The sequence below is a fragment of the Crocodylus siamensis genome, chromosome 2 (assembly GCF_052110815.1).
Source record: "Crocodylus siamensis isolate JL-2025a chromosome 2, ASM5211081v1, whole genome shotgun sequence".
NCBI lineage: Eukaryota > Metazoa > Chordata > Crocodylia > Crocodylidae > Crocodylus > Crocodylus siamensis.
In genome coordinates, this window is record NC_143396.1 from 109,655,387 (window position 1) to 109,761,999 (window position 106,613).

The following is a 106,613-nucleotide window of genomic DNA, read 5'->3' on the forward strand; positions in this document are numbered from 1 at the left end:
GCTGCACAAATAACTGCAAGTTTCCTGCATTTCCAAAAACACTTTCTCCTTAAAGGACAAGAGCTTGTTAAGTCATCTGCTCTTTAGAAGGACAGGATCTTGCACCCATTTATTAAAACTTGCTGAAATTTGCTGAGGGGCCCACTGTTAGTCTGGGGCAGAAAGAGAGAGAGGACTTTGGGTGCTGGTGTCTGAGCCCCAAGTCAAATGGGCTAAGTCAGGCCCACAGAGCAGCAAAGAAAGGACTAGAAAGAGCACTTAAGGCTTGCTAGCTTCTAAAGAGTAGCATCCCCTCTTTATTAACAACATCAAAATGGTAGATAAGACATCAGGGGAAGACCCTGAGAGGAAGGAGTGAAGCCTGGACAAAACTAAAGCAGTCATCAAGGGAGTGCTACAGCAACCCCAGGGTGAGCTCCCTGTGGAGTTTCAGCATGTCATGCCATGCCAAGCCCTAGATTATAGCCTATGCTTTGGTTGGAGCCCTGGCAATATCTCTGAGAACAGGCAAGTTGCTCTGGCCAAAATCCAATGTATTTTCTTCTTTTAATTTTGGGGCAGCCGAGACCATTCAGGACCTAGCAGAAAGGTAGTCAGCAGGCCTGCAGGTTTGCATAGCATCTCTGAGGCTGAGCATTAAGCTGGCAGGTAAAAGGCGGACTTTTTTGGCTGCTTGTGGCCCTTATTTTGCTGGACACAGGACCCTCTCACAGGTTCTAAATTCTTTTTTTTTGTGATGTCGTGTGTTAAGGTAGCTTGTCATATTTAGCTTTAGTCACACCTGCTTCAGTGGTGAATTATATTATTATTTGAACTTTTCTTTTGTATATGAATGATGCATGCCCCCAGTGGCTGGGGGGCATGGGGGAGGGGGCACGGTGGCACTGGCAGTGGCATTGGGAGCGTGGCGGCAGTAAGCAGGGAGCTCCCACCGATGCCACCAGCGCTGGCGACAGCAGCGGAGGGTTGGTGAGCGCTGACCAGCACAGCATGTGCACCCCCTATACATCACCAGTGCTTTTATATTCACCCTTATTTAACCATCGTTTAAGTTTCTGTATAGTCTCATTATTATTTGAACTTTTCTTCAGACTGAATGCAGACTTTTCTGCATTCTGTATTTGCATTGTTAGCTATAGCCTTGGGCTCACTTCCACCTTATGTTCTTAAACTATCATTGTGAGAAGGTAGCTTATATTTTAGCATTATCAACATAGGTATGTAGAATGTGGGGCTTACTAGCTCAGATTAACTGAATTCAGCACTAACTAACTGAATCAGAGGAATGAAATGTTTGAACATGTGAATGAAGGGTCATAAGAGGGGACCAATTAGATAGTGCCCAACTGCAGAGCTCTTGGGATTTCTGACATTGGTGAACAGATCAAATTAGGAGGCTGGAGACCTGCCCAAAATAAGACACTAGTAAAAGACCAAATTTAGATGTGTGCATGTGATGGGTTTATTGGAACAAAGGAACATGCTGATAGGATAAAACATGAACAGTATGATGACCACAGGGAAGCCAATCAGTGGTACCCAAAAATAAGTCAGCAGAGGAGTGTAGTTAAAGAAAAAGCATAAAAGGAGGCAACAAGTAAGTTAAATGTATGTCATCATCTATCCAACAACATCTGGACTGTGCCAGCCAAAAGACCACCAAAGGACGAATGCCCTTTACTTCCAGGAATCAATTGGTCATCCTTTTCTGTACTGGAGTAACATCTTGGATTGTGTGAAACCATTGATCTCTCTCTCGTGTTTGTATATACCTATACATATATACAAAAATACCAAGGTAGTACTTCATGTATTAATAAAAGTTAGATTTAGTTAAGTTACATTGCTGTGCTATGTATTTAGTGTTCACGCTGGGCTGATTGTGCTTTAGCAATCCTTTAGTGCCATCTGGTGGACAGATCAGTGTGGTGACTGTGGCGGGGGGGTGGGGGTGGCGGGGGGGTGTATGTCTGTATGGGGGTTGTCTGGCCTCTCAAGCTCTATGCAGAAGAGCTTGCTGTCCTGTCCGGTGGCTCCAGGCTATGAGGTCTGAGCTTCCAAACAAAATGTTGCAATTTCAAGGTTGGATGGGGTCTCTGAAGTTCAGTCTGAAACAACAGTGCTTGAGAGTTCCAGATGCTTTGCCCCCCTGCCGCCAACGCATGCCAAGATGGGATGGCCCCAGAGCCCATGATGTTGGTTTTCTCATTAAGAACCAGATTGTCAGCAAAATGACTGAATTCCCTGTTGGCATTAATGAGCACCTCATGACTCTCCGCCTCCAACTGACCAACAATTCATTTGCTACCATCATCAGTGTACACACCCCAACACTCTATGCCAAGGAAGAACAGAAAGAACAGTTGTATGCTAACCTCGATGAAATCCTGACTAGCATCCCAAAAGAGGACAAAATCCTTGGAGGCTTCAGTGCAAGAGTTGGCTGGGACTTTAACATGTGGAGGGGCGCTACTGGGAAGGAAATGTGCAGAGCATGACCTTGTCATTAGTAACACTATCTTTAGACAATATTACAGATACAAAACAACATGGCAGCATCCCTGCTCAAAACAATGGCACCTTCTTGACTACACCATCATAAAAGTGCATGATCTAAAAGATGTCGCTATTATGCATGTCATGAGAGGAGCTGATGACTGCTGGACCAATCATTGTTTAGTGAGATCAATCATGTCCATGAGGGCTGAATTGAAAAATCAAAAACAACCCAAATCAGTCCAAAGATGGTACAACATCAAATGCCTTCAGACCCCTAGATACTATGAAGTCCTCCAAACACATCTCAATAAGAAACTTTCCAATTTTAGGATAGAAAATGATAACACTCATCTCAAGGAAGTTTGGCAAGTTCTAAAACAGACCATCCATGAGGTTTGCAAGGAATCAATTGGCTTTACCACCTAATGCCGTCAGGACTGGTTTGAAAACAACACTGAGATCAAAGCCCTTCTCAGTGGGAAGAGAAAAGCTTTCTGTGGCTGGCAAAACCATCCTACATCCACTCAGAAGCAGAACTCAAGAAAAAATGGCAGAAAGGAAAGGTGAAAGAAACCCAACAATTTGTTGACAATCATGACAGGTGGAGCTTCTTCAGTGCAATCAAGACAGGGTGTAGGTCAAATACTTGCAGATTCACTCCCTGGGGATGCACAGGGGGTACACACAGGTGCATGTGCACCTCCGGAGATTGCCTGCCGCCACTGCTGCCGGTGGCGCCTGTGGGCAGTCACCAGTCATCACTCAGTGCTTGCCCGTCCCCCCACACGCTGCTGACACCACTGTGGATGCCCGTGGGCAGTCCCCACTCGGCCTGCCCTGCTGTTGACATCACTGCAGCCACCTGCAGGCAGTCCCCGCTTGCTGCCATTACACCCCCGTTGCCACCACCACCACTGCTGCCTGTGGTTGGTCACTGTGCCCCCCCAACCTTGGGAGGCACAAGGTGTTCATGGACTCATCCTGCTTTGATTTGAAAATGGCAGTACACTCCTCAAAGAAAACAAATGGAGGAAAAAGAAACAAGACCAAAAAATCCACAGTTCAACCCTCCCTTTAACCACCACCTGTGGCATCTGCCAGAGAGTCTGTGGCTCTAGGATTGGCCTTCTTAGCCATCAATAGACTCATCTACAACCCTTTACTTGACCCATGGGAAAGATCATCCTCAATTGCAAGGGATCGCTGCTGACGATGACAATTCAAGTGATATCCTGAACTAACTTTGTATGTTATCAGAGGGAAGAGATACTGGGGATGGACATCCCCTCCAAACGATGAACTCTTTCCTTGTCCTTTAATATTTTTCTCTCACGTTTAGTCCAGCTGCAGAATTGCCAAGATGGATGTATTTTTAAGGCCTGGGTACGAGCATTTCCAGCTGAAGAAGCTTAGTGTCACAACAGCTTGTAGTTACCATTCACATGGCATTTCTAGTTACAGCACAACCTCATTATACTGAATCTCCTGAAATAAAGAGAAATGTTCATTATAAGGTGTTCGCTATAACAGGCTTAGCCTATTTGCTGCATAATAACCATGAAAAAAATTGTGCCCGGAGTTGGTATTGTTAAAAGCTGTTATAATGGGGTTGTATTACACTTTCCTTGGGGTCAATTCACTTAATCTTGTACCTCAGTCTGAAGAAGTGGCTCAAAAAATATAAGGAGGAAAGGATTTGAACCGAAGACTAATGTCTTTCCTTCATTATTTCCTATTCATATTGTGTGGTTGCTAGGTTGTTTTTAATTAAAACCTTTTTCTTTCTTGATTGGAGTGTTTCTTGTTTTATTTTTCACCAGAAATAAACTATTATTCACTACTTTTTCTTGCACCCAATTAAACTTTTGTATACTATACTTTAGCATGAAGTTTTCTATTACCAATCATTTTTAAATGAACTTAGTGCTTTTGTTCTCACTCTCCTCATTAAAGCAGCTATTTCCAACCTTAATTTTAATTTGTTTTTCTGTATAGCTTTCCTATGTTTTTAGTTACTACTTTTTCCTTTCTGTCTCCTCTCCTTTCTTCCCCCCATCTCTCTTTCTCATTCTGGCTTTCATCTTTCTTTCTGTTTTTGCTCTTACTATTTTTCTGTACATTCTCCACTCTCATTTTTCTTTTCTTCTCAGATAATAACTGTGAGTAGATCCAGGCTTTCTTAAAGGGGGATGTAACACACCACCACTCAAACAACAGAGGGATGGGGGCAAGATGTGGCTGGAGCCCTGAGACCAGCAAGGGGTGCCGGGGAGCTAGGCAGAGAGCAGGCAAATAAAAGCAGGAGAGGCCCTTTCCCCAGCCATCCCTGTTGATGCTGTTCCCTGCTGACTTGGGGGTGTCACTTCTCTGACCCTGTGTTGCAGGGGGCAGATGTGTGGGGAGCCAGGTTTAACTGGGAACAGAGGCAGCAGTGACACACAGGTGCTGGTGTTATCGGGAAGGCTTTGGCTTCCATGACCAGAGCTCGCTCTTTGGCGAGACAGGCAGCGAGCTGCTGGGAAGAGATGGCCTCCACCTCTCTCCCCTGGGGAGGAGGCTCTTCTCAGCCAGGCTGGCTGACCTGCTCCACCGGGCTTTAAACTAAGCCCGCTGGGGGATGGGGGGACTACTGCCCCTGCTGGCCGGCTGAACGGCCCTTGCAAAGCCAGCGGACCAAGGCACTTAAGGGGGCACTTAAGGGAGCTCACCCCTGCCGCAGCCCTGGCACAATCTGTGGGCAAGGCAAGAGCCCCCAAGGGGACACTTGCCTGCCTGTACACTAATGCCAGGAGCCTGGGCAACAAGCAGGACGAGCTCGTCCTCCTGCTAAGTGCAAAGAAATATGATGTCATTGGGATAACGGAGACCTGGTGGGACTCCACCCATGACTGGACCATGGGTATAGAGGGCTATACCCTATACAGGAGGGATCGTGTTGACAAAAGGGGCGGGGGTGTAGCTCTCTATGTGAAGGAAAGCTACATGTCCCTGCAAGCTGATGTTGGCGACCGGCATGGACAGCTAGAGACCCTCTGGGTAAAAATTCGTGGGGAATTCGGGACACAACGGTGGGAGTCTACTACAGACCTCCCACTCAAAGTCCCGAGCTTGACCAGGAGTTTGCCCGGGAACTGACTGAGGCCGCTTGCTCCAGGACCTTGGTTGTCATGGGTGACTTCAATTACCCGGACATCTCGTGGGAAGATCACTCAGCTAAATCTGAGTGGGCGCAAAGCTTTCTCTCATGCGTGGATGACCTCTACCTGACTCAAGAAGTCTATGGGCCGACGAGAGGCAAAGCGCTGCTTGACCTGGTACTGGCTACAGGGGACGACCTAATCGGCAACCTAGTGATTGATGGGAAGTTGGGTGACAGCGACCACGAGCTGATCACCTTCACCATCTGCTGTAAAGCTGGCAAGTCAGTCAGCAACACAGAAGTCCTTGACTTCAGAAAAGCCGACTTTGACAAGCTCAAGAGGCTAGTCGGTCAGGCCCTCAGGGACCATGACCCCAGGGAGATGGGAGTTCAAGAAGAGTGGTTGCTTCTCAAGGAAGCAATCCTCAATGCACAAGCTAATTCTATTCCATCTCAGAGGAAAGGCAGCAAGAAGGCACAGCAGCCCCCCTGGCTCTCCAGAGACCTAGCGGACCTACTGTGGCTAAAAAGGAAAGCCTACAAAGGATGGAGGACGGGATTCACCTCCAAGGGGATTACTCCGCGCTGGTCCGGTCCAGGGAGCAAACCAGGAAAGCCAAGGCTGCAACTGAACTCCAACTAGCTTCAGGCATCAAGGACAACAAAAAATCCTTTTTCAGATATGTGGGGAGCCGGAGGAAAAGCAAGGGCAATGTTGGACCCCTGCTAAACCAGAAGGGGCAACTGACAGCTGACGCCCAGGAAAAAGCCAACCTATTAAATAGGTACTTTGCGTCAGTCTTTCATCAGTCACACGGGATGCCCATGCCTGCTATGGGACAGGGAAATCTGGGTGAGGGGAATCCCCTACCCTCCATCAATGCTGACCTCGTGAAGGAACACCTTGAGAAGCTGGATACCTTCAAGTCAGCTGGCCCTGACAACCTGCACCCCAGGGTACTCAAGGAGCTGGCGAGCGTCACAGCCCAGCCCCTGGCACGGATCTTTGAAAACTCCTGGCGCTCTGATGTAGTGCCAGAAGACTGGAAGAAGGCCAATGTGGTGCCGATCTTCAAGAAAGGGACGAGAGTGGATCTGGCTAACTACAGGCCCATTAGCCTGACTTCTATCCTGGGGAAGATCTTAGAAAAGTTTATTAAGGAGGCCATCCTTGAGGGACTGGCCCAGGCTAACATTCTAAGGGATAGCCAGCACGGGTTTGTTGCGGGTAGGTCTTGTTTGACCAATCTCATTTCCTTCTATGACCAGGTGACCTATCACCTGGACAAGGGAGAAGAGATTGATGTCATATATCTTGACTTCAAAAAAGCTTTTGATCTGGTATCCCATGATCACCTCTTGGCCAAACTGGCCGGTTATGGCCTTGGCTCCACCACTATCCGCTGGCTGGGAAACTGGCTTCGTGGTCGGACCCAGAGGGTTGTGATTGATGGCAGTCACTCATCGTGGTGCCCTGTGACCAGTGGGGTCCCTCAAGGCTCTGTCCTTGGACCCATACTGTTCAACATCTTCATTAACGATGTGGACATTGGAGTTAGGAGCGGACTGGCCAAGTTCGCCGATGACACCAAACTTTGGGGCAAAGCATCCACGCCAGAAGATAGGCGGGTGATCCAGGCTGACCTGGACAAGCTCAGCAAATGGGCAGACGAGAACCTGATGGTGTTTAACACCGAAAAATGCAAGGTTCTCCACCTTGGGAGGAAAAACCTGCAGCACCCTTATAGGCTCGTCAGTGCTCCGTTGGTTAGCACTACAGAAGAAAAAGACTTGGGGGTCATCATTGACCACAAGATGAACATGAGCCTCCAATGCGATGCTGCGGCTAGTAAAGCGACCAAAATGCTGGCGTGCATCCATAGATGCTTCTTGAGCAAATCCCGGGACGTCATTTTCCCCTTGTACTCGGCCTTGGTGAGGCCGCAGCTGGAGTACTGCATCCAGTTTTGGGCTCCACAATTCAAAAAGGATGTGGAGAAGCTTTAGAGAGTCCAGAGGAGAGCCACACGAATGATCAGAGGTCAGGAAAACAGATCTTACGATGACAGGCTGAGAGCCACGGGACTCTTTAGCCTGGAAAAGCGTAGGCTCAGGGGTGATCTGATGGCCACCTATAAGTTTATCAGGGGTGACCACCAGGATCTGGGGGAACGTTTGTTCACCAGAGCGCCCCAAGGGATGACGAGGTCGAACGGTCACAAACTCCTGCAAGACTGTTTCAGGCTGGACATAAGGAAGAATTTCTTTACTGTCCGAGCCCCCAAGGTCTGGAACAGTCTGCCAGCGGAGGTGGTTCAAGCACCTACATTGAACACCTTCAAGAGTAAATTGGATGCTTATCTTGCTGGGATCCTATGACCCCAGCTGACTTCCTGCCCTTTGGGCAGGGGACTGGACTCGATCTCCCGAGGTCCCTTCCAGCCCTAATGTCTATGAAATCTATGAAATCTATGAAATCCTCCCCCCAGGCATCCCCTGCTGGTCAGGAGGAGGTGCTGGAAAGAGAAACCTGCACATCTGGCTCCCTACACAGCTGTTCCTTGCATTGCAGGGCAGAAGCAGGGCAGGGACAGCTCTGGGGCTCCTGTAGCCCCCAGGCCAGCAGGGGATGGCAGAAGTGGTAGTGGGGGTGGCACACAGGTTCCCCCTTCCAGCCCCTGCTTCCAGGCAGTGGGGAACCCCTGAGGAGGAGGGCCAGGCAGGGAGCAGGTGCTGGAAGGAGTAACCTGTATGTCACTGCTGCTGTTCCCTGTGGAGCTAAGCACTCTGCACAGCTCTAGCCCACACCTGGAGAAGGGCAGGAGTGGCTCTGGGGTTCTCCCTGAGCCCGATCAACTGAGGACAGCAGCAGTAGCAGCAGAAGGCTAGGGGTACATCCATACTGCTGCATCCACCCTGATGATCTCCACTTTCCTTTATCACTTTCCCTCTCATAGCTCAGGAAAAGACAAAGGCCAGGGCTAGTGGGGCTTAGCCCCCTCAAACGTGGGGCAGAGGTGGCAGTAGGTAGGGCTGCAGGGCAGCCCAGGTGCAGGCTTTGGGTGGCTGCATCGGGGGGGACACAGACATGCAGCTGGAGCCTGCAGCAGCCCAATGGTGTGTGGCACATGGGCCAGCACAACTGGTAAGTCAGTCATGGGAAAGTGGCATAGAGGGGCAGTTTGAGGCCCCTCCGGTGAGGAAGAGAGTGGGGCAGAGGCAGGTGCTGGGATGAATGGGGCCCTGGGGTCAGGATGGGTTAAGGGATGCTTGGAGCCCAGGCAGCTCATCCAGGGCGTGCGTGCGTGCATGCGTGTGTGTGAAACATGTGCCATGATCTGTGTACAGGGCAGAGGTGGTTGCCACTGTAGGCTGGACTCTGTGCCTTGCTGCCAGTGCCCCAGTGCAATGCAACAGCATGTACACATGGGGCACAGAATCCAGCCCGCCGCGGCAGCCACTTCCAACTCATGTACAGATTCAGGAGGCACATGGCCTCTGGGCCAACCCTGGGGTGTGCACAGTGGCAGGAGCCCTGCCACACTTCTGGATGAGCCATGCGGGCTCCCAAGAGTCCCATGACCCATCCCAGCCCCTGGGGCCCATTTGCCCTAACCCCTGGGGGCCTTGATCAGCTCTCCCATGCCACTTCCCCATGACAGACTTACCCGCTGTGGGGGGGTTGGGGGGAGAGAGGTGTATATGTGCATGCGCAAGCATGCATGCACTTAGCCCCTCAAATAATATTTTCTCCCTCCACCTATGCACTAGGCAGAGGGTTTCTCATGTTATCTATATGCCAGAAAAAAGTGTTTTGTTTTGTTTTGTTTTGTTTTTTGGGGGGGGGGTTGGTTTTGGTTTTTTAAAGCAAGGCAACTAAGTGGATATTATTCAGGGACTGCACTAATGAGATTTCAGTAAAGCTAGTAAATAGGGATTCTCAATCCAAGCAACTGTCCAAAATAAACAGGAAGATTTTCACATATCATTATTATTAATAAAGCGCCTACTATTTGACCAGCCTTTTACAAATCAGTACCAATTTCCCTGCACCAAAGAGCTTGCAATCTAAAGTCCCGATTACACTGAGACTTATGTGCATGAGAAACTTTAAGATTCATGAGCAGTCCCTGTGACACCAGTGGAAGAACTCGTGTGGGTAGAGCTACCAATGTATGTAAAGCTTTGCAGGGACAGGCACTAGATAAAACAGAGGCTCAGAAGCTTACTGGATAGAAAGGAGTAAAAGACAACAGCAAACAATAAGGAGGAAAATGGTGTTTCTATGGGCAACAGGATGTATCCAGTTTTGTTTTCACAAAAATGCTGTATACTTTTTGAAAGCACGTTATTAACACAGGTTTAATTCTTTGTCTAGCTCACAGCTACAGTAAAGTCCCTTCAGTCATTACTGTTTCTATTTAAATTGTTTTTCATTTTCAGGAGTAATGAATGACCCCCTCCCTTCTCTCAACTGATATTTGGGTCTTGCTGTGCTGGATACTGTACAGAGTGGAAATCCCTATAATCAAAGTGGAGGGAAACAGAGCAATAAGGACTTGCCCTAGGTCCCACAGCTAATTAGTGGCACTGCTGACAAAAGAATCCAGGTGTCCTAACTTTTAGCCTAGTGGCGTGTGCAGTGGGCCACTCTGCTGGCCAGCTGTAGCTAACAGTCACACCAGGTAACCAATGCCCTGGTTTGACAGCACATGTGCCAGTTGAAGTTGCCCAATGGTTCTACGCTTGCTTTGCATATACTAGGTTTCCCAAACAGTTAGTAGTGGCCTGTATATTGGTGCAAGTATCCAACATACAGCTTCCTGGCACAGCTGCAATAAACAGGGTGTGTGTTACAAGGGGATCAGATAATAAAAGATACTGGATTTACCCACAGAACCTTGTCTGCCACAGACTTCAGAGTTCTTCAGGAACCAAGTGCTCTCCTGTAGATTTTGATGAAGGGGCTCAGTGCAGGTGTTGGCTTAGAAACAGTATTTAAAGGCCTGTTTTTTGGGAACTGGCTTATAGGCATAGCTATATGCATTAGAAGGGGTCAAGATGGGCAGCGGGTGTTAAATGGATTTCTAAAGAGCTTGGGAAACAGACACACGCAGCTTCTGATGGTCCTGAAAACAGACAGGTTGTCTAGCACAACAAGGCCAATGGATGGACACAGCCTGAGAACTGCGCAGGGCATGCCATAACATGAGATCACAGCCTTCAAGGCAGACAGGTTGTTTAGTCTAGAAAAAGGAAGACAAAGAAGGGGCATGATAATTGTCATCATACACGTAAAAGGTCATTATGAAGAGGATGCTGATCAATTGCTGTCCATGTCTGCTGAGGAAAGAACAAAGAATAGGATTGTTTTGCAGCTAGACAGAGTTAGGCTAGCTATCAAGAAAAACTTGCTAATTATAGGGACAGGCAGCCACAGGAGGCTTTAGAGTCTCATAGGAAGTTTTTAGAAACAGGTTAGGCAAACGTCTGTCAGGAATATTCACCCTTGCCTCTGATCTCCTGAAGTCTCTTCTAGTCCAACATTTCTGTTATTCCATGAGTGTAAACCAGAACCCGCCCCTTGGTCTGCCTTTTTATGAAGCTGGAAAAGGAGATATTTTAAGTAATTAACTGAATTCACTGAGTTACTGCACATTAATGGAAAGTGTTTATTTAATTTTTTTTTAAATCACTAATGCAAAAACTCTTTGAGATAAGTTATGATGTTCGGGTTAACTGGAAATGAGAAACCTGCATCTTTTGCTGTTTCATTATTACAACAAACAAGAAAAAAATGTAATATGTGACTTGTTTACATAAGGGTCATTCAAGCAAGTTAGCCCAAATTAACTTGAATTTTAAAGTCAATTTGTTAAACTGGCTTAAGCCCCTATGTGGACGCTCTTATTCAAAATTAAAGTGGCCTTAATACAGCTTAGTTTAATTGACCTTGGAAGTTGTATCTTACTTTAGAATAGCTTTCATTAGTGTCCCTGTGTAGACAAGCCTATCATGGTAATCACATACGATTTCCGGCTCACTAAATACCACACAGTATAGATCCTTCAGTGCAATACCTGAGGGCACTGTTGGCTAAGAGTCTCTGCTTATTGCAACTCAGCGACTGTACCAGGCTTCAAACTATTCAAATTAGTCTTCACTTAATTCATTATTCACAACTTAATTTAAGATGGGCAGTATACATAGCTCTCTTCAACTTTCAAAGGTTCCAAAAAGTAACATATCCATTCTCAAACTATTCCTTTTGATACATGTAAATAAAATACCATTATTCTCATTCTATTCCTGGAGAAAAGAGAAGCAAAGATAATAAAGTAAAACTAAAGTAAACCAGCAGCAGAACAAGGACTTAGACTTAACTGATTACTAGTCTCATTTTCAGGCTACTGATTAGTCTCACAATCTTCTTCACTGAGATGATTTGAGAGCACATACAGTAAGAGAACAGATTTTCTTCATATGTTTTTATTTTATATGTGGAAAAAGGCAGATGACCAAAATAAGTTACAGTAATAGTTATTGTCTGAAAGAGCTCTGTGGTTGAAACCTTCCTAAAGTATCTCAGGAAATATAAATCATTTTAAGGTGAATCTGAAATGCAATTAAATAAACAATATGAGCAAAAACCTCAAGGGATCTTTTTCTAAGTATAAGTATGCAGACAATTAAAACTCTGTAAATGAATATTTGTCACGTGTGTTTCAAGATTAATTATTTTAAGCAAAGTTATTGGTCCAACCATGTGTCTAACTAATTAAGAATTACCAAATTCCTCAAAATGAGATTTGTCAGTCAAAAATATGGTGATGCAGACACACAGATTATATTACATAATACATTAATTATATAATACATTAATATATATGGCGATTATTACTTTTATCAATCAAACTTGTTATCTCATCAAGTGGTTAATTCATCACTGCAAATCATTGATTTTCCATGAGTGACTAATTAGCAGCAATTAGATATTTTCATCTTTTCATGAGATACATTTTGCATGCCATAGTGAGACACAGGAAATTCCAGTAATGTTTTATTGACACTTATAATGAGGGGAAAATATATTACAAAAATGCTAAGCACAAATTATATGTAGCCTGGCTCAATATATGATTATATCATTAAATGCTTACTGTACAATGTGTTACTACAAAAAATCAGATTGCTTACTATATAAGAATTACATTATTATGATGGAGTTAAAAAGTGAAAAATACTTGCTTTTCATTCTTACATCCATCCTGTAAATGTTTTATTTCATTTTGTATAACCGCCGCGTGGCATTTTTCACATTTATGTAACTTTGTAGTCTTATCTTTTGAGTCAACCCAAACCAAAATGTTTGTTTAGTAATAGCTATAACCGAAATCATATCGCGCATGCAAAGCGCACGCAAGTTTTGTATTTGCCGTGCGCGCAAGTTTTGTATTTTCCCGCGCGTGCAAATTTTGTATTTGCCACGCACGCGAATTTTGTATCAAGCTGCACATGCATACTTTGTAAGTTTCTTTTCTATCCTGTAAGTTTCACTTTTTCAGAAACACAACCTATATAAAAATCTGCCTAGCAACACCCATGTAAAAGAAACTATCCTATCCCTGCACGCTTAGCTTATGTCATAGTTAGTGTCATAGAGGCGGTCCAACCAACATCAATAAAGAGGCGAAGAAGCAGGAAACGGTAGAGACGACAACTGGATAAACCTCAGGCTTGATCACCCTGTTGCCGGTCTTCAGCCTCCCATCTAGGTGTATCCCAGCGAAAACCCATCAAAGGCCTCGAAAACCCGACAATGAACATCAGCCTCTCAGCATAGCTTAGACCGCATACCCGCTTTGACTATACCTCCGCACTTATACTTTAGCTGCAACTTCACTCCAGCTGGTCTCCCCTCTTATTCGTAAGAGGGTGAGGCCAGGTGAGTTGAATAAACCCTTTTACTATAAACTTTGAAAGCGTATAGCATTTCGCCTACTTGCGCCAGTAAGGTGAACCTCGGGGGTGGTCGACGAACCACCTCTTATCCCGCCCCACAAACCGCGTACTCGCTCACTCCGTAAAGTCCGCGGCTCATCAAGCGGTGTTGGAGTCTCTAATCCGGCATTTCGCAACACATCCAAAAAGGAAGATAATTCTGCAAAACAGAGTGGCTGAATAGCCATGTCTTGAGGGGTCAAGAAAAGGTGAAGGGAATTCAGTACTTTGTGATTATCCCGGATCCTGTTTTTCTCTGATTAAAAAAACCCCCCAATTTTTCTGATTTAAAAAAGTAACCCAAAATCCACGTTTTTCCATGCTTAAGATGAAATGCCACTAATATCCACAAAAACATGGATTTTGGGTTACCTTTTTAAATAAAAAAATTGGGGATTTTTTTTATATCAGAGAAAATCAGGATCCCTGGTGATTATCAACTTGCCTGACATTTGCTACAAAGGGCATAAACTAGTACTTTTTAAGATGACTGTCATTGTGATTTAGTATACAAGTACAGGTGAGAAATATCATTGTGATTCAGTACACATGTACATTTAGAAATTATTAACTGTGTTTTAAAAGATGACAAACTGGCCAAAGTTTTGTGAGTGAAGCCAATAGGGCTCTGGTAAGGTTTCAATACACCAGAGGATAAGAGCGTAATGACAAGTTCTCTCAGATTAATCAGATTTCATTGTATTTTTATTAAAACCACACTAATGGCTATTGGTTGTACACCCTCTTTTTAGTTTTTTATAAATCAAGTTCTTTACCAGCCATTCTATTATTTTGTTCAGGACTGATGTCAGATCAACGGGCCTATAATTTTCTAAGATATTCCTTATGCCCTTTTAGCTTTACAGTTTTAGCTTTTTTCCAGTCCTTTGAAACTCCCCCACTCTTCTAAGGCTTACCAAAAATCAATATTAATCATGCAGAGGACTTGCTCTGCAGGCAGATCTCAAGTTCAAGTTATCCTGGTACTTTAAAGATGTCTAACCTTAGTAGCTACTGTTTAACATCCTCCTGAATTACTCGAGTCTGCTCCAACAGTTTGTTATTACAATGCATCAGAGCAGCCTCTGTGCACATGTATAGGCACCTTTAAGTTCCCAACTTGAGACACTTTAAAAGGACCTAATAATTATCAGGAAATACTAAGTAAGCACCCTTAAAAAGCAGACTCCTTTAGGTGTATCAGTCCGGGCACCCAGAGCTAAGGCACCCAAAAGTGCTGCTCGCGTTCTGAAATTCTGGCTGAGATTTAGATCTACAAAATCCTTTAGGTTATTTCATCAACCAAATCTTTTAAAAGATCAATGAGCATCAGTCCACAATCAGCATCAGTCTCACTTCATATTAAATCTCTTGACCAGTGAAGAGTGACAAGCATTATAATACTCTGATTTTTTGAAGGAAATGCCATTTTCTGATATTTTCGTGGTTAGTTTTATTTTAAGAATTTCTTGTATGTCAATGACCTCTTTTCAAGACATGTCTCAAGGCAAGGCCCTAACAGTATTGACTGTTTTCCTGTGTTTATTAATCACTTCCCTGGGGTAGTTTTTGACTGTCCATTGAGGAAACCCATAAAATAGAATTTGAATTGAATACTTTGCTTTTGACAAATACAGTACAATATATAGATCAAACCCTAGAAAGATTACACTATGGATATCACAGTAAAACAACTAAGAAGAAACATAAGCTAGAAGTGTGACTAAACAGGTAAGTCTTAATGCATAAAAAATACTCAGTCTGGGTCAGTAAAACCACTTATAAGAGTCTAATGGAGGAGAAGGAGAATCTTAGGAGGTGGGAGTCTTTTCCTGGAAGACAGCCACAGCAGATTAGTTTTGTGTTACCCATGCATGGAGCTGTCAGGGATCAGCTGTCTGTAGTCTGTCCCTACTATCTTGAGGAAGTAACAGACATTGAAAACAAAGCACATTCTTCAAAATGATGCTTATAATGTCAATGGAAGGACACAATTTGATAAACTAAGTCTAGACATCATAGAAGTAGGGTCGGAAGGGACCTTGTAGATCTTCAAGTCTGACCCCTTGCCTGGGCAGGAGAAAAAACTGGGCTCAAATGATCCCAGCTAGGTCAAGCCTCCTCTTAAAGACCCCCAGGGTAGGATCCAGCACCACTTCCCTTGGAAACTGGTTCCAGATCCTAGCCCCCCTGGCTGTGAAGTAGTTCTTACGGATGTGAAGTAGTTCTCAGAAATTGTCATTACAACAGATGTACAGGTGCTATCACTTAAACTTAATGGCTAGGGACAAAAATTACACATGAAACCAGATCAAATTTGAAACACAACCAAAGTTCAGTGCACATAAACTGGTTTCAGAATGGCCAAAACCAGTTTAAGATAAATCTGGAAGAATATAGCATCAGATTAACTTGAGTTGGGAGGGGATCTGGGAATATGATAGACTGGTTTAACTTAAATCAGTTTCATAGATTTCATAGACATTTGGGCTGGAAGGGACCCCGGAGGATCATCGAATCCAGCCCCCGGCCCCAGGACAGGAAGTCAGCAGGGATCATAGGATCCCAGCAAGACAAGCATCCAAATGTTTCCTGAAGGCATTCAAAGTGGGTGCTTGAACCGCCTTCGGCAGCAGTCTATTCCAAAACTTAGGGGCTCGGACAATGAAAAAGTTCTTTCTTATGCCCAGCCTGAATTGGTCGCGGTGGAGTTTGTGACCATTCGATCTTGTCATCCCTTGGGGCACTCTGGTGAACAGACATTCCCCCAGATCCTGATGAGCACCCCTGACAAATTTATAGGTGGCCACCAGATCAAACCCTGATCCTGCGCTTTTCCAGGCTGAAGAGCCCCATGGCTCTCAGCCTCTCATCATAAGGTCTGTTTTCCTGACCTCTGATCATGCACGTGGCTCTCCTCTGCACCCTCTCAAGCTTCTCCACATCCTTTTTGAATTGTGGAGCCCAAAATTAGACACAGTACTCCAGCTGCAGCCTTACCAAGGCCGAGTATAAGGGGAGAATGATGTCCCAGGATTTGCTAGAGAAACATCTATGGATGCAAGCCAGCGTTTTGCTCACTTTACTAGCTGCAGCATCACACTGAAGGCTCATGTTCATCTTGTGGTCAACCATGACTCCCAAGTCCCTTTCATCTGTAGTGCTAGCCAGCATAGCACTGCCGAGCCTATAGGGATGCTGCAGGTTTTTCCTCCCAAGGTGAAGAACCTTGCATTTTTTGGTGTTGAACACCATCAGGTTCTCGTCCGCCCATTTCATGAGACTGTCAAGATCCACCTGGATAACCCTCCTGTCCTCAGGTGTGGATGCTTTACCCCAGAGTTTGGTGTCATCAGCTAACTTGGCCAGTCCGCTTCTGGCTCCAATATCCACATCATAGTCCTCCAGCATCCCTGGGTGCTTTGCACCTCCCCAACTCCCCGCCCCCTGGGCCAGTGGGCTGACCTTGGCTGCTGTCTGCTGCAGCCCAGCAGGGCTGGTTCTGCTGCCGTGCTGTCAGAGTCAAGGCAGCAAAGCAAAGCCTCTGCTCCCTAGCTTGCATGTACTTTCAGCCTGGTGGGGATGCTGGGGCAATGGACGGGGAGGCAGGGGAACAGAGCCTGGAGCCCCAATGGTCCTGTGGCTGGGCCAGGGTCTGCCCACATGGGTGGAGCTGCACATCTCGGGGTGGGTGGGGGTTTCCCTACCCCAGCCCAGGTCTCCTTGTCCCATGCTCCTCCCCTTCCCCAATATGGGTCTTGAGCATTCTAGGCAACATTTCCCCACCATACTCCTACACTTGTTGGTTGCCACTCTCTATTTAAATAAGACATATCACTAATGTGGAAGGCATCAAGGCTAAGAAGCTATACTGCTGTCACATGTATAGCTTTTGCTGTGTATATGTCTAGTAATAACCAGGAAGGGCAGGACAGACAAATGGGTCATCAGCAAGGCACTCTGTAAAGTATTATACAGGAGGGGGCAATCCTCACAGACAATTGGGGCTCCAGACTCTGGGGTATATTCAGGTCACAAAAGCATTGGATGCAGGTGTTGCCGTGGATGTAGTCTTTCTGGACTTCAGCAAGGCCTTTGACACCATCTCCTACCTCATCCTCATTAAAAAATTGGGCAATTGTGGCATTGATGCCTATACAGTCAGGTGGATTGCAGATTGGCTAAATGGTCGCACTCAGAGGGTGGTGGTGGATGGGTCATATTTGACCTGGGGAGAAGTGGGCAGTGGAGTCCCCCAGGGCTTGGTCCTTGGGCCCATGCTGTTCAATTTCTTTATCAGCGATTTGGACGACGGGGTGAAAAGCAACCTGTTTAAATTCGCTGATGATACCAAAATTTGGGATGAGGTGAGCATGCTAGTAGGGAGGGAAAGACTGCAGCAAGACTTGGATAGGTTACAGGGGTGGCCTAGCAAAAACAGGATGCGCTTCAACACTGACAAGTGCAGGGTGCTGCACTTGGGCAGTAGTAACCAGCAGCACACTTATAAGGTGGGAAACTCCCTTCTTGAGAGCACAGAGGCAGAAAGGGATCTTGGAGTCATTACTGACTCCAAGATGAACATGGGCCAACAATGCGAGGTCACGGTTGGCAGGGCTAACTGGACCTTGTTGTGCATCCACAGGTGCATCTCTAGCAGAAACAAGGAGGTGATCCTCCCCCTCTATGCAACACTGGTCAGGCCACAGCTGGAGTACTGTGTCCAGTTCTGTGCATCCCACATCAGTAGGGACGTGGACAAAATGGAGAGAGTCCAGAGGAGGGCCACCCGCATGATCCAGGGGCTACAGGGCAGACCCCACAATGAGAGACTGTGGGACCTGAACCTGTTCAACCTTCACAAGAGAACCTGGTGACCATCTATAAACTCACTAGCGGGGACCAGAAGGGTTTGGGAGGGATCTTGTTTCCCCTAGCACCCCCTGGCATAACAAGGAATAACAGCCACAAGTTGTTGGAGAGTAGGTTTAAATTAGACATCTGTAAGAACTACTTCACTGTCAGGGCAGCTAGAATCTGGAACCAACTTCCAAGGGAAGTGGTGCTGGCTCCTACCCTGGGGGTCTTTAAGAGGAGGCTTGATGCCTGCCTAGCTGGGATCATTTGAGCCCAGTTTTCTCTCCTGCCCAGGCAGGGGGTCGGACTTGAAGATCTACAAGGTCCCTTCCGACCCTACTTCTATGATTCTATGATTCTTTTACATAATAGATAGCACTTTTCAGCACTTTATATAATAATGTAATAAACTGCAAGTGGGTCAGCAGCTGAATACACACTAGAACCTGGCTCATTTGTATTTAGGCAGTTTGCAACCTACTTTCATAGCAGATTCCTGAATTAAAGATAAGGTGCTCAGATATTTGCTATGGCTCTTACTTCAAACGTCCCTCCTTCCCTATTTAGTTATGGATCACCAGCAGTTCTACACAGCTAATCAGAGAAATGAGGTCCTATGACATGAAGGCTGAAGTGAACAGCTGGAGCACCTCAGCAGTTCCGTACTGTTGTTAGATACAGCTGTATACACTTCTCACCAGTTTGCAAAGCCTCATCTGCATAGAGATAGGAAGAGTCTAATCCTGCAAAGTATCCAGGTTTCACTGTGTAAGCTTGAAAGGCTATTAGCATAACATCTGGGCTTTAATTTAATTGCAATTCTGCATCCTGCAGTTTCCATCAGGCAAGTCCTCCACCAAGGAATTAGCTATTGCCTGAAACATACTACTTACTTAGCAACACCAAGTGTCACCCTCACACAATACAAAGGATTTTCATGATAAAAAGGAAAAACAACTGATTTGTCTCTAGGAGAACTTAAGCACATCATCCTGGCAGTTTACATGGCATCTCAGGAAGTTCTCCATTACAGAACACCAGTCCAACTGAGAGTTTTTACAGGACAAATTACCATATTGTCTCACATGTACCATGGTCCTGAATATTACACACACCCTAATTTTTTACAGACAGCTTCAAGGAATATAATTCTTATCATGCAGGACAGGAAACTGAGTCTGGGGCTGTATACTGGGCCCAATCCTGGATGCTGGCTCCAGAGCCACATGCCTGACTGGACTCAACATGTCAGCTCCAGGACACATACTGGATTCAGAGGCACGTGTCAGGTTGGACCCAGAGTGTCTAGTCTGGGACAACACGCCGGGTCTCGGGCTGCCTGCCAGTTCCAGAGCCACGATAAGTCAAACCCAGCATGCCGAATCTAGGACTAAGTGCTGGATTTGGAGCTGTGTGCCCGGTCTCTTCCCATGTGTTGGCTCCAGGATTACGTACCTGATCTGATTCCTCAAGCTGAATCTGGGACCACCCACTGGCTCTGAATCCTTGTGCCAGGTCTGACATCATACACTCGCTCCAGGGCACACGCCAAGTCCAGGACTGAGTGTCTGCTGGATTCTGTGCCAGGTCTGATCTGATATGTGGCTCCAAAGCCATGTGCAGGGTTGGACCTGGCCCACCAAATCCAAGGCCATTTGCAGGTCTGAGTGGGGACACTGGGGCCAGCCAGCCATGGACTGACCCCACATGCCATCCTGATCTGGTGTGTAGATGTAGAGAGGTGTTCCCCACAGGTCCAGAAATTTGGTGGCAGGAGGAATGGTAGCAGTATTAATTGCTGTGGCTTTCAGAGCTGCAACAATTAACATTGCCACCTCTGCCTTCCCCATGGGGATCCCATTTCTTCACATATAAAACACACACCAGGTTTCTCCAGCTGGTTTTGGTCAGGTGGGGTGGGCAGGGTGCAAGTATATGTGCTAAAATGTGGTATAGTAAAACCAGTGCCACCACTACATTAAAAATTGCCAGGGCATTTCCCTTCTAACACCATTCTGAGTTCTATATAACTTTCCCAAAATAGTCCATGCCTTACCTTACTATTTTTAGGTTAAGCAAAATTATTTAGTAGATGGAGAACAACCCAGTAAAACCCACCTTCTTTCCCCACTGCAAACTGTCCATGTGATGTTTTGTAAAAACAGACAGCACTCAAGTGGCTGAGCAGGAATTTGCAGTTTAAGAACAATCCTCATTAACAAATGCATTGAACAATGACGCTCAACCTCAGCCTGCAGAGCAGTCATCCAGCCCACAGGACTCCCCACAGGCCCAGGAATTTGGCAGCAGTAGCAACTCACACTGCCACTGCTCCATCACCACCAAATTCCCAAGTCCCATGGGCCAGATGACATGGCCCCATGTGGCAGATCAGGCCAGCATGCAGGGCCAGAGCAAGAGGCCCGATCTAGGGCAGAGTCAGGGCTGAGGCCAGGAGGGTAGGTCTGATCCAGCATATGGAGGGTTAGTGCAACAGGCCCAATCCAGAGTGTGGAACCAGTGCCAGGACCAACATGCAGAGTCGCTGTCAGGGCAGCGAGCCCAATCCAGCATGCACGAGGCTGGGGCCATGTGCCAGGCTGAGGCTGCACACTGACCCCACATTGTATTAGGCCCATAGACCAACCCCAGAATATTCATCCAGCCCACAGTCCGAAAAGTTTGGGCACCAGTGGCCTCAGCATTCTAATGTAAAATACCATATTTTCCCACATACATCTTGTCCCCACATATAATACATGCCTTGTTTTTGAAAGGTGACATGAAAAAAAAATTTCTGCCCCCCCCCGGATTTTGGCTGCATAGAGAAAGGACAGAGCCTGATCTTCAGCTGACTCACCTCAGCTTAACTAAAGATGAATCCCTAGTTGCTACTGAAAACTGGTCTCCATGGGTGGATCTATACCTCTGAGGCCCCTGCTACACATTACGTAATATTATTCAATTAACCAATTAATTGTGCAACAAATTTAGATTGGCCACACATGCAAAGTAAGACTGACCGTAATTGCATTATAAATACTTTGCACTTAGCTGGTTAATTGTGCAATAAATTTAAACCAGCAACATGGGTAATTATCACATGATAAAAGTGACCATCCTCCTATAAAGAGACCCAACCAGCTACAAAGTTAGCACTTGAAAATGTGTAACAACTCTATAGCTGGTTTCTATCTAGTGTCAATTTGTACGGGTAGCCAGAAGAGAGATCAAGAGGCTGTGAAATAGACTAAGAAAAGCTAGCAAACAGCACAGTTGCCCCAAGAAAATGTGTTGAGTGAAAACAATGAGCCACTAAGTCAACTGACTCCCTCAGCTGCTTGCTGAGGATCAAAACAGGGTGCTTCTTTCCTGTGCAGAAAATCAGCTTCCCTACTTAATAAATGCACCCCAATTTTGTGGGGCTGATTTTTACGGAAAAAGATGCATGTTGTATGCAAGAAGCTACAGAACGGACAACAGCCTTTTGTTAAAGGAAAAGAGCATTGAACTCAGTAAAGAAATTAATGGTTCTTTAAGATCTGTGAGGCACTCAGGTACCATATTGCAGCAGTCCAAACAAGTAGCTACCTAGGGAATATAAACAAAACTTCTTTCATGCAACATGCAATAAGTATCTGTTAATAAGTCAAGATTTTTCTTGAAAAATTTAAGTATTTTCTTAAATTTGGGTAAGGAGGCAAGCTAATAGTAAAGGGAGAAAGCTACTAAAGAGAGAAAAAACCTCAAAAAAGCTTTCTAGGAAGATTCAATTTAATATATTTATGGTAAATATAATGGTCACATTTTATATGGAAAACCAGGTACTTATCAGCAAAAATAGCATGCAATAGGTGAGGCTTTCTTAGGGTGATATTGTTTACTGGATCTAAGAATAACTAAGAAACCCTTGCCCTTCATAATTCTTGGACCATCATGGCTACAACAACACTCTAACACTACCAAAAAAGTATGGCATGGTAATCATTTCAACCCATCTTTGAAAAGTTATATTTTAATATTAAATGGATTTGCTGCAAGTCAATCTCAACAGTAATTCTAGAAAACCTGCACTTTCCACAGTTGGTGTTTGTAACTGATAAGCTCAGTTTTGAACAGCGGTGTTGGATACCTGAAACAAAACCTATTTATCTGCTCTAATTGTTTATTTTCTCTCTCTCTCCCCTACACACAAACGGAGATTTGATTTGCAATGTTGCTCAGGAATGTTAACTTATAGCATTGAATTTAAAGCAAATTATGAGAGGATTTTGAAAACTCCCACCTCTTGAAAATCAAAAACACCACCACAGAAAATAAAAGGAAAAGGAAAGACCTGGAACTCTATCATGTCAATACGTGGAACACATTTGGAAATATACATACAGTTCTCTGCACTTTATTTAGTGTACTCACTTCAGCCAATATTAACTCTGTAGTCCAGCCACAAAACCACACACACAATTTAGCAAAATCTAAGAGGTTGTCCAGAGCTCCTTGCTAATATTAGGTCCCTGACAGATGTTCAATTAAAGTCATGATGGGATCTGATCTGTGATCCCAATAGTTATGCCTCCTGACATGCTACATGTGCACAGCAGGAGGCAGAACTGTGGGATCAGGGATCAGATCCAAATTGCACCCTACTGCCCATGCAGGGGAAAACTGAGATCAATTAGCAAACTGGGTGCCCCCTGGCTTGGAGCACCAGCCAGCTCATGAGAGCTCCTAGGCTCAGGAGTGCCAGTCAGCTTATTGGTGATGGCCACAAATTCAATTTAAGGCATGATGCAAACCAGGCACAACGTTATTATAAGCACTTTGTGTAATAAACTTGTGGCTTATTCCTCATTTTATCATGCCATTAATTATATGTTATACGTCTTAAGTATAATATCTGCCAGGGGCCTTACTACTTAAAACCCTGTAGACACTGGGAAAATATTTAATGATATATCAAAAGGAACAATTTCACTCTGTTGGGGAAAAAAAGAACCCTTCAATGTTCATCAAAACACACATGTGTGTTGAGAAGGGCAAAAAGTTTATTGGTCCATTATGTCTCCAATGACAGCTCACAATGTTAGTTAGCAATGTTACTTTAATAGCACCAGATAGGATATATAAAGAATAATTTTCCTTCATTCACAATTTTAAAGCTTGCCTAATATTTTAATGGAAATGCAGTGAGTGGAGCAAGTGAAGTAAAAAAAATGAGGTTCAATTCTATTTCAATTCTTCTTGGAATGTGTTGGGGTTTTTTCCCCCGAAGTCAGAAAAACATCTTGAAAGAACCAGATTCTTGGTTTAGTGCCCACCTTCCATGAAGAGGAGAACACTCACATATTCATAAAAGGCACTTAAAAAATTCCCGGGGGTTGGGACACACAGACTTCTACTTGGATGGCAGTAGGAAGAGAGACTTTATAGCACTCGCATAACAAGATGCCCATTTTTGACAATCATGATAGTGGTGTACATATAAGCAGCCATAAAGCATTATCACATACAAAAACAGAGCAAGACAGGGTAACTGCAGGGCTGCAAGGTGAGAGCAGGATGAATTCTTCACGTCTCTGATGGCATCAGTCATCCTCTCCACCACAGAGAAGCAAGAGTGCTTTCCTGTAGTCCCCAGATGTATCTTTCTGCAAATGGGATGATTAGTCAGATGGTGAATCACAAATATACTTAAGGGGAAAAAATGAGTCCTATGAAGCACTCCAAGAAATAACTGTGTTTTTCCACCCACAGGAAATCCGTCCGTCTGACTATCAGTTCAGGAATGACAAGGAGTTTATCTGCCCAATACTGGGTTTTTAACATACTGGCTTCTCATTCAAAAGTTTCTGAAAGATTTATAGTTGCAGTACTGGAACTGGGCCTCCTACTGCAAGTAACTATGTCAGCTCTTCCACTTGCAAACAAACCAACCAACCAAGTCCACTTTACCCCTAAACCTCTGAGATCTTTCCCGGATGTATTAAAGATAAGTCATCGAGGACCTGATCCCACTTCCACAGAAATTAACAAGAAGTTTGGCCACTGACTCAAGTGGAAAGAAGCCTGGTTTCTTGTAGCAAAGTCAAAAGCAACTAAACCCTACAGACAAGGACTGTGCAATGAATCTGAAAATCTGACTTAGGAAGGAAAATGGGGAGGATCATCTACGTGAAAAATATTCCTGCAAATGTTGCAGAACAGAAATGAGGTTATGACTTCTATTTCACAACTCTGACTTGAAAAATAAATACACGGTAATGTTGATATAACTCATCCTCTGGAAGTCTTACTATCTCCCTTTCTAATACATGAACTCCAGTTATGATTTTGCTTTCATAACTGCCATGGAACTTTTCCCTTGGCAAGAGCATAAAGAGAAACTATTCAACATTTTTCTTATATTGTAACTACTTAACTACTACTCTACTTAACTACTTAACTACTAACTACTTCTTTACCAGTGAAATTAAATTGAAGTTTTTTTACCTGAATCATCTGGTACAAGGATTTCGCAAAGTTCTTTCTTAGTTCACGTCTAATGTCCAGCATATCAATTTCACTTCTTGAAACCATGATTCTGATCAAGGTATCATCATCAGTACCAGCTCCCTATTTTAAAAAGGTTTAATATTATTTTAAAACATTCATTTATATTCAATGTGTCGTCTAAACATTCAGACTACCCCCAATGATCTTGAGAGGTCCCTTCCAGCCCCTAACATCTATGAAATAGAAATGCTACAATGCAGTGGTTATTTTATTAGTGCAGAATGTTTTTAGATTGTACCACCATGTGTTCAAATGGTAGTGTAAAGGAAGGGGCTGATCCTGTGTGCACTGAGCTTCTCCAAAGTAGGCAATATTTAACACCTCCTAATGCATGCTCCCCACTTTGTAGCTTCAGATCATGACTTCCCAGATTCATTTCAGGGGCTGAATGAAAGACGATGGACATTTTTACATGTGTAAGCACTGCAGCACTGCGTGCTTTGAAAATCACCGAGTGCTGCAACACTTGCAGTTGTTTAAGTGGCGAAATGCATGTCAGCACCGAGAAAATGGCAGTGGCACGCTTTTGAACTAAAACAGCTCGGAGGTGCTTTAGTTCAAAAAAGTACCACCGCCATTTTCAGCGTGCTGATGTGCATTTCACCACTTATACTACTGCATGTGGTGCAGCGCAATGCACGTCAGCTCACACGCGCAGCAGCCTCAATTAATTGAGTCTGCTCCAAAGCAGTGGATCTCCAGTGTGCCACAGGACAAAAAGGTATGTGTATAAGTGCCCTGTGGTATTTGCACACTAGGATCAGCTTCATCAATCACCCTTAAGAAATTATTGTTTAAATAGAAGTAGATGCACAATACAATGATGACTAAGGAATGCAATTGCTGCACAGACTTGAATCACTCGTTGAAAACTGCACATTTACAAATGATCCAACTGCTCATTAAGAAGGGAAAGTTCATAAGTTTATTTTCATTATGCAAGAAATCTCTTCTCCAAATTGGACTTTCTGCTCAAAAAAGGTCTCAGCAGGTACGCCTACACGAGATGTTTTACTGCAGAGCTAATTAGTCAGCTCAGCAGTAAACATCACCCAGCAGTAAACTAATGAACTCTGCCGTAGGATAGTACTGTCAGACGCATCCATGGTGGAGTTATTTACTCCACTGCAATGCATGTGTAGATGCTGATGGGGCTAGCTGGGGCACAAGGGTGTTACAGTGCAGGGGCTGCCTGCCGGCGAGCCCTGCACTGTAGCACCCTTGTACCCCAACCAGCCCCTCCACAACACATTAAGCCAGGTCGGAGCAGCCCTGGGCTGGCAAGCTGATCCCCAGGGCCCCCTGCCAGCTGGGGGTGCTCTACTCCTGCTCAATGTGCTGAGTTCCCAGGCACATGTGCAAAAGTGGAGCTCAGGAGCAATAAACTGCATTCATAGCATGTTTAGATGTGCCCAGTGAGTTTCAGTACTGATACATTATTCTAGACAGCATCCTGACATCTTACCCACTTTCTCCTCAATTAACCATGTTCAACATGAGCAGTGGCAACCAAAGGTACACCATGCTGTCCCACAGGTACAGCACAAAATTCTGGCTGCATACTCTCTCCTTAACTTTCACTCCCATTTTCTATGCCCCTTGAATTGTGACATTCTAAGTTGTGACCAGTAGGGATTCTCACAGTATTCATTTAAATGTTTTAGCTGAATGCCATACAGTTGTCCTCAAGTTATGTCCTGATCAGAAGCCAAGGATGGAAAGCCACTGATGGAAAGCCACCTTTGCCCCTCCTTCTCAGCTGTAAAAGCAGCAACAGTCCAGTAGAGAATTGCAGTCTTTGTATTATGCCAGATTTATGATCAGTATTAGGAAATTCTGTTGCTGAAGTTGGAAATTAGGAAGTGAACATCCTAATTAAAGATCCTATGGATTTTTTTCCAAATAGTGAAGTGTTTTTGAATCTGCTCATTGCTTTGAAGACTTACATTCCTGAAAGAGAAGATGGTTCCCAATGTAAAAGCCTTGCTATTAAATTCTACCAGTCTTCCTTCTTTAATATTTCTTCAGAATCTTATTAGTTTGGTATAGAATACTATGCACATGTCTACATGTGAAAATCCTGTGGGAAGGGTTTACTCTAGTGAAAGAGAGCAAGTGAGAAAGGGTCCCTTGGAAGTGGCACATGATTTGGAAAATAACTCCTTACCTTCATGGAATAAAAGAGGCATTCAGCAAAATAGGCAGGTACGTTTCGGACACATTTCACTGAGAAAACAAAACATCAATATTCAGTTTCCCTTAAACATAGATGGCAATCCTTTACAGATGGCAAGAGGATTTAGTGGGCTTTAAGTTTCTAGCTCATTGACTCCAAGTCAAGAACTATAACTTTAGATTCAATACCTAAAATTTAGACCTAATAAATATCTTTCTGCTAGTCTTGATTTCTAAAAGTTAGAATGCATTTTTTTCCATTAGCGATACAGATCATGCTAGCCACATTTTACTCTGTTACAAGGATAACAGCACATTCTGCTCAGCGAGCTAGCAAAGATGCACACAAAGGCAGAATATTATCCCACAATTAGATTTTGGTAAACTGCTCCTGAGGATGCATGACCGTGCAAACTCCAGTTCACTCCCACATAGTTGCCCAAAAACTTACTTTCTGAAAAAAAAAAAAAGAAGATGTAAATAACATAATTGGTAGCCAGCAAGTGGGTGAGCAGCCCCTCTCTCACCTCAACTACATCTTTTAAAATCAGCAATCACGCTAAGATTTTTTTGTTCTGGGGTGCACTGAAGGAGTCTGTATCTTCAGTGCCTATGTCTTAGACAATTGAAACAGCATTTTCAAGTTACTGTGAATACTTCTGGACTGCACGAGGATGGCAACAAGAATCAGTGAGTTAATACCTTCTAGTATCAGGAGATTCTAGAATTTACATCTCTGACTTGGAAAACAGAAGTACCAACTTCATCAAGGCTGCTAATTACATTTCCCAGCACTGCTTTTCCCTTTAAACAGGAGTGTCAAGTTCACCATGCCCCCTAAACCAGATCCAGACCATGGGGCCAACGTGAACAGCACCTGGAGAGAGTGGTGGCAGTCACAGAGGTTAATACAGCCGTTGCTAACCTCCCTGCCACCAACACAAATCTCCACACTTAATTCCCAGCCCCTCTGGGAGTCCCACAGGCCAGATGACAGCTCTGTGGGCCATATCTGGTCCATGGGCCAGATGTTTGACACCCCTGCTTTAAAGCAAGTGCCATGTCATGTTTTCAGAGCTCACCTTGCAACTCTTCTAAATAGTGTATCAGTAGTAGGATTGCTAATTACCAACAGCAAGAAGCAGCTTTTCCAAATCACCAGAGGTTTCCCGGTCAATGGTTTCTTCAATTTGAAAGCCAGAAATAGTCATGTATTTGTCAAACACTGAAAAACAGGAAGCATACAGATATACAAAATGTGTGTGAGAACATGATTTCTCTGCCTTTTATTCTTCAGAGCCTATGCCAATTTCATCATTATATATAAACTGTTCAAATTCTATTCTCCAGATGCTCTTACCCTGCCTTATTATAACTATCCACTTCCCAGCAATCTGCAATAGTACTATACAATTTCACCTGAAAAAGGGTAGGGCAAGTATTCTCCAAAGGTCTCTCTCTGATAGTATCAGTCAACATCTTGGCCAGGGTGGGAAATTCACTCAGGTATGATTAATATTGATATCATCTTAAAGAGACCAGGCACCTCGCTGCCATACAAAACATTCACCTCTCCATACAAATACTTGTTAGCCTCAGAGCAGGTGCAGTGATCTCAGAGATCTAAAAAGTCAGGTTGTCCACTCTTCTCTCTACTGACTGCTGTCTATTCAGTGTACTTCACAGCTTTTATTACTGGCCAAGGCTTCATGCTCCAATATTAGACCCAATCTCAAAAACTAATTAAAGATGCAGGAGATTCATGAAGTCAGGCTAACTTTCCAGAAGGATAAAAGGCATCTCAGAGACTAAATCGCTCATCTGAAATAGGGAAACACCCATTTTCATCTTCACTGCCTTTGAACTGAGTGCATTAATTATATACAGGATCACCAAATGCACATAAATCCCTTCACAAAGTCAACAAAAAGTCAGAGGACCCTGGTCTCCAATATTTTATAACTGTCTGGCAAATAACTGTGTAAATCAATGACAGATTTTCCTCCAACTTGTATCTCTAATTAAGTGAATTATTTGCTTTACTATTTAACTATATTTATTTTACTTAAAAAGCCTAATGCTACTGTCGGCCTTCTACGAGATAGAAAATGTAAGGGTTGTGTGGAGGTTTTGTTACATCTAATTTACCCCATGAGGAGGAGGTAAGAATAGGATAATAATGAAAAAATAAGAAATAGTACAGAATTAGAAGCAGTAAGCAAGCCAAGGTATAAGCAGGCAAGGCTTTCAATTACATGTTTTTCTATTCACTTCTGCAATCATCTTTTACCCATGTTTAACTTTAAACTTGAGTTGTTCTATTGGAGTCAATTAACAATAGATACATTTGTGAATTTCAGCATCCTCCTTGAAAATTTATATTTCTACAGTATTTAGCACTATCTGGGGTGTCACAAAAACAAAATCCAGTCTTAATTTACAGAGGATGAATTACAAAAATCAAATCAGATTTGCAAATCCAGTGAATGCAGAGGAAAGGTCAAGCAAAACCTTCCAGTCAGAATTTCCCAATCTTATTTAGCACATCTTTCTGCCAAACAGTTTGATAAAACAGATTCACACATTTGGGGGAATGTATGATGTGGAGAGAGCGCACACATGAAACAATCATTTTTTCCCCCTAAAAGGGTTGATCTTCTTCAGAGCTGGATCTCCACCAGAGCATTATGACTTAGTCATCAGGGAATTCAAGCATCACTTATTTTGCCTTGATTTCTCTCAACAGAAACAAAGAATATGTTCCTAAAGACTCAATCCAGTTGTCTCTCAGCTCTACCATATTTTCCCACAAACTATAGCATGCCCTTACCATTTTCCATGAGGTAGAGGTGAAATGGACATGAAACAGCCACAAGATCAAGTCACTCAAAATATCACTAGCACCCAGCACATAATCAAAGATGAGGTTCTAGGTTAAGTTCTCCCATTCTAGTTGAGCTGTTTTACTCACCCTTCCGTAAATGTGAGACGCTTCGAGTTCCCAAGATGGTGATGAACTTTTCTTCGTCTGTTCCCCATTTCAGCTCTCCAGCCCTAAACAAGACCTGTTATGAATTCAAGAAACCAGAACAAAATTATTTCTACACAGGCTTACTTGAAGATCTGGAGATTCCATGAAAAAAATAAAAAAGCTGTTGGGGTTAGGAAAACTTAAGTGACATGTCCAGAAAAGAAGGAGAAATTTGAGGAGGCATCATGAAACACATCTCAGGTCTCCACTGAAGCTACCCAGGTGATTCCTTCCACCATTCTCCAAAGATACCTCTTTTACTTTTGTCCCATTTTAAGGTTTGCTGTGTGAGCATTACTTCCACTTTCATGAATCCCTTCATGCCCTGAGATACATTGCACCTGTTTATGTGAAGCAGGACTACTATTGTAAAAAGGTGCACATTAAATTAACATGAAGTCAAAGCCTTTCATCAAATACATTTTAGAGACTTGAACATAAGAAAGTTGCATCTAGTCATTACAATTACTTTTAGTCAAGACCAACTTTCAAGCTGCCACCCTATGAAATCAGAGTCTTCTTTTGAACAGATTTGACTCCCATATGGCTGCAAATCCAGGTCATGTCACTGAAGTTTTCCCAGCTCCAAGAGCAACTTGTTGTTATGAAAACTTTACAAAAAAATTTATTGGTGATGTTGTAAAGAGCAAAGTAAGTATAGGGCCAGGCTGCAGAACTGGCTAAGAAGGTAATGATTACATAATACTCATATCAGAGAAATAGATATTTTCCACTAGGGCCTGAAAAGAGGTTGACATAAACACAAGCCAAAACACACACATTCCACAAGTACGGGTTCAGCTATAAGGTAAACCTCTCATATTCCCACGCCGTTGGTGTCATGTCTCTTATTTATGACACCCTGAGCAAACTCTACCAACCAACAATGACCTCGTTCTTGAAGTCTTCTCATTTGATGTGCCTTAATTTGATTAAAAGTGTTTTCTTCTAGAGAGTTTTGCAATATGTCTGTGATGCAGCCCCTTCTACTGGCCACTTTAGACCTGAGTATGGCAGAAGTATAGAGGCTGACATGAGCCTATTCAAAGGCTGAGATGCACAATCTACCACTAGAAGAGAAATTTCTAATATTATTTGTACCCCTCCCCAAAACAACTACACAATTTAGTATAAAGGGAGTTTCTATCTGGAATACTGATCCCACCAAAGGTGCACCAGCACAGCTGTGTGAGAAGCATCTGTCTATATAAGGGGCTCATGCCACTGTCTCCTTCTTGATGAGGATTAATTTCACTCAAAAAACAATGTTTAGAGAAGAAAAAACTTCCTAAGTATCAAAGTATTCTGAGTCCATACGACTGCCCTCGGAGTCAAAATCTCTAGTATGGCACCCAGAACTTTTGAAAGTACAGAACAGAGCTCCTCCCGGTGATCAATAAAGGTCCCATGCCATTTTATGCAAGAGTCAGGTCATTAACCCAATCACCCTGGTCAAATTCCATATGCTTAGTTACATTCTGCCCACTTTAAAACCCACCAGTATAAACATTAACCCTCTAAGTATGCAAACCTCATCCATAAACTCCATTCACCACACCAGAGGGGGAACATGTAATTATTATTATGGGTATAATAGATCCCACTTCGTTTCCCAGTCATGGGCATTATAAAAATCAATTTTCCAGGTACGACAAAATCAGTTTGGTTTGGGTTAGGATCCTTCATAAAATGTAACCACCTGCTCTTTCCTGAACTAAGATTTAATACCCGATAAATCTGTCCGAGTAAAGCAGCTTGCAAACAGTGACAGGTATTTATGGATTTATGACAGCTAGAATATATGTCAAGCCAAGTGCCATCAGATACCTTTACTTCAGTATGAATGAACATTAGTAAGTGTCGAAATGGCTTAAGTATCTCATTGCAATCCAATCTTAGTAAGGTGAAATGAATAATTCATCACTAATTACTCCAAAGGAACTCTGTTGTACTTGTAAACTTGACATTAAAATCTTGAAATGCTTGAAGATGGGGATGTGCCATTGATTTAACTATTATTTTATGGTTTAGCCTGCACTGCCATGCAAAACTTATTTTGTGTTATAATCACAGAATCTATTTCGGCACCAAGTGAACAGTTGTCTTCTTGCCACAGGCAGTGTCAATAGTCAGGTAGGACAGGAGTCACCATCCTACAGCCCACAGAGCCAGCCTGAGGGATTTCAGAGCATTGTACTGACAGCAGGTTGTTTTGTCTAGGAAGCAGGGAAAACTGGTAGCAGCAGCACTGCTAGGGCAACCAGTGAAACCAGCTGACAGGAAGGGGCAGAGCTTAGCCTTTCTTAAGCCCAGGCAGGAGGCCAGGAGGGCAGTTCCCCTCCGGCGATTGAGGGAGGAGGAGCTTGGCTAGTACAGATGAAGGGGAGAACTCTGACAGTGGGAGCATCCCCTGATTGCTGCTGGGGCTGGAGTGCCCTCTCTGGTAGGGATTGAATGTTGTTTGACCGGATGGTCTAGCTTTTTATGTTGTAGCCCAGGGGTTTTGTGTTCTTGTGTTTACTGTTTTGACCGGAGGTCTGAGTGAGGCTATTAGGGGTTGGAGGAGGCCTCATAGGAGCTTCACGGTAGCGTGGGACCCTGGCGCCACAGAGGGCGCAGCATTTGGGGTGCATTGACCCCAGCCCCAGGGCAAAGGGGGGGCAGTGAGAAGCCCCAGGGCAAAGGGGGGGCCCAAGGCATAACAGAGCCCAGGTCAAACCATGTCAGTACCATCTGCAAGGCTTGGGCTGCGGTGTAGGGGAGGAAAAGGAGCCACAGGTAGTGCCCCCTGGCACTGGGGCACTTAAAGTGGGCAGCCTCCCGCTAATTACATCAATCAATTAAGATCACAGCATGGTAGGCGATTAAGCAGGCAGTTGGCCCATAACAGGAGGGTGGAGTCACTCCTAGAAAGGCTCTGACAGCAATACTCCTGTCACATTGTCCAACTTGACATTGTAAAATGGAGACAATGTTCATACATGGCAAAGTCCATCAGTGCCAGTGAGGAAACACACATACTCAGTTTATGCTTGAAGAAGTCTCATCAATTTGATTAGTATGAAGGTTAAAGTAACTGCAGCGCTTGACAGAAGACTTGTGCCCCCTCCCTCTTCTTTCTCTACCCTTATTATCCATAATCCCGCAAAAGACAGCCTCCAACTGCCGTAGGGTCCCACTTTCCCTTCTGGCTTCAGCCCTTCACTCTATTCCCACTTACCCCACTCCCTTCACCAAAGCAATGAACTCCTTTAATCTTATTACATACCTCACATCTCTTCTCAATCTCTCTCCTCTCCCATGTGAAATTTCTTTTAAAAAGAATTTGTGTGATTTCTAAATTATCTACCATAATTGGACTTCATTCCCCCCAAATAAAACTCCCCTTGACAGCAAAAAGTGCCCAGAATTTATTCTCAGATTTCTTCTCAAGTTAGATTCTGAACTTGTAACACCTGGATCTGACAACACAGCTAAAGGCCACAGCCCATCCCTTCAGCCACTTGCATCATGGGAAATCTAAGAGGACAGGAAACCACCTTCACTAGTTATATTATATATATGCACACTACAATCTGTATCACACACAGGTATTTAACCTGGGCTTATCTAAAGAAACTAGCTTTATCATTAATTACACTTTCAATATTACTTCCCAAAGAAGCTATGGGTAACAAGTCAGTTTTAAGTAATACTGTAATTCAAAGTTAATGATAGCAGGGTTGGTGCTACGCTAAACTAAGGCAATTAACCTAATCAAAGAGCTGAAGGAGGTTACACTGATTTCACCCCATTGGACTGTAAAATGATAGTTATTTATAATGATGTAATGCCCAGTCATGAATTAGACTCCACTGTGCTAGGCTCTGTACGAACAGAGAATATTAATTTTAGGTTCCCATTTTAATTTAGATAAAATCATCATGTGTCTTCATGTAGATAAGGCCAAACAAAAGTTCACATGCCGGCATCACCTCAATTCGAGACCCAGATAAATCTGTGTACTTGGGCCTGGTGCTTTGCTCCTTGCTTTGACTATGTAAATCCATTTAGAGATAAAAACCTGGCAACAGCTTTGGCAGACAGGAAAACAAGTACTTGATTAACATTCAGTGTCTGGTTTCTATAGAGCTGATTTTGAAATATAATAGGAGGGTGAAGTCTTCTGGATTTGCAAAGTTCTCCTAGGAGGTGGCAACAGAAAATGGACAAACATTTTGTCAGTACCTTTGCTAATCTTGAATCTCTGGCAGAAGTATATTTTACTCATCTTGTACTTCACATTCCCTGTTTTCTTTTCTGACTAATCTAAATATACATTAATCTGCTTAAGAAGATGTTTAGCCCAGCACTGAAACAGCCAAAGTGCAACACACTTTTAAAGAGCTCTGTAATCCAACTGCTGAAATTCAAACATGTTCTATAATAACAAAGACAGTCTGATCTACCAGATGTTACTATTTAAATTGTTACTTTGCTTCTACTCCTCCTTTTCCTGTTTGAAGTACTAGCCCAGCCATGGAAAATACCATTCAGCTGCAGCAGTATCCAGCTCTGTGGAACACTTGGCACAGTCACGTCTGCAGCTGTAGTGCTGGGACTGCCATATGGTGAAAATAAAGCAGAATAATTTGGCCACTTTCTCTTTTTAGAACTCCACCTTTGAGACAGCTCTATGTGAATAATGCAAATATTGCATCATCCACTACTTCACAAGAGCCACATCAGTCTTCTATGTAGAAATGGGCTTGAATCAGGACTTTAGTGAATGAAATGAAATGCCTCCAAACTTTGCAAAGTAGTCACCTGAGCATCCACATGGTTAAACATCCATTCTTTGTAATACTCCCTTCACTGTTCTATTTTAGGCATCTCATTTTATAATTAGCAACATGGTAAATATACTTTAATTCTCTTATGCAGATTAATATATATTTAGATTAGTCAGAAAAAAAAACGAGTAAGAAATGTGAAAACTTGGATGCTTAAAATCTAAATATTTGGCTTTCACCACTTCTATTTGCACATCTTTTGCCATAGAAGAGCAGCTAAATGTATTTCCACAACAATCAGTTTTCACATCTGGGCCCCACTTGTGCAACCCTGTTTTTCTTTTATATTACGTAGTACGATTTCCCACCAAAATAGGGTAGGAAAATATGTTCACTTACCTGAGCATCTTGCTCAACTAGACCTTCATCAATTCTGCCATCAGGATCTCTATTGGCCTAAAAAGAATCCAAGGCAAAAAGAACAAAAAAGACACCTCAGGGTTTACATTGACACTTTAGCCCAAAACAAAACAATCCAACACATTTAACATAAGAGTCAGAGATGAGACAATCAACAATCAGCCTTATTTCTCTTTCCACAGCAAGAACACAGACCATCATATCACATGATGAATTAAGTATTCTGTCTTCCAAATACCGGCAAAGTATGCATCAAGAATGCTACTATTCAACAGCTTTTCAAGTACCCCATTATAAACGGAGAGTCTGACCTTTCATAGGGCATAACAAGGAAGAACTGAATGTTGAGACAGAGGAACCATAACTTCTAATATACCCAGAGGGTCAATCTTGAGCCTTGATACACCTCTGTGAGCAACTTTGATACCCAGGATGGATAAGAGGAAGTTACAAGTGCTTTATCAGTCTCTAAGGACCTTGAAAAATAACTGAGATGGGATCTTTGAAAAACAGATTTATATTCTGAATTACAGCTTTCCCTTACTTTATGTGGGTTCTGTACATGTGAATTCGCTCTTATGCGATGGCCTTTTTTATACCAAAAATTCATTATATGTGAGGTAAATTCACTCTTATGCAATGTGGTAGAAGCCCACAGTCAGCTGCTTTGTGCACTGTGGGTGTGACACGCACCAAAATATAGGCTCCTGTGTGGATCTATGCTCCTCGCTCATAGTTTCATAGTTTCTAGGGTCGGAAGGGACCTGAGCAGATCATCTAGTCCGACCCCCTGCAATGGCAGGATAGAATACTGGGGTCAAATGACCCCAGCAAGATGAGCATCTAACCTCCTCTTAAAAAACCCCAGGGTAGGAGCCTGCACCACCTCTCCTGGAAGTTGGTTCCAGATCCTAGCCGCCCTGACAGTGAAGTAGCGCCTCCTGATATCTAACCTAAACCTACCCTCTGCCAGCTTGTGACCATTATTCCTGGTCACTCCTGGCGGTGCTCGGGGGAACAGGGACTCCCCCAGTGCCTGCTGATCCCCCCTGACTAGTTTATCACAGGCCACAAGATCCCCTCTCAGCCTTCTCTTTTGGAGGCTGAACAGGTTCAGGTCCCGTAGCCTCTCCTCATAGGGCCTGCCCTGTTGTCCCCTGATCATACGAGTGGCCCTCCTCTGGACCCTCCCCATGCTGTCGACATCCCTCTTGAAGTGTGGTGCCCGGAACTGGACGCAATACTCCAGCTGTAGCCTGACCAGTGCCGCATAGAGGGGGAGGATCACCTCTTTGGACCTGCTCGAGATGCATCTGTGGATGCATATCAAGGTGCGGTTGGCCTTCCTGACTGCCTCTCCACACCGCCGGCCCATGTTCACCTTGGAGTCAATGATGACCCCCAGATCCTTTTCCGCCTCCATGCTGACAAGAGGGGAGTTCCCTAACCTGTAGGTATGGTGCCAGTTTTTCCTCCCGAGGTGCATCACCTTGCACTCGTCTGCATTGAAACCCATCCTATTCTTATCCGCCCACCCTTGTAACCTGTCGAGGTCTGATTGTAGCCTGTTGCATCCTTCCAGTGTGCCCATGTCCCCCCACATCTTAGTGTCATCAGCAAATTTGAACAGGGTGCTTTTTACCCCCTCGTCCAAGTCACTGATGAAGATGTTGAACAGTGCGGGCCCGAGGACCGAGCCCTGCGGAACCCCACTGCCCACGTCCTTCCAGGTTGAGAAGGACCCATCCACTACCACCCTCTGGGTGCGGCCCTCCAGCCAGCTGGTGACCCATTTGACTGTGTGGGTGTCTACACCACAGCCCCCCAGTTTCTTAATGAGAACAGGGTGAGAGACAGTGTCAAAAGCCTTCCGGAAGTCCAGGAAGACTATATCCACTGCTACCCCTGCATCTAATGATCTGGTGATCTGATCGTAAAAGGCCACCAGGTTGGTCTGACAGGACCTGCCGCTGATGAACCCATGTTGGTTGCCCCTAAGCATGCAGTCCCCTGCTGGCCCCTCCTGGATGTGTGCCAGCATAATTTTCTCAAACAGCTTGCCTAGGATCGAGGTAAGACTAACCGGCCTATAGTTTCCCGGGTCTTCCTTCCTGCCTGTTTTGAAGATGGGGACCATGTTGGCCCTCTTCCAGTCCTCCGGTACCTCACCAGAGCACCACGAGTGCTCGTAAAGTCGTGCCAGGGGACTTGCAATGACCTTGCCTGCAACACGTTTCTGTAGTTGCCATTCCCTTTATGGTAACATTCACCACTACCCTGTGCTTGTGTGTACTGTTTGCAGTTGGTCAGTACTAAAATTGTCTTGTGAAAGTGATAGAAATGTGTCTGGGGGTGAGTATAGTCAAGGTCTTGGAATGTATCCCTATCTGTTACATTGTAAAGTGGGTTCCCCTTATGTGACTTTGAGCTATGTGCCATTTTCCAAGAATGCATATATAGCATAAAGCAAGGGAAACCCCTACTTCAGTATTGATTAAGGCTAACCCCAACTTCTGCAGTCTAGTGTGACTGTCTATTATGCACATGATCCTGTAAACACATGCAAGTGACCACATGTGCACACACACAAACTTACCTGAAGGAGGACTACCAGCATCCTCTGATAAAAACCAGATGTTTCTCCTGTGATCTTATCTTCTAAGTCAGACTCATATTCTGTAAGAGATCAATATATGCCCATCACATTACACAGCTTTTCAGGCCTTTGTAAGGGAAAGAAACAGCTCCTTCACTGGTCCTTTCAAGGTGGTCCTGCATCCTATTCCCCATTACTTATAACTGCAGAACCCAATGGCATTTGCAAAGATGACAGAAGATAGAATCTCCAGCCTTGAGTCAACTTAAAAGTGCAACTAAAAGTCACAAGTCAGACCCAGGCTCAATCTCCATTTCCAGCATCAGGCTGAAATGATTTCAGGAATCTGACTACATATACCTTATTAATTCTGCTGGATGTTGTCAACTCCACAGCTATAACCCCTTACAGTGATCTCCACTGTGTTCTTGCATTTATATTTCCTGTGCTAAGGAGAAAGAGAAGTGGCACCTGCGTGCCTGCTACCAATTGTTAAAGACTAATCAACAAAGGCACTTTCATGGACCTGGAGGAACAGACTTCCACCTTCCGCTTCCTTTGTACAAAAAATGAAGTTTATAGTCTACCTATGGGGACTTTTTACCATCTTTAACTTTCCCTGACCCTGATGAAGGGAGTGTGTGCCCAAAAGCTTGCAGAAAAATATAATTCTTTGTGATTTCTTAGTTGGCCTCATAAAAGGTATCATCTCTGAACCAAGAGTTCTAGAGTTTTGCATCAACAAATAAAGGAATATTACCATAGAGAACAATAGCATAGCTTCAAGACAGAAAAAAATCCCTCCTGCAGAAAGGAGAGTGGAAAATACTAGAGAGACAGAGAAAGAAGCATGAATTAAAGCCTTTAAAAACAGAGAGGCTGCAAAGATCAAGGACAAAGGTAAACAGGCATGCTGTGCGAGCAACTGGGAAAAAAAGTTGACTGCCACACTAACCAAAGACAAAGAGAAGTCTAAGCTGCATAACATGGAAGGGACCTGAAAGGGCAAAAGGCAACCTGCAAAGAATCCTTCAGAAGAGCGAGGGAATTGAGTCTGAAGACGCATCATTCTTCTGCCAGCCACAGAATCCCAATGGGGTACAGTGCTGGGAAGTGTACATTAAGGGAAGCTCTGGTAGGTGGGGTTCAGCACCAGTCTTGTGGCTAATAGCAGCTGAACCATGAAACTCCTCTATCAAGAAAAGTTATGAGACGGAGATGCTCAATCTTTTTTTTTTAGACTCAAAGTACCCTTCTTCACAATTTTTCTGCATTCAGTGACACTGCTTGAAGACCACTGATCCTGACATTCCACAGAAGGTGTGTTCATAACACAACCTTTCACACAAACCCAGTCAGCATCTGCACCACTGAGGAATTATGTTTGGATCTAATTAACCCCATTAAGCTTCTGCTAATGGGGTCAGAGGCTGTAAGAATGCTTCCTCATGCTATAGTAAGCTGTTGTTTACCAAATTGCTAAAAAGCTATTAGGAATGTTTCCCATCACTTAGAGCCATCTAAAGAGTAGCACTTAGGAGATAAATCTATGAAATTATTTACTACCTTGAAATGCATGGGCCTAGTTTGGAAAAGCTTATGCACCTGGGTGCCCTTCTATTAGAAGGAAATTCACAGCAGTCGGGGGGGCTTGAAGTATTATTTTCTGAGTACTGCTAAGGAAACTTAACTGCCAGGATGCTACAAGAAACCTTCAAGGGGACCACTTCTGCTACAGCCATGAACCTGCCTGCACATCTTCATTTCCAAGAAATGTGCCCTGAGCCAGACTAAGAACTTAACAGTCAGGACCAGCCTGTCCTGTTGAAACTCCTTTCCAGCAAAGGAAAAAAATATCTAAAAATTGAACTGCTTATTATTAACTGTTACCGTACACTGTGTGGTACCAATTTCCTTATTCCTCATTGTTGAAATCCCTCCAGCCTTTTATTCTTCTGAATGAAACCAAGCAGGGGGAAAAAGCAACATATCCAAGTGGATTCCAAAAATAATGAAAAATACAAAACAAGGCTAACTACCAGACATGTCCTTTTTTGCACACCCATCCTTATTTCTTCCCTCAACTCTCACTTATACAGTAAATAGACATTAAACATATCTAAAGAGAGATTAAAGGAAGACACAGACTGTAACCTTTACTGAACTTTACCTTCTTGATAAACTTGTTTTATACTCCGTAGCTCTGCAGGTGTCCTGGAGGCAAGAATTTCAGTCAACACCTTTTCATTAGTTCCTGCTCCCTACAGTAAGAGCATAAATAGAGAGCAATTGATAAAGCAATCAAGAGAAGTGATTACTGAAGAAATAATTCTAACTGCAAGTATGTCTTGTAAACTCACAAGGGAAGGGGTAGCACAGCTTTCTTCTTACTGGCTTTGTACTTCTCTATTCAGAAATAAGGTTTAAATTTTCACTTACTGATCCCAATTCAAAGTACAATAAAGGTAACGGGAATATAGTTATGACTTCTACCGACTCTAAAGGAAGCCCCTCAGGGCTCAAGCAAACCACACCTATATTTCACTATATATGCAACAAAAATTGGTAAATGCATTTGGAAAAGTGGATCAATAGTTTCTGAACTGATTCCTTGGTGGGCTACTTGTCTTATAGAAGCTGACGAAGATACTACATGCATGTACACAGTCAGCCAGGAGCACAGTTACCCTATTTAAACTGTACTGCATTTATAACCAACCTTTTATTCACACCATGAACACATATTTTTAAAAATGAAATTGCTAACTCAGACACTGAAGTAATCTACTGTAATTATAATATGAACAATACTCATTTTCCACCCTGCAAAAGCAAAATTTATAAGTCAAGCCAACATATAATTTCTACATACCTGGTTTTGCCTTGCCTACAGGGGGTACAGAATGAATACTAATTACACAGCAAAAGAACTAGTCAGTAAAACCACTGGTTTCACCTTGCTCCGTAACATATTTGCATTTATTCAACTTTAATTCCACTAAAGAGAAAAAAAATCCTCTTGGTTTCACTATCAATCCCTCCCTCCTACAACCCTCAGTTCTGGCAATTTTCCTGGGCTTTCCATCTCAGCAAGAGGTAGCCTCTTATCAGTCAGGCTTGTACTTGTTTCTGTTAGATAAGTTAGAAAAAATACCAGACTCCAAAGTCAGTATTTGGCTAAGTCACTATGCTCGGTGGGGGGTAGACTCCTGATCATCAGTTTATATCACTAACTAGAGACTGTGTCACCAAAGGTCTTTGGAGTTTACACATAAATGTCACTTGGCCAGGCACTAGATGTTACCATGTCAAGTTCAACATTTTCTAGTTTAATCAGCAGGTTCTGCAAACAATTCAGGGACATCCACTTTCAACCATCCAACCTTCAGAGCTAATGATGTTAGGAAGCTCTGGAAATAGTGATTAGAAAAAGAAATCTGGTCAAACATGCCTGAATTTACCGACTGTAAGAGTAAATTAGGAAGCTAATGCCTCTCATCAGACTCGCTTTCCCTAAAAAAGGAGAAATTAATTCTTCCATACATACTGATATTAAATACACCAAGGCATAGACACCAAGTAAGACAGACCTCCTTTTAATTTTTATCTGTATCACCAGTTTACAAGTGCAGGCCACCCAGGAACCTACCAATTTCCGAACTGGTCCACTAGCCCTGGCTGGTCTGCAGAACTAATTCTGTCACAACAGTAAAACACTGCTGTCTTCAGGAGACAAGGCTGTTCACTAATGCCCCAGGTCAACATTCTTTTAAACATTTCAAGAGGCAACATAATCTCCAGCTTTGTGTAACTGTTTCATCTCTCTCCTGTAAATTCATCCACAATCAGATTTATGGGAGTATTAAAAATAGGGCTAGAGAAGTAGCTTATGGAGCCAAATCAGGCCAAACAGTAGACTGGCTTGAAGAGATCAGTTTAGATCTCTACCGAGAGAGAGGAAGTGGGCAACAAGTACCAAACAGGGGGATAAGACTAAATATCAATTTCTCCCTCAGCTCCTGGTTCCTTATTGGTGCACAACAGTCTGCATAGCCTCAGCTTCTATCAACAATTTAAGTTTGAGAACCACTGCACTAAGTGATAGCAACTGTCCACAACAATGTCAAGATCCACACACACATCTGGGGAGCTCATATTTCCTAGTATACGTGCATTACAAGGGGATGCATGTCAAGCATTGAACTGAGCACCAGAGCAAGCACTAGTTTAATAAATCACTGAAATTAAATACTACTGAACAGGACAATTCGGAGTACACACATCCAATTCCTTTGAAAATACTGACACGTTTCTGAGTCTTGATTTCTAGTCTAGCTGAATTATTTAAGCGAGCATTAAGCTATTAAGTAATAAAATTAAAGTTACAGACATGAGCAAATAAGTATGACGTTCATTATCAACATTAATATGAAATCTTCAGTATAAAAATAGAAAAGTAGGATCTTTCTTAACGTAATAAAATTGTAACAACAAATATTTCCATTTTCCCCCCAGATCAGTTTACCTTAATAGCATGTTTCAGTTCATAGGGATCAAAAAGCTGTGCCGGTTTCATCAAAGACACCATCAGCTTTTCAAACTTGCCAGTCAGCTCTGATTTCAGGTCATCTACAAGGTCCTAACCAGCAAAAGAAATTGTACTACAATGAACGAGGAAGGTAATTCCAGCAAAGGTTGTTTAAGCATGCATACTATCACAACGATAAGACACTGTTAAAAATGTTCCTGTTAAGTATTTTTAATGTAGCTTATATATACACATAATATAGCCTATAGATTAAAAATACACATTTTGGTGGACTTTGAGGAGTAAAATGATTATTTGAAAGGAAATCAGGATACTAACAGAATAAAAGTTTACGCATGCTATTACAATACTTTAAGTAGTACTAGTAGATTAGCACAATGGCTAGCAACTTTAGCATTTTTTAAATTGTTTAGCAACTCAAGTTGAAGGGAGGAAGACAGGAGAATTTTTTTATTTTTAAGGGGAATGAGAGAGAAAAAAAAAAGAGAACACCTTATCCTTTATTTACTGACTCTACTTGTTATTTGAAAGAGTTCAGTCAGGCAAACTTTTAAAAGGATCCAGCAGTCCAAGAATAAGGAGGAATTGTGTTGGTCTTAAACACACTTCTGATCCATATACCACAAGGGTGGGCAAAATACGGCCTGCAGGCCAAGTCAGGCCTGCAAGGCCATTCTATCCGGCCCGCGGGGCCCCTAAAAAAATGTAGAAAATTAATATTTCTCTGCCCTTGGCTCTTGTCAAAAATGACAAGAAAAAGGAACCAAGGGCAGTAGGACCCAGGGGAAGCTGGCAGGCACCCACAACAGCGGGGCCAGCCCCCCAGCCAGAAGCCCCAGCCGCAGTTTCTGAGCTGGGAGCATGTGGCTGCCATGACATGGGAAGCTTAGGTAAGTGGGGGTGGGGGGACCCCTGGCAAGGAAAGAGCCCAGGGGGGAAGCAGCCCCTCCCCGCCCATGCCCGGTGCCCCATGCCACAACTGCTTGCAGTCCACGTGGGGCTGCCTGTGCCCACTCTGGACAGGCCCCCATGCTCAGCTTTTCCCTGGGCTCCTACCCGGCACGGAGAAAAACAGCTCCTCACCTGCCCCATGGCCAGCACCCTGCACTGCAGGCACTTGCAGCCTGTGTGGGGCTGTCTGGAGTAGGCACAGGCAGCCCCGGGCTGGCTGCAAGCAGCTGCAGCGCGGGGTGCTGGGAATGGGGTGGGGAGGGACTGGTTTCTCCCCCCCCGCACTCAGCACCACCTTATAACCCAGCCCCGCTGCCAGGCTGGCAGTGGGGGGGGAGGGGTTTACAAGCTGGTGTTGAGCATGGGGAAAAGTGGCCCCTCGCCCTCCCCATGGCCAGCGCCCCATGCTGCAGTCACCTACAGCCTGCATGAGGCTGTCTGTACCTGCTCCAGACAGCCCCACCTGGGCTGCAAGCAGCTGCAGCCATGGGGCAGACAAGGGGCCACTTTTCCCCAGCTCAGCACCAGCTCCCCTGCTGGCAAGCACGGGGGTCGGAGCTGAGCACTGTGGGGCAGCAGGAGCATGGGGCCCACATCAGTGTCCTGGGGCCAGTGTCAGTGGGGCCCAGGGCAGGGTGGCAGGAATGGGGTCAGTCCTTGAAGCACACAAAGTGTGATAAGAACTTGAAGAAGTCATTGAACTCGATCAGGGGATTTTCCTGGAGCAGTATATAGGAAAGGAGAATGTAATATCTGTACGATGACCTAAATAGAATATTCTACACTTATTAATGATGAAAGGTTGTTCTAAAAAGAAAGAAGACAGCAGAATAGAAAAGTCCCATCAAATGAATATTTTATAAAAGAGTAATCACAGAATATGCAAATATGCTTTGTAATTTAAAGTTATCATCACAGGTAATGGTATAACATTGCATTCAGTTGACTTAAGGTATATTCTTCTTCCTCTTACCCTGCCAAATAAGGTTTTAAAAGCAGCTGCTATTTCTTGGCGTTGGGCATTGCTTCTGCTTGTAAGGATCTTCAGGATAGTCTCTTCATCAGTACCTGAAGTTATTTGAAGTAATTATACGACAGTTTTTATAACTGTTTTAACAAAACAATAACAGCATAAACTTTGAAAGGAGCAAACATTTAAAAAGAGCAATTAAGTCAAAGGTAAAAAGCAGAAAGGAGTTTAAATTGTACATTCCTGAAAATGTCATTATTGAGGTGGTAATGTTGGAGTGATGCTGTAGCTGTGATGGTTAAGGAAACTTGTGACAGAGGCAAGGATTTTTCAGGGTGATATCTTTTATTGGATAAACTGTACAGTTGGGAGAGATTTTAGGCAAGATTTCAGACACAAGGGGTGCATTAACACGTGCTATAAACACGAAGAAATAAACTTCAGTGCAGTTCACGCTGAAGTCAGCTGCTGGAGAGGGGAGTGGGCAGCATTTACATGTGCACCTGGAATCATAGCACTGAGCCAGAGCAGAGTACCCCTGGGCTGGCACAGGGCCCAGGGATTCAGCCCCAGGTGGCAGAAGGGCTGGCTAGGGCATGAGAGTGCTACAGTGTGGGGCTAGAAGGCAGACAGACCCCACATTTTAGCAGCCTCGTGCCCCAGGCAGGCCCTGTCACCATCTACACATGCATTTTGGCAGAGTAAATAACTCTGCCATAAGATAGTTCTGTCCCAAACAGTATTATCCTACGGTGGATTTAATTACCGCACCATAATACTGGCACACATGTAGACAGTGATGCTTTACTGAGCTAATTAGTCAGCTTCACAGTAAAGCACACATGTAGATGTACTCACTGTATCATTCTTCAGCTCTCTGACTAGCTGTCACAGAAGGGTGACAAAACACTCTGACCTGACAAATGGCCTGTTGTACCGGAAAGCTTGTTTAAAATCTCTCCCAACTACACAGCCTGTCCAAAAAAATATCCTTGCCTCCCATATTATGGCTTGAGCCATCCCACTGAAGCCAGCATCTCCACTGCAAGAATAAAAGGGATGGAGTTATATATAACATGCTGTCCTCAATCAGGACACCACAATATGACAAGCAGCAGGCTTACTCCTGCTGCCAGCTTCACAGAAATATAATAGCAGCTGCAGTGGATGCAAGCATCTGCCTATATGGGGAATATACTGAAAAAAGTAAGCAAGGGTGTGAATTTTCAGCGCAGGCTTTCAAAATGGAGTGAGCTACTTTATACTTACAGTGCACTAAGAGTGACCACATGAGGAGCTAGAGAGAAAAAGCGTGCATGCTGTAAAAAATTACACTAGTCTACCCTATTGCACATGAGAAAGTGAAAGCTTCTTTTGTTCTCTTTGTGCTGGGTCAAGAATAAACTGCCTTGGAAGTATCAGAGCCAGAACTGAACTAGAGCAAACATAGAATCTCAGGGTCACAGTATTGTAATTCCATAGCATGAGAAAACAAAAATCTTATCTTCATTTGCTCATGCAAATCATCAATCCACAGACATTGCACTATGTCAAGAAAGGGCACCTATGAGCCTAGCTATATAGAACAGATAGATAGCTCAGCCTCAGCCTTAATAAGTTACTCTTACCCATTCCTTTCATTGCCTTACGAAGAACTTCTGCATCAGCTCTGGCATCAAAACCAGAGAAGTCCTTCACTGTGCCTCTTGAGTACTAAAAGGGAAAAAGCCACAGAATAGCAGACATCAGTATATTTTATTAGTTAATTACATATGACCACATATCAGGGTCCAAGTTAGATCTTGATCTCAGATCATAAACTGACTCTCAACCAGGGTACAGGGATACCCTGAGGTGCCAAAAGAGCCTTTGAGGGTGATGTAAGAAATATGAGGAGGTGAGTATGGTGTGAAGAGATAAGCAGAAAAAGGCAGATTCCGGTATGACAGGATAAGCAGATAAGGACAGGTCAGGTTTTCCCTGCCTAGCTGCTCCCCCAACCCCGCTACCTGTCCCTTCTGTGAGGACATAAGTCCTGCAATAAATTAATTACTTTTTTCAATAGGTGCCACTCACTTCCTTTACATAAAAGATAGTTTGCCCCTTTGAGATTTCACATATATAACATGCCCTAGCAAAAAGTTACACAGAAAGTCCCAAGCCAGACTTGTGAAGCTTTGGAAGAATAAAGACATTCTGGTTGCTCCACGCTACAGTTTCCTTTCAGAAATGCAATACAGTAAACTCTACAATGGCTTCCAACTTTACTTCTTTTCTTCTTTGGCATTAACACCTTTTTACTAGTGACTCAAGTGAGTTTCCTCAGAGGTGATTCACAATCAACTATAAGTCACAACATAATAAGAAAGTCAGTGTGTGCCTTTTAAACATTGCAGACTAGAGCCCTATTGTACTAAGTACTGAAACACAAGCAAACAGACAAAATTGCTACCTCCAGGAGTTTACAAGGGATGGGAGAAGGATTTAGGATAGAGTATTTTTTACATAAAATTAAATTTTCTACCTTCCCATTACCCAAGTTTAGCTATCGTTTCTTGCCAATTTTTTTGTAGTCACCACAGCAGAGGGGCAACAATCAGCACAATAAATTGGTTTGTAAGGCACAACATTAAAGAAACTGTAAAGACATTTATTGAGAATGACATTGGATTACTCTGCAAACAATGTAGCCCTGGAGCTTCTGTGGCAAAGTTCTGTCTTTAGGTCTACAATTCTGAATTGCTCAGTGCTATTTGTTACAAGTCGAGGGTAGCAATTGCGCACACAGAGCAAGTCAGGCAGAAGCAAAAGGAGAAAACAGAACTGACATATGAGTAGTAGCCAGAGTCACTCTACTACATAACAGTGATCTCTCTCAAGTCACATATGGCTTTTGCCCCAAGGGAGCGCAGCCATGTCTCACTAATCGATATCACCTTACACCCTGGGCATGGACATAGACAAGTGGAATACCTGACAAAGGAGAAAGGGAGCTGCTGCTGTTACTCTGGACCAAGCAGCAACTGTTACTGTAACTGTTACTCTGCAGGAACCTGTAGCAATATCAATGTAACAGAACCACTTCAAACCGCTTCATCGGGGGTCAAAGTTAAAACTGTTCTGCACTAATATAGCTATAGCTGAGGGTGTCAAACTCGAGTCCCACATCAGGTGAACTTAGACTGTGGGGCTCCTTGCAGGCTGGTTACAGACCAGGGCATGGGATGCCTCCAGTGGCAGCAGTAGCTCCAGCTTTCTCTTGGTGCACACAGTGATGACACTGGGCACATGGCAGTAGTGGCAGCAGAGCCCCATGTCAGAGCTAAAGCTGTTGCTGCTAACACACACTGCATGCTGGGGCAGCAGTTCAGTTCAGCATGGAGTATACAGCAGCTCTGGCACCAGCTCTGGCTCCAGAACAGAGCTCAGGGCAGAGAAGCAGGACTAAGGAGTTGGTGCCACAGCAGTGGCAAAGTGCAAAGTGGCCATGTCAGCCCTCACTTGCCCTCCTGCCATTAACTGCCATGTTCCCAGGGGCTTGGGCACTAATTCTGCAGCAGGTCACTGTCCCCACCGCCTCCCACCATGCCCCCAGCTTTCAGTGGCCAGCCAGTAGGTAGCCTGGTAGGCCAGATACCGCAGCTCCACAGACTAAATCTGTTTGACATCCCTGCTATAAGATCACATACAGTAGCAGCTACAGTGTCTTAGAGGCAGCTTCCCTACCCCTTGGGAAGTTGTCCTATCCTTCAGTTTGTCCATACCCCTTTGAGAAGTGTGGAGGTACAAGAAACAAATGTTACCAGTAGTATATCAGCACATTCTGCATGATCAGGATCATCCCGCCTAAAAGCCGGAATAAGACAGGACATTTCTAGTAGATTTCTTCAAATCAGGGCATACTTGAAGAATGAGATAATCCTCTGGAAGCATTTTATTTTTCCATAACAAGAAATCTTTTAGGACAATGCTTAAGCATTACAACATGCATTCACGGTCTTTCTCCCAACAACTGTTAGGGGCTGTTGAAGCAGAGTCCTGCCTGATGATACTGCAAACAGAATTCGATCTGGGTAAAAGAAAACACTTCTATCAGGCCCGCCTCCTCTTTGCTATTTTATGGTCATTCAAGAGAATAGTCTAGTTTAGTTTCAGGTAACTTACATCAGGATTGTGCAACTTCAAGGCACCCAGAGGCTGCACACTGACCAAGCAAGTAGACACCCTCCTCCCTGTACTGCACTGCACTGCACTGCACTGCCTACCCAACACAGAAGAAGCAGCCTGACTCCCCGCTACCAAAGTCAATGGACTGGGCTAGGAGATGCTCCCCTGAGCTGCTTTGCAAGTGATTGAAACTATTAGCTGTTTGGGTTTCACTTAATAGGTTTTCTCTAATGTTGTGTGTTTATAGCCCTCCCCTCGCCCCCTTCTGCTGTAATAAAGCCTCCTTCAGTTGAATGTGACTGGTGAGTGGAGGAGTTTGTTCATGTTGGAACACCCAGTTAAAATGTATTTTCTCAGGTTTCTGGGTAGGAACTTGAGCCAGATTTAGAGGGTCAGTGTTAAAGCCCTAAATCTGAACCCAATTATCATTACTGCCAGCCAAGACCTGGCAGAAGTGTCACATTTACACATAAGCATCACTAGAAAATATTATTTAGAGGGGGAGGGGGGCTGGGTGGTGTGGAGAGTGCCTGCCTGACACCACCCTTCCCTCCCAAAAGGCCGTTCTGGGGCCAGCACGTGCTGGTGCTGTGGGTGCAGCAGCAGAGAGGAACGCGTGGCGGGAGTGCTGAGTACAGTGCTACGGCAGCAACGGAACTGGAGCTAGTGTCGCTGGCCCAGTTTGGGTGGGCTAAGCCCAGTTAGTCCCAGCTTTCCACCACCTATGCATTTATGTTATATAAAATTTATGTCAGTAAAAAACATTTTCTTGGGTTGGCAACGCTACACTCAAGTACTGGTCTAAGGGGATGTTTACATACTGCAAGCCAGACGTGTGATTACAATTCATGTGTTCATATTCAAGGTAGTTTTGGTACCAGTAGCATTACAAGTGTAGGCCTCAGCCACCCAGGAACCTAGGCTGGTTTATGCCACCTGGGCTGCTACTAGGGGCACATCAATAGAGATTTTCTGGACCGATACTGATAGCTGATTTTTAAGGAGGCATATCAGCCAATACTGATCTGATTTCCAATACGCAGCCCAGCAAGCAGTGTCCAGCTGGTAAGTCTGTTGTGGTGGAAGGGGAAGGGAAAAGGAAGCGGCATGGGGGGCACAGATCGAGGTCCCTGCAGTGAGGGAGTGGAGCAGGGGCAAGGCTTGGGGCAGGCGCTACCCAGCCAGGGTGGGGCATGGGACAGAGCCAGTTTGTCCAGGGGGCATGGCTCCTGCCACTGCACATACGCCAGGAGTGCATGGGGACGGTGCCCCCCGGATCTGCATGTGGGGTTGGGCAGGGCAGTCTGGGGCCAGGGGCTGCACCAGGCTCTTCCCAGTGGGGGCTAGGACGGGCTGTGCTCGGGGTGGGCAGCAGTGGTGCTGGGAAGGAGGGTAGGCATGACTACAGTGAATTTTAAGGTGGCTGCAGCCCACCACATAGCCCCCTCCGAGCTCTGAGCACAGCCTGGCCTAGCCCCCACTGGGAAGAGCCCCGGCTCCAGCCACAGTGGCAGCCACCCCGCCACATGCAGATCCGGGGGCACATAGCTCCCCATGCTCTCCTGGGGTATACACAGCAGTGGGAGCCACCACCCTTCCATGTGCCCCCCAAACAAGCCACAGCCCTGTCCCATGCCCTACCCCAGCCCTACTCCCTCCCTCACTGCAGGGGCCTTGAACTTCCCCACAACAGCTCTTTCCTTCTCCCTCTCCTTCTACCACAACAGACTTATCAGCTGGATGCAGCTCTCCAAGCTGCCAGCTGCGCTCCTGACCCTGTGCATGCTGTGGTTGTGAGCATGCACGGGGCATTTCTCGGCCACCTTATTGGCTGCATCAGGCAAAAAAAGACAAATTCCAATATAGTCAATTTTCTTTACAGTATATCGGTGCCGATCCAATATCAGACTGATGTATTGGTGCACCTCTAGCTGCTACAGACTGACTACTGCAGGCACCTAAGACAACTAGTTTAGAGCTACTTCAGCTACATCTACACCTGCTGAGTTCACAACTGGAGACTGCTGTGTAGGCATATAGGTATTTGCTGTACCTAACACATTTTCTAGCAATGGTGCAAGCTGAAGCAAAATAGGCCAAACATCCAGACTGAGAATAAGTGCCTTTTATTTCTCAGAGTGTAAGTCTAAACAAGATGTTTACTGAGCAGCTGCTTGTTACTAGCAGCCATGCTGGGATGCTAGGGCACAGTAACACCAGTTACTGTGTAGTCATTAATACTTGGTTATGCAAGTACTAAATGACTGTGCAGTAACAACTGCATGGTGGGTCTCTCATGTAAACACACCCAGAAGTGACTATTTTCACTACTGAGAGGCTCTAAATGGAAATACATTCAGTCCTCCTCAATTGGAGAGGTGATAGCCACTGACACAAAACTTCAAAGACTGACTGCACTGAGGTAACTTTACAGTCACTGAGGAACTGTTCTTAAGGAATTCCTGGTGTTGGGAGGGTTGTTGATTTTTTTTTCTGTAGCTCATAAATGACATGATCTGTCTTTAAGTGTATAGAGGGAGGTAAATTAGGAATTCTCAAAACTCTGAACATATATGGACTGGATTTTCTCAAAGTAAACACTACAGTTCTGTACAAGTGCCAAACAAATCAAGTTCTGACACTATCAGGAGATGATTAAATCAAAGTTTTCATATCAGCAGAGCTGGAAGTTTCTAACAAGCAAGCAAACAGCCTCTTTTTATGTACCTGGTTCATGAATCATACTTCCAGAAATTAGAATTGAAGTAATGAATTAAAGAAAAGGTAAATATTTAACATGAAAACCTTCATTTCTTTACTTATTCTGCTGGTAGAGAACCAGGTGGGAAGGGGACAGGGGGAATTCCTGGTGTTGGGGGGGGGGGCGGTTGGGTTTTTTTTCCTGTAGCTCATAAATGACATGATCTCAGAGGTCTTTGATTACCATGGCAACATGTCCTGTTACAAATGTAAACAAAATGTGATGTGCTGATATATCACACAAAGCTTTCATTTTGATCACTTGATCTCTCATTATGAGTAAAGCCCAAAGTCCACAGCTATCAATGAAATCACAAATGCCATCTGTCCTAGACAAGTATATTTATAAATCCAGAGTGGCTGCTTCCTGAATGACAATCACTCACTTCACAAAGTATGAAAACACTCCCACAGCTTGACTAGGAACAATATTACATGAGAGTAACACTAAATAAGACTATTCTCCTCCTCTTTCCTGCCATATACATCATCAATTCACTGACTCTTTTGTGAATCAGTGTGTAAACATATAATCACAAATAGTGCATATGCTCCAGGAATGGTTTGCTGTTAATAGACAGCAAATTCCATTTACTCTACAGAGACAGACAAAACCATCAAAAAGGAAAAGTGGAACAAAGTCATTTCAGCATATGTGGATTATTTATGTTTAAATTGTACAGACACAACCCAAAATAAAAACATATTTTCTGCAAACTCCTTTTGTTCCTTCTACATTGGCAAATTTGTAAGTCAAAACTGGAAAAGATTTCATTGTGAGAGGTACAGAAAAAAGAAACCATGTCTGTGAACAAGAATTTTGTAGCTTTAGACGTTTCTAGTATTAAACTTTCCCCAGCAGGCCCAACTGTCTAGTCATTTGCTATCATGTGACCACATATCCTGGCAACAAATACAGAAAGTTAACAATAGGGCCACTGAACTAGACTTTTAATTTATGTAAAGAAACAGACAAACAAAGAATCCGTGTCATCAAATTCCAAAGATTTCTATGGGCATGTACAGAAGTGCAGGCAGCTTTTTCAGGAGGCGCTCTATGACGCTTTATCCAAATCACCATGGATTAGAGCGCCACTGAACCCAACAGGTGTTTGTCTGTTGGGAGGTAGGGAAGGGAGGCTGGGAGCCTGCATGCATGGGTGCAGACCAGCGAGCAGTGGCACTCTAGACCACTCCTCTCCACAACCTCCCCCCATCACACCCACTGGGGTATTGTGGGGAATGATGCCTGCATGGCAGGAGGAAGCTCCTTTCCCCCCCATACCCTGTATGAGTGCCTTGACAGTGGCAGAGGCTCCTGCTCCCAGATTTCAGGCAGGAGGAGGGGGGACACAGCCCTCCCACTTCACTGGTCCAGCTGGGGTCTTGGAGGGAGGCTCCACTCCCCACCCCCTCCTCAGCTCCAGGTATAGCTGCCCCTGACACTGTCAAAACACTTGTATGGGGGGCCAGAGGAAAGGAGTCTCCTTGCCATGTGGGCCTGGCCCAGGTCCCCCCAGGACCCCAGGGGTAGCTGTAGGGGAGGGCACACATGGTTGGAAGAGCTCCCTCCCCTCCCTCAGCCATGCATCTTCCCTGTGACAGCCGCAGGAGTGGGGCTGGGTAGGTGCTTGCCCCACAGAGCCGCATGGGATGGGGGCAGAATTGCCCAAAATTAACCCTCTACTGTGGAGCACCCATCTGATACTACATCAGACAAGGGTTAAATTTTCATGCAATTGCCCATTTAAAAAAGGCTCTGCACCATGAAGGTTTGTTGTGTTACAACTACAGAGTAACTGTTGCCAACTCAAAAGTGTGTTAAATTTTTCATATTGGCCCTCTATACACAGAGACTGAAAGAAGAAAAAATAAGCTGTGATTTGGAGACTCCATTGGCATCTGCTCTATTAAACTCCTGACCACGGAAAGAATTGCACAAAATGTGTGGGAGTGAAGTGAGTCAATTCCTTTAAGTCAGCACACCAGATGTGCAGTGTGTTCCTCATAGTGGTAGCCTGAAGATAGATTTAAACAAACACACAAACCCCCCCGCCCCCCCCAACCTTGCAGTGATGAAGGGCTAAGCATGTGATATTTCATACTCCTACCAGGGTTTTTACTCACAAAGTGTCACTGAAGTTGATGAAAAACTACTTAATTCCCCAATTCTGAAAACACACACGTTTAAATTTAGGAACATAAATAATATTCTGCTTGAAGGGTACTAGAGTTATTGAGACTATTCATGAGCTTGAAATTATACATGTACAAGACTGAAGAACCGGGACCCAAATTAACTGGGGTCATAGGATCCACCTCTTATACTGTAAACAATTCTTCTTGTAGTTTAATTTTTTTTAATGAATACACATCAGAAGACAGGTATGCCAGTTTATCTAGTGAAACTGAAAACTAGAAAAAGAATTATGGTGCACACTTGCACTTCAGCAAGTGCTACTACAGAAATAGCTGTCTGAGGAAGTAATTCTTTAGATCAACAGTTTTCCTCTAATTACAAAGAAAGTGAGTAAATACCAACACAGAGAAGTTAGTCTGGGTATTATAGTGCAGTAATATCATTATAGCTATTCCAAGAAACTAGCGGAACTTTTTTGGTGTAACAGTAGTATAATAAAGAGCCTTAACTTTTATAAAAATGGTTCTCTACCATTCCTGAGTAGAACCAAATATTTAAATGATTGAGACCCTAAAAATTGTCATTAATAAGTTTTCTTCAATGATTTATTTATGATTAAGCATATCTATGCTCAGATAAGCAGTTGGCATGCTATGCCTCATGAAATAACTATTTCAAACTGAATCTTCAATTGAATACACTTACCATTAGATGGCAACTGAAGTATGTTCATTTCATATTTAGTTTAATTTGCATTTTTATTTCATAGCACTATTTCAAAAGTGCTATCAAGTTAACAAGACCAGATAGTTCAAGCTGTGTACATTTGTATGCATACAACTGAATAGAGGCAGAAAGAAGCACAGAAAGATCCTTTTTAAATGGTTCACTCATACTATTTCTAGAATTGGTTATAGATTAAAAAGGTGAAATAACAGGCACAACTAGAGGCTGGACTCAATGGACAGATGCCCTTTGACTTTAATGAGAGCTGGACCATACCTCATGGCAGTGATTCTCCACTGGTGCTGCAAGATTCCTTTAATGGTGCCATGGCTCCCAACCCTCGTGCAAGGAGGGGCACCCTATAACTACCCCAACATCTTGCAGACAAATGGCAACCCCTGGCTACTCCTAAGAGCTCTTACCCCTGCCTTCTGCCCCTTACTAGGCCCTTCGCTGTCTGTCCCTACACTCCTAGTGGTGTGCTCTGCTGTAGGCAGACAGGCAAACAGGGGGCCACAAAGCCACGTTTTTCAGCCTAGCTCTTTCTTGCCTTCCCTCCATGCTCCTACAGCTTGTGGGTGTGGCCTCTGGGTGATGAGTCCCGAGGAGCAGCCACAGCAGTGGGACCTGCTCTCATCCCACACAAACTGGGAGGCAGGGCAGGGGCAGACAGTGGAAAGAGGGGTGGGAGGAACAGAGTCCTGCTCCATCACCCTCACCTGGCACCAGCCTCTGCACTTTCAGGGGCTACTGTCACCACCATCCACCTCCTGAAGGGACAGCTGCCTCCTTCAGAGATCTAATGACCCAACCCCAGACTCCCTAATGTGCCCTGTCAAGCAGCCCCTGACAGCATGAAACATCACACACCACCCCCAGGGTTACCATGTGAATCCTTTTAAGGATGCCTCAAAGTGCAAGGAAGAAATCATTGTAACAAATATACCCATTTTTAAATGGGGTGCCACAGGTCATGGGGCTGCGGGGAGGGGAGGGGTCTAAAAAGGTTTGAGAACCACTTCCTTAGGGAACTAGGGGCCAATGCTCAACTGGCCAAAAGTAGCATAGCTCCTGTGAATTCAGAAGGGCTATGATGATTTACGCCAACTGTGAATCTATCCCTTTATGCACCCTTCTTTCTATACCTCTCCCCTCAAGTTTTATCTCAGTGTTTAGGAAGTAACATGCATCAGCCCCAGGGTGTCAATCATGAGAATAAATGGCCTACACGAGGGAAGAGTAGAAAAAATAATTTCATATGTTCACGGTTTATTAGAGCACGACAAATAAAACTTGACTTCTGTTAGAAGTAAACTGAAGTAACGGGTTTGCTCCTTGTGCCTTTTTAAAGCGGGTCCAAAGAGGTGATCCTCCCCCTCTATGTGGCACTGGTCAGGCCACAGTTGGAGTACTGCATCCAGTTCTGGGCGCCGCACTTCAAGAAGGATGTTGACAGCATGGAGAGGGTCCAGAGGAGGACCACTTGCATGATCAGGGGACAGCAGGGCAGGCCCTATGAGGAGAGGCTACGGGACCTGAACCTGTTCAGCCTCCACAAGAGAAGGCTGAGGAGGGATCTTGTGGCCTGTTATAAACTAGTCAGGGGGGATCAGCAGGCACTGGGGAGTCCCTGTTCCCCCGAGCACCACCAGGAATGACCAGGAATAACGGTCACAAGCAGGCAGAGGGTAGGTTTAGGTTAGATATCAGGAGGCGCTACTTCACTGTCAGGGCGGCTAGGGTCTGGAACCAACTTCCAAGAGAGGTGGTACAGGCTCCTACCCTGGGGGTTTTTAAGAGGAGGTTAGATGACCCCAGTACTCTTTCCTGCCATAGCAGGGGGTCGGACTAGATGATCTGCTCAGGTCCCTTCTGACCCTAGAAACTATGAAACTATGAACAGGGAAAAAATATGGCCTATTCCAACTGACAGCTCTATACCATTCAGCAGTAGCAGACATCTCTATAGGTCCAGAGGATCTGCTTAAGTGAGAAAGGTCTACGACCCTTTTTAGCAGTGAAATGAATCCCAAGAAATCTAGGTTTAAAAAAAACTGTGGAATGATTTTTGATCAATAAAGATTTTCACTGAATTCAAGGACAACTGGTGTAAATACTGAAGACCTGTTCAACACAGAGATTGTAGGCTGCGTTAGCCTGGAGGCAGACAGAGAGCGGAGCAGGGTGGCACCTTAGAGCAGGGATTCTCAGCCAGGGTGCCACAGCCCCCTGGGGTGCCTTGGGAGCCTTGTAAGGGTGCCACGCAATGTTAGCACTGTTAGGTCTGCAAACAGGATTCACAAGATAAACCCAGAGATTTTAAATAGAAATCCACAGCTGTGGTCTTTGAGTTCTCTGCAAAAGAAAAACTGCTCTATTATTTCTCTCTAGTCAAAAGAGTGCAAACAAAGAGCTGGCTTTTTCTAAGGTGTGGCTCAAGTTTATCCAGCAGTGCCTCTAGTTGAAAAAGATCGAGAACCACTGCATTAGACAGCAACTGCTTCAGAGGCGTAAGCTTTTGTAGGAAGGGCTAACTTCCATCTCGCGAACCATTTGTAGCATGTGATGACAAAGGCACCTACAAAGACTTATGCCTCTGAAACAGTCTCAAAAGGTGCTACCCTGCCCCGCCTATGCATAAACAGTTATGACCAAAATATTTAGCTTTTAAGGCAACAATAAAACAAAACTTGGGCAGTTAAACACGTACCTAACAAAAACAAGAAGCAGGAGGCAAAGGGCACTTGTAATAGGTTTGATAACTCTTACAAGACTGCAAAAACTTTGAAAGAGCAATTCGGAGGGCGAGAGCAGCACAGCATTTTGACGTCACGTGACTGCTTCCACAGGCAGGGGAGACGAGAGCGTTTGACTTGTTTTTCCAAGCTGCCATTTAGCCTCCGAGGTGAAACAAAATGAATAAAGCAGCTGGGGGGGGGGCGGGGACGGGGCAGAGGCAAGTCTTATGCTGAGTTTAGATGACAGTTTACATGGGACGGTGCGGACAGGGCCGGTCCTGCCTCAGGCGAGGGACTGGACGAGATGCCCTCGGGGGTCCCTGCCAGGCCTGCTCTTCCAGGAGACAGCGGGTGTGTATGAGACAGTCTGGAGAGGGCTGGTCCTGCCCCTGGTGGCAGGATTGGACTACATGCCCTCAGGGGGTCCCTGCCAGCTTTATTTTTCGAGGACTCTTCTGACCACACAGCATAAGGCAAGAAGCCAGCAGAAAAGGCTGGACCACCTACGGGGAGCGGCAGAGGGGAGGCGAGGACAGCCGGGGCCCGCGGGGAAAGGCAAGGTGCGCGGGCTGAGCGCAGGGCGGCCGCGGCGGGGTCTCACCTTGGCCATGGCTCCGGGCGGGACGGACGAGACGGCTGCGGCTGCGGAAGAGGGCGAGCGAGACAGACAGTGTACGGGCCGGGCTGGAGCTGCAAGGAGACCGGGGCCGCCCCGTGCAGGGGAGGAGCGAGCAGCGCCGCCGCTCCCGCCCGGCCTGAGGGAGCACAAGCCCCAGCCAAAGCCCTGCCCTCCAGGCCGCGGTTTCCTTCCTCGATGGAAACCAAGGCAGTCCCGGCCTGTCTCCAATGGAGGGACTCCCAGAAATTGGAAGCGCGTGACTGGGCTGTTGGTTGCAGCCGCGTGTCAGGCTAAACGCGGCGATTTGGCGTCTGCTCCACCCAGCCGAGCACACACAACGCCAGCAGGCTCTCCCTGCGCCCAAAAGCTTGCAAACCCCCCCCGCATTTTTCCAACAGTTGAGTTGGTCTAATCAAAGTTAGCATCTACCCGAACAGGCGGGGTGTGTGGGTGCAGTTTTAAGGTTAAGGTTTTCCTTGCCGGTCAGGTTCTCCAGGTTGTAGCCGTATTGGTCCAGAGCAGCGGTTCTGAATGGGGGTACATGTATCCCCAAGGGGCACGTGAAGCCTCATCGGGGGTATGTGAGATACATTTTATACATTGTCTAACACAGGTCAAAGGGCCTAAAAAAATAATTTCCCATTGAAATGGGGTACGTGAAGTCTCTGAGACCCAGGGGTACATCAATTGAAAAAGGTTCAGAACTGCTGGTCTAGAGAAAAGGCAATCAGGACTCATAGTAGAGTTGAAATCCTGTGAAATATGAACTTCCATTTCTACCCAGGAGAACTTTTACACTCCTTTCTCCAATGCCTGATGTGGCTGTTTGTGCCCGAAAGCTTGCGATTAAAGACTTTTTTTTGCAAAAATCTTGGTCTAATAAAAGAGATCATCACTAGTGGAGTCCTGATTGTTCTTTGTGGGATGATACTCAGAGCGCAGATACATCTATAACCATGTATATATAGAAAGAGATGTATATTTTTACCAAAAAAAAAATCTACCCAAACACTCCTGAAGGCTCAGACCAAGTGCGGTGGCTTCTTAACCTGGCAGGGGAAATACCATGCATCTGTGTGTAAGAAGGCAGTTTTCTTGAACCGCACCCTAGGAGAACTGCTCTTCTGGCATGGTTCAGTACCTGCCGAGGTGCAGCTGCTTTAAACCCAGTTTATGGAAATGGGAGTCTCCTCCCTTGCTTGCTCCTGTGGCCTTATGACTGAGGCCAGCAAAACTCGGAGGCATCTGAACCCCAAGCCTCTGGGCTTGGGCTTGCAAGTAGGATGCCCGCCAAAGTTTTTGGAAACATCTGAAGCCCCAGGTGCGGGTGGGCAACGTTTGCTGGTAGCGGGGCCATTTCTGGTTCTGGACTCTTGGATTTGGAATTAGTTTTGGCTAATTTGGCCTTGGATACAAATTAAAAACAAAAACAAAAACCATCTACCCAAACACATTTTTTTTTAAAAGGAAAACTTTTCATGTCCCAAATCAAATCAGCTAAATCAGTTTCAAATCCTCCCTACCTTGCTCCTGCAGGCACATAGCTGAGGGCAAACAAAACTCAAGGGCACCTAAACCTTAAGCATCCAGGCTTGGGCCTGCACGTTGGATGCCCACCAAAGATTTTGGAAGCATCTGAAGCCCCAGGCAGAGGGGGCGGTGTTTGCCAGTAGTAGGGACACATGGTTCTTGAATGACTCACATCCACCCAAACACATGACTAGGCTGCTCCATACAGCACAGAAGTGACCTTGCTCCAGCCGCCCCCAGCTGCCTGGCTCCTGACACCTCCTAAGAACATAAGCTTGAGCAGATCCTTGAGCAGCGGTAGCAGCACAGGAGGAGGAGGAGGAGGAGGGGCTGCCCCAAATCTGGTCTATGTGGCCATGGGCTGGAAGGTAACACAGTGGTTCAGAGACAGGCCTTGGGGACTGTGTCTGGGCTGTGCCAGTGCTCCTGCTGGGACTGAAACCTGGAGGTTCCTGGCTAGAGGGTCTTGCCCCTCTGCTCCAGGTCAGACTGATTGCCATATTTGGGTCAGGAAGGAATTTTACCTCATAGTCACATTGGTGTGGACAGGGGGGGTCCTTCCTCTGTAGCAGGAGGCTTGGCCCTCTTCCAAGGCCAAATTAGCCAAAACTAATTCCAAATCCAAGAGTCCAGAACGTTTACAGTTATAACGTTTACAGTTCCAGGAGTTCAAGTGAGTTGCTTTCAGACTCAAAACAACCTAGTTGAAGACTTCAAGTATCTCACTGCAAAAGGTGAAGATTTGTTTTCCTCTTACAAAGTACCTGTTGAGAAGCAGCCCCTTTTGATGGCCAGAGCCTGAGAAGCAAATGAGAATATAGTTGTTAGTACTGTGGCAAGGGCAGGACTAACAGTGCACTGGACCTGGCACTTTTGCATGGGAGGCACCAAATGAAATGGAAGTAATGCTATAAGACCTGCACCAGGAGCCAAAATGTTTGGCTATGGCTTGATATTATCAGAGGTGGGAGGGGAGAAGAAAAAACAGTCAGATTACTATCTCCTGTTTCTAAAATGAGAAGCTGAGGGCCCCAACACCAAGATATACTGGGCCCCCAAATTTCTCAGAGGTTCTGTCTGCATGGTTATCTCAGAATGAGCCTTGTAAACACATATGACTACATACAAAAGGCAGCAGCCAGCAGTTAATGCTTCAGCAGCTTTGGCCAAGTTGAACTTACTCAGTCTGCACAGCAAAATCTCTATAGAGGAGGAGGAGAAATAACTGAGCAGTGAACAAGTTGAAACAGATTTCAATAGTAGCATTAAACTGACAGCTAGCAAAATGTATAGAAAAACACTAGGTAAAGCCATAATCCTACACTGCCTTTTAATATGCATTTCTGCTATAATAGGCAAACAAAAATTAGTACAACCATCTCTACTGATATAAACTATTCCATAAAGCTGAGCAAAAAATGGACAAAATACTCCTTGAATAACTTATCTGAAAAAAAAAAATTGTCTAATACATTATTCAGTGACTGTTGTTTGACCACCTCCACAGCAATAACGCTTCTTTGGAAAGACAGAAACCCAGTGACCAACCAATCAGGAACAAATGCTCTCCCATACCCCATCTCACCCCAGGTGGCCTTGTTCTGCTCCTCAGAACCATGTTGCAGGCTTTGACCAAGATGGCTTTATGTTTACTACACATGTCATTTGAACTGAATAATTTAAGGTGCAGAATATGTGTGTGTGTGGAAGGGGTAGGGGACACAAAAGACCTCTTTATAGTTGTATCTTTGATACCAGTACATTAAGGAGAGTTCTTTCACATCACATTAGTCTCCTCTCTGGCTCTCTTCTATTTCTACAGCTTGTGAAATCATATTCATGGGTTTATGCCTTCTGATCATATTGGAATATCATGGATGATGGAGAGTTTTTGCTCCATAAACCTAATGTTTCCTGCATTATATTTAATATATAAGACTGTTTATATACATCTACTTCAGAAGTTGAGAAGCAGCACAGTAAGAAAAACTGATTTAACTTCAGACTTGAATATGGTAACTTACATAAACACAAGAAATTCCTGAAGTTACCAAAACTCTGGCAACAGTTGCTAAAGCTGCTATGAGAATAGAAAAGATACCAAGAAATGCTGAACTTAAAAAACTGCTTCATGCCATGAAAGAATTAAAAACATTCTCCATCAAAGGATTTATATCATGCTCTAGTCTGAATATAAAAGTATATTACATTCTAAATACTGTAAGATGATATAATTTAGCTTTTAACAACTATGATCTTCAGTTTCCTAGATTCATAGATGTTAGGGTCAGAAGGGACCTCAGTAGGTCATCGAGTCTGACCCCCTGCCCTGGGCAGGAAAGAGCACTGGAGTCAGGCACCCCCAGCCAGGTGCTTGTCCAGTCTTCTGTTGAAGACCCCCAAGGCAGGGGAGACCACCACCTCCCTTGGAAGCCCATTCCAGATTCTGGTAGCAGACTGTGAAGAAGTGCTTCCTAATGTCCAACATAAATCTGTTCTCTATCAGTTTGTAGCCATTGTTCCTAGCTACTCCAGGGGGTGCCCTAGTAAATAGAGCATTTCCTATTCCCTGCTGCCCTCCCCTGATGAATTTATAGACAGCCACAAGATGACCTCTCAGCCTTCTTTTGCAAAGGCTGAAGAGATCCAGATCCCTCAGTGTACCCTCGTAGGTCCATGCCAGCAGGAATCTCACCATACGAGTGGCCCTCCTCTGGACCTTCTCAAGATTCTCCGCATTCCTCTTGAAGTGCGGCACCCAAAACTGGACTCAGTACTTCAACTGCGGCCTGACCAGTGCCACATAGAGAGAAAGCATCAGCTCTCTGGACCTGTTCATTATGCATCTGCTAATGCATGATAAAGTGTGGTTAGCCTTGTTGATCACTTCATCACATGGATAACTCATGTTCATCTTGGAGTCAACTATGACTCCAAGATCCCTTTCTGCTACTGAGGTCATCCCCCAGCCTGTAGGTGTGTTGGTGGGGGGGTTTTCCCAGGTGCAGCACTTTACACTTGTCTTTGTTGAACTGCATACTATTTCGTTCTGCCCATTTTTCCAACCTGTCCAAATGCCCCTGGATCTGTTCCCTACACTCTGGTGCATTACCTTTGACCCATAATTTGGTATAATCTGCAAACTTGGACAGGATGCTCTCCACGCCCTTGTCCAAGTCACTGATGAAGACATCGAATAGCACCAGTCCAAGGACCGAGCCTTGTGGGACTCCACTGCCCACAATATCCATGGGTCAGTATTGATCCATGTACCACCACTCTCTGGGTGTGACCCCTAAGCCAATTTGCCACCCACCTGACTGTGTAATCATCTACATCACAGTCTGTCAGTTTATTGACGAGAACAGAATGAGATACCATATCAGAAGCCTTCTTAAAGTCTAGGTAGATGGCACCTACCTCGACTCCTGTGTCTAAGCATTTTGTGATCTGGTCATAAAAAGAAACAAGGTTAGGCAGGCAGGATCTACCTGCAGTGAATTCATGCTGATTTCCTTTCAGCAATATTTCCCCTGCTGGGCTCCCACAAATGTGATCCTTAATGATTTTTTCCAGCATTTTCTCAAGGCAATATGAAGTAATATCTTGCCAAACAAAGATGGAGCAGTGAGTGAAAGCTATCTTTTTATACTGGCTAAAATATCATTAATGTTTATTTAAGCAAACAAATATTTGCACAGCACTGTGGGGGATGGAGATCTGCCAAATAGCTCAGGATGTTTGGAATACATTTGTGTAACAGAGCAGCTCATTTATTTAGTAAGAGCAGAAGCATTAGCTGCTCTCTCATTTGAGCTCTCACACAGTTTCATTTCTTGTGCTGACCTAAGCATAAGAGAAGTTTAAGTCTAGCTGTCCTAACAAATTCAAGACGGCTTAGAACATGGGGAGCCCAGAATCATAGGAGGGAACACATATGGCAGCCTCTTGGGGTGCTTGTACATGTGACAGGGGTTATCCCATGCTGTGGGGGGCCCCAGTCCTTCCCTCCATGGTAGTGGCACCCCTTGTGGCCAACCAGGCAGGCTGTTAGTGGGTTGGGGCTGCGCTGCCCCAGCTTGGAGGCAGCACCTGCCAGATTCAACTGGTCCTCTCGCCTGAGCTGGTCCCCAGCCTGCTAGCAGCCCACCTGGGCAACCTCAGGGGGCGCTGCTTCTGCAGAAGGAAGAACCAGGGCCCCCCTCTGCTCGGGGGCAACTTGGCCCACCAGCAGCTTGCCCCCCAGCTGTGGGAGAGGTGGGTAACCTCTGCGGGGGAAAAAAGGATCAGGCCCGTCACCACTTCTGTCTTCCGCACACCTCTCCCATGGCTGGGAGGTAAACTGTCAGATTAAAGGCTACGATGTTACAGGTGTAGCAGGCTTTGAGATTTTGCTGTTTTGATTGGTGGAGCAGCATGGGGAGTTAAGTCACACCCCTGTCCTGAGGGGAGGGGGAGAGAAGCTCCCCACAACCCCCGGACCTGATTGTAGACTGCAAAACTGTCACGTCTGGAAGACTTCAGGGGCGGAGCCCTGGAGAGTATAAAAGGAGCTGTGTGCCCAGCACAGGAGAGATGCATCTGGGAAGGAGAAGAGAGAAGAGTGGGGCTTAGAAAAGCTGAGGAGAGCTGTGAAGCAGGGCAAAGCAGTAGCCCGGAAGTGCCCCTGAAGACTTTCATCGGTGGGGACGGCTCCAGCAGCTAGACTCTTGGTGCACAGCACAGTGCATGGCTTCCAGCCCCTGGGAGCTGTATGAGGTGGCTTGGGTCCGCAACCTCTGGTGTGCAGCCAGAGACACGGTACACAGACTGGTGCACGGAGCAGGATCTTTGGAGTGCTTGGGTGGCTCAGGTCCCCAATCCCTGGCACGACACTGGGAGCTCAGCGGAGGAAGCGCTGCATGGAGGGTCTGGGAGTGGGTCGAGCCCCAATGCTGCACAAGGCAGTCTGGGCCTCCAACCCATAGCAAAAAGTTGAGTCCAGGGAGCCAGACAGTGCTCGGGCTACTGAGCCAGCAGACAGGGCCAAGCCAGAAGCCCTGCATAGCGGAGCCCTGTTCCAGGGGACAGCAACCCTCCGAAGCCCACCGCAGGCGAGAGAGCAGCTTGGCACAACGGACAAGGGCCACCCTCCAGGCCTGAGAGCTGTGAATTGCAAAGAAAAAGGATTCCCAAAGGGGAGGGGGAGTCCCCCTGCTTAGTTAAGGGCTCCTGAAAGTGGAGATCCCACTGGGAAGACCCCCTGAAGTTACCAGCTTCCTTGAAGGGCTTGGGAAAAAGCCCAAGGGCATTGGGGTTTCCCCTTGGGATTAAATTTATCTTTGAGGTTCTTGCGCCATAGGTAGTGTGATGTCATGCCTTATATTTTGTGAACTCTCGTGTTTGTAAATGAGTAGGGTCCTAGGGCTCTGCTGGGACCCCCTTTTGCTATTATTTCACCTGTTGTTTATTTGTATTTATTTGTGGCTTGTTTATTGTTCACCCATACTTATCTGTTGGATATCTATGTTTATTTTGGGGCTTCTCTGTTTCAGATCAGATACTTACCTGTGATTTACCTGTATCTAGAGCACTGGTATAAGGTTTTATAGCATTTACCCAGAGGGCATTGTATATGTTATTTGTTTAGATATCACATATATATATAGTACATACATTTATATCCATGTTTCTTTTCCGTGTGATAAGTTAATGTAAATACATTTGTATACAGTTAAGTCCCCTGACTGTCTTGGCCTGGTTCTATAGGGATAGAGGGAAACGGAACAATTTGCAGTTCCTCCACAGCACACTGCTAACAATTCCCTTCAACTGGGAATGGAATTGTATATACCCGAGTACACCTGGGCTACACAAGTATTTGCAAACAAAACTACATGGGGACGTGGTTTACTTTAAAAATGTAACAAACTCATTTAAATCGCAAAAATACCCAGAAGTGTAAAGTGTGACAATTAAACTACAAAAATGGGCAATTTTCATCATGGGTACAAGGACCTTTGGAGACCATCTTTCCTAAAAGAATTAAGTAATGTTAGAACACAGCATCCAATATAACTCAGCAGGTATCATAGACTGGCTCTGTCACATTTAGCATCATGGCAGCCTGCTGTAGTTAACCCTATTATTTCAGTGCTGTTTGCTTGTCCATGACAGGTGACATCATGGAATCATGAAAAAAGTGGGGATGGAGGGGATCTCAAAAGGTTATCTAATCCAACCCCCTGCCAGAGGTAGAATCATTCCTAGCCACCATCCCAAATAAAACCTTGTCCAACCTATTCTTAAAACTACACAGTCAACCCTGTCACAAAATTTTGAGGCATAATGCCCCATAACATCAAGAGCACCCTAACCTGCCACAGGGAAACTAGGGGGAAGAGGGCTGTCAGTGTCCCACTGCTTCAGGCATTCTTAAAATGCAATCCAAGGAAGAGGGCCATGCTCCTCATTACAGAGAAAAGCAAAAACCCGTCCATACTAGTCTGACCATGGGGTAAAAATCCTCCCTAGTCCCAAATAATCAGTGTGACCTTGAATGGATAGGCAAGACCCTCTAACTACCAGGTTTTAGTCTCAGCAGGAGAACTGTCACACCCCAGTCAAAATCCTCAGCCCTGACTGCAGCCAACACCCAGTACTTCTAAGTAAGGAAAAAAAACCCAACCATACACATGTAGCAACAGGGAGGGAAAAACATCCCTCCGGGCCTTGTAGGAATTTCCTTTCTGGCTTTGTCAGGTGCTGTGTGGCAACTGACAAAGCCCAGGCACATGGGAAATATCAAACACCCTCCATTCTGCTCTGCAACCTGGGGACATAACTTCACATATTCCACTTTCTAACTGGAGAGCCAAAACTCCCCTTTCCTGCATCCCCCCATACATGTATCCCAGCTGCTTTAATTTTCTTTCATAACTAAAGTGGAGCAGTGCTTCATTCCCCTGCTTTGGAGGATGATCTTCTCAAGAATCCACTGCCCTGGGCTGCACAGCTCTTATGATTAGGGACTTATCTAAATTGTGGCAAGATGAAGGGATTTTTGCAGGTCACTCATGGCATGTGGAGCCATGAGTGAGAGGCACAAAAAAGAGATCTTAGAGTCATTTTTGATGTCAAAATGAACATGGGCCGACAGTGTGGGGATGCGGTCAGGAAGGCCAACTGTACCTCTTCATGCATCCAGAGATGCATCTCAAGCAGGTCCAAGGAGATGATACTCCCCCTCTATGTGACACTGGTCAGGCCGCAGTTGGAGTACTGCGTCCAGTTCTGGGTGACGCACTTCAGGAGGGATGTGGACAACATGGAGAGGGTCCAGAGGAGGACCACTCGCATGATCAGGAGGCAGCAGGGCAGGCCCTACAAGGAAAGGCTATGGGACCTGAACCTATTCAGCCTCCATAAGAGAAGGCTGAGGGGGGATCTAGTGGCCATTTACAAACTAGTCAGGGGGGACCAGCAGGCATTGTGAGAATCCCTGTTCACCCGAGCACTGCCAGGAGTGACAAGAAATAATAGTCACAAGCTGGCAGGGGGTAGATTCAGACTAGACATCAGGAGGCGCTACTTCACGGTCAGGGTGGCTAGGATCTGGAACCAACTTCCAAGCAAAGTGGTGCTGGCTCCTACCCTGGGAGGAGGCTAGACCTTGCTGGGGTTGTTTGATCCCAGTACTCTTTCCTGCCATGGCAGGGGGTCTTGATGATCTGCTCAGGTCCTTTCCAGCCCTACTAACTATGAAACTATGAGCCAATTTTACAGTCTTTTCACAATGAGCCCCACCTTGCTGCTGATTGGCCAAGGGGCCAGTCACTCATCTTCAGACTGTAGCATTACATCTAGCTTCTTAAAAGATGGTGTCAAAACCCTTTTGCTTTCCTGATTGGCATCTTCACTGAGTCCGTGTCACTAGCTCTCTCAAACCATGAACTCTATGGCTGCAAGGATTGCTACACTTTCTTTGTATCCTGGTTAGCTTTTATTTCCTGGGGAAGGAGGCGGGACAGTGCCACACACAATCACAGGAAATTTAATTTTTGCATTCTGCCGTGATCACAGAAACTGGCATTTTCATGGGTTCTGTGAAAAATCACAAAACCATGATTGCAGTAGATCCCTACTTATGATCTCCCAGTAATCTTGGAGGGGTAAGGGGGAAAAGCACCTCCTGGGCTTTCAACTATTAATCTTTATAGAGCACTTAATACACAGCTACTCTTAGATCGTCCCTGACCAATGCTTATCCAACCTTCTGAAAACCTCTAGTTATGGAAACCCCATTCCTCCAATGATGGAAACTTTCCTAGAAAGTTTATCCTACTACTTCACTGTTCTAACAATGGAGAAGTTTTTCCAGATATCTAATCTAAGCCTACTTTGCTGTAACTTCAAGCATTGGTATGCATCCTGCTTTCTGCAGCTATAAAAAAGGGTGTTCTCCTTCTTCCTTATGGCAGCCCTTCACCTATTTGAAAACTGTTATCATATTCCTTTTTAATTGCTTTGTCCACAAGCTGAATGTGCCTATTTCTTTCAATCTCTCCTTATAGGGCCTTCAAGCCCTTTACAATTCTTGTTGCCTGCCTCTGGACCCTCTCTGACTTCCCCACATCATTTTAAAAACATGGGGCCCAAAACTGTGTGCACTACTTTAGAATGGACCTAACTAATGTTGAGTAGAGATGCTACCACCCCCTGTATTTTGCACCTAATGGTCTTACTGATGCAACCCAAAATGTCATTCTCCTTTTTTGGATCCTTAGTTGCATCACACTGCAGACTCATATTGAGTCTGTGATCCACCAAGACCCTAGATCCTTCTCCACTGTGCTGCCATCCAGCCAGCTGTCACCCATTTTTGTTTGTGTTTTATTCTTCCCGAGGTGTAGCACCTTGCATTTGTCAGTACTGAATTTTAACTTGTTGGCTCTTGCCTAGCTTTCCAATCTGTCAAGATCCTTCTGAATTTCACTCCTGTCCTCCAGTGTGTTCCCAGTTTTGCATCATCTGCAGATCTGTTCAAGAAGCTCTCTATTCCAACATCCAAATTGTTACTAAATATGTTGAACAGCACCAGGACCAAGACAGACCCCTGTGACAGTCCATCAAAACCTGCTGCCATTCAGACATGGACCCATTTATAATTACGATCTGCTTTCCTCTACTGAGACAGTTGGCTATCAATCTTGAAGTAGTTTTGTCTAGCCCATATTTCTCCAACTTGTTTCTGAAAGTCATGTAGGACTTTGTCAAAAGCTTTACTATACACTTCATCCAGTCAGCTAGTTATTTTGTTAAAGAAAGTTTGCTTGGCATGATTTGTTCTTAGCACATCTATGCTGGCTCCTCAGGATTAGCCTTTTTTCTTCCAGTGCTTGCAAATTGATTTGTTTCTGATATGCTCCAGTAACTTCTCAGATACTGAGGTCAGGCTAACCAGTCTATAATTCCCTGCGCCCTCCTTTTGTCTTTAAAAAAAGGGGGGGGGCAATGTTGGGCCTTATCCACTCTTCTGGTACCTTGCCTGTTTCCCCCAACTTAGTAAATACTATTGCTTATTTACTACTATAAAGACAGATAAGTTGTGTTAAATGTAACTCATCAAAATCATTTTGTAACATGGTCTTATTTTCTAACAAAGTCCCGAGAGATAAAAGCAACTCCCTGCCTGTGCATCAGAAAATCCGAGAGGTATTGTGCCTCCGGAGATGTTGTTGCTATGGTTCTGCAACTCCTCCTGCAGAGGGTTGTAAGCATACCACTCATTCTAACCTGAATGGAAACTGAACTGACACATCTTATAATTACAGTATACCCAGGGGCTTCCTTCAGGATTGACAACAAGGTGTGCTAGTCTTCAGATACATTGGATGGTATGGTCCTGGACTGGATGAAGTAAAAAATCTGGGAACAGTCTTAAAGTAATTCTTTAATGTGTTAAAATATCAAGTAGAATTTCAAGGTGCAAATATTCCTTTTATTGGGCAAAATGGTAAAGAAGCATTTGGCAGCTGGGTAGCCAAGTTCATATCAGAAATGCAGATTACATCCGAAGACAAGATTGCATCAGTCTGAAGTTTGATGGCTTTGATTCAAAGTCTGTTAGCAACATCTGTGAAGGCTTATAGGCTATTATGTCAAAGATCACTGCTTCCGTCATAACTTTTAGAGAGAGGTAGTTGTTTGGGTTAGTCTGAAGTTAGGCAGAAGGCGGGGCAGGGTGGTTCCTTGTAGATTAATTTGTTCAGAGAGGCATAAGCTTCCATATGCTACAGCCTGTTTTGTCAGATGATTTCACACCCTCTGGAGTAAAATCATAATACAGAACATTATGGCAAATCTTCACAGCCCAGTTGTACCATCACCAGCACAATTCCACTGTTCAAGAAGATGCCAGGATTTTGAGAACTCGTGCCTAACGTGAAGTATGGCATTGTAGGAATCAACTACATACTGTTGTGAAGGGTAGGGCAACCAGAGCTAGAAAGAAAAAGCATCTCTTATCTGTTAGGCTCAGGCAGTGAATACTCTGTAACCTGAATGGGAGAGACCCTGTTCCCCTGAGCACTACCCAGAGTAACTAGGAATAACGGCCACAAGTTGATCAAGAGTAGGTTCAGGCTAGATATCGGGAGGCACTACTTCACAGTCAGGGTGGCTAGGATCTGGAACCAACTTCTAAGGGAAGTCGTGCTCGTTCCTACCTTGGGGGTCTTCAAAAGGAGGTTATATAATCACCTAGCCAGGGTCATTTGATCCCAGCATTTTTTCCTGCCCATGACAGGGGGTTGGACTTGATGATCTGCTCGGTCCCTTCTGACCCTATCAGCTATGAAACTATGAAACCATACATTCGCTACCTCCTTCCTTACAGAGGTTTCCAGGTACGTAGGCTCCAAGGTTGGAAGACAATTTTGGCATCTCTAAATAAGCTTTGGGAACCTCCTATTACCTACTCTGTTCACTGTTATATTGGAAAATGGACTGAAGTGGCAAAGTTGGGCTCAAATCGAAGTTTACAAACTTTAGAGATGTTTAGATGTGGGAACTTAAATCTCAGATCTTTGTAGTTCTCTTTAATATTAATCTGTGTATGTTTCATGGAAATCTACAACCAAAGAGGAAGCCATTTGAAAATAATTAGAATCTCCTTTACTTTTGAAAGACAGAAAATTTTCACTAAGTGATGAAATTTCTAACTGTGAATTAACCTATCTAGCAATTTGAATCAGTTTGGGCAGCAAGAAAATTTCTACTTATAAACTGAGAGGGAAAATAATTGGTTGCATCACCAATGTGTTAGGAGGGACATGGGTGGGCCCAAGCCCCACTCCCAGATTTCTATGCTGACAGTAGGACACGGGTCTGTAGCCTGGCCGGAGCCAGGGCTCGGCAGCAGTGGTGCGATTTCTGCACCAATGGTGGGGCTGCAGCCTTGCTGGACCCAATGGTGGCAGCAGCAGCACTGAGTTGTGACCCCCCACGTCACCTATGATTGATTTGATTTTGTTTCCTCAGTATCAATTTTAGCTTAAACTCTAATTTGCTTTTAGGCTTTAGAAATTTCAGATTGTGTTCATACATGTAACATTTGCTAAAGATACTTTAAAAAATAAAACAAAACATACCCTATTGCTGTACATTGGGTATGTGTTGTATCTCTATGTTTGATCCTAGGCTTCTCGGCAAGTCTGAATATTATACTCCATAATGTATTATTCAAGCAGTAATTCAGTATCTGTCCATTAGTCTTTTGGGACTTGAAAACACTTCAGTGCTGTGTGGAAATCAGGCAGAGCCAAGAAAATTGTCAGAGCTTTTTTCTTTTTCAGAGTCTGAACTCTAACTGTTCAGCACTGTTTAATATGTCTTCCCCATGCATAATGTGGCAACCAGTCATTACTGAATCATGTTGGAAGTCCTGGTGCACAGACAGCAAAAGTGAAATAGTTGGAAAATTTCTCTGGATAGCTATCCTAGGAAATGTCATGAAGTAGATCTTCAGTTCATTAGGAATCATGTTAGGGTTGGAAAACTGGGTTGGAATATAACAAAAAAACCAACAAACCAACCCAACATTTTTTATAGTTTTATTGAAAGAAATGTGATTTTGTTATTTTTTGACATTTCTTAATGGAAAATTTGTACTTTTCTGTGTATTATTTGGCTCTATGACAATTTTTTTTTTACAATTTTGACCAATATTTGACTGGTCAAGTGATGAACTTTATTTGATTGGTCAAATACCCAACCTTACATAATTTACAGCTGCTAAGGACCTGCCCCCTGTAAAGAATCTACAGCAGGGACTATATAACTATACTGCTGCAGTTTATATAAGTGGAAAGAATGGGAAGGGGAAGCAATTTCATGGCCTCCCAAACACTTCCTACATGGCCTCAGTGTTTCAACCTCTCCTTTTCCAATTCTGTAAAATGAGAACAACAATATTTAGTTTACCAGCCAGTTGCTAACAGAGGTTTGCAAAGTGCTTCAAGATCCTCATATGGAAGATACTTCACAAATGCAAAGTAGTAACCTCACCAGTATTCAGAAAATCTTAAGGGAAACACACACATGGTTACTGGCAGGCTCAAAAAGTTTTAATTTAGAATATTTTAGAATAGTTTAATTTATAATATTAGACAGAGATGATTCAGTATTCAGGCATGTACACAAAAAAAGTTTAGGAGTCTATGGCAGCCAGGCTAAGCAGGTCAAGTAATGGAAGGGGATTATTTTAGTCTGAGACTTACTTTGGAAACTAGAAATATTGATCTGAGTTTCAGCACAGATGTCTTCCTATAAGTGATTCATTACTTTCAAGCTACAGTACATTATAGACGGGTGTTACTGGCAGATACTTGATTCTCTCCCAAGACACCAAAATTATAGATTGTTGGTGGAAAGAGCTCATAATTTGTAACACAGATACAGTACTTGAATATTTTTTTCCAGTAGGATTAAATCCAAAATCATGTTTTTCACCAGAGGAGATGCATGGATTCTCTTCACAGGGCTATACTTTATCATGAGCCTTTCCACAGAGTGAAATATTACATTAGGTCATGACCATTATATTCTGCCTGCAGTACCAAAGCAGTTACAGAATTTGGGTCAGATTCCAGTCCTTTCTCCAGGCCTTGTATAGTAATCTTGAATCTAGGCTGTTAGCAACACTACCATACTGGAAGCCAGGCTTGATTTCTGGACATAACACTATTTCCTTCAGGGAATTAGGTCACTCTCTAGAGGCTACTGAAGTACCACAGTCCAGGGAACAGGGGTGAGGAGTCAGGAAATTGGGTCCTATTGTTGGAGGTGGTCTGGACTTTCTGCCCTTGGACAAATCAGATAGGTGGTTTGCTTCAGTTTCCTCACCTGTATGCATGAGGATAAATGACACCTTTGTAGAAGTGTTTTGAGAAGTTTTCTGTTACAGTATTATGGAAGCAGGTCACCATGCCCAGGCCAGACTGGAAGAATTAGAGATTTCTTTAATTGAAAAGCAACTTCTCCAATCAGCTAAAGAATTTTAAGAGTTTTCAGAGAACACTTATCAATCCCAAGTTTGCTCAAATGCAAGATAAACACCCCCCCAGCTGGCATGGAGAAAAAACCCCCTCATCTTATAATCACATACTAGGAAATCTCACTAAATACAATCTCTGTCATTAAATGCTCAGCAATCGAAACAAACTGTAAAGTTAATTAAATGCAGCCAACACTAAGCATGACTATAAAACTCCTGATGCAGTGAACCAACACGATGATTTTTTTTAAAAGAAATTTTTCATGTTTCAAGCCAAATCAAGTCCAAATCTGTGAGTCAGTGCAGAACCATAAGTGGCCCTACAACTGGCAAATATCCTCCACTCCCACCAGGGGCTTCAAATATTTCCCAAGTCTTTTGACAGGCATCCTATGTGCAGGCCCAAGCCGGGAGGCTTAGGGTTCAGATGCCTCCAAGTTTCACCTGACCTCAAAGCAAGCTAGGGAGGAGCCTCCTGTTTCCATAAAGTGGGCTTTAAGCCCCAACACCTCAGCAGGTAGTCAACCATGCCAGAAAACAGTTATCCCTGGGAACGCTTAAGGAAAACTGCCGTCATGGACCCAGATACATGGTGCTTCCCCTGGCAGGTAAGTATGCTGATGGGAAAATAGGTTAGGATAGCCCATCTGAATAAGATATATAGTAGTACCCATTAAGCACAGTCCCACTCACTACCAACTCTTTTTGATGTCATGGTAAGCCATGACACTGCATACAGTGTACCCAGCATCCCTCTGTCACTCCCTCTCTCAGCTTGTCACATATGACTAGCATGGACCTGCCCTACATGAGGTAGAGCCAGACCCGGTTGCCCATGCCTCATTTGCATATAAATTTTTGGAGTATTCATGACAAGAACATCCAGTTGCAGTCATGAGTGGGAGCTAATTAGCATATGGATCATTCTGGGGATGGGGGGAGGGTACCTGGAGTACACACACACACACACACACACACACATACTGAGCAGTGTGAAATGTGAGGTTACCATGGCTTGAAATGCTGTCGATTCTGCTGGGGCCCAGACCAGTGAATTACGTGTTAAATCGCAAGCCTTTGGCTCTAGACAATGCCATGCAAAAAAGAACAGTACAGGACAGAGAGGTCCATCAAGCTGGCTGAGACAGACCTGCCATTGGCAGACAGAAGTGACTGAGCACCTTTTATGGGACTGTCCATAGGACAGAGAAGTATGGAAGAAAATCCATGGGCTCTTCCTGGTGGTGACAGGTTCAGAGCAGTGACCAAGGAAGCGGTTCTCTACGGGCACTTGGCCAAACAGCAAGGGGCCCCGGCAGATTGCTTTGATCAGTTCATGTCCTGCTTCAGGTATGCCCTGTAGAAAGCCAGGAACCTGCTCATAAACAGACACTCAGACCCCACAGTCAAGGACTGTATTAAAATGAGGCTGTGCTACATTGGATAGCACTACAGAAGAAAGACTTGGGGGTCATCATTGACCACAAGATGAACATGAGCCTGCAATGCGATGCTGCGGCTAGTAAAGCGACCAAAACGCTGGCTTGCATCCATAGATACTTCTCGAGCAAATCCCGGGACGTCATTCTCCCCTTGTACTCGGCCTTGGTGAGGCCGCAGCTGGAGTACTGCGTCCAGTTCTGGGCTCCACAATTCAAAAAGGATGTGGAGAAGCTTGAGAGAGTCCAGAGGAGAGCCACGCGCATGATCAGAGGTCAGGAAAACAGATCTTACGATGACAGGCTGAGAGCCATGGGACTCTTTAGCCTGGAAAACTGCAGGCTCAGGGGTGATCTGATGGTCACCTATAAGTTTATCAGGGGTGACCACCAGGATCTGGGGGAACATTTGTTCACCAGAGTGCCCCAAGGGATGACGAGCTCAAACGGTCACAAACTCCTGCAAGACCGTTTCAGGCTGGACATAAGGAAGAATTTCTTTACTGTCTGAGCCCCCAAGGTCTGGAACAGTCTGCAATCGGGGGTGGTTCAAGCACCTACACTAAACACCTTCAAGAGTAAATTGGATGCTTATCTTGCTGGGATCCTATGACCCCAGCTGACTTCCTGCCCTTTGGACTTGATGATCTCCTGAGGTCCCTTCCAGCCCTGATGTCTATGAAATCTATGAAATGTTCTATATGAGCAAATACAGTATTTGCCTTTCTAAGTGCGTTACAATAGCATGCAGGAAGTAAGGCGCACAGTGCAATTCAGATCACATTTTTGCTTGGCTTTGGATTCTGTTCATCTTGTGGCTACATCAGGTAGTTAAATCAGCTATTTATATTCTTTCTGAAATTTTCCACCTAGGGGATCAAAGCCAGACCAGTCAGGTGGTCTCTAAACACTGATTGGTTCCTAAAGTGACAGGGAGTGTAAATTTACATACTAACTATACATTACAAAGTGTGCAATATTCTTTGTTTCCACTCAGAGACAACAGTGGCATAAGAAATAATGAACCCAGAATTTCTCCACTGGCAGCTAACATCTCAAAGAGAGCGGGCAAACATCCAGAGAGCAGTTAGTAAAAGAGTGTAAGGTGACACCACAATAATAAATAGTGATAAATCATCATTTTCACAGTATTCCATCCACCAATTAGGTGTTTAGAGCACTGGTCAAAACTATTTAAAAGCAATCCCAGTCAAGCTGGAACCAATCTGGAGAGGTGCTGAATAAATAAGTATCAAATGCAAGTTCAAAGAGATTTCTCATTATCAACAAGTCTCTTCATGCTACTAATGAATAAAAGAGCAGAAGAATGGGAAATCAGTTCTGTTTGTTGTAGGTTTATATCAGTAAAAGCATGACCAAAGAAAAAATGAATGCATACTACAGGAAAAGGAAAATAAATCTGGACTTGGAGAAATTCTGCTTATGTATACCAAATAAGGACCAGGCCTTAATATATATTACTAGCAAAGTGCCTGTCAAGAATGATGGGCGAGCGATAGGGATGAAGCACTACCACCCACTGCCCCACACTGCTTGCGCTCCACATCCAGCTGCACAAAACCCGTCAACCCACCTGCTCTGTGTCTGGCCCCATGCACCCCACCAAACCTCAGACACACACCCACCCACACACCACACTCACCCAGCCAGCCACATACCATACACCCACTCAACCAGATGCCACACGCTACACACACTCAGCCATGTGCCACACATCACACACACAACCACTCAGCCACACACCACACATGCCCAGCCACATACCACACCCACCCACCCACATACCACACACACACACACACACACACACCAACCACACACACACACACACACCAACCACTCACACACATCACCCATTCACTCAGCCACACATCCACCCACCCACCCAGCCGTGTGCCCTGGTGCCACCTGCGTGCCCCACTGGCTGCAGCTGGTGGGTGCTCCTGGAGAGTGGAAGGGTGTAGCGTGTGGCTGCTGGGTGCCATATGGAGAGTGTGCATGGGGGAAGCACCTCACTTTGCGGCTGTAAGCTGCATTTGGCAGGCGCTACCCACGCCCCACTGCCTGCTGCCCTCACAGCACCCTGCAGTGGCACGCCACACCCCACCCCCGCACTTGTCACCTGCCTATGGACCCCCTATGGTCAAAGCCATGCCCCCACATGGCCAGTCCCCATGCCTAGCAGCAGGGGGACACAGTCTGGCCCCCTTCTACCCTGGCCCCCACCTCCTCCTGTCTGTCTGTCGTAAGGCTCCAGGCCACACATATGAAGTTGTCTGTAACACTTCAGGCCAAACAGACAGAAGTGGTAGGGCTTTTATTATATTAGAATTCCTCAAGCACTGAACTTTTAAAAGCAGCGGGAATTATTATTTTTTTTTATCAAAGTCTCCCAGTGCTGAGAGAGTAATGGAGTACCTCAGTATTTTTAAATAGTAATCCTCACATCAATGTTTACATGGTGCATTAATAAATAAAGCACAGCATGCAACATTTAAATTAGCTACTCAATTTTGCCACACACAAAACTAAATAAACTGCCTTTGGACAATGACTCATACATGGGATTGCCATAAATCTATAACAACACGAAAGGAATGATGTTTTAGTTTAGTGGTCATGTAGACTTCTGTTTGACTGTTGTTTTTTTTTAAATGCACATTTTACATTGTACCTACACTACAGTAAACTACCACAAGAAAAATACAGGCCGTTCGGATAGCCTGGAGTACAAGCAAGAATACTATTAGTGATTCTTGCAATTAAAATAGAGCAGTAGGCCTACACAATACAACTCAATATTGTATCATTGCTGAAACATTAAACATGTGCTAAACTTCATATACTATAAATCTCTCCAAAATGTGAAAAAATACAAACATAAAATCTCACGAGAATGTATTTTACCTTCTAAATGATTGAGCTTGTGATCCCTGTGAGGAGGGCCCTGGGCTGTGATTCTGGAGACCGTCTCCAGCTTGTCCTGGCCCCACAGCTGTGTGGACAGCTCTGATTTGGGCCCCAGTGGAGGTGCCAGGCAGAACCTGCCAGCAGCTCCCTTCACCTTCCCAGCTGCTTGGGCAGCTCTGACCTAGGGGAAGGGCTCGCTGCGGTGAGGCCAAGCTCCATCTTCCCTGGAGAGCCAGGTCCTGGGATCAGAGCCATGGAGAGGGTTCAGCTGAGGCTTGTACTAGGGCTGCAGGGGCCTGGCTCTGCCTCAAACAGGCCTCCTGGCAGTGCCCCAGAAGAAGAGCACCAACGGGGAAAGGCACTTTCTCGCAGCCTAGAAGAAACTCCTGTGTGCTCCGACTGGCTGGAAGGACCCTTCGGAGCAACATAGGGGCTGCCCATCCAGCAAAAGCTGGTTCCACTCCACTGTACCCACCCAGCATCAGCTCCCAGGACAAGGGTCCTGCTCACCTCCCATAGTGTTAAAGATTTTTCCCGGGGGCCCCCCCAGTTGGTAGGGGCCCATGGGACCCAGGCCCTGTGGGTCCATTAATTCACCCCAGTAGTATGGAATAGTCTATTATCCCTTTGCAGACTCAGTGTCACTGGACTGCATGTCTCATTTGCACTGTGTGTACCTGGACTCCCAATTTACTCCATTGTAAAGGAGAGAAAAAACATCCAATAAAAATACAAACAAACTTAATGCTTTATAAAAGCTGCAAGTTTGAAAGAAACCCCCCCCCCCACACACAAACTCCTGTTGATTTGCTGTCAAATGTTTAACTTCACCCTAACCTTATTTCTCCTTGAAGATTCATTCAAGATACTCTCCAGGAACAGCATCTACTATTATATTTTTCTTATGACTCATATATTACTGACTGCTTAGACCTAAGACTGTGTATGTAGATAATAGCACCAATTTTACAGCCAACAATGTTATCAGCAGGCTCTAATGCTTTCTAGAGAACTCTATCAATATATCTTGAGTCTAAATTGTGTTGCTCCTACTCTCTTTTCCCACACATGCTCTTTAGTAGGTACTCCCGTTTACTCCCATTTACTGGGACAGTGATCAAGGGGCTGCTGGTCTGCCCATGAGCTGTCAATGAGACAGTTTAGTCATCCATGTAAGGCGCTTGACTAAGTGACCTGGGAGTTCCTTTCAACCATATGATTTTGATTCTTTACATCAGTGCAAGCCTGCAGGTGGACATCTACTCCACATACGAATGGATTTGCTTGAATTAAAATGAGTTATTTTGTTGACATCTTACCTTGAACAAGCCCCAGAATTACAAACTGGGTGCATCAACATGAGACATTTACTGCACAGTTGACCAATTAGCTGCACAGTAAACATCTCAGCATCTACACTTGCACCTTACTGGGCTGTAGTAAACCAATTTACTCCACAACAAAAATAGTACTTGTAAAAACAAGTACTATCCTGCTGCTGCTGCTGCGAAAAAGAGCAGTAGCGCTGAAGGGGCTAGCTGGGAAACAAGGGTGCTTCAGTTAAGGGACTGCCCGCTGGCTAGCCCTATGCTGATGCTGCCTCATACTCCAACCAGTCCCTCTGCAAGACATTGAGCTGAGGGGAGCCAACTTGGGCTGGCAGGCTGACCTCCAGGACTCCCTGCCAGCTGGGGATGCTTTGACCCAGCTCCATGCACTGCACATGAATCAACTCCAGAGTTAATTGCTCCCAGGCACACTTCAAACAGTGCACCCAGGAGCAATAAACTCCAAAGCAATAAGTTTCAGAGTTTATTCATGGACAGTAATAGTACATGTAGACATTTTCAGAAAATCGTTTCATGGCTTCCTCCACAGCTTCAGCCATAAGATACAATAGAGGGCACCTTGCACCTACCTCATTAAACACCATTCCTGGAACATACCATAAGCTATACCCCAAAAATCAAAACAGCAAGAACTAACGTGTCTTACTGATTCATCACAGTATTAATCATGCTTCTGTTATTATCTGGTAGACTTGTATTCTTCTTGGAGTCTTCTGTGGATCATTGGCTCTAAGCATTCCAAAAACCATGAATTGACCAGGAGGCTGGAGGGGGTGGAAATCATGCGATACATTTCAAAATCTTATTAATTTTAAAATAATCCGGTATGAATGTACATTGTTCATCTTCTGATTTGAGCCTTTAAGGTGCACTAAAAGGCAAGTGTTTTTAAAAATGACTCTTGTCGTTACGGAGCAAATGAACCAAAACACAACATGACTCCAGGAGCGACAGCTTTAGGAGGGGGGAAACACACACACATTTACCCACCCCCCCGTCCAAATTATCACTAATCCATGATAAAATTACCTAAATTCATCATCATCATCCTTAAGTGAAAGAAAGAATTAGCTTAAGCAAGCAACTAAAAAAAAGATCCCTCCATGGTTCTTCATATTTGCAGATTAATCCCAGCTGAGTGCCCCTCTCCTTTCTCTTTTACTCTTAATAGCAAACTCATTCCTCACCCCTTGAGGGTGTCCCTTTACTTGTGCTTTTCAGGCCTTATGCAAGGATTCTCTCTTTTCTACATTTATGCCACGCCTAGTGGGATGGCACTTAAACCCTACTGCCCTTTCAAATTCACTGCAGGTCTTTGTAAGGGATCAGGCTGTAGGCAGTCTAATCTAATGGTTAGGCCACTGAGAGAAGGCACGGGGAGGCAAATTACCAGGTCCAGAGGGAAATCTAGTGACAGAGCCCAAAACAATCTGTCCAGGGCCCAGGAATCAGATGCCAAGTTACCAGGTCCAAGGGACAATCCATAAGGGACAAGCAAAAAATCCAAGGACAGAGCCAAACTGGAGTCAGGAACCAATTCCAAAATAGACCAGAGTCAGAACTCTTGACTGACCCAGAATTTGGGTACCACAGCTGGAACTAAATGGATAGGCAGCACTCCAGCAGCCAACCAAGAGGTCAGCCAGTTAATCAGCTGGGTAGAGTTTGTCAGCCAGAGAGTCAAGGCAGGTATAGTTGCCTAGGGTATTATCCCAGGCTGGGCAGTCTGCTAGGGTCCCTGAGTCTTTCAGAGAGCTGTTGCTACCTTTGTACACTTTGGCTAGGGACAGAAGTTACACATAAACCAGCTTAAGTGATCAGAAACTGCTTTACCTCAGAGACAGCCACCCAGACGGAGCCCATGGTTCTGGGCTCCACGCAGATGGAGCCCCTGGCTCTTGGCTGCGGGGGCTGCCTGTCCCTTCTTCAGGCTCTGGGGCCCGGGAGCATGGCCACCTCCCCTTGCGGGGTCTGCTCCCTCCTGGGGTCTCTGGCGCGCCAGCTGGGGGAGCTCCAGGCCACAGTCCAGAGACTGCGTGCCATCAGGGACTGCGAGCAGGAGATAGGCTCCTACTGCCAGGCCCTTCTCCCCCGGGAGCCGCAGGGGAGAGCTCCGTCTCCCTCCACGACTAAGGAGGACTCTGGGACCTCCCACTCTGCCCAGTCAGGGGCATGGACCAAGGTGGTCAAGGGCCCCAAGGCCCACCGCACCAAGGCCCCTCCCTCGCCGGAGCTTAGCAACAGGTTCACACCTCTTGCAGCCCCAGCAGAGACTGCTCAGTTGCCGGCTCCCGCAGGCAACCCAGGCTCGAACGCAGCTACTGGCCCAGCTCTCCCCAAGACAAAGCGAAAGGTGTTTGTTGTGGGAGACTCCATCCTGCGGGGCACTGAGGGGGCAATCTGCCGCCCCGGCCCCTTAGCCCGGGAAGTCTGCTGCTTCCCGGGGGCCCGCATCCGAGACATTGCAGAGAGGATCCTGCAGCTCCTCCAGCCCACAGACCACTACCCCATGCTCCTTATTCATGTGGGCACCAATGACACGGCTCGGAGCACCCCCAGCCAGGTCATGAGGCACTACAGGGAGTTGGGAGTGGGGCTTAGGGGTCTGGGAGCTCAGGTGGTGTTTCCGTTGATCCTCCCAGTCTCGGGCTATGGGCTGAGGAGGGAGAGGAGCATCCACGCAGTGAACCAAAGACTGCAGAGCTGGTGTCATCGGGAAGCCTTTGGCTTCCATGACCACAGCCTGCTCTTTGGCGAGAGAGGCAGCGAGCTGCTGGGAAGAGATGGCCTCCACCTCTCTCCCCTGGGGAGGAGGCTCTTCTCAGCCAGGCTGGCTGACCTGCTCCACCAGGCTTTAAACTAAGCCCGCTGGGGGATGGGAGGACTACTGCCACTACTGGCCTGCTGAGCGACCCTTGCAAAGCCAGCGGACCAAGGCACTTAAGGGAGCCCACCCCTGCCTCAGCCCTGGCACAATCTGTGGGCAAGGCGAGAGCCCCCAAGGGCACACTTGCCTGCCTGTACCCTAATGCCAGGAGCCCGGGCAACAAGCAGGACGAGCTCGTCCTCCTGCTCAGTGCAAAGAAATACGATGTCATTGGGATAACAGAGACCTGGTGGGACTCCACCCATGACTGGACCACGGGTATAGAGGGCTATACCCTGTACAGGAGGGATCGTGTTGACAAAAGGGGCGGGGGTGTAGCTCTCTATGTCAAGGAAAGCTACATGTCCCTGCAAGCTGATATTGGCGACCGGCATGGACAGCTAGAGACCCTCTGGGTAAAAATTCGTGGGGAATACGGCACAGGGGACACAACGGTGGGAGTCTACTACAGACCTCCCACTCAAAGTCCTGAGCTTGACCAGGAGTTCGCCCAGGAACTGACTGAGGCCGCTTGCTCAAGGACCTTGGTTGTCACAGGTGACTTCAATTACCCGGACATCTCGTGGGAAGATCACTCAGCAAAATCCGAGCGGTCGCAAAGCTCTCTCTCATGTGTGGATGACCTCTACCTGACTCAAGAAGTCTATGGGCCGACGAGAGGCAAAGTGCTGCTCGACCTGGTACTGGCTACGGGGGACGACCTAATCGGCGACCTAGTGATCGATGGGAAGCTGAGTGACAGCGACCACGAGCTGATCACCTTCACCATCCGCCGTAAAGCTGGCAAGTCAGTCAGCAACACAGAAGTCCTTGACTTCAGAAAAGCCGACTTTGACAAGCTCAAGAGGCTAGTCGGTCAGGCCCTCAGGGACCATGACCCCAGGGTGATGGGAGTTCAAGAAGAGTGGTTGCTCCTCAAGGAAGCGATCCTCAATGCACAAGCTAAATCTATTCCAACACGGAGGAAAGGCAGCAAGAAGGCACAGCAGCCCCCCTGGCTCTCCAGGGACCTAGCGGACCTCCTGTGGCTTAAAAGGAAAGCCTACAAAGGATGGAGGATGGGATTCACCTCCAAGGAGGATTACTCCGCGCTGGTCCGGTCCTGCAGGGAGCAAACCAGGAAAGCCAAGGCTGCAACTGAACTCCAACTAGCTTCAGGCATCAAGGACAACAAAAAGTCCTTTTTCAGATATGTGGGGAGCCGGAGGAAAAACAAGGGCAACGCTGGACCCCTGCTAAACCAGATGGGGCAACTGGCAACTGACACCCAGGAAAAAGCCAACCTATTAAATAGGTACTTTGCGTCAGTCTTTCATCAGTCACATGGGATGCCCATGCCTGCTATGGGACAGGGAGATCTGGGTGATGGGGATCCCCTACCCTCCATAAATGCTGACCTCGTGAAGGAACACCTTGAGAAGCTGGATACCTTCAAGTCAGCTGGCCCTGACAACCTGCACCCCAGGGTACTCAAGGAGCTGGCGAGCGTCATAGCCCAGCCCCTGGCACGGATCTTTGAAAACTCCTGGTGCTCTGGTGTAATGCCCGAAGACTGGAAGAAGGCCAATGTGGTGCCAATCTTCAAGAAAGGGAGGAGAGTGGATCCGGCTATCTACAGGCCCATTAGCCTGACTTCTATCCTGGGGAAGATCTTAGAAAAGTTTATTAAGGAGGCCATCCTTGAGGGACTGGCCCAGGCTAACATTCTAAGGGATAGCCAGCACGGGTTTGTTGCGGGTAGGTCTTGTTTGACCAATCTCATTTCCTTCTATGACCAGGTGACCTATCACCTGGACAAGGGAGAAGAGATTGATGTCATATATCTTGACTTCAAAAAAGCTTTTTATCTGGTATCCCATGATCACCTCTTGGCCAAACTGGCCAGTTGTGGCCTTGGCTCCACCACAATCCGCTGGCTGGGAAATTGGCTCCATGGTCGGACCCAGAGGGTTGTGATTGATGGCAGTCACTCATCGTGGTGCCCTGTGACCAGTGGGATCCCTCAAGGATCTGTCCTGGGACCCATACTGTTCAACATCTTCATTAACGATGTGGACATTGAAGTCAGGAGTGGACTGGCCAAGTTCGCCGATGACACCAAACTTTGGGGCAAAGCATCCACGCCAGAAGATAGGCGGGTGATCCAGGCTGACCTGGACAAGCTCAGCAAATGGGCAGACGAGAACCTCATGGTGTTTAACACCGAAAAATGCAAGGTTCTCCACCTTGGGAGGAAAAACCTGCAGCACCCTTATAGGCTTGGCAGTGTTACGTTGGTTAGCACTACAGAAGAAAGGGACTTGGGGGTCATCATTGACCACAAGATGAACATGAGCCTGCAATGCGATGCTGCGGCTAGTAAAGCGACCAAAACGCTGGCTTGCATCCATAGATGCTTCTCGAGCAAATCCCGGGACGTCATTCTCCCCTTTAACTCAGCCTTGGTGAGGCCGCAGCTGGAGTACTGCGTCCAGTTTTGGGCTCCACAATTCAAAAAGGATGTGGAGAAGCTTGAGAGAGTCCAGAGGAGAGCCACACGCATGATCAGAGGTCAGGAAAACAGATCTTACGATGACAGGCTGAGAGCCACGGGACTCTTTAGCCTGGAAAAGCGTAGGCTCAGGGGTGATCTGATGGCCACCTATAAGTTTATCAAGGGTGACCACCAGGATCTGGGGGAACATTTGTTCACCAGAGTGCCCCAAGGGATGACAAGGTCAAACGGTCACAAACTCCTGCAAGACCGTTTCAGGCTGGACATAAGGAAGAATTTCTTTACTGTCTGAGCCCCCAAGGTCTGGAACAGTCTGCCAGCGGAGGTGGTTCAAGCACCTACATTGAACACCTTCAAGAGTAAATTGGATACTTATCTTGCTGGGATCATATGACCCCAGCTGACTTCCTGCCCTTTGGGCAGGGGGCTGGACTCGATCTCCCGAGGTCCCTTCCAGCCCTAATGTCTATGAAATCTATGAAATATGAAATTAAACCTGCAACAGAACAGAGGCTCAATGCATACAAGCCAGTTTCAAAATGGCTGAAACTAGTTTAAAATAAACCTGGTTGAATGTAGTATCAGACTTAACTGATTTAGATCAAACTGGTTTATGAAACTTCTGTCCCAGACCCCTTCCTTGTTTAAGTTAAATCAGAGTCCCCTAGCATTCCCAGCATGCTTTCCAGCCCTGGGATGGGCTGTGCTGTCTGCTCCAGAGAGCAGAGCTGGCCCCACCCCTCTGTTTCCTTCAAACTTATTGCTGACTGCAACTGTGGACTACAAATCCCAAAGGCACCTGGAAGCAGGAAGAGGAAGTAATGAGCAGCCCTGCTGAGTCCTGCTGCTGTAATTCTGGACTGCAAATATCAGAGACCTCAGGGGCAGCAGAAAGAAGTGAACACGCAACCAGACAGTTGTGCTCTAGCACCCCCAAGCTGCTGGCCTGAGCCACTGCAGGCATGTGGCTGCATTTCCTGAATCAAAGATAAATGTCCATTTACTTCCGTTTCAATTTAATCTATGCATCTTAGACTAACCTGCAAAGATTGAATTGATTCAGCCTCAGACTTTTTGACTGACTGTACTTAGCAGATGTGATGATTACAAACAGAGAGTCAGCCAATTCAACTCTAAAAAAGTCAGCGCTCTGTTCTGTAAAGTATCTAACACACTTCCAGGTATGGCTGAGATGATCAAAATATAGAGATATATTCTGCTCGTTTTGCCTTGAACAATAGTTTATTCCATAAAAATTTTCCTTCTCCCCAATGCCCATGTCCCCAAGAGCAGGAGCATGCAGCTGCTATGGGGAAAAAGCAGTGGCACAAATTCGTGTCACTGCTTTTTGTCCTGGCGTATGGTCCAGCACATACACCTAGATCCCATAAAGAGCCCAGCCCAGCCCAGCACAAAATGTATTGCAGATATTATCATCATTAAAAATGATTGCAGCAATTAGAAAAAATTAAGTAGTAGCATCATATATTGTATCCAGTGAGACATTACAGTACCTAGATTTAGAAAAAAAAGTTATGCTGCAGGCTATTGAAAAAACAGTGTGTTCAACTCTATTTGATGGGACTGGGTGAATCAACAAATTTGAATTTTGTTCCTTTGTGGTTGGGATACAACTGTAAATTCATTCCATTTCTAGAAAAAGCCTAGTTTGCCAACTTCTTGATACAAATACAAGTTCCTTTTTCCCTGAAAATGTAAGTTTTCAAAGCTTAGTATTAAAAAAAAGTCTACCATAAGTGGACATACACACCACTGACCTACTGCATTCAAAGAAAAAACTGGATGAGCATTTGGAAGTTGACTAGGAAAGCAAATGCAGTGTTGCCAACCCCACTGTGTCAAAAATCATGAGACAAACCCTTAAAAAAATCAAGAGATTTTGAATGTAAATTATGAGATACTATTTTTAAGTGTGTGCATGTGTGGAGGGGGGTTATTTGTGAAGGTGTGAGGGGTTGGGGGCCTGGGGGGGGGAGTTGGAACCCGGGGAGGTGGGGTCCCTCTACACCCTGGGCTACTGTGGGTCCAGAGTGAGGGGCAGCAGCAGGCCTGAGGGGGGCTATGGTTTAGGATTGGGGGGCAGACACACACACACACACACACACACAGAGCTACCCAAGTTAATTTGACTTGGAAATCAGGAGTCTCGTGAGTTTTTCATGAGAGCCAGCATTACTGGGAGTGGTTCCTGCAGCGTGGCAGCATCTGACCACAAGAGGAAGTCAGCTAAGACAAACTCAGAGAGAACTTACAGTGTCATTCTCTGCATCAGCCAGTCAGTCCAGCCAGTAGAGCCAGAAATGCCTTTCCTCCCCTCAGATAGTATCTCAAGACTCCTGGAAGATCACTTAGGCTAGGAACAGATGTCACATTTGTCCTGGGACCAGTTGTGCCTGTGTTTGTCCTGGAACAGAAGAGTCATGGGATTGCCATGTACACACATTGCTCTTCCATTCAGAGTTTAGTGAGTGGCTGAATGAACTGTCATTTTTCTGCCATTAATCCAATGATGCAGGACAACCATTCAGACATGCTTCATAATGTGTTAGCACCTCTTACCCTCTGAACCTCTTTAGGGTTTGTGCTGGGACAATACACACAGACATCTGAACAACTGCACTTCATCTTGGGAGAAAATGGTTTCTGCTGGGACAAAATGACGTCTGTTCATAGCCGTAGAGCCCCTATTAGTCCTCTATGTGCATTGACCTGCTGCATAGAGGTCTTCAGCAATCTCCCTGAATCATAAAGGGGTTTCTGCTCCAGTTTCCAATACATTAATACAAGGGGATGATAAATCTGTGTCCAAGTTTCTCAAGAACTCCCTGCATAGACTACAGCTAAGTTTGTCTTACTGTATCCATCTATTCAAAAAGTACCTAAATATAGAGCTAGTGTTTGAGTGGTGTTGCTGCTCTCTGTAGCTGCAGCACTGGGAGCTTTTTAGGTGTTCTCTGGCACTGGTAAAGCTTCTACTCTTGGCTTGTGAGCTTGTAATAAAGAGTCATTTGTGAGGGGGCATCACAGCTTTCCTAGAGATCAGCATGACTGGGAAGAACTGCACAGTTACATTGTTGGGTTCATGTTCCTCATTCAATTAGTTGCAGCCCCAAAGTTTGGCGTTTTGCCATAATGCAAATTTAAAAAAAAAGTGCAACTTACAGCAAATAATTCTGCTGTGACGAAGACTTGTTGAACTACCACTAAATGACAAATTTAAACAGCCTAGCTATACTTATAAAATATTTAGAGAACGCCGAGAGAAAAGGGGAAGTGAAAAAAAGTAACATTTAACCAGGAACATTTTGAAACCACTCGGTTTGGTCCAAGTGCAAATAATATTTGCATTTTTACTAAGTAACACACTTAAGCTTCCTTATGGAAGAAGAGCCATCTAGTGGCAAGTAGTGAGTAGCAAAACTGCAGCATCATTTATAAAATAGCATCTTTTTAAAGTGTAGCTTTAAATTACACAGCTCAAGACTGTCTGGCATTTATACTGATACACTTGAATAATATAGATTAAATAATATGATATAATTATATTAAAATAAAATAATAAAAGATAAAATAAAAATAGAGCCACCAGCAGATTAATTTTGAGGACCACAATTGTTTCTAACAATGGCTACCCTCATGAAGTAGCAGAGAAACTTGGTCAAGCAGGTCTTGTAGGAGTTTCTTGTCAACAGCTTTCATATTGTCAGCACTTTTTCCCTTCAGCTGCACTTCTGGACCAGCACTAATAAATAAATGAATAAATCTTGCCAGTGCTTTTCTCTTTCTTTCTGGAACATTACTACCAAGAGTTCCAGAACTCCATGAGTATGACAGGTGAGCTAGTTTTTGAGTGGGGCACAGGGTTAATACAAAGCTTACTGAGGGCTCCCCATAATTTCAGTTCTCCTGAGCTCTGGTCTTTAATAAAACGGATGTATCCAGACCTTTGCATATAAACTTGAATTATGTGTGACAGGCCGAAGAGCTAGTCCTACTGTCAGAAAAATCAGGTATGCAAACCCTGCAGCAACAAGGGAAAAGATGATAAAGAAAGAAGGAAAACAAAAAAAGTCTGGTTACATCAGGGCAGACTGCAGGTAAAAGAAAAGCTGCTGCCACCACTCCCATCATTTCCTTGTGGCCCACAAGATGCCCTGCAGCCTAAGGCACTGGATGAGTTTGACCAGATTTGGCCCACATCCCTGGAACTTTGCTAGCCTATGAGGAGGAGGCAGCAGGTGAACGGTATCTGGGTGAAGGTTCAGTAGAAGGTAGCCAGCCTATAAGGCTAGGGACAGCCATAACACATAAACCGGTTAAGTGATCAGAAACTGGTTTAAACCTGTAATAGAACATAAATTCAGTGCACATAAACCAAAATGACTGAAACTGGCTTAAGATAAACCTGGTTGAATATAGTAACAGACTTAACAGATTTGGGTCAAACTGGTTTATGCAATGTCTGTCCCAAACCCTTCCTGGTTTAAATTAAATCAGAGTTCCCCAGCATCCCAGATGCTTTGCAACCCTGGGCTGCGCTGTTGGTGCTCCAACAGAGACTGCAGTCTGCCTAGCTTCCCCCTGCCCTGGCCCCCACTCACCACTTGCTGCTCAAGCAGGGATTTTTCCCTCCCACCTCCCACAGCATGGACCCCAGTTCCATAGACCCTAGGCAAGTGGTATGCTAACTAATGCTGAGAGGGTATGTGTGTGTGTGTGAGGGGGTGTCCAATTTCACTGGGACAGGACAAAGGCAGACAGGACAGTGTCCATTTAGGCCTTTATGGAGCTAATCAACCGGTTCACTGGTAATGTCCCCTCCCGTTCCTTCCTTGGAAAAAGCTGTTTAAGAAAAGCTTGAACTAATGAGAAAGGCTTTTGTTTTGTTGCTGGGTTGATAAATGCTGTGTTATCAGCTCCCTCACCTGCCAGGTTTGCTGCAGACAGTATGAAGAATCAGGGAAAGGGAGATTGAAAAGCTCAGTATCGTTAACAGATGCATGCATTGCACATCACCCCACTTTTTCTCAGAGTTCTAGGTGGGGGCTGGCAACACTACCATCCCTTGAGCAGCAAGTGGGGAAAAGCGTGAGCTGGTACAGGCAGGGTGGGGGTTTACATCCCTCCCTAATCAGAGATCTTGTCAGGGCCTAGCCAAGCCCTGCTTCAGCTCAGCATCGTAGAAGGGAAGGGAGGGCTGCGCTAGCACTCCCTGGCTTCTAACCTGAGCCACTGCAGGCATGTGCCTGTATTTCTTCCGTCCAGAGGGAATGTCTGTACAGCTGTAAACCAGTTAAACCTAGGCAGGTTAGACTAATTTGCAAAGACTGAATCAATTCAGGCTCAGGTTTTTTGAATGTCTGTCCCTACCCTAAAGGTTGAAGCTCTGGGTTAAACCACCCTTTGCAAAGAGAAAGCAATGCTGGGTTCCTACCCCACTGTGGTTGCCTCCTCTTTCTTCTTTTTCCCTGCCACACTCCTTCCAAGAATAAAGATGAGGAGTCCCACTTTCAGACGCAAAGACCTCAGCCCTCTTGTAGCATAAGGCCAACATGGGAGGCTGCCACCATGCTGGTTGGTAGTTTCTGTATTTTTTCACCACTCCCTCAAAGAATGAAAATAAAGAACCTCACTTTCACAATCAAAGAAGCTAGCCCTTGCTAAATCAGGGCCAAAGTTACGTGCCCAGATGGAGGAATGATGCAAGTCCAAGGCTCTCTTCCTCCACCACATGAAACACGGAGGCTACTGCTCAGCTCTTCAAAGTCCTAGGTAGCCAACTTGCTGGCTGGGCTGGAGAGCTGCTCTGCCTCTTTCCCCTTTCTTCCCCAGGCAAGCATGCCTCAAACCAGCTACTACCAAAAGGCACAACTCTGGGGTGCAAAGTGACAGATTCCAGTTTCCCATGTCAACCCTCCTCGAATAATTCCTTTTGTATTTGCCATATCTAACAGTAAGGTAGGTTTTAAATAGCTAATGGAATAAGTTATTCACTGAGACTACACTTGAATTTCAAGAAACTGAATACAGCAGACAAAATTAAAATATTTTCCTTAGATTAACCTGGCACAATTGCAATGACACATTTTTTACAGTTAAAAATTGGAGTATGTATTCTCACACAGTTAATACTATATTTAATCAAATCTTTATGCCAAGACAAGTAAGCAGATTAGGCTGATCACATCTAATACTTCTTCACCTCAGATCTTGAACTCAAGGCCTTTTAGATTCTAAGATGAGTTCATCTCAGGCTTTTTCACAGTACAGGCCGTTCCTGCAGAACCCTCAACCTGGGATCTTAATCCAAGGAAGGTTAGGGGTCTAGATTGTTCAGAGCATAAATAATGGGCTGAGAGACTTCCACGTCTCCTCTAATGGTTCAAACCTGGCAAACTTTGAGAGGTATCAGGACTTTTCCATTTCTGGCTATTATATGGCCGTAAGAAACAACTTTGCTGTGCTTAGCATAGCTCCTAATAAGTGTCCACATTGCAAAAAATATATCCCTTGCCAAAAAATGCATATCATGTTTTTCTTAATTCCAAGACGAGATCCACGCCCCCACTGCCTCAATGTGGGGAACACAAAATCTCATCTTAGAATCAAGTATCAAGTAAAAATGCAGTACCTGCAGGCAGCACTGGATCCCTGGCTTGGTACTGATTCCCTCCCTGCTCTCAGGCTCCTTGCTGGGTCCTGTGCTGCTCTCTGGCTCTATACTGAGCCAGGCAGTGGCAAGGAAATCAGCGTGGAGCCAGGGAGCAGTGCAGGACCCAGCACAGGGCTAGGGAGTGGTGAGGGAATCACAGAACCAGGGAGCAGTGAAGAAATCACCGCTGAGCCAGGGAGCAGCAAGGGACCCAACAAAGGCATACAGCAGTGCAGAAAGAGGTCACACACCACCAGGGAGAGGAGCAAGAGGCAGGGGTGGCAGGCAGCAGGAGAGGCAAGTGGCCTGGGGGTCAGACACCAGGAAGAAGGCATGCTGGGGGGGTAAAGCGAGGGCAGGCATCGGGGGGCAAGTGGAAGAGAGACAAGGGGCCAGGGTTAGGCTGCCTGCCCCCCTACCACTGCCTGCCTTGCCATAGCAGTGGGGATATGAATTTAAGATGAACCTCCACTAATAGTCTATATATGGAAAATTATAACATATTTCAAATTTTCTATGTATAAAATCTAATTGGGGGGTGGGAATTATCTTAAATTTAAAGTCACCTTGGATTTGGGTAAATATGAGACTTTACCCAAAACAAGTCAGTTTTACCTGCTTGTGTAGGTCTTTCATGCAGCAGCAGGAAAAAAAACTGTTGGTCTAAGTGTTCCTTTATATCAGACTGAAGGTCAGTTGGTAAAAAATATATATATATATATCAATCATACATTTGCTCCATATTGTTGTGCCTTCCTCAACAGCCCTGCAGGCTCACATTGAATTACAAGCCAAGCATCAAAATGAATAGTGCGTGCATGCATAGACCCGAGCATATTTTTAGAAAGATAAGGTTAAGACACTCTAAACAGAAGCTGCTGAAGAGCCCATATAGTGTGGTGTGGTGTGGCGTGTGTTTGGCATTTGAAATAAAAATATACATGTATTGCTCAGCCTTGTCTTCATTCCACATCACTTACGGAGAGGTCTAGATACAGCCCCAGACTGAAAGTCTGTGCTACATTCCTTACTCTAATGCTAGCTTTCCACATAACTTTGATTCCCAATCCTTTACTTCCCCATCTACAGAGTGAGGATCAAAATGCTTACCCCACTTTTTGTGATGGATTGAGACCTGTGGATGAGCAGCACTGAATAAACGCTAAGAAAAAGAGGTCTTGATTCAGCACTCCAGTTTTAGCCTGGTGTAACTCCACTATATTCAATCAGAAAGAGAGAGTTAGTCTGAAGTCAGACAGAAGGTAGGATAGAAGTGCACCTTAACTGAATCAGAGATGCATAAGCTTTCATAAGCAACATTTCACTTCATCAGGTAATGTAGGATGCACCTCTGCCCTGCCTTCAACCCAAGTTTAATCAAGCTTCCCTGCTGCAAAGCGATAGTAAATTAAGCCCTTGAATACTATCATCTTTTCTCCATACATATTCTTTGTTTGCACTATGTGATATTGCAGCACTCTAATTCCCCCCAAAATATGCACAATCTGTGCTGAACAGTGTCCAAAAGTTTGTATGTATTTAAATTAATGTACATCAATCAGATAGTTCAGTTAAACAGCTGAGCAAACTTTAGAGGCCATGTTCTGAAATTCAAACATCTTTCTTTTAACCAGTTAGAAGATACACTTTATACCATTCATAGTGCTTGTTCTACTGAAAAAAGCTACTGTAAAGTAAGAAAAACACTCTCTGGACAATGTAATTGTTCCACCTCTGTAAAAAGGGGATAGCTTTCTTCCTTGCATCTTCCAATCTTTGCAGCATTAGAATGCTGGCCACCAAGGTCCCCTGCTTTATCTGTGGCAGATTAGGGTGTTAGGTCTTGTGGCCGTGTCAGGTTTCACTATGTAATCTTGCTAATAGGTTAGCACAAGACAATAGATTTGTATAGGATGGCTTGGATAGGGATGACCCTTACTCAGGGACGAGGTTGGAATAGATGACCTTTGGAGGTCCCTGATAGCCCACCTTCTCTATGATTCTCTACAGTTCCAAAAATTTTTTTTCAGGTCACGTGAGTGAGTGAAAAGTTCTTCTTTACTTCAGGAGGCTTTGGATCAGGCTTATAAGTTATAACACAGGTCTCAAAATATGACATGCTACTTTCAAAAGAAGCTGGCAAGCAGCATCAAAAGTCCATTTCAATAAGGTATCCCTTATAAATAAAACATTGCCATCTTTCCCCAGAGCATAGCTCTGTGGGTCAGGGCCCTGTCATGCTAAGTACATGCACATTAGCTGGTTGAGCTCTTTGGAGCAAGGGCTAACAACAGAGCTTGGTTTTACAGTGAAAGTCTAACAGCGTAAGTACTTTGCTACAGTGGGTTAGATGCCGGCACCGTAGTGACTATGGAGACATATGGCCAGCATCAATTAGAGACACAGCAATGTCGTGAACAAATGTTCATTATTTGTACAGCAGTAAAATTCAAAGGTGGCTCAGCTGTGGTCTGCATGATGCTAGCTGCCTGGCAAACACATAGTCAGATCAATAAAAAGGGATGTAGGCTATATCTATACAACAAACTTACTGTATCAGGCTTCAGTGCTCTCACGCGCATTTCTTTCTAGGTACCTCCTGAACTGGTAGCTGTGTGGCTGTCTCTGACTAGGGACTATATTTCACGTAGGACCAGGGTAACTGGCACCACCATGCAACAGAGCTGACTAACCCACTTGCAGCCCCACAGGGATGCAGCTACACTGCTTCCAGTTCAGGAGGAAGCCTGCACAGAGCCATGCACCACAGTTGAGGATGCCACTGTGGAGCATAGGAAGTTTGTGGTTGAGGCATGGGATCAGGCACCACAATTTTGCCTTAGTCTAAAAGTGTAACCCTTAAAACCCTTACTCGGCTGCCACTGGAACTCCATATTTGCCTCCTGTTAAGACTTAAAAATTCCCTCAGCAGCCACGGACTGGAGTGTCTGCACATGTTCCAGTTCTGATGGTTTTAGGCTCATCTTCCAGCCAAGCACAGTCAAGATTCAGATATTAGGCATTCGTGTGCCTTTATCCATTGACCAACCCCAGTCGTCAACACCACCGGTGGCATCTGCGGGTGGTCTGCAATCACTGCTGGCCACTGCCAATGCTACCGGTGGCGTTTGCGGGTGGTCGCCAACCACCAGTCAGCACTCAACACTGCTTCCCTCAACACCCTCCCCCCCCCCCCGACAGCACTGCCGCTGCCTGCGGGAGCTCACTATGCCCCCCCCCAGCCACTGGGGGCATGTGGAGTTCATACCTTCATCCAGTAGACTTTGTCACAGCATATTTAATATAGACTAACAAGGGCAGGCTCATCACAAAATGAGTCACTTCCTTGTTAAGTAAGGTCCTGAGGAGGGGGCACCCCCTTTTAAACGGCCTACTGGCCAGACCACTCTCCTCTGTTATGAATGACCTTCAGAGATGCCAGCGGGTATATTCTTTAACAGATCCTTTGGCATCCAACCGCCTTTGGCCCTCCTGCTCCAGCCCAGGAGAAGCCAGCAGACAAACAGTTCTGCTGCTCTTCTGCCCTATTTCTCCAGCCTGGGGAGTCAACAAGCTGCACCTTTTGCCCTTCTTTCTAGCTTCAGGTTTTTCCAAGGAATACCTACAGCTCACTCATCTGATTCTTGCTAACTACCCCAATCAAAGATCTCTGACAACCATCAAAATATCTCCTTCTAGGGGCTCCTGCAGACTGATATGTCATACTCAGTAATTTGGTTCAGTCAGGAAGCACCTCTTTTGCTACTAGAGAGAAGGACTTTAAGGGTTGTAACACATTATCGGGTTGTAAAGTGTAATGTCTATCATGGGCCTAAAAGTGGCACATCCATGATTTTGGCAGAGAGATTCTCTCTGCTTTGAGGGATACATTTTTTTTAGGACCGGAAGTGGGAAAATTAGATTTCATCACGTGGATGAAATCACAAGACAATCTAACCCTGTGTGAACAGGGCTGGTTCAGTCCAAATGCCCAAGAGAAGAAAAAATAACAGGGAAAAAAATCCAGGCATCCCACCTATGCATTCCAGCTACCAGAAACAGTAAAACCACTCAAGGAAGAAACACAATCTGGTCTGGCAATGGGGAATGATCTTGAAACAAAGAACAAATAAAACACTACTGGAGCCTGCATAGAGATACCCTTTAGCATCTTTCTTTAGTGTTGATTTTAATAAAGCCTGCATATATAATTAGCTATGGTAGAGGTAGCTCTGTTATACTGTAGTGGAACATGTTTCTGTGGTACCTTCCCAAACAGTTTCAGTATGTCTGAAACATCTCTCCTGCCAATCGTATGTGCTCTGTACATGTCTAGCACCTGTCCCAAAGCTCTGTACATTTCTTAAGTCTACTTTTACCACACCCCTAAACAGCACTCTCTCATAATCAGCCACATAAATCACTTAAAGAAACAGTCTGTTCCCCTGAACTACTAACTGGCTGTGTACCCAAAGCATTATTGAAGAAGGACTAGGCTTTTGTCAGGCCACACGCTAAGATATATTATGCTCCCAGGAGCGATTGGTACATTTCTCCAAAGGAGCTCAGAAGCAGGGAGCCTTCCCAAGTGATTCTGTGCTTTATAGGCATGTCCTAGCCAAGTAAGGCACTGACTTGGAATTAATGAATTTTAACACATTTGTTTTACAGATGTAAATACCAATTAATTAAGTACCTGTTTAAGTTGCCCCAATGTTATCAGTTAAACGGTTAACTGGTAACATGCATCTACTGGGGACCACTCGCTGCCTGTACTCATTCATTCTCTGGTCAGCAGCACTGAGCTGAGAAAGCCCCTTGCCTGTTGCTGTCACTGGTGTGCAGCTCCCTGCCCAGCTTGTTGCTGGCAGCGGGTGCACACGGGTGCAGCGGGTGGATGGCAGGTAAGGGGCCAGGGCTGCGCTGCCACTTGAAAGAGCAGGGCCATCGTGGCTCCTCCACTGCTTCCCTGCCTTGCTAGGTACTAGTCCCCTCTCCCACTTCATCTTCGCTCCTCCCTCCCTCCTGCCTGCCCTGCTGCCTTCAGGGACATCACACCACTTCCCTTTCTCCCTTCCACACCGGATTGCTCCCTGCCACGTGCTAAACAATAACTGGTAACATATTACCAGTTATTAATATGTGAATTGTTAAACATTTAACTGTTCACATCCTTAGTTTGTCCACACCGGTGCAATTCCAGTTTAGCTTGGTGTAAAGGGCAACAGAACTGGGCCCACTAATTTTAGTCACTGCAACCTGAAGTACTGTTAGCAACTTTGGAACATCATTAAATATAAACTATGATTCTCTATGATCACTACTATCCCCCCAAAAATATGCCCCCTCAGTAATTACTTTGATTCATGTGTAGAGACCTACTGAATTCATGGTGGAAGTGGGGTGCACTGTGGCTCCTTTCATTTTGTAGGTTCCCCTGTGCCTCCTCCCCCCACAACTAATTGGTTGATGGGCCCCGCTTGTGGCTCACTCCTGATCAGCAGGGAGGCAAAAACTGCCGTTGTAAATATGGCACTGTTTTTGCCTCCTGCCATTGATTGCCTGAGGAGGGCCCCAGACAGCCCTGCCGTTTGCTGCTGACTAGCAAGGAAGCAAAAATGACGCTATGTTTAAAACTCCAGTTTTAGCTTCCCTGATGATCAGGATGGAGTGGTGAGAATCATGACTAATTTACAAGCAGGTAGGGGAGTGGGTGCAGGAGCAAGGTACGCATTGGAGAATATGCAAGATCAAAGAAGCCGCTGCACACTCTACTTCCACTGTGAATTTGGTAGGTCCCTATTCATGTGCAACATCTCTCTAAATGCAGCCACTTCTTTACATGCAGTGAACAGAGTTGTGGGTTGTGTACCATTTCAGACAAGCTGACATTATTTAGGTTCCTTCAAAAGTTACAGTGCCCTCAGAAGAAAGAAAGCTGGAAGCAGGGGACCAGACCTGATGATCTTACAGGTCCCTTCCACCCCTATGATTCTATGAGCAAGACACCATCCAAGCAGCATGGCATAATATGTTACACACCCAGAAGTCCACATCCCCACTGAAGATCTATTCAACAGCCCTAGCACCATAGTCATTATCTTCCCACTGTTCTACTGAAAATGAAATCAAAAGGCAGGGGACTGATTTCTCTTTTTAATTTTATATTCATTTATTGCATATAGAACCTAATGGAAACAGAAACATATCAGATAACTGATCACCCAATTAGAGAAGTTAATGGACAAACATTGTCCTGGGAGATATTTCATGAATTGCTGTAGAAAAATAAAGCACCAGATAAGCCATCAAACATTTGAATTATATACCGAGATAACATTAACTGATTTACCAGCAATAGCAGAGCAGGGAAACAGCAGTAGTGTTCATCATAAAGAGCTGAAAAGCAGGAAATTCATGCTAGCAAACACCAATTCACAATTGTTAAATACTGTGAATAGGCTTAGAGATCATACAAGGCTTGCAATTAATTCCATGTTTAAAGATATTGAAATACATTATACTGAATCACCTCAGATGAGTGGGTGTGCTATTTATTAAGGTGCTGATTAAGTGGATCCTTCTGTTTGCAGACTGAAAGTTTTCATTATCTTAAGTGAAGTGGCACAACCTTCTAACAGGAACTGCTTCAGTTTCCAATAAGACAAGTCCCTATTAGCCACCAAGTGCAGAATTTGTTTTAATAAAATGTGATGACATAAAAAAATTAGGCAGATTGTTGGTGGTGAAGTTTTTTTTATTCTTGAGTGGGGGGCAGGGGGCAATCCAGTAAACCAGAGGAACATGTACCCATTTGAATACCACTTTTTTGTATACGTTTCTCACCTAGGGGGCTAGATTTTCAGTCAGAAAACATATATGGCTTTTCTGAAAGAGCTAACTTTTCTTCACTTAGTTCATCATATAAATCAGGGCTATGCTGCGCAACTTTTAAGGAGATGGCAGGGCCCCAGGCCACACGGGCTGTGTTAGCATAAGCCACAGACCCTCTGGCTCCCATCTGTAGCTCCTTGGCTATGGGTTACCCCACTGCACTGCAATGCATGGGAGCCTCAGGGTGCTGACTCCACCGGCCCTGTGAACTGTACCACATCATGCCATGCTGTCCCCTGGAGCAGAAGCAGAAAATAGAAGGTGGGGAAGGAGGGGGAACCCAGAGACCCCAGCTGCAACCAGAGCAATGGGGAGAGTAGTGATTGGGTGGGAGCCTGAGGGCTCCAAAATAATTCTGCAGGTCAACAGATTTCTGTCCTCTTTCTGCCTCCTGCTTTGATCAGCCCTGACACTAATGAACTTGGCAGTTGCAATGACATATGGATCTTTGTGGCCTTTGTTAGTTCCTCTGGTCCTTGCCCAGTCCCGTAGCAGAGTTATCATTCCAAATGGCACAGACCCATTTTCTAAAACCCTCCGTGACGACAGAAAGGGAAGTCTGCCCTCATCTCCACTGGCCTAGAACGCCCATCTGAAAAGGTACTCCCTCAACCCCCCCTCAACCGAGTGTCAATTAACGCCCCCAGTCAAAGACCGCTTCATATATTCACAGCCATTCCCAGTCATCTAAAAAGGGCTGTGTCCATTCTAGCCCCTTCTCCCCCTACCCCCCACTCTCTTTCTCTCTCCAGTGGTTGGTATACCCCAATCCCCCACACCAGCCCCAGGTATTAAAGAAGCTCACTATTCCTCTGATGACTATAACTACAGTACACCGAAGCTGAGTGGATTCTTGTCTCCCTCCCTCTTCTAAAACAGAAAAAAAAACCTGAAGGTTTATACCATCAAGTGTTATAGACAGACCTGTATAAACCCAGATCAAGTTCAGGAAACTTTCAGCAATCTTGGAACAACTGATCATTTCAGGGGAGGGAAATGTGAAAATCTAGTTTCAGCTTCATCCCCTTACGAGTGGCACTGAAAATCTTAAGCATTTAAAAAAAAAAAGTCAGACCCAAAACAGAGTTAAAACCATGCAAGTTAATACATACATACAAATACACTAAATGTTTTAAGACACCGTCCAGCTGTGGAACTTTCAGTGTCACATTTTCAAGCTTTTCCTCTCTGTAATAAAATCTAAACCTCTTTTTTAAATGAAAGCTGAGCATCTCACGCACTCACATGACTCCACAAATCAGAGTGAATGCAATCAATTTAAAAGAAATGTGGCCCCTGTACCTAGAGAAAGAAAAAAAACTGGTTTGGATAATGTATCTTCCTACCACCACGTGATTATTTCCTGTAATGTACATTGTGTAGTTTTCAATAAACCAAATACTGAGCTTCCAACATTTTCCTTTGAAGATTATTCCACAAATAATACATCTCACTGTCAAGAAGTTTTTCTACCATCCATCTTAATATTGCCTATCTCATTATGCCTCTTCTCATTCACAAATGTCCCTCCTCATGCTTAATAATTCCTCCCATTCCTAGGTGCTTATATTCTACAAGTGTTTGTAGTCCATTTTCAGTTCCTCTTAGCTGCCAGTTAGGAATAAATATACATTATAAACTGTTTTAGTCTTTCCTTGCAAGTCCCTTTATTATTGTTGATTTTTTTAACACCCTCCAGTTGCCAATATTGTTCTACTAGTTAGGTGTATAAATGGAACACAGCATAGTCTCAGGACAACCATTACAAAGCTAAATATAAAAAGACTTTTTACCCACTTGTCCAGTGATATTATACTCACATGTACTCCAACAGCATACTGGATGCTTAATATTTTGTTTCATAATATATAATTAATTTGCTACCTACTATCGTCTGTAAACTTCTCTCATTATTTCCCCAACAGTATATTCATTTTCATTTTTTCCAAGATGAATTACATTGCTATATTCAACACATGTTCATAATCACTTAGTCTTGGGATTATTCTTTCTATGAACCTATTTAAAAAAAACACAATACCCACCCTAATTTTGAAAGCAACAATCAATCATTCTAAATGAACTAAGAAACCTCTAAAAACTCCGAACTCGAGAATCTGCACATGCCATGCAAAGCTATCAGTCCATTTTCTTCGTTACATAAATGTATCAGGAACAACCAGTGATATTATTTTTAATTCCAAGAAATCAGACATGACATTAACAGAGAGACACTTGGTCTTTGCCTGCCTTCTTGTCCTGTGGCACTGCACCAGATGGCCACAGTGCTGCCTCCACAACCGTATCCTGACATTTGTACCTAAAAATAGAAATTAGTTTGGATTGTGCAGATGTCTGATGTCACTTATCTGCATGACATCAGACATCTTCACTAATGGTCCTTCCAAGTTGTATTGTAAATGATTGCTCTGAGCCATAGAGATAGTTGTCCAATACAGTTTAGGTTACTTTAGGTGAAATTTAGGGAGACATGGCACTATGCTGCAGTGGTGTGCAAAATCAGGACATTGAGATGAAAAAATAGTAGTAAAACAAAATATAGGCCTGAATCTTCTCTCCATGTCAGCAATAGCTACATGAACGCAACAGAATTAAACTGTTGCAAGACTTATATTAGCAAAAGAACAAGCACCTCATTCCCAGTTTTCTATGAAATGCAGTTCTGTCTCAAGAGCACTGCTGAAGAGTCAACAATATCAGATACTCATGCCTCGATTCATAAAAAATAATATCTACACAGTAATGCTGCAAAGAGTTATTATTAAAATATATAACAGAGTCAGCCATTTCCACTATTTTAAATACTTCAATAATCATTCTTGCCTAATTAATAAGGCATAAAAGTGATCTCTTTCACATACTGCAAAATACACAATGCTAATTGCACTGATGTTTATAGGGAGAAAACACAAGCATCAGCTGTATTTTAAGTCGGTACAGTAACACAGAGTCAAAAATCAACCCCTCCATCTTTACAGTCAAAAAGCAAGAAACCCTGGCAGATATGTGGCTAAGCAGTCATAGAAGCAAAAACTGATACTGCTGTCATATTGTTCATTCATCACTTTCCCAAGCATGTGCAAACACTTCATCATTTGGGTGCCACAGGTTGGAAAGAAATAGGCAGTGTGGAAATGTAGGGCCCTGACCTCTTCATCTCTCCTGAGCTGATTAAGGGAGAGGGGGCAAATCCCCTGTTACCTGAAGTACATGATGAAGGACTGTTAAACCAAACCTCTCTAGGGAGTAACCTAAAGAAAACTTCATGATTCCATGGGCAAACAGTTAAGAGTCCATAACATGATAATATCTGTACAAGATGATATGGTCCACAGCAATGCTGTGGAGAGTGCTGTAGTAACTCTGCTCCCAGCTACTGTGTAATGTGCAGGGCATGCATTAACTACATTATCTTGTAATTAACTGCCAGCTACCACATCATTAAAGATTCATTTCACAGTTAACTGTGCATGGCAAATTGAAGATACAGTGGGCTCCATACACAGGCAAGAGTAAAGGGGGTTGGAACTTGAACCGCCTGAGGCCTGCAGGAACAGCTGCAGCCCAGGAAGGGTCATGGAAAAAAGGGTTTATGTATTATCAAACTCCTCAGGTGCAGAAAGTACCTTGCAGAGGGTCAGCTCTTTTCAAGTCCTACAAGAACTCCATGGGAACGCAACCCACATGTCCCACCATTAGTCTAGCACATTCGCTACATAAATTAACAGCCATGCAGTAAAAACAGAGTAGACAAATGACACGCAGCCCTACTGCTTAGTAAATCACTGGAATCCAGGTAAGGTTCTCCTTTGTATAATGGGATGTTAAGACAGTGAAAAATGTATTTTACTACATAGGAAAGTTACCACATAGACCATGTTGTGTCCACTCGCCTTCATTTTCATCCTCAGGCTTAACCCTTTGCTTGGTACAAACTTGCTCCCCTGCCGTATAGTGGCTAAGAACTTTAACTGTGCCCACAACAGGCAGAATTTACTGTGGAGTAAAAAAAATCCTGGGTAACTTACAAAGTGACAGTCAATGAATACACCTACAAAGCAAAGCACTGTACTAACCTTTATTACATGACCCTAAAGGCTCATGCAAGTATATGTAATCTAGGGTAACCTGTAAGAACAAAACGTGTAAAAAAAGAACATTGACTTTACAATGTTTTGATAAAACACATTCATTACACTTGTTTAGAAAATGGTTCTTACTATCTGCAATGATAATTTCATTTTCTCTTGTCCTTTTTGTAAGGACAAAACTATGGTCACTTGACAAGACACAGAATCACTGAAATGTTTTAACTACTTGCCCAACAGCTGTCCCTAAGTACTGAAAAATACTGAAGTACAATCTCTCTGCTAATTGTCATGATGATGGCTCAGTAAACTCAAACCTAATGTACTGCATTATTCAGCCATTTCTCTTTGCCTCCCACACCACAGTAGGGGTCTAGATGCTGCTCATCAAGCCAAAAGTTGTTTCGCAAACCTTGTTTTCACTAAATTTTGTATGGTAACAGGCAGAAGCACAGTATAGCCTTTCAAACCAAGAGGGAAAGCACTGGACCCTATTCTCAGGCAACTCATTTGAATGCTTATTCTCGTGGAACTTGGTTGGTCAGATCCTCACTCCTGATACCAATCCTGCAAAAGACCCATAAAGAAAGCACCTGTAAATGGGGAGCTGAATATTACCATCTCACAGGGAAATCATAAAACCAGTAGTTCACTCTATAATACCCCCTAAGCACACAGCCCCATGAGAGGAGCTGGAAGTGTGGATAAACAAAGGCTCTTCACCTGTGCTCCAGTGATTTCCAGCCAGCACAATAAGCCCTTGAGGACCACTCCATGATCCCATAAGCTTAAGCTGCTGTGACTTGTGCTGTAGCCAAAATCTGGAATGTAAGGAGCGAACAGAGATCTTTGCTCCAACCGTAGGTCCTTCATGGGGTGCAGCTTGATATTTCAGCTGGACCCAAGGAACACACGGTACAACTCTACTCAGTGTAGTCAAAGATGTGGTTGGTACAATACCATTCTGGCAGAACATGTGCATGCCCCCTCTTTCATAGGAAAATGCAGTAACACTGATGTGAATCCCAATAACTTCCCCGATGAATCGGACCCATTTTTTCACGTCGAGTTTGCCTTCAGATTCTCCCTGTAGCAAGCATTGCAAACAACAGATGATGAAGAAGCTTAGATGGAAAGCCAGGCAGGTCAAGGGGCAGCAGCGGAATGAGATGAGGTGAGAAAATTCATACCTTGGTAGCAAGGGAGCACCCAGTCCAGCCGGTCCTTTTCCAGGGGGAGTCGAACGGGTCTATGACGGAAGTTGTCCTGCTGAACCGTCCGCGGGGTCTGGCCATGCAGAAGCCTCCTCTCCACTGCTGCCCCTAAGACCAGAGGCAGGCAGGACGCGCCAGCACCGCCCATGGGCAGACAGCTCTTTCCACTTGCAGGGGACTAGCCTCTTCATCGACCTCAAGGATTAAAAGGGCATGGAGCGGCTGCGAGCGCAATGCTTAGCCAGGCGTGCCATTCCTTTCCCAAACTAGTGTTCAACCCGCGACCTGGCCTGCCTGCACCTCTGCGCCAATCCCTTTCTGTGCGCCCCCCACCCAGCTCCTTAGCAAACCACCTTCGCCGAGGCCCGCAGCCCCCTGGATCCTCCAGCCGGCCGACAAAGCCGCTCCAGTGGCTCGCAACCCCTTTTTTTTAGCCTCCGAGCCAGCCCTCGGGCAGCGCCCACTGGGTTTTTTGACTCGCGCCAAAAATGCCAGAGGTGCCCTCCCGCTGCCAAAGAGCGGCGGGAAGCCCCAGGGAGGTCCCGAGGCCGGGAGGCTCTGGAGAGGGCGAGCGCCGTGCGGCGGCGCCCTGCCCAGGGCCCGCGGGCCCCGCTCCGACGCGCACCCACCTGGCGCCGGGCCGAGCCCCGCTCACAGCGCCTGCTCGCGGCACAAGCCCCAGGGCTCGCGCAGGGACAGGCGGCCCGGCTGCAGCGCCCCGCTGCTGCCCACCGAGTTCTTCAGCTGCTTGAGGACGAGGCAGAGCAGCAGGACGAGGAGCAGCAGCAGCAGGAAGAAGAGCGCCAGGTAGAGCAGCAAGTTCAGCTCCCACTCCATGCTGCTCCGAGCCGCGGCCGCCCCGCCCCGCCGGCCCCCGGGGGCTAGTCCCGCCCCGCCGGCCCCGGCCGTGCTCACGAGCTCGCTGCCCCGCAGGACGAGATCAGCCCGCGGGGGTGGCCAACTGCTGCTGCCCCTCCGCAAAGGCTCCGGGGCAGAAGCCCGCCGTGTCCCCGCCGCGGCGGAGTCACTCAGCCCCCTCAGGCTCCAGCCCCGCTTGGGAAATCATAGAAAATGCGGGCCCCCGGCAGCCGGCTGCGCTTTCAAGAGCCTCCTGCAGATCCCTGGGAAGAGCTAAGCACCTAATATCTTCCGTGCGGGCTGGAAGGGACCTCTGGAGGGCACCTAGCCCAACCCTCTGCTCCTACTACATCATCCCAGCCCACGCTCTGTCCACCCGGTCTTCAAAACTTCCAAGGATGGAGAGTTCACCACCTCTCTGGTAACCTGCCCCAGTGCTTCCACCTTTGTCGTGAGAAAGTTTCTTCTAATACCTAACCTAAACTTTCCTTCCTGCATCTTGAGACCGTTCTGTCATCTGTCACCACCATGAACGCCACATGCCCTGGGAGGCTGCGGGGCACAGCAAACTCCCGCAGGTGGCAGTGGCACTGTTGGCAGTGGGAGTGTGGTGGTGGCAAGTGGGGAGCTTCCGCAGGTGGCCACAGCGCTGTCAGGGGGGAGGGCAAGCACTGACCAGCAGTCGCCAACCACCCGCAGATGCCACTGGCAGCATTAGCATCAGCATCAGCCAGCAGCAATTGCCACCCATGACCTCCTGCAGGTGTCACCAGCACTTTTTTGCAGGCTGTGCACCACCATGCTCAGGGGGTACATACACACCCGCATGCACCCCCTATGCATTGCCAATGGTCACCACTGAGAACAGCCTCACTCCATCCTCTTTGTAACCCCCCTGCAGGTAGCTGAAGGCTGCAATTAAATCCCCACTCAGTCTTTTCTGCTCCAGACTAAATAAACCCAGTTCCTTCAGGCTCTCCTCACAAGTCATGTGCCCCAGGTCCCAAAACATTTTCATTGCCCTCCACTGGACTCTCTCCAATTTGTCCACATCCTTTCTGTAGTGGGGGACCCAAAACTGAACATAATACTGCAGATGTGGTCTCACCAGTGCTGAAGAGAGGAAAAGGATCACTTCCCTTTGCCTGCTGGCAACACATGTACCAGTGTAGCCCAGTATGCCATTAGCTTTGTACACAACAAGGGCACACTGTTGGTTTATATTCAGCTTATTGTCCACTGTAATTCCCAGGTCCTTTTCTGCAAAGCTGCTGCTTAGCCAGTTGGTCCCCAGTCTGTACTGGTGTATGGGATTATTCCATCCTAAATGCAGGACTTTGCACCACTTCTTATTGAACCTCATGAGATTTCTTTTGGCCGAATCCTCCTATTTGTCTAGGTCTTTCTGAATCCTAGCTCTACCCTCCAGCGTATCCGCTACTCCCCCCAGGTTGGTGTCACCTGCAGACTTGCTGAGAGTGCAATCCATTCCATCTTTCAGGTAATTGAAAATGGGAAAAAAGAAAATACAAAAGTGAGGAAAGTCAGAGCTGACGTTTTGATTTACGAGCAGTCTTCAACTATCTGAAGCATGGTTACAAAGAGGATGGAGCTGGGCTGTTCTCAGTGGTGGCAGATGACAGAACAAGGAGCAACGGTCTCAAGATTCAGCAAGGAAAGTTCAGGTTAGATATTGGGATAAATGTTCTTACAAGGAAGATGGTAAAGCACTGGAACAAGTTACCCAGAGAGGTTGTGAACTCTCCATCCTTAGAGGTTTTGAGGACCTAGACAAAGCCTTGGCTGGGATGATCTAGTTGGGGATGGCCCTGCTTTGAGCAGGAGGTTGGACTACCTGCCCTCCTGAGGTTCCTTCCAACCTGGATTTTCTATGATTCTATGATTTTTTGTGTCCACAGAAAAATAGTGGAGCAGATTTTCTGTTGGGAAGAACTTAAAGATCGCTGCCATGGCTTCTCTATGAAAGCCCCCCCCGAGTTTCACTGGGTAGTGTCCACTGGCTCATTGGACACATTCAAGGGCCGGGAGGCACTGGCCAGTATACTCTGTTCCATGTACTCCCTTGGAGCACTTGCTTTGAATCTCTGACTCCCATCCCTATCTTGTCTTTCTGTTGTCCCAAGCAAGCAGTGATGTGCACATTGTGCCCCCCCCGCCCCCCCATCAAGGGGGCTCCAGCTGGTGGGCTTTGGCCCATGTTGTGGAACAGTACATCAAAAGGCCTGTTTGAAATCCCTGGGTTTGTCTTTTGAATCAGTGCTAACAGGACTAGCATTGTCTCGCACCTCCTTAAAGGATCTTATGGCATGCTGATTGAGAACCACAGTACTGGAAGGCCCACCTAGGCCCAGAGGGCAAGCATGATTAAAGTACTCTGGCTCCCATAGCACGCAAGTGGGTGATACAGCCAGCACTGAAAGCTTGATCTATAAGTTTGACCCCCCAAAGCAAGTCCACAAGGGAGGTTCAAATTTTAGAGCCATGGCCAGTCACTCTGCCAATGTGTCTACTATACCTATGTGTCCATGCACACTGGGGTACGCAAGCTTATGCAGAAGCATAAGTACAGCAGGGCAACTGAGGCAGATTCCCCTGCTGCTGAGTGGGTGGGGGAGTGGGCAAGAAAATATCAGCTGCCATTGCAGCTACCCACTCAAGCCAGCAGCACATCAGCAGCCAGGAGTCCATGTGTAGATGAAATGAGGGGCAGGTGTATGCAACACTTTAAAGTGAGTTAAATGCTTTTGCACCGTTTTAATGGTGTTGAAGTTTGCATGCATTGGCAGTGTATTGCACAGTAATCCTAGTCACTGTAGCAAAATCAGCGGCATAATGCACCTTAAATGACTTGAGGCACAGCAAACCAAAACTCGTCCAAGGAGTTTTAGTTTGCTGCCCCACAGCCGCAGAGCAAAGCACCAGGCTCTGTGCAGCACAGGGGCTCTGCAGGAAGCCTGTACAGACAGCCTGCCAGCAACCCGGGGTGCATGTGGCGGCGCAACCCATATGAAAAGTGTC

The 106,613-nt window shown here is 45.2% G+C and overlaps 2 protein-coding genes across 3 annotated transcripts; both read right to left on the reverse strand.

Moving 5' to 3' along the window:
• Positions 1 to 23,521: 23,521 nt before the first annotated feature.
• On the reverse strand, positions 23,522 to 103,079 carry ANXA5 (annexin A5). Of its 2 annotated transcripts, none has more exons than XM_090036574.1 (12): positions 102,693 to 103,079; positions 46,141 to 46,225; positions 44,516 to 44,610; positions 42,568 to 42,681; positions 40,213 to 40,303; positions 38,043 to 38,122; positions 35,426 to 35,482; positions 30,195 to 30,288; positions 28,353 to 28,448; positions 27,216 to 27,274; positions 24,986 to 25,108; positions 23,522 to 24,144 (listed from the first exon to the last, which is right to left on the reverse strand). In XM_090036574.1, exons 1-12 carry the CDS (start codon positions 102,795 to 102,797, stop codon positions 24,082 to 24,084), a joined length of 1,062 nt encoding a protein of 353 aa, XP_089892700.1. In that variant the 5' UTR covers positions 102,798 to 103,079; the 3' UTR covers positions 23,522 to 24,081. The 2 variants fall into 2 exon arrangements, with proteins under 2 accessions (XP_089892700.1, XP_089892702.1); XM_090036576.1 differs by lacking the exon at positions 102,693 to 103,079 and adding an exon at positions 57,645 to 57,891.
• Positions 102,773 to 103,751, reverse strand: SMIM43 (small integral membrane protein 43). The gene is made up of 2 exons (XM_090036577.1): positions 103,346 to 103,751; positions 102,773 to 102,911 (listed from the first exon to the last, which is right to left on the reverse strand). The coding sequence occupies exon 1, from the start codon at positions 103,551 to 103,553 to the stop codon at positions 103,368 to 103,370; it is 186 nt and encodes a 61-aa protein (XP_089892703.1). The 5' UTR covers positions 103,554 to 103,751; the 3' UTR covers positions 102,773 to 102,911; positions 103,346 to 103,367.
• Between the last annotated feature and the right edge of the window lie 2,862 nt (positions 103,752 to 106,613).

Excerpts from the sequence above, each read along its gene's own strand:
- ANXA5 (XM_090036574.1), bottom strand. The coding sequence starts at position 102,797 with ATGGCCAGACCCCGCGGACGGTTCAGCAGGACAACTTCCGTCATAGAC. Across the intron at positions 42,682-44,515 it reads TTAAAACCTTATTTGGCAGG|GACCTTGTAGATGACCTGAA; the intron begins GTAAGAGGAAGA and ends TTTGCTGGTTAG. Across the intron at positions 28,449-30,194 it reads CGTCTCACATTTACGGAAGG|TGTTTGACAAATACATGACT; the intron begins GTGAGTAAAACA and ends CCTGTTTTTCAG.
- SMIM43 (XM_090036577.1), bottom strand. The coding sequence starts at position 103,553 with ATGGAGTGGGAGCTGAACTTGCTGCTCTACCTGGCGCTCTTCTTCCTG.